General features: G+C 46.1%; 4 protein-coding genes and 1 long non-coding RNA gene across 10 annotated transcripts in view; 3 read left to right on the forward strand and 2 right to left on the reverse strand.

The window, feature by feature from the left end:
- Positions 1 to 9,222: 9,222 nt before the first annotated feature.
- Positions 9,223 to 61,436, reverse strand: FBH1 (F-box DNA helicase 1). 2 transcript variants are annotated; one of them, XM_021696673.1, is made up of 22 exons: positions 61,347 to 61,436; positions 50,635 to 50,781; positions 47,845 to 48,446; positions 43,737 to 43,867; positions 43,495 to 43,630; positions 41,407 to 41,597; positions 38,848 to 38,940; positions 38,406 to 38,500; positions 36,292 to 36,460; positions 35,369 to 35,591; positions 34,621 to 34,708; positions 34,450 to 34,536; positions 33,598 to 33,734; positions 31,665 to 31,764; positions 31,449 to 31,570; positions 29,424 to 29,499; positions 28,621 to 28,818; positions 27,974 to 28,099; positions 26,210 to 26,316; positions 10,602 to 10,733; positions 10,046 to 10,240; positions 9,223 to 9,235 (listed from the first exon to the last, which is right to left on the reverse strand). In XM_021696673.1, coding segments are annotated over exons 1-21 (3,132 nt in total). In that variant the 5' UTR covers positions 61,348 to 61,436; the 3' UTR covers positions 9,223 to 9,235; positions 10,046 to 10,069. The 2 variants fall into 2 exon arrangements, with proteins under 2 accessions (XP_021552348.1, XP_021552347.1); XM_021696672.1 differs by lacking the exon at positions 9,223 to 9,235 and having other exon boundaries at positions 9,695 to 10,240.
- Positions 61,437 to 61,672: 236 nt separating this feature from the next.
- ANKRD16 (ankyrin repeat domain 16) lies at positions 61,673 to 72,760 on the forward strand. 3 transcript variants are annotated; one of them, XM_021696697.1, is made up of 7 exons: positions 61,673 to 62,556; positions 64,732 to 64,952; positions 66,802 to 66,844; positions 69,129 to 69,237; positions 69,554 to 69,715; positions 70,573 to 70,651; positions 71,666 to 72,760. In XM_021696697.1, exons 1-7 carry the CDS (start codon positions 62,237 to 62,239, stop codon positions 71,821 to 71,823), a joined length of 1,092 nt encoding a protein of 363 aa, XP_021552372.1. In that variant the 5' UTR covers positions 61,673 to 62,236; the 3' UTR covers positions 71,824 to 72,760. The 3 variants fall into 3 exon arrangements, with proteins under 3 accessions (XP_021552372.1, XP_021552373.1, XP_021552374.1); XM_021696698.1 differs by having other exon boundaries at positions 72,348 to 72,760; XM_021696699.1 differs by lacking the exon at positions 71,666 to 72,760 and adding an exon at positions 71,496 to 71,650.
- Positions 72,761 to 78,135: 5,375 nt separating this feature from the next.
- On the forward strand, positions 78,136 to 83,052 carry LOC110586568. Its single transcript, XR_002480707.1, has 3 exons — positions 78,136 to 78,276; positions 81,504 to 81,602; positions 82,725 to 83,052. It is a non-coding gene; the product is annotated as an uncharacterized LOC110586568 (long non-coding RNA).
- Positions 83,053 to 105,450: 22,398 nt separating this feature from the next.
- GDI2 (GDP dissociation inhibitor 2) lies at positions 105,451 to 137,451 on the forward strand. Of its 3 annotated transcripts, none has more exons than XM_021696799.2 (11): positions 105,451 to 105,749; positions 115,155 to 115,262; positions 117,330 to 117,429; positions 120,392 to 120,526; positions 125,951 to 126,149; positions 126,384 to 126,515; positions 132,926 to 133,025; positions 134,253 to 134,424; positions 136,068 to 136,212; positions 136,402 to 136,456; positions 136,545 to 137,451. In XM_021696799.2, the coding sequence occupies exons 1-11, from the start codon at positions 105,705 to 105,707 to the stop codon at positions 136,689 to 136,691; spliced, it is 1,338 nt and encodes a 445-aa protein (XP_021552474.1). In that variant the 5' UTR covers positions 105,451 to 105,704; the 3' UTR covers positions 136,692 to 137,451. The 3 variants fall into 3 exon arrangements, with proteins under 3 accessions (XP_021552474.1, XP_021552475.1, XP_044770951.1); XM_021696800.2 differs by having other exon boundaries at positions 126,435 to 126,515; XM_044915016.1 differs by lacking the exon at positions 120,392 to 120,526.
- A 1,002-nt stretch (positions 137,452 to 138,453) lies between these two features.
- TASOR2 (transcription activation suppressor family member 2) overlaps positions 138,454 to 142,632 on the reverse strand; it is a 71,708-nt gene continuing 67,529 nt past the window's right edge. Inside the window, exons 22-24 of the mRNA XM_021696733.2 lie at positions 142,528 to 142,632; positions 140,031 to 140,212; positions 138,454 to 139,554 (exon numbers count right to left, since the gene is read on the reverse strand). The exon at positions 142,528 to 142,632 is cut by the window's right edge and continues 1 nt beyond it. Of these exons, the coding sequence (XP_021552408.2) occupies positions 139,436 to 139,554; positions 140,031 to 140,212; positions 142,528 to 142,632 (406 nt within the window). The 3' untranslated portion in view covers positions 138,454 to 139,435. The remainder of the gene's footprint in view (positions 139,555 to 140,030; positions 140,213 to 142,527) is intronic.

Raw genomic sequence — 142,632 nt, forward strand, 5'->3', positions numbered from 1 at the left:
GTCCTTCTCACCAAGGTGAGGAGCAAAAGGGATACTCGAAAGTACTTTGTGCCTGGCATGTGTCTCTCCTCTCTCTCTCTCTCTCTAGACACTAGAGATGCTGAAACTGAAGACCTGGGACTTATCCTTGAGGCTTACAGCCTGGCCAAAAAAAGACCCATCGAAACAAAGCAAAACAAAGAGCTCATACCGCAAGTTTAGTCAATACAAATGCCACAGGGGTCATGAACACAATAATGCTGCAGACGTCTGGGAAAGGAAGAAATCACTAAAAGGCCTAGATGTTTGGGGAGTCTGTTTCGAAGTGACGGGACTTACGATGAAGGATGGGCAAGATCGAAGTAAACAGAAACAGGCAGGGAGGGTTCTACAAGGGGCAAGGACAGAGGCAGGGACACAGACAAGAGAGAGTAAGGCAGATGGCAGGCTGTGAGCTGGGGCTCCAGCACGATCGCTCAGTAACCACATGTCAAACAAACTGAAATAAAGGAGACTTCAAGAGCAAAGGTCTCGCAGGGACTGGATATAGGGTCTTCCCCACTGCATCCCAGGCTCTACCCAACGGCCCCTTTCTGGTAGATAACCATCACCACGAACTGAGATGGTTACCTACCCAGGGCTGTTTCTTCAATCCTCTGGGTAGAGGGCCAAAAGTACAAAGTACAAAATGAGATCTGTTTATATACTGGAGAATCAGCTACTGGTAGCTACCTACCCCTCCCCTTCCTTCTCAAGCAAGTCCCAACATTTAGGTATTTCTTCTCTTCCACGCAGCCATGCACATCAGAGGAAGTGGACAGCCACAAGCTCCAGGAAAGGAAATCCTGATTATTTGAAGCCAGGCCCTTGCCAGTGATTGGTTTAGGACTGAGCAGGTGACCCAGTTGTGACCATGGAAGAATGACGTCGGCTTGGGACGCTTCTGGGAAAGGTGTCCTGGCTCCTAAGAGCCAAAGACAGGCTTCTCACTGCCACTGCTGCATCTGGATGCCCTGCCCAAAACTTCTGCAAATAGCCTGTTGCAGGGAAGTCAGCCGAGGCAAAGGGCAGAGGCAAAAGAACCTGGCTTCTCCACAACAGTGCCAAGCGGCTTATGTTGCCGCCCTACGGTCTGTCCTCCTCTGCACTCCTAGGTAAAATCGTTAACATTTATTGTTCAATGCCCTTTAGAGTTTTTGTTTTGGGTTACGGCCCAAAAAGTGATACAAAATCCGATACTGAATTTGGTAAGAGAAAATGGGGATATCCTACCAGACCCTAAAATGGGGAACTGGCTGAGCAGAGGCAGTAGAACAGAGGGCAGGTAGTAAGGTCCCTACTACTCTAGGCTAGGAGGCCAGGGCCCCTCTGTTACGTAGTTGTAAAGCAACAGATTAAAACGTTACCTGTTTTACTGGGGGCCCAGATTAGGAAAACACATTATGAGGCAAGTGATGACTTAAAAAGATCCAGAACCATTGAATTGGACATTTAAGAAAGGAAAACAAAACTGAGGTGCTGATATTGTGTTGGCTCCTTCTTGGGCCTTCAGGAAGGCCCTTAAAACGTGAGCTTCAGTTGAAGGTAGATCAGATGTCTCTTCTGCTGAGGTGCAAGTTAGACTGAGGTCCTGAGGCAGCAAGAAGCCCCCGGAGGGTTTTAAGCAGGAGGCTGACGTAACTTTGCCTTCGTTTTAAGACGCAGTGTGCTTCCCCGTGGGGAGTAGGAGAGATGAGCCGGCAGAAGCACGGAGCAACTGCACGACGTGGCCACAGGCCAGGCGGGACAAGAGCGCCGGTTCAAGAGGAGGATAACGGAGAAAAATGGATGGACTCAAGATTCACGAGAGGTCAGGTCAAAAGGATTTGCACGTTGGTGCCTTTACTGATGTAAAGAAGGGCGCGGGGAGGTACTAGTTGGGGCGGGGGAAGAAATCAAGAGCTGCATTGTGGATGTTTGCAACATGGCTAAAACATTGAATGGAGTAAGCATGCAGAGGCATTTAGGGTTGAAACTCCTTTCTCTCCATCTAGTCTACCTCTTACTCCAAACCACTAGGAATAGGAAATATATAAAATCATGGGTGGTGAGGAACATGAGGGACAGCACTACTGCACTCACTTGGAGAATCTGTAATTAAGTAGCCAGGGAGGAAGGGAGTCCCCTCCAAATGCTCTGAAACCCCTCAAAGCCTAAGAGGAAGGCCTTTATTGAAAGAGACCTCAGAAACGGGTACGTGAGGTCTTCATCTGTCTGGGGCCGGGTCTGGAGGGACTCTTGGTCCGCCTCCTTTGGGGCCAGCTTTACCGCACCCATTCACTGGCAATGCAAAGCAGTCGGCTTCCAGTCCCCCGGTGTACCCCACATTCCTCAAACCCAGCGGTGCAGGCGGACTGAGAAGGACTGGTGGCAAAGACCAGGCTGGAGGAAAAGCATTAGACCGCAAGTGGCCTGATCTCGAGGGGCATCCAAGTCCCTCTGCAATCCAGGCAGTTGGCCCAGAGGCAGACCCGGCACCACCAGAGGAGCAGAGTATGGGGACTGCCACACATGCCTGGGGACTGGACTTTCTGGGCAGGGGGATTTTCTCCTCCCCCGCCCCAGCCCTTGCACTTGTGTGTTCGGGGCTTAGTAAACTGTGTGTGAATCTAACCTCAGCTCCCTCCCCCAGGCAGCTGGACAGAAAAGTATGCATCCGCTAAAAGCACGGTGTTGAGGTCAAGCTGGTGCTGTCCACTTCCACGCGTGCCCTCCACATCAGCCTCAAACTTTCCACACTCTCTGGGTGACCCGAATGGTGACTTCACTAAAAACACACTAAAATGATTGAGTAAGAGCTACCGAAACTTCCTCCTTAGCCATTTATAGGGGCTTTCCTATCTCCGATCCCAGCCCTCCCCACCACCCCCACCAGCCACTGCTTGCCCATGTACTCCCTCCCCGCCACCCCCCACCAGCCACCCCTCGCCCGTGTCCTCCCTCCATCGGCTCCTCTGCCAGTTCCCACTCAACACGGAGGCATGCTCACGTTTCTTGCACTCTAAAGATGAACTCCCCTCCCCGATGCCACGTCACTCCCCATCCACTGTCTTCCCTAGTCCCAGCCTCACTTGAGGCTCATCTATGTGGACGGTGTCCGGTTTTTACTTCCCACTACTATTCTAAAGGTCTGTCATACAGGCGGAGTTCACGCCAATCATGATATGAGAGACCTTACCGGAAAAGCACCCTATCTCTCTATCTTCCCCCCGTGGGGAGTAAATTGTTTAAAAATCTTTGAGCAGGGGGCGCCTGGGTGGCTCAGTTGGTTAAGCGACTGCCTTCGGCTCAGGTCATGATCCTGGAGTCCCGGGATCGAGTCCCGCATCGGGCTCCCTGCTCGGCAGGGAGTCTGCTTCTCCCTCTGACCCTCCTCCCTCTCACTCTCTCTGTCTCAAATAAATAAATAAAATCTTTTTAAAAAAAAAAAAAAATCTTTGAGCAGATTGTTTTGGTGTGCATCCTGTATCTCTAGATAAGCTCCTATTGACATCTACTTCCATTTCTCAGTTCCAGGCATGGTAGACAACTTCCTACTGTGAAAGCTAAAGGTCAAACACCCCTCCCCCCCCCCCCCCCACATTTCCCTACCTCAGACACACACACTGACATTAGGAAGCCTACCTATGTGCAACTGGGCGAGGTAGTAAACTACCTGTCATTACTTTTTCTCGTCTACACAACCTGTTGCTTTAATTTTAGAGAATTAATGATGTCCTTGTTTCCCCGCCCCATTTGCTTCGTTTTCTGGTGTTTATCACCAACTCCAGCCTGAACACTCTGTTACTTTAGGTATCCTCCCAAGGTGTTCAGGAACATGTGGGATGCTTTCCACTCCCTTCTGCATTGGATAGCTTGTTTCTTAGAGGAGAGTCCTCCTCCTTCTTGGTTTGCTCTTGATTTGATGTAATTCAATCCTCCAGTAGCTTCTTGGTAGATAAAATAGTTGTGTCAAAGTGCCTTTATCCTATTGCTCAATTGGTTTGGTTTAGAATTCTAAACTGGAAATCATTTGTCCTCAGTTCTGAAGGTACAGCTCCACGGTGCTGTTGTTGTGCAGTCTGAAGACATTTGATTTGCAGATGACTTTTTTTCTTTCTGGGAGCCTGGAGGATCTTTGTCTCTGGTGTTTCTAAAATTTCACCCTAACAAATTCACCGTAGGTCTGTTTTCATCCATTTTGCCGAGCATTTGCTGAGCATGTGAATCTGGAAACTCATGTATTTGGCTGTGGGTAATTTTGATGATCTTTTTTTTAAATTTCCCAAATTCTGTCTTTCTCTTCCTGAAACTTTCATTATTCAGATGCTCAACTGCTTAAATTATTTCTGACTATATATTTCCTCTTTTTCAATCTTTGTTTTTGCTCTACTTTCTGGATATTTTCTCAAACTATCTTTCCAACAATTCTATTGGGTTTTTTCGTACTTTTAATTACGTCCAAACATTCATATATGTGTGTGCATATATATATTTATCTTGATCCTGTTATTTCATGGATGCACTGTCTTCTCTTATTCTCTGAATATGCTAAGAAATTTAGATGGTTTCTTTTCCCTGCATGGACTGTTTCCTCCAAGTTGATTCTGTTTGTTTTAATATCCAACCTTCACCTTGGAATTTCTCTTCAGATGTTTGGCAATCCTTGGTTTATTACTATGTGAGAGTGAGGCACTAATGTGTTTGAAAATCTGAGGACTTGGGTGGAGTTTGAAGTTTGTGAGCTCTTGGCACTGGGTGATCTGGTTGGCCAATTTCCTTGGGAAGCCCTGGTGTCACTGTCAGTGTTTCTGCTGAAGTGGGTTATATTCCCCAGCGAAGGAACTGGCCACCTCCCACGGAGAGTATGTGTGCCAGTATGTGCATGTTTTTGTGTGTGTATAAACTTCAAATGTTGAAATTCTAACCCCCAAGGGGATGGTATCAGGAGCTGGGGCCTTCGGGAGGTCATTAGGTCATGATGGTGGAGCCCTCATGAATGGGATTAGTGTTATAAAAGAGACCCCAGAGAGCTCCCTTGCCCTTCCCACCATATGAGGGCACGGTAAGAAGGTGGCCGTCCATGAACCAAGAAGCAGGATCTCAGCAGACATCAGATCTGCTGACACCCTGATCTTGGACCTCCAGCCTCCAGAACTCTGAGGAATACATGTCTGTTATTCATGAGCCACCCAGGCTGTGGCCTCCTGTTATAGCAGCCCAAGCACAGTAAGACAATGGCCTTGTTTTCACTATGCCCTCAGCTACGCCGAGTCTCTTATGTGACATGGTCCACTCGAGAGATTAAACCTCTGGTCTTCTGCTATGGTTGAGCATGAAAAGCTGCCCAGAAATCTGATGATTTAAATGATTTTTATTTCTTTTTCTTTTCCTTTTTTTTTAAAGTAGGCTCCATGCCCATCGTGGAGCCCAACACAGGGCTCAAACTCACGACCCTGAGATCAAGACCTAAGCTGAGTTCAAGAGTCAGACGCTTAACCAACTGAGCCACCCAGGTGCCCCTTAATTGGCTTTTAAATAAACTTTTTAAAAAAGATTTTTTATTATTTGAGAGAGAGGGAGTGCACAAGCAGGAGGGAGGGGAAGCGGGAGAGGGAGAAGCAGACTCCCCGCTGAGCAGGGACCCCCCCCCCGATGTGGGACTCGATCCCAGAATCCTGAGATCATGACCTGAGCCGAAGGCAGATGCTTAACCACCTGAGCCACCAAGGCACCCCTAAATAAACTTTTAAATAAACTTTTCTACCAATCTTCCTGGTTTTTGCTCCACCTTTACACCCTCCTTCTAGAAGAACCTAGTGCCATCAATCCCCACATCTTTTGAGAGTTCTTGGGCTTAGGACTCAGTTTACTCAATGAGCTAAGTCAGTTACCACTCACTCATCTGCTTTCCAACTTCCAAAATTTTATGACTATTACCTCCTTTTTGTTTTCTTTGCCCTTGTAGGTTTATGCCTTTAAAAAAAAATCCTTTTATTGCCACTTAGTATGGTTTCAGAAGACATGTTTAGTCCACCAAATCACCCGGAGTCCCCACCCACATCCGACTGCCCACTGGCTTCTAGCCTCACTGAAACTGTCCATGCTAATGCCACCATAGACTTCAGAGTGTCAGTTAGACAAACACCTTTCCACCTTCACTTGACTTAGGTGCGGACGGCCACTTCTGTTTAAGCTCCTCATCTCTTCCTCAGTAGCAACTCTATCTCCTGGAATCAGTTATCACTCCCTTCACCAAATCCTCTTCCTTTCTTTACCCCAGGCCTGGTGTTCCTGGGGCTTCTTACACCTGTGCTCTTTTCATTCTCATTATTCTGCTGGAATAAGCACAAGACCCTTAAACTGAACTACCTTAACTGTCACTTACATACTCACAACCCTAAAATCCCTATTTCCAGCCCAAAGCAATCTGTTGAAGTGTAGATCCGTTTCCCCAACAACCTCCTGGACAAACCTACTTGGAATTCTCAGAAGCACCCCAAATTCAACATGCCAAAAACCGAAGTCATCATTGTGTTCACAAACCTATTAAATTTCCCACGTTCTGCCTCAGTGGAGGGTGCCCTCATCTACCCTGCAAAAAGCCAGACAACCGGAAGCCCCACTCAGATCCTGCGGCTGACAAGCCAGATGACCGGAAGTCCCGCTGAGACCCTGCCACAGTCCATCCTCATCTCAGCTCTCTCAAGGTCCTACTGGTTCTACCTTCTTAACATCAAGAACAAGAATTCTCACAATTTAGTGTGCAAAAGCATCACTTGTGGGGCTTGTTAAATACCAACAGCTGGGCCTCAACATCACAGTTTGTGACCCAGACTGAGAATCTGTATTTCTAACAAGTTCCCAGGTGATGTTGGCGCTGCTCAGCTGGGGACCACACTTTGAGAACCACTCATCTAGTCAGCAGCACTCCTCACCGTCCATTTCCGTTCCCCTAGTCCAGCAACACATCCCCTGTGCTGGGACTGTAACAGTTAATTTGCCTGACCTTTGTAAAACGTCCTCCAATCTACAACTGGCGTGCTCTTCCTAAAAAAGGCAATCTGAGGTCTTAAAATTTACAATGATTCCTCAGAATCTTTCCAAATCACACTCAGACTCACTGGCCTGCTGTTCACGTCCCTGGATGGCCGGCCTGGCCCCTGCGAGCCTGCTACTACCGTGCGCGCACTAGACTCCAGCCACACAGACCTCTCTTCTCTAGCCCAGAGTGTCCCACGGCCTCACACCCCCGGTGGCTGCACTTTCAGCGGCTGGTATGCTGCCATATTTTAAAATATCTATCAACAAATATTGTCGGTTGCCCCAATACCATCACCTCACTGTATTCTTAAAAATCTAAAATCTGATAGACGCCTTGAGGATAATTACGTGAAGGAACAAACTAACGCATGGTCTAGGATACACTGTGATATTTTAACACTGATGTTACAAGAACAATTCTTATTTTATTTCAAGTACCTTCACACATAACAGCATTCATGTCTATATGGGCAGCTGCATCAGAATCTCTACACACACGATAAAATCAGAGAAGGTGGAGACAAATCAGAAATGCTTTCTCTGAAACGAAGAACTAGAGCTGGCTATCAATAGATCGAAGATTCTTAAAGAACTCCAAGAGATCTCCTCTGAGCATCAAATAAGAGAAATTAATAAAAAATTAATGAGCCAAAGAAAAATATTCGGAACTAGCTTGTAACTATTTTCCTTATTTTCCCATTATTGTGGGTTTAAAAAAAAAAAAAGAATACAGAAAATCCTGCACAAAAAAAATTCCCAACTAAATAAAATCATGAAAGCCTCTTATCTTAAAGACTCTACTTTTAAAAAGATTTAGTGGATTTTCATTTTCATGTAGTGTTTACATTTTTGAGTAATGCATTTATTTTTCTCATCTAATCACTCCTATTAAAATGACAACAGATATTTAACACTTATTTTTTTAATTTCTATTTTTGCTGCTATGTACAAATTATTTTTCTTACACACCAAATATTTAGTTTCATTAATTTTTAAAAAATTCTTAACACTTGAGAGGCACCTGGGCGGCACAGTCGCTTCCGTGTCTAACTCTTCATTTCGGCCCAGGTCATGATCTCAAGGTTGTGAGATCGAGCCCCTTAACTGGGGCCCACGCTCAGCAGGGAGTCTGCTTCAGATTCTCTCTCCCTTTCCCTCTGCCCGCTCCCCCCCCAACGCTCACGCACTCTCCCTCTCAAAAACAAAACAAAACAAAACTCTTACCACTTAAAAAATGAAATACTAGTATTAATACTCCTAGATTCTGTTATTTTTTAAAACTCGTACCAAAACGCTAGTCCTGACATTTTGCTCTGGCAGTACCGTTACCACACACATCCTTTTTGTCCTTCCTCCTAGAAAATTTTTCCACCTTGAACAGCCAGCTAACTGCCCGTCCTGTTGGTAAATGCAACTCCAGCATCACTCCCATCGGGACACCCTCCGACCTCCCCTGTGGATAAGGATGCCCGTCCGTCCCCCAGCACCCCTGCGGCCCTCCCCCCGCTCCTGGTTCATCTCCAACTACAATCACATTTGTGGTTCCAGATCTCCGGGAGCCGGGGACCACACTGTGAGTCCATACGCCCACGTACACCGCCCCTGCCACACCACAGGTGCTCCATGACGGCTCGGTGAGTTGATGACTTCTCCAACAAATACGTGGCTTTCCCTCTGGTTGGCACAATTTGATTTCCAGAAAACACGTGAATGAACCCTTGCTTACTACCCCTCCCCCAAATCCCTCTTTTGAAGGACAATGGAAATTATGACCAACCCAAATTCAAATCCCTTTCACTTGCTCTTTTATTCTGAGTCATCCATTAAGCATTAATTAAGGTGAGGCCAGGAATCCTGGCAGAGTGGATGAAACAGCCCCATCCCGTGGCCATTAAAGTCTCCCATGTCTGCCTTCAGGTCCCATTCTGGGAACACTCCTCGATACGCAAACATTAACTTGGCATTTGCCCTTCTAGAGCACCCCTAGCCCCATCCGACAGCACGCTTGCTTTACTCACCGGCCCGCATTCTAAGCTCCACCAGGCTGATGGAGGAGGCTAAGGGGAGGCTGTGACAACGGGAGCTACGAGGCCCGCTCCTGGACGCCGCTTGGTGGGCTCAGAGACTAGATGTGGTGAGCTCTTTGGGCAATGCCGTGCCAACTCCCCCACCTGTCATCTGCATCCCTGAAGTGCTGTATGGCAGAAACGTAAAAATACCAGATCCATGTACATCTAGACGATGTGAGTTTTGTCATCGGTTTCTGTAAGAATTGCTTTATTACATCCACCCAGCATCCCCAGGCAGTGAACCAGGTACCAATCTCCCGTCTCTCCCGAGACCCCTCTCCCCGCCCCCACAGTGGCCAGACAACTCCACTTCTCTGATCCTCCGTTCTACAGGGGGGAAACACAAAAAGTCTGGCTGTTGTCACTCTGTGTTTGTCTTTTCGTGTATTATGTTGCTCCCCTGTTCAAACCGTGAACCCCGTGTCATGACGAAGGTACACGCTACATGCCATACACGTGTGACTCCCCACGGCACAAAAATCTCTCGTGTTCTGATCTGTCAATTATCGCCCAGACATGAAGTCTCATACTCTGCTTGATCATCATGTGAGCAGGGACACAGATGTTGAAAAGAGTGAGTGGGACAAAGAGAAAGTTGGAGGAAGTTCAAAAACCACAGGGCTGAGGCCAATGTCACGCAGTGTATGCCAGTGCTACAATGCCTGTTTAATTGAAACCTTGTAATAAAAGTTTAAATACATAAAATGTTTTTTTATCAAAAAAACATCCCCCGCACCCCCAGCCTGATGCGCATAGAGCAGGGGCAGTGGGAACTGGCTACCTACAGGGAATGGAGAAATGGCAGGTCCAACTCTCGTTGGCTTCGTATTCCTCAAAAAATGCTCTGTGAGTGAATTCAGAGTTCAGCTGAGTGAGAACCCTACCCCACACTGGCTTTCTTCAAGTAACTCGAGTCCACACAAGGCATTCTGTACCGTGGAGAAAGCTCCTCTTGGCTTTCAGAAGACAAGGAAGAGCAGGGCTTCGTGTCTGGGCAGCACTATGTTCTCAATGGTGCGTTCCATGGAGTGCACCTGCTCAGGGGAGGCCGTCAAGAAGGCCAAGGGCCCGACGCGCTGCTCCGCACAGGAGTGGCAGAGGTAGCCACCCTTGTTTTCCTTCCTGTTGCTCTGCAGGGAGGGGGAAGAAAAAGAGGTCAGGGGGACGATCAGACAGCAGGGATTTTCCACCAAGAGACTAAGCCTTATTATTCTGATGTTTTCCGACGTGGGCAAACCTCTGAGGTGACATATCCCACAGCACAGCCATCTAGGGTAGACTCCACTCTATCAAATTCCTTTGGGGCAGAAACCAGAATTTATCAAGGCAAGGGGTGAAGAGCCAAGGAAAACCGAACCGGGCCCTCCAGGGAAACAGTGGTCCTGTAAGCGTCGGGCCCCAACCCAGTCTCCCAGACCACGCTTGCATATAAGAAGATGCAAACGACTTAATCAAATCCTACAGAAAGCACAACCTGCCGAGACCACATACGTAAGTGATGGGGAGCTTCTTCATGGTGAGCACGGTGTCCACGGGGATGGAATTGTTGCACTGTCCCACGCAGCAGCGCACCACTCCGGTCTTCAAGACATTACTGGTCAGCTCTGCTTGGAGCAAGTACTCCTGGGCACAGAGAGAAAGAGGGTAACAGCAACGTCTCCACCACACCAGAGTGGGAAACGCTCTTCGGACATGGCCGAGTCCTCGCAGGAGAAAAGCACTGACTGCCCCAGCTGCCCTCGGTTTTTGTGTGTTTTCCCTGCCCGGTAACGTCTCCAAGACAGGATGCTTACAACAGTTCAGCTGGAATCTTGACAAAATGGCCAGTTTAAAAAAAAAAAAAAAAAGGCAAACACGTGGGCAAACATGAAATAATGGTATTTCAGGGCTGGTTCTGGATTTTTATCTCACGCTGACCTGTCCCAGAATCATTAAAAATTATTTGTATATTGACTTTTCAAGCCAAGTGAGCTGAAACAGGGGCCTTAAAAGATCGGCGCACATCAACCCAGCATGTTGCCTCCTCCCAGGCCTGAGACTGTACGAATGAGCAAATTCCTGGCCTCTTCAAGCCTCAGCCTCCTCATCCGTAAGATGCAGACAACACAGTACCTGGTTCACTTGACTGTTGTGAAGAAGAGATACTCATACAAGCTAAGTGTACGGATGGCCCGGCACGCAGGGAACACCGAACCAAATGTTAATGACCTTCCAGACTGGAAAAGCAGTAAGGACAGGGACCAGTGTCTGGTCTGCTATGCTCTGGAGTTTAACACAGATGTGCCCGACGGGTAGAACCACAAATATCTGCTGACTAAATAATTATGATTTCCTGTTTTCTGAATTACAATGGCAAAACCTGTATCCAGTATTTGGATTGATTTGGCTTTCTCTCTTGCAGGATCTGTCTGCCTGCTACAGAAAAGAACAGAAAATATATAAACACTCGTGTTCCCACCAGTGACTGAGGGACAACGAAACCAGGAAGTCCTTTCAAAATAGAATGACAGGTTTTGCCGAAATCCCCTTTACCTGTCATCTCTACCCCCTCCCCCGAGGTAGCCAGTGTTGTGAATGTGACGTGCACCCTTTTTGACCCATCCTAAAAGGGCTTTAAGTTTACATGTATGTCCCAGAAGGCTAGGTACCATCTTACAGGTACTTATTTACATAAATGTTATACTCTTGAGTCTGCTTCCTATCTAGTTCATTGAAGTGCTACACAGGGTTTAATCACATCGCTCTTTTTGCATTTGATTCAGCCATTCCGAGTGGATACTCAGGTGGTTTCCAAATTACTGCCCACAGTGTAGCAACGAACATGCTTGTACATGCTTTCCCACCCACACATGCAAGGGTTTCTGTGTTTACAAACTTTCTGAGCACGATCCACACCAAGAAATCCACTTAGCGTTACAATTCTATACACGTACATGCATATATAAAAGGCTGAAATAACAGTTTCATAAAACAGTATTTAACCTTATGTGCAATGTAGTCTTTCTTCTTTTAGATTTTATTTCTACCTCGCTTTTTAAAAAACTTACCATAGCCCACTAAATTAGTTTCATAAATCATGAATGGACTGCAACCGACACTTGGAAAAGCATTGCTCCAAAGCACCGGTTCTCAAACACTTTGGTCTTGAGACCCCTTGACACTCCTAAACATGACAGGCTCCAACATTACAGGCTCCAAAGGTTTCTTTACGTGAGTCTTATCTGTTAATATTTACCACATAAGAAATTTAGGCTAAGGAATTTTAAAATTATTTTTTTTATTATGTTATGTCAGTCACCATATAGTACATCATTAGTTTTTGATGTAGTGATCCATGATTCATTATTTGCGTGTAACAGCCAGTGCTCATTGTAACACGTGCCCTCAATACCCCTCACCATGCTACCCTATCCCCCCACCCCCCTCCCCTCTGAAACCTTCAGTTTGTTTCCCAGAGTCCACAGTCTCTCATGGTTCGTCTCCCCTTCTGATCTCCCCCCCTTCAGTTTTCCCATCCTTCCCCTAATGTCCTCCATGCTACTATTCCTTATGTTCCACATATGAGTGAAACCATATGATAATTGTCTTTCTCTGCTTGACTTATTTCACTCAGCATAATCCCCCTCCAGCTCCACCCTTGTTGATGCAAAAGTTGGGTATTCAACCTTTCTGATGGCTGAGTAATATTCCATTGTATATATGGACCACATCTTCTTTATCCATTCATCTGTTGAAGGGCATCTCGGCTCTTTCCACAGTTTGGCTATTGCGGACATTGCTGCTATGAACATTGGGGTGCATATGGCTCTTCTTTTCACTACATCTGTATCTTTGGGGTAAGTACCCAGCAGTGCAATTGCTGGGTCATAGGGTACCTCTATTTTTAACTTACCAAGGAACCTCCATACTGTTTTCAATAGTGGCTGTAACAACTTGCATTCCCACCAACAGTGTAAGAGGGTTCCCCTTTCTCCACATCCTCTCCAACGTTTGTTGTTTACTGCCTTGTTAATTTTTGCCATTCTAACTGGTGTAAGGTGGTATCTCAATGTGGTTTTGATTTGGATTTCCCTGATGGCTAATGCTGTTGAACATTTTTTCATGTGTCTGTTAGTCATTTGTATGTCTTCTTTGGAGAAGAGTCTGTTCATGTCTTCTGCCCATTTTTTGACTTGATTATTTGTTTTTTGGGTGCTGAGTTTGAGTTCTTTATAGATCTTGGATACCAGCCCTTTATCTGTAATGTCATTTGCAAAGATCTTCTCCCTATAAAACGGGTGCATCTTGCTTGGGTCATGGTTAATACTTTGGACTCTGTACATTCCTTCAACCACCCCCCAACAGAATGACTAAGAGGAGAAACCCCCAACAAAGAAAAGAATCAGAGACTATGGCCTCTGCCACAGACCTAATGGATATGGATATAAGCAAGATGTCAGAAATAGACTTCAGAGTAGCAATTATGAAGTTGATATCTAGGCTTGAGAAAAATATTAGCGACAATACAGAATCTCTAAGGGCAGAAAAGAGATCAGGCCAAACTTAAAAATGGTATGAATGAAACGCAGTCTAAACTGGATATTCTGACTGCCAGGGTAAACAAGGCAGAAGAACGAATTAGTGATCTAGAAGATAAGATGATTGAAAAGAAGGAAACCGAGGCGGCATGGGAAAAACAGCTTAAAACCCAAGAGATCAGACTGAGAGAGACGCCATGAAACGTTCCAATGTCAGAATTATTGGGATCCCTGAGGGGGTGGAGAGAGAGAGAGGCCTAGAAGATATATCTGAGCAAAAAGTAGCTGAGAACTTCCCTAACCTGGGGAAGGAAACAAGCATTCGTGTCCAAGAGGCAGAGAGGACCCCTCCCAAGATCAATGAGAACAGATCAACCCCCTGACATATAATAATACAACTCACAAATCTTAGAACTAAAATGCTTATTCTTCTTAAGAGTAACAATTAAACCTATCACATATTAATGTTTTTATCAAAAACAACTGTATTTCCAGAAAAAACTTAGAGAAGAGTAGCATTGTTTTACATTTTTGCAAATCTTTTTCATGTCTGGCTTAACGGAAGACAACTGCTTCTGCGTTCAGTCTGTGGTGACAACACGTCACGTGGCCTCTGGAAAACTCCCCCATGCGCCTGTCAGAGCCTGAGAAGGGTGGAGGACTTCCTAGCGCCCTACAAACAGCACAGAGCATGTATGACACTGGCAGCCAAAGGGTTAATGGGACTCATAAACACAGCTGCAACTCTTTACCCAGGCTTTTTTCATTTGCCCTTAAATTTCTCTGAGTCTTCTCCTTCCAGGAGGTGAATCTGAGGCTTGCCCCCAGTAAACTCTTTCCTTGCGGCACACTCGATCATACTTGATGTCTCCGTCTTTGCTGTGCATTGCGCAGACAAGCTCAGGTTCGGCTTCAGATCTGGCGAGCCAGCCAGCCAGGCGTTCTTTGCTGAGGGCTGGTCGGCGGTGGCCCCTAGCCAGCCGCACATCTGGTGTCGAGTCCAAGCAGTTGCCTGGGCTCTCTGTCCTAGGGTCCATCCCTGGGGCCCCATGCTGCCTGGGTGCGGCCAACCTTCGGGCTTAATTTAAGGAAACACTTTTGGGGTTTGATTTGGGCAGATGTCTCTTGGTGAGTACTTCCTATCTGATGGCACAAGAGCTCGTTTCTTCCTCCATTTTGGTTTGGCTCTTAGATTTCTTCCTCCTGTTCAGCTGCCTCTTAGCCTCTTAAGAAAAGCCTGGCTTCCAGGAAGCAGTCTGGTTCATTTGGTGGAGCTCTGACTTTTAGGGAGGAACTAGAAACAAGGAAGCTGTTTGGTTCAGTCCATGAAGCACCGCACCCCCGACTTCTGGGGAGGAACCAATGCTCACAGAGTTACTCCAGGCTTCGTTTGGTTTGTTTGTTGCTGTAGCTTCTGATATCTTTGAGTAAAACCAGCCATGTTCTACTTGGAAAATGGGAAATGACACTTTGACTCCCCCACATGCAGCCTTCTGGGCTATTCTCCAAAACTGGGCAATCACTTTTGGCAACACTGCTTGGCCACAATACTCATTAGACTCTGGAGAAAAATGACCAACTAACAAATCCATAAATTATATAATACCATCTTGCAATTAGGTTTTGTAAAAGGGAGATATTTGGAAGTTGGGCCTTTAAGATTTTGCATCTTGTTCGTGTATTTCTGTGTCTATGTATGTTGTAAATGCGAACGATTTTCTCTACCTCTGCCTTTTTAAAGATTTTATTTATCTATTTGAGAGAGAGTGAGCACGCGAGCATGCATGAGCGTGCATGAGTTGGGGGGGGGAGGCAGAGGGAGAGGGAGAAGCAGACTCCCCCACTGAGTGCGGAACCCCACATGGGGCTGGATCCCAGGACCCAGAGATCATGACCTGAGCCAGAGGCAGACGCTTAGCTGACTGAAACACCCAGGTGACCCTCTAACTCTGGATGGTATTGCTAAAGGTAATTTATGAAAGAGCTCTAGTTTGTTTAAAGGCAAGCACTTGTAAAAATTGGGCATTCTAAAACTCAGAAAGATAGAGCGCCTGGGTGGCTCAGTCGGTTAAGCATCTGCCTTCAGCTTAGGTCATGATCCCAGGGTCCTGAGATCAAGCCCCAGGTCAGGCTCCCTGCTCAGCGGGAAGTCTGCTTCCCCCTCTACTCCTCCCCCGGCTCGTGATCTCACTCTCTCTCACGCTCTCTGTCTCTCAAATAAATAAAATCTTTTAAAAAAATAAAATTCAGAAAGATAGAAACTAACCCAAATGTTTTTTAAGTTCATGTGACCTTGGAAAATACTTGGAATTAAAGTTAATTTAAGGTGTTTGGTTTACTGGAAATAAGGGAAACAATTCTGTAAAGCTGTAGGTGGTTTGTGAGAGGGTCTCTTTGGAAAGGGATTTTGTGCATGGTCAGGACTAAGACTATGAAGACTCAGTATGAAAATAGTCTATCAGGGAGTGATCGACGCCTGGGAAAGGGAAGGGAGGGAAAGAGCTCAAGATCAGACAGAAGCTGCGCAGTGACTCAGGATCAACAGATACCTCAGCTCATTCTCTGAGGAGTTCCAAAAGTTGGATTACGCTTCAGGGCACCTACACTGGGGCAAAAGTCAGGGTTTGTGACCATGTCGGGGGCACGCCCTTGGCGAGGCAGCTGTCTTCAGTCAAGGCAATCCCGGACGGGACCTGAGAGCTGAGGCCTGTGGGCAGCGTTCCTACAGCTGGGAGTCCTTCATTCCTGATGAAGATTTTCAACCAATGGGAAAACTGCATTCCAACAGATCCTTGCTTAAAATCTCGCTGGTTTGGGGCGCCTGGGTGGCTCAGTTGGTAAGCGTCTGCCTTCGGCTCAGGTCATGATCCCGGGGTCCTGGGATCGAGTCACGCATCGGGCTCCCTGCTCGGCGGGGAGCCTGCTTCTCCCTCTCCCACTCCCCCTGTTCTCGCTCTCTCTCTCTGTTAAATAAATAAATGAAATCTTAAAAAAAAAAAAAAAATCTCGCTGGTTCTCTGTTTGCTCTTCCAGATTTGAGGCTATGATTTACAGAAATTTGGTAAAATATTCTTTTGGAAACAAATATGGAACACTTATCTTTTTCTCCCAACCTGATCCCTCCAGAATTCAGAAACTCTCCGTGACTATTCTTATTTTCATGGCAATGTATTTATTTGCTAAGTTCAGTAAGAATTTGGTCTCCTTATGACAGAACGCAATTGGAAACAATGGTTACGTTACCAAGGCTTTGAGAGGAATGTCATATTTGGTCAGATATGACCAGACAGTTTTAAGGAAGTAAGGATGACTTTATGGAGCCAATGAAAACGGTTGGAAAAATCGGTCTGGTATCTTGCTTACAGGGTTCCCAGCAGCCTTACCATGGGAGTAAAGAAGGTCACCTCCCAGCAGGTGCAGGAACCTCAAGATATTTTGGGGACCTCAAAGAGAGGAATTCACCCAAATCTATAGGTATTGCAGGCAAAGTCTGATGGCAAGTATTTAGCTTGTCTTCTTAGCCTCAAGAGGCTGTTAAAAGTTCAATTTGAAATTCCTTATAAGTTCCAACAAAGCAAATTTAACCAAAAAAAAAAAAGCCAATCACTATTCTTGCCATGCTTATGTGAACAATTAGGTCAACTTTGTTAAAACTGGACTTATTTTACAAACAAATGAGTCTTCATTTCGCTATCATTGAAAATGAGAGTGATTTTAGAAAAATTGTTCTAGTAACACACCTTCGTGGGTGTTAGATTCTAGTTCTGAATTAAGAGTCTTTGAGGGTCTGTTTGCCTGTTAAACTGGACTAAAGCCTTGCTGGGTGCTCGGCTTCCACGAAGAGTGGCCCTTAGAAGGGGCTTTAAGCTCCTGTGCTATGTTATTTGGAAGATTCTTTCTACACCTGTCATGACTTAGGAATTCCTGACAGGGCTCACGTTAGGGAGCTGGACACTCTCCAGTATGTTCGATCCATGTTTGCTTCCAGCAGGCTGATGTGCCCCACAGCTGTGCCCTTATGCCGCCTGAGTCCTGGGCGGGTGGTGCAGGCACCCATAGGACCAACACCAGCCTCGGTAGGGCCACACGAGGTACCGCTGACCACCCCTTCTTCAGTGAAGCTACAGGGAAGGAAGCTGGGGATCCATCGCACTCGAATTACAGGATCCACAGGGTCCCTACACCCTGTCCAGCAAGGACAACCACCAAAACAACCCCGCTTGCAGCAGCGAGCCTCTGACCGACCTGAAACTACTATTTAGGAGGGCTTGTCTGAAGAAATCGGTTGATAAATACAACAAGCCTCCCCTAAGGCCCTAGATAAACTGAAGTCACATACACTGTAAGAACGCATAACGAAGGTACAAAAATCTTGCTAATGCAGAATGTTGGGTTTCAACCTGGAACTGAGGAGTACTTTTTTTTTTTTAATATTTTTTAAGATTTTATTTATTTATTTGACAGAAAGATAGAGAGAGAGCACAAGTAGGCAGAGAGGCAGGCAGAGGGAGAGGGAGAAGCAGACTGTCCACTGAGCCGGGAGCCCAACGCAGGGCTCGATCCCAGGACCCCGGGATCATGACCTGAGACGAAGGCAGCCGCTTAACCGACTGAGCCACCCAGGCGCCCCCGAGGAGTATTTCTAAACAAGAGCAGGTTTCCATTCCTCTAACCCCAATCTCCGCCCCATTTCAGCAGGAAGTAAGTTGGTGGGACATTGTCCCAATTCCCTCAAGAACGAGGAATGACCAAAAGACAGTGGGCTTGAAACCCAGAACCAGAGGGTTAGTGGGACGACCACACGCAGCAGCGACTTGTACCCGGACCTTCTTCGTGTGCTGTTCAACTTCCTGACTCCCTTCCTTCCCACCTCCTTTCTTCCCTTCTCCTCCCAAGGCTGCCTCTTGAATAAACCCTACCTTGCTGCATCCTCATGTGTCAGTCACTGTCTCTGCGGCACATGCGGCAGATGAACCTGGGTTCAGGGACACGCACAGTATCCACTGTGAGGAGTCAGACTCTAGTGCCTGGAAGGCCCCCGACCTGAGAACTGGGACTTGCTCCAACGACACTCCTGAGCAGTGGGGCGCACGTTCTCCCACCAGTACCAGGACGACGCCCACCTCTCATCACTCTTGCCAATACCCGAAAAGGTCAAACTTCTCATTGTTACCAATCTGATTATTTTAGTTTGCATTTCCTAGGCTGTGACACAGGTTTTTGTTTTTTTTATCTATTCACTCACTGTGAGGGTTCCTTTAACTGTGAACTTCTCGTCTCTGTGTCTTGCCTATATGACTACTAGGTCGCCTGTTTCTTACAAATCCTCAGTTCTTTATGACCTTGGCCAGCCCTCCGCAGTTACACCAGCTCCAGGAGGGCAGAGCTCGGGTCTGCTCGCGGCCGCACTCCCAGAACAGTGCCTAGCGCACAGCTGGCAAAACAAGCATCTCAAAGGATGTTCTTTAAAGGTTAACTAAATGTTGGCTATTATTTTATCACACTGAAGATTTACAACTTGATGTCATCAGAAATAACTGTTTAGGACTTCCCATTTTATGTCAAAGTTATTAAGAAAAGCTTCCTCATCCTAAAGTATTTTTATAACATTTCTAAAACTGTTTTCTTACATTTAGGTCTTTATTTTTTAAGATTTTATTTATTCATGAGAGACAGACAGAGGCAGAGGGAGAAGCAGACTCCCCACTGAGCAGGGAGCCCAATGCGGGACTCGTCCTGGGATCATGACCTGAGCTGAAGGCAGACGCTTCACCGACTGAGCCACCCAGACGCCCACATTTACGTCTTTAATCCAGCCGGAATTTATTATGAGGATATAAAGAATTTCACTTGACTTTTTCCACATGGAAAGCGAACTGCCTCAACACTGTTGGCTGACGAGTACATTCCTTCCCTACCCCTCTGTAATCCCTAGCTATTACATGTGAAGCTCCCACACATCCATGGGACTTTCTGGGAACTCCCATCGATCTGTCTCTTATGCTTTCCTTAGCATCTCTTTACACTCAGTCTGAATATCCATCCACGAGTTCCCACACCATGTTCTTCCTTAAATTGGCTAGTCCTGGGCTATTGTTCTTCCATCCAAATTTTAGAATCAGTTTATCCAATTCCACCAGGCTCTAAATCCTATTGGCCACTGAACATACGCTTTAGGGAGAACTTCTATCTCCCATCCATAAATAGATCTTTAAGATGCAGAGGGATTCCACTGAGCAAATGAATCATTTCACGGTCTAACAGTTTCGAAAAGCCAAAAAAAACAAAACAGACCTTTAAAATCCCAAACATCATGGGAAAATTAAGTCTTTCTACATGGACACAGTGAGAGCACAGTGCCCCGGTGGGATGAGATGACTATCCATCTGGCCCAAGGCGTGATTAAACAGCACGCGGCAGACTCTCCCACTCCCCCAAATCTTGCTGGTGGATCCAAAACTGCCTAACAGCTTCCCTCCTAGACTGTAAATTCCACGAGATCATGGAGCATATTACTTGTCTTGTTACCTCTACTCCTTAGTGCTAACTACAGTGCTTGGCTCTATAAATCTAGTTTGTCAACAGAGTGAACAGGTGAATCAATAAAGCCACCTCCACTCTTTCGTGACATCCTGGGGGTCCACTACGTCCACGGGTATGAGGACAGTAGCTGTTGGGAAACATCATCATCCAGGGAACTGCCAAGGGGCTTACATCACACTGTCAAGTGTGGGCAGGGGGACCCGTGCAGCCGTGGCAAACACTATCCAGAGGAAGAAAAACAAAACTCACTCCAAAGCTTCATTTGAACCCCCAGCCTTCAGGAACCCAAAGGCCCCTGATACCACTACCTCTGCATCCCTTCTTTAAATGTTTCCAGGCCGCTTTGGTTTTAAACGCACTGGGTCCTCATTAGCAGTAGGGTCCTCCCCCACGACTTCCCGGGGGCAATCCTGTCCTCATCCCCGTCGCACAGATGAGGGCATGAGAGTTGAGAAATGAGGTCACTTATGCAAAAGATCCCAGAGGTAGACCACAGCAGATGTGGGGCTCCAAGCCGGGTCTAGGTCCAGAACCTGTGTTCTTAGACCACCAAGCAACAGTGAGGCTCCCTCTCTCTCCTGCAATCTGTAGATACAAAGCTCCATGACAAGGAGGCACGTGACAACAGAACTTCGCCATGAGTACTGCCGAATGAATGAGTGCATGCATGCCACAACCCCCATGTTCTTTCTCAGATGCCAGTTCTCCCCCAACCAATACCTCCCTCCTGGAGTCGAACATCTAGATGACCAGAAACCGCCTCAGAGGACCCCCATACTCTCCAATGCACAATACAGTTACCCCGTCAGGCCACCCAGACCCTTCTCTAACCCCCTCCTCTCGGTGCAGGTACAACCCTGTGTCAGCTTTCCAGGTCAGGCCACGGAAGCACAGAGTGATGAGTGACTTGCCCACAAGGTGTCGGGCTGGGAGAACTGAGCTGTGAGCCGAGAGGCAGTCTGATCCAGGGCCTGTGGAATCCAGCCCGGCCCAGCCCCAGACCAGGACGGGGGCCACTTTCATCCAGCGGGCAAACACTTCCTGAGCACCAACGATGTGCTAGGCACCGTTCTGAGGATACACCTATGCCACTTGGATTAAGAATCTCGGACACTGGGAGGTCAAGAAGCTGTCTGTGAGCAATGAGCGTGACTTCACAACGCTTTATTCAATAACGTAATGATTCTCTTCACTTCCTCAAAGCTTAAAGAAACAAAGGAACAAAAAAGCTTCTGGGGATTAGCTAGATTTTCTAAGGGGGGACAGAGAAGAAGGAGGCTGCCTGACCTACTCTTGGTTATAGAGACCAAAGTGGTTTCTCACTCTAGGTAGCAGGAACCAATGGCTCCCTTTTGTTCTAAAGCCTCAGCATGCAGGGCTCCCCCGTTCATGTGCTTTCATAGTCTCTAAATTATTACCCTAGTCCCCTGCCCCAGAGCCTTCAAAATCCCTACAGCCTTCCCCTCTGAGTATAGGGGGACTTAGCCACTTCCAAAGAGGATGTCTCCCAACAGATTCATAAGTTGTGATAAAAAGCAGAAGTATTTCCTCTCACGCAAGGGCTTTCGGACCCAAACATCTGCTCACACGGATGGGCCATGTTTCCGGGGCTCCCTCAGAGCCCTTCTGGGAGCAACAGATGTTTTCGAACCCAGCCTCAGTAAGGGGGAAGTATTTCTCTCAATTCCATATGGGGAAAAATTCATGTTCCCCATAAAATGTATGCAATAACCAACTGATGAGCTTCGACTAGCTTTAAAAAGCCTTTCCGACTCTTCTATGTAACTGGTAGGGTGGGACTCCCAGGTATACAATCTCGGTGAAGAATTTGGCAGTATCTAGAAAAATCACATATCCATTTATCCTTTACCTAGAAATTGAAATTCTGGAACGTATTCCCCAGGACGCACTGGCAAACCAGAAAATGACTCGTGCCTTGTGATGCCTCATGGCATTATTCTTTAAGGCAAAAGACTGGAAAGAATCCAGTAGCCATCAGCGAGGGGCCACACCAATCACGATACACGGACCCAGTGAATATTCCGCAGCAGTCTCAAGGGAGGAGAAAGAACTCTATGAACTATTAACAGTGAGTGATCTCCATGCACATTTCTCAGTGACAAAGGGAGGTTCAGAAAGAACACTAGAGAATGTTACCTTTCATGAAAAAGAATAGAAAAATTTATACATATTTGCTGATACTTGCAAAAAGACATACCAAAGGATAAATCGAATACTAATTTTTAAAAAACAGCTATCAATGGTGGAGGGAGAGAATCTGAAGGGGACAAAGACAGAACGAGACTTTTACACTTGTTACAAAGTTCTAATATTGAAAACATTAATGTCTGATACATTCAAAAAAGATAATTAAGTCAAGGGTGCCTGGGTGGCTCAGTTGGTTAAGCGACTGCCTTCGGCTCAGGTCATGATCCTGGAGTCCCTGGATCGAGTCCCGCATCGGGCTCCCTGCTCGGCAGGGAGTCTGCTTCTCCCTCTGACCCTCCCCCCTCTCATGTGCTCTCTCTCATTCTCTCTCTCTCAAATAAATAAATAAAATCTTAAAAAAAAAAAGATAATTAAGTCAAAAAGAAGCAAAGCAATCCTTGTAAAGACAGTAAACAGATATATCTTATTGTAATTACAATGGCGGATCTAACCACAGGGGAAAAAGAACTTACTTCAAGAGCCCTCAGGGCATGATATTCCTACCACACGTCTTTAGTGGAATATAGAGAAATGGAGCTGTTAGGAAATCTTAAATTCCATTCAGTATTCTGTTTACAGGAATACTGGTACTACTTTATAACTGCTATCCACAGTAGAACAGTGTAAATAAATAATCAATAAATACTGTCAGGAACCAAGATCTATACAACTATATAGAAAAGCAAATCTAGAATGTGGAACATTCTGTAGGACGCCTGACTCCAATACAAGAGCATTGGAAGGAAGAAGGGGTCTTAGACTGCTCTAAATTAAGAAACTTAAAAGACTTCACAACCCTGAATTTTGTTTGGACCCTGAGTTGAACAAAGCAACTCAAAAAAGGCATTTTTGAGACAATCACAAAAGTATGATTGTGGGTTGGGTAGCAGAAGCCGCATGGAATTGCTATAAATTTTTTTTTTTTTAAGATTTTATTTATTTATTTGAGAGAGAGAGACAGAGAGAGAGCATGAGAGGGGGGAGGGTCGGGAGGGTCAGAGGGAGAAGCAGACTCCCTGCCGAGCAGGGAGCCCGATGCGGGACTCGATCCAGGGACTCCAGGATCATGACCTGAGCCAAAGGCAGTCGCTTAACCAACTGAGCCACCCAGGCGCCCAGAATTGCTATAAATTTTATAAGCTATGATAATAGCACTGTAATTATGGGGGAAAAAGGTCCATTTTTTTTTTTAGAGATACATACTCCAGTTATATATAGGTATGATTTGTATGTAGTAATTCATTACTTTCTTGACTTTTAAATATCTCAGAATTTTCCTAAGTTAAAGTTAAAAACAATCCTATTTAACCCACATCGTGAGGTGGTATTACGGGTCTATAATACTTCCCGCTACAATGTGACAACTTGGTTCTGTGATAAACCCAAGTACCCGTGCCGCACTATTTCTAGGAGAAAACCACACTACCCGTTCTAAAACTACTTACGATCAAAGTTTATACAAAAACTCCTGTTATAGGTAGACATTATTTGTACATACAAATTGTTAGAGTTGACCCTTAAACAACTTTGAAATGCATGGATCTACTTATACACAGATTTCTTAAAAGTATGATGCTGTAAATATAATTTCTCTTCCTTCCGGTATTCCTTTCTCTAGCTTACTTTATCCTAAGAATACCACATATAATACAGCTAACGTACAAAATATGTGTTAATCGACCGTTTATGTGATCAGTGAGGCTTCTGGTCAACAGTAGGCTATTAGTTAAGTTTGGGGGGAGTCAAAAGTTACACACAGATTTTCAACTGAGTGGGGTATGGGAGGGGATTTATCTCTAAACCATGGGGCCAAATCCAGACCAGTCCCTGTTGCTGTCAATAAAGCTTTATTGGGACACAGCCACACTCACGCATTAATGACTTGCTTGCGGCTGCTCCGTGCCCTCACGGCACAGTCGAGCCGATGCAACAAGAGATCACGTGGCCTGCAAAGCCTAAGATATTTACTGTCTGGCCCTTTCAAGAAAAAGCGTGCAAAGCTCTGCTCTAAGTCCTCTCTGGAAACCGCTGGGCGACCCAGGTGCCAGGAGGGACACGGCCAAACAAAGGGGCCCTGGCTCTGAGATCTGACACACGAGCCGTCACCCATGGCATGGTCCCGGTGAAGCAAAGCTGCTTGGAGAAACATGCAGCTGATTTCAAATTCCAGAAACATTCTTATGGCCAGATGGGCCCGTCTGGGAGAAGCTCAGAAGAAAAAAGTGCTACCAACACACAAGGTAGTCTGTCTTATGCAAGAAGCTTTTGCTGTTGTGATGGGACCTGGAGTGTTGGTCCGCAAAGCTTCCCCCTGAAAGGCTCTCACACCATCTTCCTCAAATATGTGAAGAGAAATCCTGTCTGTTGCCTTGTTTACCATCCGTCTCTGCACCTGGAAGGGGGGCTGGGGGAGGGCAGGTGTTCTCTGGCCGCCATGTCACCTCCAGTGCCTAGAAACAGGCACGGCACATACTCAAGAAACAGGCACTATTCAGTTCTGACATCAGGGTTCTGCATCACGGCCACTGAACAGCGCCAGGAGTTCCACACCGGTTACTAAACAATGATTACTGCCCCACACCACCGCCCCACCCCGAGGTTCAAAGCTGTTGACGTCACTGCTCAGACTCCACAGATCCTGATATTCTCACCTGCCTGAAGGAACATGAAATATGGTGCTTCAGCTGCACAAAATCTTTTCTGTTCTCCAGACAGCAACAGAAGAAAAAGTACCTTTTACACTTAAGTTTTAGGTTTTGGCTTAAGTATTTTCGGTTCAGGGAAAGATGGACCAAGTAACCACTGGGAGCTCAGATTTCTGTTCCTGTTTCCAACAGGGTTGAAAAGACTAACTGGCTTACACTGCAACCTGTGAAGGGCAGAAGAGAGCTGGAAATAAGAGGGTGGGGAGCAGGTTGGTCTGTAGAGGGCCGAGTGAGTGCCGACACTTTCCTGCATCTTAGCCCATGACAAGAGGCCTAGTGTCTATTTGAATAGTCCTTCTCCCTCCCCGGGGACATTTTCCTTGGAAGAAATCTATTGTTGGCAGCAGCTGCTGGTTCAGGAAGAATTAGGGAAGGGGAAGGAGGCAGTGTAGACACTGAAAACATTCTCGCTGGTGTTTTCCCAAGAGTGCTCAGCATAAACTGAGCAAGGAAGAAATTAAGAAACATATGAACAGTGGATATTTTAAAAATTAAAACTGAATCAGGAAAGAACTGAGAAGAGAACCCACATTTCTGTCTCTTTGATTACAACATTTCCTGCACTAGCCATGAGTCCCAAGAGAAGCCCTTCTCTTCCAGCCCAGGATCCTGAACCAAAGGCCTTTGAAGGCCACAGGTTGATCCCTTATTCACCCACCATTTGCGTCGACATGGATGGAACTGGAGGAGGGGATTATGCTGAGTGAAGTAAGTCAAGCAGAGAAACACAAGTATCATATGGTTTCACTCACATGTGGAACATAAGGAATAGCACGGAGGACCACAGCGGGAGGGAGAAATCTGAAGGGGGAGAAATCAGAGAGGGAGACGAACCGTGAGAGACTCTGGACCCCAGGAAACAAACTGAGGGTTTCAGAGAGGAAGAGGGTGAGGGGAGGGGGTGGCAGGGGGTTGGGTATTGAGGAGGGCATGTGATGTGATGAGCACTGGGTGTTATACGTAACTAATGAATCACTGAACATCAAAACATCAAAAACTAATGATGTACTATACAGTGCCTAACTGAACATATAAAAATAAATAAATAAAATAAAATAAAAAAATTTAAAAAACCCAGTAAACTCTGAATGTTGCCAAATTAGCTTGTGTTACTGGCTCCTCTTACCCCAGCTAAAGTCAAAATGTTCTCCAAGGATTTGGTCATGATGAGACGCTTCTTGGCACGGGTTACTGCAACATACAGTAAATTCCATTCATCCTCAGAAAACGACTCTAAAGAAAGTGAAGGGAAGAAAGGTTATTAGCTCAAAAGCCTGCTTACAAAATGTGTGTTCTCCTCTACACGTTCACTACCCGCCCCACCACCCCCACCAAGAAAACCACTCAAGACTTGCTGGCTGTACACACCAACTTCTCCTACAAGCACCAACTCCAAAAACAAACAAAAACCTAACAGACCAGTGGCACAAAATACTGAGTTTTAACCTGTGCTGCTACTGGTAAATCCCAGGAGCCTGTCCACAGGTCATTCAACACCCATCAGGTTCTCATTCATCCTCCCAGGTCTCTTCACGACAGCTGTGTGGGACTGCTGGGGAAACTTGAGGCTCACAGAGGCCAAGTCACTTGGACACATGGGCCGAGGCTGAGCAAGGGCCCAGGAGCCAAACCCAAGGCTACTTGTCTCCAAAGTCCACGTTCTTCCCTTTTCCTGACACTGTCTCTCTCTCTCTCTTTGGAAATGTCTTGGGCTGTCACACGACAAGCAGAGAAGAAACACATATCCAAGGCTCTACCGCGTCCCTGAAGCCTGTCCCCTGACAGTCACCACACACTGCAGCACAATGATGAGAACGCGGCACCGAGCAGCTCATCCATGAACACACTGAAAGCTTTAAATGGGCAGATTGTATGCTATGTGAATTAGACCTTGATAAAGCTGTTCTAAGACAAAAAACAAAAAAAATATGCAAACATGCATTGGCCAGCAAGGGAAAAAAAAAAGTGGTAGTATATTAAATAAACTTTTCTTCCCCAATATGGAGCCACTGTTGCGGCTCCCGTGCCCCACTGTGCTCTAATTTACCTTCAGCAGCACACCTTTTTGTAATGTTACGGATATATTCATCAGAGACCAGGAGTTTTTACCATTTCTACTTTGGTAGAATGTACCAAATTCTGCCAATGTACACTATGCCCCAAATTCTGAGCCCACAGTTAACAGAACGTTTGTTTGTTTCACATGGTTTAATTCTAAGATTTAAAACCAAAATAACCGTACGGATGCTCAGAAGATAACAACTTGCCTTGAGTATAAATTTATATAAAAGCAAACAAATGATACAAAGTGCTTACTTTTTTATGATTTCCTGGTCTCTTTAGTAAAAAGGAGATTTAATTTTAAAAAACAACACTTTGGGTACGCCTGGGTGGCTCAGTCAGTTAAACGTCCGACTCTTGATTTCGGCTCAGGTCACGACCTCAGGGTCCTGGGATCGAGCCCCGTGTCAGGTGCCGTGCTCAGCAGGGAGTCTGCTTGAGATTCTGGCCCTCCACTGCTCCCCCACTCACACACGCACACAGGCTCCCTGTCTCTCTCTCTCTCAAACAAACAAATGAAATCTTAAAAACAACATTTTGGAGAGCAGGTAAATTGCTTCAAAGCTTTTATGGGGCTGGGCAGCCGACACCTGATGGTGGCACAGCCCCGACTGGGGGCTGAAACAGACCGACCTTAAGCATGACCACCCTACTCACAGCCCCGAGACAGGTGGGCCTGGAGGACTCGTTTTTCTCAAACACACGGTATAACAATAAAAAACCGAGAACTAGGAAGTGTTTTGTTTTTCTTCTAGAGGCACAGCACCCAACAGAAAGCAAGGCAAGCAAGGGAGGCACCGTAGGTGGGCGGCGCGCAGACGCTCCTCACCAACTCTGAAGTGGGGCAGCTGCGCGAGGTTGTGCCTGGCACAAGGCACTTTCACAAAATCATCCAACACATGCACGGTGTCAAACTCCAAGCCTTTGGCTTTGTGCACAGTGCCCAAGATGTACTCTGGAAAAGAGAGCACACAGTTAGATGGAGGCTTGGCAGGGAAAGGCAGGAGAGAGGAAGAGACAAGTGTGCCCTTCCTGCCACGCTCCTAAAACTAACGGCGCTTCCACGACCCTTCCTTACCCGCATGTTGCTGGGGGCGGGCAAGAAACGACAGTCAAGAGAAAAGAAAAAGAGAAAGAGAGAGAGAGAAAGATGGAAAGATGGGGAAGTAGCAAATTCAGCACAGGTGGGTTAGTACGTCAGAATCACGTTCCAGAGTCCACAGGGACTTGCCCAGCCCCTGCAGTCTGCAGGCAAAGGGACGGAGCCAAGAGAGCACTGAGTCGCTTGCCCAGAGTCGCACCCAGCAACAGACCCCACGACAGAAGGGCCCCTAAGGAAGAGTGGCAGCTCTGCTCCCCTTCCCCCCCAGGCTCCCCAGGAGTGCTGCAGAGCCCCGTCGGGCACCCCCGGAGATCCCTGCAGGAAGAGGACCATCCGACCGCCCTCCTGCTGGGAGGAACCCATGTTCTCCTCACCTGCAAAGTCCAGGTCTTCTATGTGGCACTTCTCGATCCTCTGCACCAGTTCTGGAATCCGGATGTTATACTTCTCAACGACTGCAATCTTGGCTTCCAGCTCCTTGTCCTCGGCTGCAGTCACATACCTCTTGAAGCCACTGAAGCCTTCTTTGTGCACCCATCTTCTAATAAACTTGTCTTTAATAACGAGGTTCTCTAAGGAGAACACACATTCGGGTTAATATGACAGGGCTCCACTAAGCTCCAGCGGCAGCAGCTCCACATTCCTAGCCAACAGCAGTGCAAGCCTGGGAGATCCGGGTTCTAGTCCCGACTGCATCACTAACCTGCTGTGTGACCCTGGGCAAGTCAGAAAGGACCTGTGCTTTAGCCTCTCCGTCTCCAAACTGAGGCTCAAGGGCCCAACCCTTGACATCCTTACCTACTTCACAGGGATGTGAAATAGCGCAGTGTGGAAAAGAAATACGCTACACGATGTTAGAAATGACCATCTGGGGCCCATGCAGAGGTTTCGGTGGGTAAAGGTGCCCAGGCAGACAGAAAGATGGTGAGGGAAGACAGCCTAAGGGACCGACAATAGGAAGAAATTCAGCCTCCTGAGAGAAGGGTCTGGAAAGAGCTCTCAGTACCTCTGCACCAGGAGGCCTCGGGCATCCCACTCTTGATGGGAAGAGAGCCACACTAGCTCCACCCTTCTCCAGGAGGAAAATACGAATGCTGACTCAGAGCAAGCCTAGCCTTCTCCCATCCCTCGTCACTGGAGTGCTTCCGTCCACTGCACCGGCCAGGAGGGTACTCACGTTTCTTCCGTTCTTCCTCCGGCTGAAGAAGGATCCAAATATCAATGATTCTGTCCAATCCAAAGGATTTAATCCCCTGAAAAAGTTTTTTGGTGGGATTTTTGGTTTTTTGCTGTTTTCCGTTTTGTTTTGTTATTGCTGTTATTTTAACAAAACAAAGGAAAGCAAACGTAGAGATGGGATTTTGAAATGAGACGTTTTCTTGGAAACGGATCTCAAATCGCACCCAAAGCAAACAGACAGCGGGGAACTTCATCAAGCACAAAAGCACTAGGCTATCACAAAGCCTGAGCACTCAGGATTCTCAAATGCTAAGTCCTGGCTGCTACCTCAAACTCTTCCTCTGTTTAAAAAGAAAAGGAGGGCGCCTGGGTGGCTCAGTCGTTAAGTGTCTGCCTTTGGCTCAGGTCATGATCCCAGGGTCCTGAGATCGAGTCCCGCATCGGGCTCCCTGCCTGGCAGGAAGCCTGTTTCTCCCTCTGCCACTCCCCCTGCTTGTGTTCCTGCTCTCACTGTCTCTGTCTCTGTCAAATAAATGAATAAAATCTTTAAAAAAAATAAAATAAATAAAAGAAAAAAAGAAAAAAGAAAAAGGAGGGGAGAGGGAGGCAAGAATCAGCTGCATGCTGCTTTCTGGTCCAAAAAGGGGAACCAAAACCATCTACCTTCCAGGAACAGAAAAATGGCCACGATGGAGGCTACGAGGACACCTGAACAGGACGTGTGGAGTCCTGTTCTAGAAGGATGTGTGATGTATGTTCTAGAAGGTTAGCTCCTGCAGGAGGGGGCCTGCCTGTGTTAGAGTGTAGCCCATTCTACCTAGAAGCATGTGCTGAGCACTGCCCGGGACCACGGCGCCACACTCCAAGGATTTGTCCTCATTTGGCGAAGGGACACATAAACCGTTAACATAAAACAGAGACTGAAATAAGCCAGCATGTATTATAGCTGGAAAGCAGATGTGATCACGAGTGCGGACACATGCTTCAGACAACACGTGGGCGTGACGGAAGGACCACAACGCCTACTGTCTGCCACGTCCGGCATGGGCCACAGTCCAAGAGTGCTATTTTCTTACAATGACAAAAATGCCCAAATTACACTATAACTACTAGATGAATTACTACAGTCATTAATGGAACAATGTGAAAGAAAAGATGCTTAAGTGTTGAGTAAAAAAATGCACACGTTTGTATGTACGCTATAATTGCAATTATGTAGAAATGTGTGTCTATAAAGACAAAGATGTAAATAGCAAAAGGGAAAATTATTATCTGAAATGCTGAGATTTAGGGTGATTTTTTTCCCCTCTTAATTTCCAAAATTTCTGTAACGTGGCTATCTAATCTTTATCCATAAAAAAGAGAAAACTCAGCACATCTCCTGATTATGATTCACTGAGTGTATTTATTGAGTGCCCACATAGTGAGCCCTCAGAAAACACTGTTTTTCACAAAAGAAGTGAATGTTTTTTAGTCCTATCGCTTTGTCTTGAAGAGTTAGAAATGTCATACACGTGTCACTTCATCCTAACTTCCCCGTGAACCAGGTAAAGGAAAGGCATGATTTTTGTCCTAGAGATGGAGAGAATGAGGCACACGAAGTTGTGACTTGCCGCAAGCCACACAAAGTTAGTGACAGAACCAGAGCTAGAACCCAGGTATGCACACCCTCTACATGGAGCCCGCTCACACTTCCCGGCTGTGTTGGCAGCTCCCCTGTTCTTACGCTAACGAACACCACACACCACAACACTCGCAGGTAGCCAGCGGGCAGCCTCGTTGGCAGGGCCAAAGATGAGAAGGGCGTTAGTGTTTTAAAGAGTGGAAGAAAGGATCCTCAGTCCTTACTGGGTCTTTATAGGAACATCTGGCCTACATCATCAGGACAGCCCGGGGCAAAGACTTGAGTCACGGCACAGATGGTGCCCCAAACCCCAGATGCTTGCTTCATAATCCTAATGAAGCCGAATATTTTCATTGGCTAGGCTTGTGCAGGAAGCAGTCAACGGAAATGTACTCTCACCCCAATCAGATGTATCCTCGCAGGGACTTCTCCTTCGGTCACCCGCACAGCCTCATCAAACACGTTGGCATTGGTCCGGGACAACAGGGCCACTTGGCCTTTGGCATCACCTGTAATGCCACCTTTTGGGAGAGAGCACAAACTCTGTGGCAAAACCAAATAAACAGGAAAACTAATTTTGGGAACAAATAAATGAAGACTAACTGAAAGCCTTACTCTGATGGTTTCCTCCAACCAAAGTCTTTTTCCTTACTCGCTTGCAGACATCCAAGATAGTAGCTCCCACATACGCTATTTCCACACCAAACCTGAAACTCTGTGGGAAAACGACAAAACAAACGGAGTCAACAACCCCTCCCTGAAGTAGGTTAGCACATTTCTGTCCCTGTGAGTCCCGGCCTAGCCAAACCCAACTGTTGATTCCTGACTCATAAACCCGCTCACAATCAAATGATCACTGACTTGACTTCTAAGCTTTCAGAACTGCAGCTTCCATCCTGAAACCTTCAGGTTACTATCTTCCTTTACGCCTTGCCCCCAAATCCAAATCTGGGCAATTCTCCCACCACGGGACCTAGACTATTTTTCTCACCACTGCTACCAGCCCAGCTCAGCAAGCTGAACCCCATGCCTCCCCCACTTGGTCTCTCCCTCCCACGGCCAGATGCGTCTCTATGCCTCTGTCAGATGACTCTTGCCCGCAAACCTTCATCAGGCCACAACCTTGCTACAAAACAGGAAGAAGGTGATGCGTGCACTCTGAACAGCCCTCACAGCCCGGACAGCCTTGTTTCCTTTCATTTCCCAAGACCAACGGAAAACTTCTCTTTTAATCAAATCTACCCTTCCTTCCAAATCAACGCAAATGAAAGAGCGTAAATTAAACAAAAGACTGAGGGTGGGCCGGGGGGGGTTCTCCCCTCGCCTCAGAGACTCCCTCAACATCAATTTAAAACAGCCGCCCCACACAGCCAACCCCAAGCACCTTCACTTCCTGAGCATTCCCTGCGCTCCCCGCCTTGGCGCAGGGGAAAACAGTCTCCTGCCCTTCAAAACACGGCCCCATACCCTACTTCCTTGATCACTGCGGCTGGAAAAACACCAAACTCATGGTACTTATTGCCCTCTTCCGTGCACTTATGACTTAAAGTAATAAACTACGATGTGCTTTGGTGAACATCAGTAATACTTAGGAAAACACGAGACTTTCGACAAATAGTACTTTGTTGCTACAGGACCATTCTGAGTGAGCCATAACCCAAAACATAAAATAAAATACCCACGAGTCCACGCTGATACAAACAAATGATTGAGTAAGTGGGAAAGAAGATAAAAATCTTCTTTGCAGAGGAATTCTCAGTAATTTATGTAGATACCCCGACAGCCTCCCACAGACAGGTACTGGAAAAGGGAGGATCGTGACAGCTTTCTCAGACAGCCGAGGACGCCAGGAGTTGTCACGCTCACAGTGGCAGACACAAGTTTTCCAGATTTTTATTTCACTTGAAAGCAAGAATTTTATCTTGGGCAACAGACATTTGTCGGTTGTCTTCCTTGAAGTCACAGCTCACTTGCTTCATTTCTGAGAGAATGCCAAAGGCCCGAGTCTGTCAGCTGCCCTTTCAAGTACGGACAGCAACGACAAACACATCCAGCTGAGCTCACAGCTCAATCCCAAGAGTGCTCTCGGTCAGACAGCCAACACACGTCCACGTGCAGAAGCGCTTTATTCACACCTGCCGCTTGCTCGCACACAATACTAGAGACACACCCAAGGGCCAGCAGTCCATCCAGTCTGCTGTCACACCAGGACGTTCCGGAGGGAACGGTTTTTGTATGTTTGACTCTTCATTTCTTGCGTCGCAAGAAGAGCACAATGATCGCCAGCACCATGTGGTGCCACCACCTTTGCTCACGGGAAGGCGTCAGCAGTGCAAATGTGAACACAGGGACAATGGCCCACGCGAGCGTTGTGAACACGGTTTTGACTTTGCAGACCCCCTGACAGCCACAGAGAACCACCGCTTAGAAGGAAGGATCTGCTACGTACTGGGCGCCTGGCACAGGGTAACCACGGGAAAGCGAGGGTGGGGAACCACAATGCTTGCTTCTACAGTTCTGGGCACTGGGAAGCAGAGAGAGCTCTTACCTGTGTGAGATAGAAGACGTGCGTGTGAGGGACTGTAAACAGAGCATTGACTGCACCACGGAAGGTATAGATCTGTTGATGTGGGTCCCCTACAAAGATTTTCCCACATGGCTGAGACAGAACTATGTTCATGATAGCTGCAACCAATAAGAGGGACAGTAAGAGAGCTGAAGGAATGCCAACTCACAGAGCAAAAAGAAACCATATTTACGACAGAAAGATGAAAACGCTTCATAAAACGAAGCCAGGGCATGCTGGACAACAGAGTTGTCTTTCCTTGTAGGATACGCAGGCAATGCAAAGAAACAACTGTATAATGGACAAGAGAAACCATTTCTAAGCCTAGGAATGCAGATTATTTTTAGTCCCGGATAAATGATGGAGTCTAAAAAAAACCCACATAAGCAAATAAAAAATGAGGCAAATTGTCTTCTCTAACATTGTAACTCAAAGCTCAAAAATGACCCCACAAAGGCACACTATTTTCTATCAGCCACTTGAAAAACACACAACACAAACTGTCCGCTCTAAGTTGACTAGCTTTTCCTACTCAGCATGAGTCTAGGTCCCAATCGCCTGACGACCTATGCTTAGTCAACGTTTTAAGAATAACCGAAGCAAAACATTTACAGAAAAATAAATTTGCCTTGAGTGGTAGGGGGGGCAGTAAAGGACAACTGCTGAAATCCAAAGTGAAATAATAAAGGATTTCTGTGTGACTAAATGACCATTTGCTCCTCTTCTTTATGACAAATAAGAATAATCAACTTATTTCACATGTATGTCCCCTTACATAATCACGATGTTGTTTCTATGTGTTTGAGACTACTGATGTCCTGAATAGTTTATCACCTGGGGTACAGTCCTGGGCCTCATCCACAAAGATGGCGTCAAAAGAGGCAAGCAAAGGCTTGCTCAGCTGCCAGAGTTTCAAATAGCCTAAAAGAAGGGGGCAGTAAGAGTCAGAACTCGCAAGCAGAGCAGTCACATTTAACAGGTATCAAGAGGTGGGAACTGGCATACCATCATGAGTCATTTGGTAAGCCTCTTCTTTGCATTCCCCCAACTTCCGCATGTTGTCCCAGAGTCGGCTGGCTTCAAGGACACCGTTCTAGAAAGCAAGTGATATGGCAAGTCATAGTTTAAGACCCTGGAAAAGAAACCTCCTGAAATCACTTTCATTCTCACATACAGAGGTCCAAACGAAGGCACCATCAAAGCACAGTGCCCCCCTAACCTTCCTCCACCTCCATGACAGGCTTTGAACAATGTCAAGTGCAGAGATGAGTAAGAAGCTGGGGCCATCCGAAGCCCAGTGATAAAGCATCGCTCAAAGAGTACAAGATCTGGGGTGGTTGGGGAGGGGGGAAGAGCACAAGATATGATGAACCAGATAAGGCTGGATTCGTTCTCTAGATTTATGACTGACCACTAAGTCATACAAAGAATGGCCAATGACTGAAAAGACGAGAAAAATCAGAAGAGATTCCTTATCTTTAGATTCTATATCCTGCAGACCCAATGACAATCTCCTACAAACCTTTGGGTAGAAGGAGCCTCATCTGTTGAATTAAGAGGACCAGTGTGCAGATTAAGTAACATGTCTGAGTCCTCTTCACAGAAAATACTACACCTCACGGCTACCACAGGCCTGGGAGTCAGACTGCCTGCTAGCAGTTTTGAAGAAATGAAAGACAAGCAGAACAGTGTATCATGTCGGCTCTTCTCATTTATCCTTGATCCCTGACACTGAAGATATTTAGATACTCACCAGCTTCTCACTCTGTTCAACCATGACTCTCTGTCCTTGGCTGTTCTTACACCAGATAGGCACGTGATCAATAGTCAGCTCCTCGTCGGCCGAGGCAAAGAAGTTTTCTAAAGTCTTACATACTAGCTTGGCCCTTATGAATCCACCTTTCCCTTCAGTGAGGACAGAATTGACCATGAAGGGGGTCAACTTGAAGAGATTCAATTTCTTCTTTAATTGGTACCTGTAATACACATCCCAAATGAACAATATTTGACTGTTACCACTGCAATATGGTATTTAAGTGTCTCCCCCCACTCCAATCCCCTTCCCTACAGTGATACCACCTGGCCACCTTAAATGTCACAATAGGTTAAGGGTAAACAAAAGCCAGAGAAGTTGAACAAGGTCCATGCAAGATTTGAAATGGCTTCATCCAGCTTTCAGGAATTCTCAGATAATAACCCAGAAGATGAAGTGGCTCACAGCAGATGCCATTACGCCATGGTGTGGACTAGATTCCAAGAGGTCCCTGAGGGGACACTCGAGCTCCCTGAAGCTCTCCCATCCAAGGGAATGCTAGTTCAGAGGCCCCAGGAGGCCCAGACGAGCGCCCGTCAGCTGAGTGTGCCCCCACCACCTCATCCAAGGGAAGCCTATCCATCAGACTGGTGAGAGCCTGCACTCCAGACCAGTCATTTGGACCTTCTGTGCCTCAGAGAAATGAGAACTGTTCACCTCAGTAAGACACTATTATTTGCAAACAACATATTTTTACAGGTTAAAGTGCAAATCACTAAAGATCTTTCTATTTCCTGCCTGTAAGTGGAGCTGAAAGCATTCCATTTTCTCAGTGTTGCTGTGTCTAAGTTCATATGTAATCATGATAATCACAACGGGAAAACCAGGAATTAGACAACGATGGTGGTAGCGCCAATGCTCACTTCCGCCCGACGTGTCCATAGGCCATGGAATGAAAGGTTTTGCAGATGACATTGCTGGGGAAGACTAGCTCGGCCTGCTTTGCGATGCTCTTGTTGAATGTCACATACAGAAACCTGCTCTCAGACCACTTCTCAGCATACTTGACCAGGGTAGAGGTCTTCCCGGTGCCTGGGGAAGCCAAGAGGAAAGGAGGTGACCCTCTGACCAGGAAAAACTGTTCCAAAGGATGCCCTAATCAGGTCTTATCCATGCTTATCCTGCTTGAGACCAGACCATGACAAGTTTTTCAATACTGGTAAGGCGTAGTGAAAAGAGCGGCAGATTCTAAGCCAGATTAACCTGGGCTGGGATCGTGGCTCCTGGTTCTAGCTGAGCAGTGAAGGATGAGCCACTCGACTTCACTGACCATCAGTGTACTCCTCAGCCATGCGTGGGTAATGCTGACCTTGTAGGGTCTGGCAGGATAAAGGCAATCATCAGGTACCCAGCAGAGGGACTCAGTAAGAATACCTATTGCTGGCCTAGGCATCAGTAATGCTTCAATGGCAAGAGCATGCAAGTGAGATTCAAGGATGCTTCTGGCCCATTCTGAGCTCTCCAGTGTGCCCTGTCCCTCCACCATTCGTTCGTTCAGTTATCATTCACTTAACAAGTACTTATGAGCACCTACTCCACGCTCAGCTGTATGCTAAGCACTGGGAGTATGTTTAAAAAAAAACCATAAAGCAAGGTTCCTGTACTACAATCTCATTGGGAAAACAATACCAACACAACTGAAACAATGAGAGTATAATGACAACGCAGTAGACCAAAAAAAGAGTATGAATTTGGAAACAAAAAATCTCACCTGTAAAAGAAGAAAAATAGTACCTCTTTCACTACCTAACAGGGCTACTGCTGTGAAGATTAATGACACAGTGCAGAAGTCTTTATAAAATGTGTGTGTTGGCTATACTTATTAAATAATTGGGCACCAAATAGTTAATACAGATGATTAGTTACAGTAAGAATTCAGAGATCACACAGGACTCAAATGGCTAAAGAAGCCTCCACCAAGAAGAAACAGCAATGCTGGGAGTCAGACAGACCATGGCAAAGAAGGTGGGTGGGGGGTGGGAGAAGGCATGCTCTGGGAGAGAAACAGACCCAGCTATGAATTCTAAGTTCTCCACTTATTTGCTTTTAACCTGGGGCAAATCATTGTAATTTCTCTGAGCTTCAGATCCTTACCTATAAAACAGAGATAACTAACCAACCTTCCAGAATGTTGTTAGGATTTAGCACAGTGCCAGGCACTGAATGAATGGTTGCTATTGTTTGTTTGTAGGATATTTAGGCAGAAAAGAAGGAGGAAGGAATTCCAGGTAGAAAATAGTATGAGCAAAGGCTCAGACAAAAGGATAACCAAGTACTTTAGGAGACTGTAAGCACAATTAGTTGACTAAAGCAGGAGAATTACAGACAGCATATTTAGGAATGTAGGTTAGAATCCAGTGCAGGGAGAGCCTCCCAGACTTTACCTGACAGAAATCAGGGAGCTACGGAAACACAGCCTGCCTCTCCGTGAACAATCAGTGCCTGAGCATATACAACAATAAATGACAGGTTGGGTCACTCCTGGTGGTATCTATCCCACAAACTAATTCCTATGAATTATCTGTCCAACCAGGAACTCCAGTGTGGATGCTCCCTGGAGTGGTAAAACAACAACAAAAAAAGAAAAAACCAAACATTCCTTAACTGCTTTTAAAATTATTTAATTGGGATGCCTGGGTGGCTCAGTCAGTGAAGCGTTTGCCTTCGGCTCAGGTCATGATCCCAGGGTCCTGGGATCGAGTCCTGCATCAGGCTCCTCGCTCAGTAGGGAGCCTGCTTCTCCCTCTGCCTGCCACTCCCCCTGCTTCTGCTTGCTCTCTCTCTGACAAATAAATAAAAATAAAATCTTTTTTAAAAAGTAAATTAATTAATTAATTTAATTTAATTAAATAATTTAACTGCAGTAGTTGGATAATAGACCAAGGTAAAGAAATTCTGGCAGGTAGTAGGGAAGAGGGATGCAGGGATAAGAGGCATGAACCTAACTCTGTAATCCAGGAATGGTGAGCTCCCTTACCTGCAAATGCCATAATCTTTACCACCTGGAGAGGTTCCATCTTGTGGCTCAGAATCAGCTGTTGTTCATGTGTAAGTTGGATGGCTGTTTTCTTGCTATAATCATTACAGAAGAGAAATTAGAAAAATAAAAAGGAATTCCAAAGACCAGGTGATGGACTGTCACAAAGCAAACAGGCAGATCGGAGGAACAAAATTAACCAAACGAAAGGCCTCCCCTTGGGGTGATAAACATGTTCCAAAGCTAGTTAATGATGCTGGTTGCACATTTAGTAAATTTACTGAAAATCACTGAATTGTACAATTAAAATGGGTGAATTTTATGTAATGTAAATTATACCTCAATGAAATTGTTAAGACAAAATACCTCTCCTCCTTAAGTATAAGAAGGAACCGAGAATAGAAGACAAAACACATACACACACAAACCCCTATATACATACCCTGGCCAAACTGATGGTTCCTCTTTAACTTGTCTGGCCTGAGTACAGGAATTCTCCTGAAGATACAGGCAATAGAAAATGTTGTAGTGAATCCTAATAGGGAAAAAGCAGATTTAGAGATTTTCAAATTAAGTCACAATCTCTATCTTGTTTTCCCTTAGATGTATTTGGACTCCTTACCATTTCTAAAAAGAAAATATCTACCAATATTTTATGGAAAAAAGGAAAAAAGGAAGGAAGGAAAGGAAAGGAAGAAAGAGTGAGAGAGAGAGAGAGAAAGAAAGAAAAAGGAAGGAAGGAAGGAAGGGATTTTAAATATATCTAGAGCTGACCAAGGCCCTCTTGGAAAGCCCAGCTCTGGAAAGGTGCCTGGCTCCCGTGTGTAATGGCAAAGGAGAGAGACCAGGACATGCTATTTGGGGAACAAGGCACTAGCTGTGACCCTAAGAGACAAATAATCATAAAAGCACTAAGAACCAGCTGAGGGGCGCCTGGGTGTCTCAGTCGTTAAGCGTCTGCCTTCGGCTCAGGTCATGATCCTGGGGTCCTGGGATCGAGCCCCGCACTAGGCCCCCTGCTCAGCGGGGAGTCTGCTTCTCCCTCTGCCTCTGCCCCTCCCAATGCTTGTGCGCTAGTGTGCGCGTGCACACACTCTCTCTCTCTCTGTCAAACAAATAAATAAAATCTTAAAAAAAAAAGAACCAGCTGAAAACAAATGTAAATTCTACTCCAAGCAGTGCGATTTTTGTTCGACATCAACCTACTGTCATCTTATCTTTCTCAGACTCCTTTGCTCTGCTCCCTGCTTCTTGTAAGGTGGTAACTGGTGTAGAAGCATGAAGAACATTCTATCTTTAAAGGTCCCAAAGGAAGGGTGTTACACAGAGAACAAGATATGATTACCAAGGACTGAAAACGAAACAGCCTGCAAGCCACCAAGAGGGGCCCAAGATGACATGGGAACAGTCAGCAGAGGCCCCCAAAATGGGCAAACAGCCTGCTAAAAGCCACTCCAAAGCTCTCTGGGTTCACAATGACCCCAAACTCTCTTCTCCCTCCATCACCAACTGCCCACATTTAGAACATTGCTCCCCATCCCCAGAGTGAAAGTGATCTCTGAGCACAAATATCTTTAATAACACAACACTTCAATCTCCAGCCATATTATCTTCAGGTAAAGCATGAAGAAATACATGAACACAGCAAAACTCAACATATCCTACCCTCCATTCCTCCTCCCTGTCCTTGTGAACATGGAGAGAATCTGCAGGTTCGTATTTGCACTTAAGGACATTATTCACCATTTGTGTATTTGTCTCATCCCAAGCCTCAATGCCATGGTGTGGGACACAACATAACTGACATTTAATAAACTGAAGCATAACTCAGAAACACAGCAAATACTCTTGACATTTCTGGAGCATGTGAGTTCCGTCCCTGAACTCCACCAAGGACGACTGGGCCACAGCTCACATGGTGCCCCCAGCCATGTTCCTCCCAGGGCTCATGGAGTCCAGAGAAAGGAAATCCCCTCTGGGCCTTCTGCTTCCCAGGACGGGCTGCAACAGCACACTGCCTGTCTCCAGGTCGGGGATCAGGGCCCTCTGACAGCTGCCCTTCATGGCGTGGATTTCATTCTGACCTCTCACTGTGGCCTACATCAGCTTCCCTTGTCTGGCTGCTGCCAGCCTCACGGAACCCTGGATCGATCTCCCTCTTCTTCACTACAGTCTTGCCACACTGGACCGCTTCTCTTCTTGTATATACTACATTCATCCCCGTCTTTGGACCCTGAAATTATCTACGCCTTCTGCTAAAATGTTCTCCCCTCAAGTCTTAAAATGTCATTTTAAAACTGACATTCAGGTTTTACTTCAAATGTTACTTCCTCAGAGTGGCTTTTCCTCACCCAATCTAACGTAGTGTTCCCCACCTCCCTTGCTGGTCACCTAGTTCATTTTCTTTGTACCACTTTTCACTCACTACAATGTTCTTGTTTAACGCGCTTACTTAATGCAGTACCTGCCTCCCCTCCCTGGAACACACAGTCCACGAGGACTGGAATAGCGGCTGACTCATTCACGGGGTGTCCTGAGTGCCTGAAAAACGATCTGACATGCAGCACGTGCTTCAGATCTGCTGACTCTCTCCCAGCTGCCCTGTGCACACCTGCTGGCGAGTGAAACCACGACGGTCACTCCGAACGAACTACCCACGTGCTAGAGACGGGAAGGCAGGAGAGACTCAGCCACAATGCTTACATCCCATCCCAAAAGAGAAATGGAGGAGCCAAATCCTAATGCTTCCTTAGGAAAATATAGCCATGTAGGAAGAAGGAAAAGGCTCCTTTTAGCGAGGGGACGTCAGGTCAGGCTTCAACAGCCTTGAGTGTCCGCCTGCCTCAGCGCTGTTTCACAGCTGGACGGCACTTGCTGTTCGCAGGGCACGTCTGGTTCTCACAGCACCTTCCCTTTCCCGCCACGAGCACGGGGCGGGGGCCCTGGGAGATCCACGGCTTGCCCAGCGTGGGGCCTTTCCGTCTTCCTCCCACCGCTTTACCGGTTGCTGATGTTGACCCCCTTCTCCCTCATGGCGTAGAGAAGCACAGCGATGCAATACAGGGTCTCAGTGATGTCTGGCATGGTCACGGTGGAGCTGGGCCTCCGGAGGCAGAACAGCAGCTGCTGGATGTCATTCACGCTGCTGGACAGCAGGACGATGGCCGCTACCAGAGCCCACACATTGACACCCTGTGGAGGGAGGCGGACCAGGGAGAAAAGACGCAGAACACGACTAATAAAACCACATCAGACAACCAGCGGAAGAGCCAAGTCTCAGACTGCCTGAGCCAAGGGCAAACTTCCCACGGGACTTCTGGAAACACGGCAACCTTTCTTTTCAGCCTGGATTCCTTTCTCCTCATCACTTCTGGATTTGAGTTCTTAGTTTTCTTAAAACATTAATAAAGGATCTAACATAGGACCCTGCCTAGAGAGGATACGCCCACCACCCCACCATTCCTCTCCAGGTCAGTGTGAGCCCTCGGGTCCACAGAGACTCAACAGGTCAGAACAAGCTCACCGGGCAACAGTGCCCACTGGGAAGGCACAACAGAGGGGAGACGCAAAAGAAGACAGCGGTCTCTCGGGGACAAAACTAAGACTGACAATTCCTGGGCATTAAGACATCAATCTACAGGGGCGCCTGGGTGGCTCAGTTGGTTAAGCGACTGCCTTCGGCTCAGGTCATGATCCTGGAGTCTCGGGATCGAGTCCCACATCAGGCTCCCTGCTCGGTGTGGGGTGTCTGCTTCTCCCTCTGACCCTCCCCGCTCTCATGCTCTCTCTCTCTCATTCTCTCTTTCTAATAAATAAATTAAAATCTTAAGAAAAAAAAAAAGACATCAATCTACTATTTACTTCGTGGTATATTTAAGTTGATTGATATTTTAATTAACTAATATGAATCAGATGTTTTAATTATCTTTAAACTTCTAATGTTTCAATTAATATGAAATAAATGATTGAAAATTTATTATTATGGACACAGTATACTTTATTTAGTAGTATCTAAGAAAATGTTCATGAACACAGAAATAGTCAAATACTGGAAAAGTATCTTTCTCATTCTTCACTTTACTACAAGTATCCCGGTTATAATTTCAGGGTCCTCTCACTCCAACCATCTGTGAAAGCACTCTTGCCCCACCATCACCAGCAATCACTTCACTAAAGACAGAAAGACAAATATACATGGCTGGATTTCCAACCCTCTGCAGGTTGCAAAACACAGGCTGAGGGTGCACATAGCTTCCAAGATAAAATTTAAGAATCCCTGATCTAGATAAGGAGCCATAAGAACGAGTCAGGTACAACTGATGAATCACTGAACTCTACCTCTGAAACTAATAATATACTGTATGTTAATTAATTTAAATAAAATTTTAAAATACACAAATAAAAATAAAAAAAAAAAAAGGTCATCTGTCATATCAACACCCAAAGATATGGGAATGGTGAGCATTTTAGTGTCTTTTCATCTTATTATATATAAGCAATAAATAAATTTTACTTTTTTTACCAAAAAAAAAAAAAAGCTGAGTCAGGAAATGAAGACTATTTCTAGCTTCCCACTGACTCATGAGTGTTTGTAGAAGAACCTTCATTTCTCTGGTTCTGTCAACAACCCAGTTGTTGATAATGGAATGGGTTACCTTGTAAAGAAATTCTTATTAATCAAAGCTTTCAGAGGCCAGATGACCATCCTCTGTTGAAGATTCCTCCACAGAATGGGAAATTGGATTAAATGCTTTTTAAGATTCCTTCCCAATTGAAGAATCTATAACAATGTGGCCTGTTATTTCCGTGGCACAGTCGGTTAAGTGTCCGGCTCTTTGATTTTGGCTCAGGTCATGACCTCAGGGTTGTGAGATCGAGCCCGAGCCCGGCATTCGGCTCTGCACTGGGCATGGAGCCTGCTTAAGATTCTCTCCCTCTCCCTCCGCCCCCCCAGCTCCCTCTCTTAAAAAAGAAAAGGGGGGGGCGGGATTTTGAAAATACATCTAAGTGACTTAATCGCTACTACACTTTCTCGAGAGAAGAAACGGTGTCTCCTCTGCCTGCAATCCCCCACGGCCTCTTCACTTACGGCAGCCGCCACATAGAGATCAGGGAGGTGCTGACGCACGCATGCCTCTGCCTCAGGAAGGAGGAGGTGGTCCCTCAGACTCCACAGTGCCCGTCCAGGGTCCACGCTGGGGGAGCATTTCGTCGTGGCCGTATAGCTGTACGACATTCACAGCAGAGTCCGTGAGAAAGGGGATCCTAAGTACTAATACATGGGAAAGGACTTCCGAATAGGTCTTCCTCCAGGTAGAAAAGCCAACTCACCGGATGAGGTTCAGCACACACAAGTCTGACTCCTTCTCAATACCATAGTTCAACAGGATGCCATCCACTTTGCTCACAGCTTGCTCTTCATTCATCAGGTATCGATGATACAGCTTTTTCCAAGGAATGAACTGAATAGTTTAAAAAAAAAGCACAATAACATGCAGGCAATGGCCATGAGACAGCAGATTAAGCCACAAACATATGGACAACCTTCTGACACTTGAAAAGCACTTAGAGCTCATAATTCAAAAGCTGGGCAAGTAGGGTAGAAACATTACACACATTTTGTCTGGAAACTAGGAGAACTGGGTGTTGGTTTCGTTTCCAACACTAACTTGATATAGAGTCTGGGAAAAGCTAGTGTGATTTCCCTCGTGAGAACACTAACAGCTCCGAGTTTCAATGAAGATCAAATAACATGAGAACTGTGGCTGGGGGCACCTGGGTGGCTTAGTCAGTTAAGCATCACCTTCAGCTCAGGTCATGGTCCCAGGGTCCTGGGATCGAGCCCTGCATCAGGCCCCCTGCTCAAAGGGAAGCCTGCTTCTCCCTCTCCCTCTGCCCCTCCCCACCGGCTCGTGCTCTCTTCTCTCTCTCTCTCAAATAAATAAAATCTTTTTTAAAAATAAAAAAAAAAACCCACCCGTGGCTGTACTAATATCAGACAAGAAAAGGCTCTATATCAAAAACTATTCCAAGAGAAAGGAGATTATATAATGATAAAAGGGCCAATTCACCAAGAAGATATAACAATCATAAAAACAAATGTACCAAATATCAGAGCTCCTCAATGAAGGAATCAGACAGACAGAACCAAAGGGAGGAACAGACAGCAACATGATAGTCCTAGGAGATTTCAATAATCCACTTTCAAGAATAAACAGAACAATCAGACAGAAGATCAATAAGGAAGCAGAGGATGTGAACAACAGAAGAACAAGGGGACCTAACAGATAGATACAGAACATTCTACCCAACAACAGCAGCATACACAGTCATCTCAGGTACATGTGGAACACTCTCCAGGACAGATCACATGCTACGCCACAAAAACAAGATGAAACCAGAGAGGGAGACAAACCATAAGAGACTCTTAATCATAGGAAACAAACTGAGGGTTGCTGGAGTGGAGGGGGTGAGGGGATGGGGTAACTGGGGGATGGGCATGAAGGAGGGCACGTGATGTGATGAGCACTGGGTGTTTTCCCTAAGACTGATGAATCACTGACCTCTACCTCTGAAACTAATAATACACTGTATGTTAACTGAATTTAAATAAAATTTTTTTTAAAGAAGAAAAAAACAAATTTTAAAAGATTAAAGTTATAGAAAGTATCCTTTTTGATCACTATGGAATGAAACTAGAAATCAGCAGCACAAAGAAATCTGGAAAACCAGGGGCGCCTGGGTGGCTCAGTCGTTATGCGTCTGCCTTCAGCTCAGGTCATGATCCCAGGGCCCTGGGATCGAGCCCCACATCGGGCTCCCTGCTCAGCAGGAAGCCTGCTTCTTCCTCTCCCACTCCCCCTGCTTGTATTCCCTCTCTCGCTGTGTGTCTCTCTCTGTCAAATAAATAAAAAAATTAAAAAAAAAAAAAGAATTTGGAAAACCCACAAGTATGTGGATATTAAACAACACACTCTTAAAACAACCAATGGGTAAAAAAAAAATCATAAGAAATTAGAAAATACCTTGAGACAAATAAGAACAAAAACACAGCATACCAAAACTTATGGGATGAAGTGAAAGCCATGCTCAGAGAGAAGTTTATAACTGCAAACCTATATTAAAGAAGATGACCAAAAATCAACAACCTAACTTTATACCTACAGGGACTAGAAAAAAAGCTAGCGGAAGGAAGGAAATAATAAAGACCAGAGCAGAGATAAATGAAATAGAGAAGAGACAAACAAAAAAAATCAATGAAACTAAGAGTTGGTTTTCTTAAAGGATCAACAAAATTGACAACCCCTTCGGTAGACTAAGAAAAAAAGAGGAGATTCAAATAACTGGAATCAGAAATGAAAGAGGGGACATTACAACTGATAACAGAAATAAAAGGACATGAACAAATTGGACAACCTAGAAGAAAGGACAACCCAAGGCTGACTCATGAAGAAAGAGAAAATCTGAACAGACCAATAATAAGTGACCGAGGGGGTAACCAAAAATCTCCCAGCCCAGAAAAGCCCAGGGCCAGATGGCTTCACTGGAGAACTCCAGTGAGCATTAATTCCTTCAGAAGAACTAGTATCATTCCTTCTCAAATGCTTCATAAAAAAAGTAAAGAGGAGGGAGGACCTCCAAACTTATTCTATGAGGCTGGCGTAACCAGAGAAGGCCAAAGAAAGATACTATGAGCAATGAAAGGAAAATGAGAGTTATGGCAGATCACCAGAAGTAAGTATGTCACAGCCTTGTTGATGAAAAACAGCATCAGTCGACCATTTCAAGAGGTAAATATAAGCTGGGATAGCCTTCCCCAGATCTTCTCAAGCAGAATGGAGAAAACTCACTTATCCCCATCTGTGACTACTCAGTTCACACAGGAGACATCTCAGTTTAGTGGGAAGAAATACTATGACACAAAACAGAGTTCACATCCAAAGGCAGAAGAACAGTTCTCAGAAAGTAGGAGACAAGACCTCAAGCAAAGAATGAAGTAAGAGTGATACGAAATTTCATCCAAAACTTTTCGTGCTTAGACGAAAAATGTACTAGGTCTTCCTATGTCTACCCTGCACTCCATCCCTAAATTAATTTTTTTAAAGATTTTATTTATTTATTTGAGAGAGAAAGAGAAAGAGAGACCACATGAGTGAGGGGAGGAGCCGAGGGAGAAGGAGAGAGAATCCCAAGCAGACTCTGTACTGAGTGCAGAGCCCAATGCAGGGCTCAATCCCATGACCCCCAAAACCACAACCTGAGCCAAAACCAAGAGTCCTAGACACCCAACCAACCGAGCCACCTAGGCGCCCCTCCATCCCTAAATTTCTAAACTTCACCATATCTGAAAGGAGAGTTCACCTTTATTTGTAGGGTTTATCCCCAATGGCTAGTCTAAGGGATATCATAAGCCAAGCAACACATGCTCCCAGCCCTCGGGTTTACCCTTGAACCCACAGCTGGGAGGGAAGAAGTGTAACTGAAGCACCAACAGAAGGGCAGGGCACCAGAGCAGTGACAGGATGGAGTCAGCACTAGGAAGTCTCTTCTGAGAGCATGGACTGCCCACTGAATCAACAGCAAGAGGGACACCAGGGTGATTCCACACGACTCATTTATGAATCACCTACTGTATATAAAATATCATGAGGCACAATGGAGAATGCAAAAACAAATAGGACCAGCAGCCTTCTATCCATGAGCCAATAATTTAGAAGGAGAAAGAAGGGGGACACCTGGGTGGCTCAGTCGGTTAAGCGCCCAACTCTTGGTTTTAGCTCAGGTCATGATCTCAGGGTCATGAGATCAAGCCCTGAGACAGCTCCGCGCTCAGCGCAGAGTCAACTTGAGATTCTTTCCCCTTCCCTCTCCCTCCCACTCTGCTCCTCCCCCTGCTTGCTTACACTCTCTCTCTCCCTCTCTCTCTCTCAAATAAATAAAATCTTTAAAAAGAGGCGGAACATTCTCTAAACTGTAATACAGAACGTGATAAGCTTCAAACAGAGGTATAAATTGCTACAGAAGCACAAGGAAGAGAATGTGAGAAATTTCTATTTCACTTTCCTAGGAATACAGTGAAGCCTTGAAGACATGAGATGGCAACAGAGATACGAGGGGCCCTTTACATGGGGCAGGGGTGGTGAGGTAGCTGGACCAACCTACAGAGGGGAAGGAATATGCAGCCTATGGCTGGGATGCAGAAAATCACCTGTGGTGGACAGAATACAAGGATATGCTGAGAAGTGGGCCATGAGGCTGTAAACAAACACTAGGACAAACATGGAAAGCCTTAAATGCCTCCAGGGAATTCAGGTATTATTCTGGAGGCAAAGGGAAACTATCATTTCTGAAGAAACAATAGCATCAGAGGTCTGTTTTGAGCAAGCTAACCTGTGTGCTTTTCAAGAAAGCATCACAGAGCCACAAGCATTCTACGTACCAGCGGATCACTGATGATCTCTCTCCAAAGGTGGCACACTAGGCTCACATTCCAGTAGAGATCTTCCACGGGGAGGAAGGCGAAGATGTGCCTGAGGACTTCACTGGGCAGGCTACATATGTGGCTCTGGGGTTCTTGGCAGGGCAAGGTCCCAAGAAGCCCATAGTAAGAGTCAGGAATGGGATCAGGACCAATGTCCTCCACTTCTTGGCCAGGTTCTCCAGACTCTGCGGAGCACCGTGACAGAGAGTCCTCGGCTTCTTGCCTGGCTTCCCTGGGTCTTGCGCACGACAGGGACAAACGATGCCGTGGAGTCTTTTTAGAAACCCCATCCCACTGACTGGTCCCTGTCCCTTGATTCATGTCATCCTCAAAGGACCGAGACCGCTTCCTTGCAGGCAGAGCGGATCCCGACGAGCCCAGTCTTACTTCGGCATCACCTTCCTGAGGCAGGGCACAATTGCTCTCTGCAGCGAAGATCATTTCCCCCTCTGAGTCCTTAGAGGTGTCCTGGCCCACAGAATTGCTTTTGGCCATGTCATTGATGCACCGCTGCTGGCTGGCTAGGAAGAATTCAGTGTTGTATCTTTGACATCCTTGACCTGGACAGAGAACCCAAACACAATGAACAAGATAGGAAGGACCGCTGACACTCTGTTGATCCAAATGAGAAAAGCTAATTTTTAATTATGTACATTAATAGAGAACAGAGAGAAGGATACAGCTACTGGCCAATTGATTATAGATATGTAGCTTAATCCAGAAAATATTTCTATTTGGCTCTATCACGTAGTCAGACACATACATGGGAAGGGAGACAGACACCAGTCTCCAGATGGTCTGAGGAGCACGTTCTACCTTGCAGTATCTACAAACTGAACACCCAAATGAACAGACAAAAAGTCAACAACCGCTCACATGAACACACCCTCTTACGAGAACTCACTTCTCCTGCCTTACTCATACAACACAGAATCTAAGTTTGCTTTGCTTAAGTAGAAGAGAAAATGCTTCAGGTTATCAGGATTCAGGAAAATCCACTCTTTGCCTCCCTTAAAACCCTTTTAATTTATTTTTATCTCCTCCTGTGAAGCTGACCCATTAACTGATTTTAAAATAAAAAGAAGGAGGGGCGCCTGGGGAGCTCAGTCAGTTAAGTGTCTCCCTTCAGCTCGGGTCATGATCCCGGGGTCCTGGGATCGAGCCCCGCATTGGGCTCCCTGCTCAGCGGGGAGTGTGCTTCTCCCTCTCCCACTCCCCCTGCTTGTGTTTCCTCTCTCGCTGTGTCTCTCTCTGTCAAGTAAATAAAATCTTTAAAAAATAAATAAATAAAATAAAAAGAAGGGAGTCAGAATTCTCTTCATATGATGAGGTATTGATACCTAACCTAGTCCACACATTTATTCAATAGCTGTTCATTCAGCACCTATAATTCTGAGACAAATAGAAAGTGAAACACGGCCTATACAGTCCCTGATCTCAGACTTTCAAACACTTAAGGGAGTCCAAATGGTGATTTCACGCATCACCACTGTATTTTTAAGCCCTATTGTAAAATGCCAGTGAAGTATTTAAACGCCTTATCAATATATAACAAAATACATGGTTCCTTCCTGAAGTGGCTGTAGCCGGAATTCTTACTGTGGAAAATGAGAGAGTGGAAGAAGACTAGGATTAGCCTTTAATAGAATTCACAAGATTTAATATTTTTTCTATGTTAGAGGAAAAAAACATAACTGATTCTGGGGCAATCTGATAGAAACCCAGGGCTTAAAGGCAACAGATCTGGGTGAAATCCTGTTATTTTCTAATTGTGGCATTCGATCACACCAACATCCACGAAGAGCCCGCTACGTGCTCAGTGCCAGGACTCCACACAGAAATGTACACACGCTGACAAAGTCTTTGTCAGTGAACTCACGACACAGAGAAGTTGACTTCTACACACAAAACAAACAAAATATCACCACTGAGTTTAAAACTGCCTTATACATTGGTTATGGTAGTTCCAAAATGTGACAAACACGTATTACAATAGTTAGATGACTCAGTAGGATTTGAGTTGGATTCTGAAATTAAATATATCAAAGGGAAATAAGGCAATCGGGATTCTCCTGATGGGTATCACTAACAAAAGTAGGAATTCGTTTGGCACCTAGATGGGTGATAAGAAAACCAAAGTGCCAGAAGTGGAATTTGCATGTAATTAATAATAAATACCAGGTGACGGCAAGTCCGAGCTTGTGTCCATAATAATAACAGGGAAACACTTCACGGCAGGTGCCTGAGTGGCAGGACAGAAAACGGAACTCAAGGATATTAACTTGACGCTGTATGTTCCAGCCAATCTGGAAGAAATAAGACCTGAAGGCAAGGAGAAGGGCCCCTGCAGCAGCCGGGCACGAGGTGACAAAGGGCACAGTCCACCGTGAAAGCACGGCATGGGGGCATTTCAGAGCAAACTAATGGCACAGTGGGCCCAGTGACGGACCACTAGAGAAAGGACATCGCAGCAGTCTAGAGAGGAGGAGTGAGACGCTGGCTCACGTCTTCCACCACCCTGTGGTACAGCAAGCTAACGCAACTCGTTCTGCCACGTTTTCCTGGGGCTTTGGCCAACCGCTACCATAGGATGCCATTTTCACGGAAACTCACAAATAATGAAAAACGTATCAAACTATTGCAACAGAACTACAAGATCACAGCAGCAATACTTACAAATACCAGGAGATAGTCAAAGGTCACACACTCTACAGATTCGGAAATGCAAGGTATTTTTGGAAGACATACCCCTAGTCCCTCTTTTTGTTCTGGGTCTAGGATAGAGACCATGGTTCGGGTCTCTGTTGGTCCATCTTTGACCGAAGGGCTGGGTCACAGCCAAGTGACTCCGAGCCAAATGCTGGCAGTCGATGGCTGTAAGGTGCTTCCGTCTCACTGTTTTGTACCAACGGGCAGAAGAAAGGGGACACTCGTTAGTTATCACCAACTCTCCAAGTGAGCCACAGCTTATACTTAATTTTCAGGAATCTAGTGACTGTGGACCACCCCATCCAGCCCTTTCCTTCTTCCCCATGTTCCTATCCACTTTTAGTCATTTCCTAGTCTCTTAGCATTTCCTCCTTAGAATTTAAAAATCTTAAAATAAGATCCTAAAATGATTCTTTTATTTATTATACCTTCTGGAAGCCCTGATCATGAACTCTTTATTCAACTAATGCGTAAGTTGAGATCCAACATCTTTTCTTTGACTTCAGCCATTTATATTCCCATAATAACAGTAAGTATTTAAGAGCCGGCTATAGCTTTGCAAAAATAAACTCATTCATCACCCCCAGTATATACTAGCTTCTCCAAGTCTCAGAAGCAGAACGCAGTGACTAATGGAACAGTCCCTGTAAATTCCCAGAGGGGACCACCGGGTATGCCTGTCAGCCCCCAGGGCATCTCCATACTGGCACTGATATAAGGGGACAGGACTGATGCCCCCAAGTAGAAGAGAATCAAATCCGTTCCCGAGGATCTTCAGGAGGAAATTTCATACCCTGCCTTAGCAATGTATTACAGCAGGAACTGTACCTAGGATTCTGTCTCAGAGTACTGACATGTGTAGTTCTACATTAGTCACTGTCTATCAGGTAACTCCTTTTCATATTTAACCAAGACTTTCATGTTTCTGTATCTGTTAACACATGTAAGATCTAGCTACCTCCTTATGGGCATTAAACAGAACGGTTATACTGAATGTTAAACACTTTGAATAGTTACACTTTAAAAAAGAAAGAAAAAGGAGAGAGAGGACAAGAATAGATATAACAGAATTAGAGTCATCCTTTACAGAAGATGGTCAAGAAAGAATAAAATCCATTCCTGTCAGTACCATATTTTTACAGGTCCTAAAAATACTCGAGTAAATTCTAGTGTCAGATGCCAGAATCTCATTCAACATTTCAGCATGAAAATGTCTAAAACCAAGTCACTGATGAGTATAACGAGCGCAATTTACTTTTTTTTTTTTTTTAATCATTAATCCCCCTCTCGGCCCTTAGCTTCTTCAGAAACAATCCTTCCAAATTTCAGTTCCTTCTTTCAAGGTTTAAACAGAAGTTTTAGAACAAAAAAAATTTTCATGGATATTTTAAGACTTTAAAATAATGATTTCTACATGCAAAAACAGTTGTACAAGGCCCTCTAAAAGGATGCTAGAGACCTTCTGCTATGTGAATTGAGAGGCTAGAAGCAGAGACAGAACATGAAGCACGGAGCCGTTGACACAAACATGCCCGGAGGGATCAAAGTGGCAAGTGCAGCGAGAGGAAGGGGCACCGGTGTGAGCTCCTGGCCCACCACACAGCAGCTGCCAGACCTCAGGCCACTTACTTCTCTAAGACTTCGAGGTGTTACAATGCTTAAATGAGAAAATACACCCACAAACAGTCACTGAACTATAAAACCCCACACAAATATACCCCTCTGCTTACTCTACTTAACAAAGCTTAGCTATGACTGATTTGCATAAAACACAGAAATAACTTTCAAATTATAAAGACGCCACCTAATGTTAAGACATGAAGTGCATTAGCAGTCCAATCACAACCATGTCTGTATTCCTGGGAATATCTTTAAAAAAAAAAGTAAAAAAGCTTAATTACTTATTATGAACAGAAAATATCCCCTCCAGTGTAACGGTTTTATAACTGATTTTTTTGTTGCTGTTGAATATATTCCTTGACGCTAACAACCAAGAGTCTTATTCACACTTACAGAGGCAAAAAATGAATGTGCACTTTGTCTACATTAAAAAAATAAAATATATTTGAAATTTTCTACACTGAAAAAAATAAGCTTAAGGTCTGATTATTCTCTTTTTATATACAAGGCACGACTTGACCACTTCTGCCTCAAACCCTTCATATTACAAAGTCAACAACTTAATTATTTTGCCTGAATGCGGACTCCAGCCAGACTGGCAAAAAGACAGAAGGTAGAACTACAGTGACCCTTCCAGAACACTGACAAGTCCTGGCCCCTAATTTGGGTGATCCAAGCACATTTGGTTCAACTTACAGTGGCAGCTGCAGAATTCCAACCAATAAACCCACTAACACTGCAGATCCCAAATACGTGACTGGTCTTTGCTTCTCTGGCCCTTCAAATACCCACAACTGTTTCAGAGCTGGCAAACAGAACGTCTAGAATTAGAACAGGAGGTAACAGCAAAAAGCTACTAATAGACAATATCTTATTTAAAGAAGGTGAAGGTCTATTGCCAAACTGGCCTGGAGAGGAAAACCTGTCGTGGATAAAAATCACAAAGGAATAAGATTAACATCAAACCACTCAAATTCATACGATCCAGGGCCTTGGGGCCAGCGCAGACCTGCTTAGCTTACTGGGATGAGTCGGGTAACAGAAGACGTCTAAAAGACAATAGAGACATAGAACCAGTTAGAACACTGGGGTCAGTCAAGGGTTTAGATGCCCACACAAATCTACAACATACCCTTAAATTCAGCTTTGGCAAACTGTTAAACAAGACAGTAGCTGACAGCAGGTGTGTAGAGAAGAGGTACTAAGATGCCACGCACCTGGGAACTTTTTCTGTAAAAAGTACCTAAGAATGGCTTTATCCCAGCCCTCCCCAGCTCTCCCCAGCCAGCTATCTGTAATAATGATGCCACAATGAAAACATGGAAGGCACTGATAATGACCATCAACTAGTGGGTAATGTCTTAATCACACGCCCAGGAGTCAGTCCAGTCAGTGTGCTCCAAGTAGATAAGGAACTATTCTGTCTTTTCCGCTACCGTACCCTCTGAACATAGCACAGTACCGGACGCATGGCACCTGTTCAGTGAACGCTGAGAGAGGAGAAGGATGAGAAGAGAGCAGGGAGCGTGGTAAGGCTGGGTGGCCCAGGACCCTAAGCTTCAGATCACTAGGAATTTGCTGCAGAACTGCTTTCAGAATGGTTTCCATGGGGAAACTGGCAAGGGCAGACCACACAAGAAAACATCAAGAACACCCAAAAGGAACTGTTTTTGGAAAACTAAGTTACATGGACAGAGTAGGCTCTTATTTACATATTTATTTTGTAAAATACATCAGAATCTTAAATGTTTGTTGAGAAGGTGAAATGCCTGCAGAAATCTTACAAAGGCACAAGAGCAAAAGAAAGACGTAACAGGAGTGAGCAGAATATTCTGCTTCCAGAGAGTTCTGGTAAATTCCCATGGATTCCAGCATGAAGCTATCGCGGAAGGAACTAAGGGTAAGAGAAGAGGAGTAGGGGCACCCAGGCTGAGCGATCTGGCTTCTGGATATTATCATCTGAAGTGGCGTCACCTGAGCCACCCAGGACTGCTGACATGGGAGGCAGAGTTACCACTTTTATTGGATTTCCATATCAAAAATTACTTTTCTGACTTCAGCTAGAGGTCAGAAAAACCAGACTGCATTTTATCTGAGTCTCAGACCTCTGAGAGATGGAGTGCTTCACTCAACTCAACTGGGAGCCAGAGCCCTGTGTCTGTCTACCTCTGGAGTCGTACAAATCACTGAACTGTGGTTCAACGTGTGCTACCTTCCGATTGGGAGTCAGAAGACCTCCTCTACTTGGCAGGTATATTCCACACTTAAAGCCTCAATTCCCTTATCATTAAAAATGGGGACTATAATAACCTGCCACACTGAATTCACAGGACGGCTGAGGTTCAAATGAGACAATACAGATGAAAATACTTTGTGACATCCATATCGAGGCTGACAAAACCTATCGGCTGAAATGTTAGAACTACATGTCGACCCCACCACGCTCGGTGTCTCCTTAAAGGTGCATGCATTTAATTTTAACAGCATGAATGTTCTTGTGAAATTAAAAAAAAAAAAAAAAACAGTACCGCAAAATTCTAACCACCCTTCTATTCTATTCAATTATTAACAGACTTCCAAACCAACAGTTCAAATATAATTTTATCAAAATAAAGATGCTCAAATGCTACCTCCTCCTCCCCTGAGTCACCCAAACCTCATGGCATTCCTCCCCCGTCTAAATGGCAAGCGCGCTGTGTACCGAGTCTCAAAGGGCACCTCTCTCATTGTTAGGAGTTGCTCGTGATCCTTTAAGGAGCAAAGGTAAAGAGTGTCCCGTGATGAGTGTGCACAGTTAAAGGGATGGCAAGAGACCAGAATCACTCATGGGCTTTCCAAGCTGCATGAGGCCCCCGTGCTATGAATCTCCTCTGTACCCAAGTGGGTGTTTTGTACCCCTCTTAGAGACTCTACCACAGTGACTAACAGAAATGTGTCATCTCCCTCATGTGTCAGGACAGGAAAAAACTGAGGACGTAGGAAAGCCATTTTGTCAAACAGAACCCTGCCCATTACCACACTGCTTTTTCTGTGATGGCTTTCTTATAGCATGACATCTCTCTGACCCCCCACTCTTGTGGTCCCCCCTCCCTTTCAAGAACCCGCAGCTCAGCAGATGAGCAGCACCTCAGGTTCCCACTCTGTGCTGACTTCAAAGTGGTGATTACCTGCAGTGATTATTACCTGTATCCATCATCGAATCTCTTCACCTTGACAACAGTCGGCCCTAGCCCCGCCTCCCTAGGCCACCCCTCTCTAGGCAGGCCCACTGACCGAGGTCTCTCTCCCCTGAGCAACAGCTGTTCTCAACCTCTCCTGGACTGGAAGCCCCTAGAAGGCTGGGAACATGTCTCACCACCTTATTCCTCAAAGCTCTTAATACTTTGCAAGTAACAGACCCTGAGCTACTCGTTGAATGAGACACACACCGCTATGATTCCTCGACTCTTCTCATCAGTCGGCTTCATTCCAGAATCTTTAGTGCAAAACCACTTACAAAACAAGTCACAGAAAGTGAAACAGGCTGCTCTGGGTTGTTTCTCTTCTTCCTCAGCACACAGCGAGTCTACACTTCTCTGTCTTGACCACAGTTAGGATGTCATTCTGACTGAGCTCGAGCCAACAGGATGCAAATAAAAGCGACGGGGCCCCTTGCAGGCCTGGCCCACAAAACCTCTCAGGCTTGTTCCTCCATCTTCTGCCCCCCTTGCAGTTAACAGGGAACTTGACTCCCCAGCATCAGTAGAGGCCCCATGTTGAAAATAGAAGCACCTCCAGCAGCCTGGGTCCTTGGATTACTGCTTCAAAGAGGGCCACTCCCCCCCACTCTCCAATACTTACACACACACGCACGCACGCACTCACACACTCTCACACACACAAACTGGAACCACCTTAGATTGTCCTGAGATTGAGAAATGAACTTTGTCATTACATGTTTGGGTCTAATTGTTACTGTAGCCAAGCCTACTCTAACCATCCCAGGATCATTTGAAATTGATACCAAGTAATTTTCTTTCTTCCCCTATCATTGCTAATCAGAATTTCTAACAAAAAGTCCTCTAAAACTTACAGGTTACAGACCTAAATGGACACGATGAAGATAATAAATATCTACAATTCTACAATTCCTGGAGGGAAAGACTTAAATAACTGCTTAAAAAAAAAAAAAAGAAAGAAAAGAAATCAGGGCACCTGGGTGGCTCAGTCAGTTAAACATCTGCCTTCAGCTCAGGTCATGATCCCAGGGTCCTGGGATCGAGCCCCGCAGCAGTCTCCCTGCTCAGCGGAGTCTGCTTCTCCCTCTGCCCCTCCCTGTTTGTGCTCTGTGTGTGTGTGTCAAATAAATACATAAAATCTTAAAAGAGGAAAGAAAGAAAGAAAGAAAGGAAGGAAGAAAGAAAGAAAAGGAAGGAAGAAAGAAAGAAAGAAAGAAAAGGAAAGGAAGGAAGGAAGAAAGAAAGAAAGAAAAGAAAAAGAAAAGAAAAGGTAATTGTCTAGGACAAAGTACCTGACCGGACAGACTGCTCCTAAAAGAACCACAGAGGGCAGTTCTGCTAACTTACTGAGTCACCTAACCTCATCCTGTTAGTTCCTCACAAGCCACCTGCTTTTCTCGGAGGGGCTCGGTGAAGACAGACCAGTGGACACTTTCCGTCTTGGGTTTCCTATGGAGATAGCAGGGTGCGCTGCAATGTGGCCCATTATGGCAAGGATCCAGGTACTTCACAGGTCAAATTGCAATCTGTGAGACCTAAGGGCCCAATTTAACCAGTTAATGTATTATTTCCCAACTTCAGCCCTGCAGGAAGTATTCATTCAAGCCAGGAAGTACTTTGCAGTAATAAAACCACCCTGTAGGTCTCTGAGATACTTGTAACAATTATCTGTAAAACTGTGTATTCGATATGCCTCATATGCAAATTACTATAGTGTATTTTACTGTTATTATATTATCATCAACTGTTTGTGTGCGTATTAACATGTCTTCCACTTGGACTGAAAGCTCTGTCATCTGGCGGGAGGCAGGAGCGAGGGCCTCCCTCAGCCCAGCACCCAACACATACCACTCCATGTGTAACTGGCGATCAGACAAATGCACCCCCGCAGTGTTCCCCCGCTTCCCTCCATAGAAGTTTGGTTCTTCCTTGACTTCGAAACCCAGAAGTTCCTTTTCATATCCTCACTGGAACCTCACCAGATCCTACGACTGGGCCACGCTTTAACCGGGGCTCAGAGGAGGCTTGCTTCAAGTCACGACACAGCTTGTAGGCGACAGCACTTAGCTGTTCGGACTCCCCAGGGGCAGTGTTCTTTCTCCTGTAACATTCCGCCTTCTGTATCCAGCAGGCTTTAAAGCAGCCTCTGAAAACTTCAGGCTTGATTTCTAGGTCACTTTTTTTCATCATTGTGAAACGTCATAACCGAAGACTTAATAACAAGTGAGTATTTAGAAAACATAACTGTGAAGAAAATAATCACTAACTACAGTAAGCTCAAAATGGAAAAACTTCAAAATACTGTGTCCCCATTAGCACTGCAAGAAATAAACGCAGAAAGAAGATACTGTGGTCCTAGCTCCCTTGACAGGGTGCCTCCCATCGCCACATCCTGCTTCTCTAGAAATCCCACAAGCCTGGCTCGCAGGCTTGATCTTCCTCAGATCATCTCACACCCCGCAAACACCTGCTCCTCCCGAAGAGAAAGCATTCATTTATTAGAACACACAAGGACGGAGATGCAGGTTTCTCACAAGGATAAGAAGGAACGGTGAAAAGAAAGGAAAAATAAGAAAATTACTGTTACTTACAGCCTAGAGTATATTTTTATATATTTGAAAGGCTTTTCCTCTGTCAATTCATTCCACAAGCACTTTTAAGTTGTCACTATATCCCAGATTCATTATAAACACCATGAAGGCTTCCTCTCTGGTGTCGAATGCTAAACAGCGAGTGTACAAAACACAAACAATTTTGCCTGCGCGTAAGGCAGCGAGCAAAACAATCACAAATCACCGTACATCAGGCACTATACACATGCGGTGCTGTGAGAGTAAAGGGAACAGAGGAGGGATGCTGAAAAAGACTTTATGAAGAGTCAGCCTCAGAAGACGAGTAGGATTCAGTAGGGCAAAAGAAACACTATGTACAAAACACAGAGAAATAGCACAGCACTGGTGCAGTGGGAAGTCGAATTTCATTAGAACAAGAGGTTCACAGATGGGGAAGAAGGCTGGAAGAGGAATTTGAAGGCACAGATTGTAAAGGTCCTTAAATAGAGCACTAAAGAAATTGTGGGCTTCACCGTGTAGGTGTTTTGGGGGATCATCTAGCTTACCAGCAGGGCCAACGTAGAGTCAGATTCACACTCTACAACAGTCATCCTGGAAGCTGGGTAGAGGATGGGCAGACACAGAGACCGCCAGGAAAATCAGACAGAAAGCCACTTCCTTACCCGAGACAAGAGTTGGGAAAGGCCTGAGCAGCAGCAGAAATAGGGAGGAGAGGAACAGGAAAATCAACACATCTTCTTCAACAAGACTGAGAAGAATGATGAAAGAGAAGGAGTGACAAAGGTAACTGACATTTCTAGAGGGAACCCAGAAGTCACGTCATCAACCACGTTAAGGAGTAAAAGAGAGTGTTTTTGTTTTTCTTGCTTTTTCCTGGAAGGGGAAGATGAAAGTTTTCCCGTTTTGAAAGCAGTTGTTTGTTTTGCTTCGTTTTAAAGTTATCTGTGGGATGCCAGTTTAAGCTCCAAGCTGAACTTTGAAATAGGAGACTGGTCCTCAAAAGGCATGTGAGTGACAGTAGAAGCCGTAAGATGTGAGATGCTGTGAGATAAATTTCTAGGAGTAAGTGATTTCCAAGCCAGAAGGGCAAAGATAGAATCCAATTCTGTTTTCAAATAAAATCCGCCTAGGAAGGATAGAGGGATATGAGAAGCAGCAGAGAAAAGATGATGGCAGCAAAACTGAACTCACAGTTCTATGACCAATACCAACAGTGTTCACACACTCACAGACCACAGAACACGCCAACAATCAGGACACCGATGACCGTAGCTGAATGCTACAGGATCACGAAATACAATGTACGAGAAAGGAGAGAAGACAGCCACGTAGCAAATCCCAATGCCAATACTGACTACAAGAGAAATGAGACACTAAATAGCAGACCACAAATTCCAAAAGCCTGCGGAAAAGAAATGGGCAGCCCAACTGGGAAATCAGCAAGACCAAAACACAGTTCCATCTGTCAGCTTACTGTACAGATTCCTCTCCTCTACACCAAGCTTTTCCTCTAGAAAATCACAAGGGCCCTGGTGTGTATACGTTATCATCTAGTTATCTATAGGGGGATACAGAAGCTACATTCCTAAAGAACACAGGAGAGGATTTGCATTGAGGGCACCAGGTAAGTGACCAATTATCTGGATTTGAAATATTCTTATCGTGGGGCACCTGGGTGGTTCAGTTGGTTAAGTGACTGCCTTCGGCTCAGGTCATGATCCCGGGGCCCTAGGATCAAGCCCTGCATCAGGCTCCCTGCTCCTCGGGGAGCCTGCATCTCCCTCTTCTGCCTGCTGCTCCCCCTGCTTGTGCTCTGTCAAATAAATAAAATCTTTAAAAAAAAAAAAAAAAAAAGAACTATTCTTATGTGCATCCAGTTGTCCCCATTTTGTTTTTAAAAACAGGGAAACCAGGGGTGCCTGGGTGGCTCAGTCGTTGAGCATCTGCCTTCAGCTCAGGTCATGATCCCAGGGTCCTGGGATCGAGCCCCACATCAGGCTCTCTGCTCGGCGGGAAGCCTGCTTCTCCCTCTCCCACTCCCACTGCTTGTGTTCCCTCTCTTGCTCTCTCTGTCAAATAAATAAAATCTTTAAAAAATAAAAAAATAAAAACGGAAACTGGAGGCATAAGGCAAGAAAAAGTGGGGTCGTTTGTGATTAGGATGGGGCTGGGGGGCATGAGCAGCAAAAAATTTGAAGTTACAAGATGCCTAAGCTTCCATTTGCACCAAACCAACAGCCGCAGTAAGAGCAATGCTGGGCATGTTCTAAAACTTGACGCATTTCAAAACACTTTTAAGCCTACCCTTTGCTGAAGTGGCAAGATATAATGGAACAATAACTTTGGCAAAGCTGATATTGGACCCAGTTCTGTCTCCAGTGACTACTCATATTACTCAGTAAATTAACCAAATTCAATCTGCTCATTAGTGAAATGGGCTTGTTTGCATGGGTCCTACCAGAGGTCTCCTTTCATTTTATCTCCCTTAATTTATGTGAGCACAGTGCCAGGCCCCAGCAGGAGCTTACTAGGTGCCACCACCCTTTGTTCCAGAGGACTTCACTACCTCTAGCTCCATGGGGAAATCACTAACTTCTTGAGGCATCAATTTCCCCACCCGTAATACTGCCTCACAGGGCTGTCTGCAAATTAATTAACGTACTCTGTAAACCATACAGCGTAACACAAAATGTAAAGCATAACTGTTTCCAGGCCCGGCAAATAGTAGCAACTTTTGGACTGAAAAACCAGGAGGTTTGAATGACTAGTACCCAATAAGACCTGGTTAAGAATTCAGCACCTGCCCTAATCTCTCGCATCACCCCATTCAGCTTGCTTAGATCTCAACGTACCCTCCACAGGACAAGCTCAAGGCCTTCCCACATCACCCTAATTTTCTTAGTATTCAGAGGAGAGGTATTCAGATAAGGAACCTACAAATGAAAGAGTCGCAAGAAGACACAATCAAATGACTCGCCCAAGGTCAAAACACCAGGGTAGAAAAGGAAATGCGGGCTTGTCAGCCACCGAGGCCACGTCCCCCGTGACTCCTTCTGCAGCCGACGGTGAACGACCAGCAACCCCCCTTCCCCGGCCGCAGGACGCAGTGTGGGGGCGCCCCTCGCCCTCCTGCGTGCACGCCCCGCCGACCCCCTCCAGCCTGGCAGCCCTCGGCAGACCCGAGCTCCTGCACAGCTGTGCTCGTCCCGGGCCCCCACGCCCCCCGCGGACCTGCTCCCAGCCCCGCCAGGCCGGACCCCCGCTCAGGACCCCAAGAGCTGAAGTGTCCACACGACAGAGCCCCGCCCGCGCTCCCTGCCACGTCCGCGGCCTCACGCACTATGGCGCTCCGGACCGGGCCTCCCGCCGCCGCCGCCGCCGCCGCCGCCGCCGCAGGGCCCGGGCCGCCCGGCCTCCCAGTCCCAGCGTCCCCAGGGCAGCGCCAGCCCGAGCAGGCCGCGGACTTCCTCCCCCAGCTCCGCCCTAGCCGCAGCCCCGGGAAGAGCCCGCCGCCAGGGCTGACGGACTGCCTGCACGTCCAATCGGAACGGCACACGGAGGGGGCGTGCTGACGGACTGCTCCAGCGACCAATCGGAACGCGCTCCCCCAGGGGGCGCGGCTACCGCCAGCGGACCCCGCCCCGTCCGTGCTTCCGCTGGGGCCGAGGAGGCGAGTGGAAACTTTCCCAGAGTTCCTCCGAGCGCCCGCGAACCCGAGGAGGGGTCGCGGCCGGGAGTGGAGGGGGTAGTTGAGGTTGGGTGAGGGAGGGGGCTGAGGGTGGGGACGCGCGGGGCCCCACCCCCTCCCTGAGGGCCCGCGGCTGCCTGGCGACGGGAAGGCGGCGGTCCCGGCTGGGATCCTCGGGTGCAGCCCCGCGCCGGCTCCTCCGCCGCCGCCGCCGCCCAGCTGGCTGCTGTCGGGGCCGGGCGGACCCTGCTGCCGCGTGGAGCGAGCCCTGGCCCGGGGCCGGCTGGGCGGCAGCACCCCTCACATCTGATGTGGCTCCCCCAAATGCAGCCCGTGCGGGCGGCAGCCTGGGAACGAGCCTTGGGCCCGTGAGCACAGCTGGGCCCGCATCCGGAGCGCGCGTCCGCGGCGGTCGGCGAGGCGAGTCGCCCGCTGGAGGACCACCCGCGCATAGAGCAGCGGAGGTCCGGGCGTCCCGGGGGCCGCGGGGGTCAGGGCTGGGGGCCCGCACGCCCCTTCCTCCGCCACCGGCGCCCGCGGCCATGGCATCGCCGGGGGACCCGCGGCGGCTCTACCGGCTGGTGCAGGAAGGCCAGCTGTGCGCCCTGCGGGAGGAGCTGCGGGGAGCCGGGCGCGCGGGCTGCCCGGGGCCCGCCGGGGACACCCTCCTGCACTGCGCCGCCCGCCTCGGGCATCGGGACGTGCTGGCCTATCTGGTCGAGACCTGGGACATGGACATCGAGGCCGCCAACCGAGACTACAAGCGGCCTCTGCACGAGGCTGCCTCGCAGGGCCACCGGGACTGCGTGCGCTACCTGCTGGGCAGAGGAGCCGCGGTCGACTGCCTGAAGAAAGCCGACTGGTAGGTGGCTGGGGTTCCGGAAAGACCCCCCCCCCAACTTCTTCTCAGAGTTATGGATTCCCGTGTACTTTTTCGCCTCGACACCATAGCTTCTGAGCCTACTCCTGGAGGACAGATTACCCTCTGTGAACAGTGGGGTATTCTTACGGGATTAAACCGTTCCAGTCCTCTGTTCCAAACCCTTTCCCTTTATGAAACAATATGGAATACGATCAAACAATGAATTGTCTGTACTACCTATAGCTTGAGCGTCGCCTAGCTAAATGATTACTTCACCAGTAGCATTGTTTTAATTTGTTATTTTGGAATAGAGGTTCACAGAAGGTTGCAAAGAAATGTTCAGGGAAGCCCCGTGCGCCCTTCCCCCAGACTCCCCCAAAGTTACCATCTTACACAGCTATAGTGCAATACCAAGACTAAGAAATTGACACTGCTACTACGGTCGATGTATTTAATCAGATTTCACCAGTTACACAGACACTTCAATGTGTGTGGTGCTTTATGTGATTTATCACATGAATAGCCTTGCGTGAGCACCTCCACAGACAAGATACTCCGAGGTACCATCACACAAACCAATTGCATTTTGTCAGACAGACATTGTTTCCAGTACTCACTATGTGGTGATGAACATCCCAAGATAATGAAGTTCCTGCCTGCAAGTGATTTCTGATTTCCGATATAAATATGAACCACAGCAGATAGACTTACAGTTAAATAAAGTGCATCTTGCCTGCTGGGATGAGGGAGTCAGCATGGTTATGTTTTGAGGGCTGCACTTTGGCTATGACTTAGCACAAGACTGATTTTCTTCTGCTGCTGGTGAACTGGTCTAAAGACCATTCCAACAGACATATTACCTCATACATGCCTCAGAACAATTCTGTGGATAGGAACTGGCCTTTCCCCAAAAATCCATTAAAGAGGCAAAGTTCATTTGAGTTTGTATGTGAGAGGTGTAGTTGCAGTGAGAAATTTTTGCCCATTCTCACCTTTCTGGCTTTCTGCAATACCTTCCCTGCTTTTCCAATCATCTTGCCTTGCTCAAGATTTATTCCCTCTGTGAAGTCCTTCTGGAAAGTTCCAGCCTTCATTTATCTGGGTTTCTCCCTCTGTAATTTCTCATTCACTCTCATTGCTACATCCTCCCCCCAAAAGTGTTGGTAATTAATTAATATCATAGCAATCTTAGAAGATAGATCCTAGATGCGGCCTTAGAGGTCTCCTAGGTATAGTGAGCTCCCACTGTGTGCCAGACATGGGTCCTAACCCTGGGAATCAGGAGGTAAGTAAGACCTGCCCTTGCTTTCTAAGGGTTATGTCTCTCTCGTTTTACAGATGACAAACCAGAAGCTCATGGAACTGAAATTGCTCATCCAAGATCATTTATGAGAAGAGAAAGGATAGATCCACCTCCTTTGATCTTAATGTAGTTTATTCCCATAATTGTGAACACAAATCAGTTCAGAAACTTATTGTAATCACACTGTTCCATTTATGTCACCAATGTATGCTCCTAATGGGTAGGCACTGTGTCAAATGTTCTTTTTTAGCCCTTTTTTAGCACAATTTAATTCATAAATGATTACTGATTGAAGTGAATGGGATAAGTCCAGGGGAGTATCTCTTACACAAATATTATTCAAGACATGGGCGCCTGGGTGGCTCAGTTGGTTAAGCATCTGCCTTCAGCTCAGGTCGTGATCCTGAGGTCCTGGGATCGAGACCCATGTTGGGCTCCCTGCTCAGTGGGGAACCTGCTTCTCCCTGTCCTTCTGCCACTTCCCCCTGCTTGTGCTCTCTCTTTCTCTCAAATAAATAAAGAAAATCTTTTTAAAAATACATTATTCAAGACAAACTGTCTATGGTTTTGATTAACTCTGTCTCAGTTTGGTCCCATGGTCTAAACTTGTCCAGAAGCAGGTTTGCCTCCTCAGTATTCCCCTCCTGCAGGCAGGCACGCCTACATCCTAATCACTTTCCCTTTCTTATTTCTCCCAGTCTCACAGCGGGCAAAGAAGTTGCCAGTCAATGCTGTTTTCCTGCTTCCCAGACCCTTGAGTCCTCTAGGTTTTCCAACTCTGCCAAGGGCATGTGCTTTTCTGAAGACCCGGCTGCTCACTTCTAATGTCTCAGCTGCCCTTCCATCTGACAGTTTGTCCTGATTGGCCTTAGGACTCCTTTGATGATGGCCTGCACAAGGAAGAATCTGGAGGTGATCCAGGACCTTGTAGAACATGGTGCCAACCCACTTCTGAAGAACAAAGACGGCTGGAATAGTCTCCACATTGCCAGCCGGGAGGGTGACCCTCTGATCCTCCAGTACTTGCTCACTGTTTGCCCAACCGCCTGGAAGACAGAGAGCAAAATCGGGAGAACTCCTCTGCACACGGCAGGTACGGCTGGGAGCTCTGCAGAGACGCAGGCACGGATGTGCAGCCCGCCCACCGGGCCCTGTAGAATGCCTTCTAGTTAGGGGCACCCACAGGGCTGGAGGGGTTTGGAAACTAGAGGGCCAGGAATAAGAGCAGCTTTGGGGTATTTCAGCATATAGTTTGTTCCTACAGCTAATAGAACTTGGCACATAATATGTTCTTTTTTCTCATATTCGTATCTGTCCTGTCCTCCCCAGTTTGTTGGAAAGCTCATTCTGTTCTTCACTGTCTTTGACCTTGGGCAAGGGACTTAGCCTCTTAAGCAAATTTCCTCATCAGCAAAATAATGATGGTAATGATGCCCATATCACAAGGTTGCTATAGAGTTTAAGGAACGGGATGTATATAAATCCCCTGTTGCAGTGCCTGACACACACTGAGCACAGAACAACTGGGTGTGGCTATTTTCAGGATCGTGTTTACGTTGTCATTGTTACCCAAAGGAGGAAAAGAGACAATATTTCCGAATATCCTCAGCAATACTTACCACAGTGCTAATCCATTTAAATAAATATAGGAACTTGTAATGAAGGTACCTGGGCCTGAGTGTCTTTGACTTATCTAATGATAATGTCAATAAATATGTGGGACACAACTGAGTAATTATTCTTAAATCTGAATTATCTATTCATAGATTATTTTAAATTAGTGAAAAGCAAAAAGTGCTGTGGTGTAAGACAACACAGATATTGAAGACCTCAAGAGTCCGGATCAAGAAATTTAAAAAATGATCTTTAGCCTTCTGGATAGTACATTGAATTAAAATACAGGGCCTTGGGGCACTGGGTGGCTCAGTCTTTAAGCGTCTGCCTTCAGCTCAGGTCATGATCCCAGGGTCCTGGGATCGAGCCCCGCATCGGGCTCCCTGCTCGGCGGGAAGCCTGCTTCTCCCTTTCCCACTCCCCCTGCTTGTGTTCCCTCTCTCACTGTGTCTCTGTCTGTCAAATAAATAAAAGCTTTAAATAAATAAATAAATAAATAAAATACGGGCCTTGATTTCTCAAAACCAATACCTGTGACATGATATAGTTTAGGAAATATGCATAGAATTATTACAGCTACAGAGAGCAGTTAGGGACCAAGGAATTCTTTTTAAATCTTTTTTTTTTTAAAGATTATATTTATTTATTGGAGAGAGAGAGAGAGAGAGAGTGAGAGAGAGCATGAGAGGGGAAAGGGTCAGAGGGAGAAGCAGACTCCCCACCGAGCGGGGAGCCCGACATGGGACTCCAGGATCATGATCTGAGCCGAAGGCAGTCGCTTAACCAACTGAGCCACCCAGGCGCCCTCTTTTTAAATCTTTACAAGTGAGTAGAAAAACTTTTCTCTGCTATGAATTATTTGACTAGTTCCCCTAGAAACAATCAGCACCTAGCCATTCACAGAAAAGAGTGGAGAACAGATAGTTGAAATCTTTATTATTGAGTGTCGTTCTCTTTAGTAGGAGAATTACATTCCTGCTTATTTTGTCATGGATCATTATTAATATGTTTTACATTTCCTGGGCAAAAACTGACTGGCCCTAAGGATTTGTAGCACAAAAGTGAGGAGAAAGTTGAGGACTGAGAATTTACCATGGAAGTGCTCAAAAAAACAAGAAAATCGAGTGTTGGCTAAGTGCCTGTTAAGTGAAAACATCATCGTTACCACTTACCCAGCTAAATTTTTATTTTTCTAGAATGGTAACAGTGTCCCTGATTTAATGACTGCTTCCCGTAAGTCCTAGCTAAAAGGATGGGGCAGAGAGAGGAGGAAAGAAGAGTTTTATACCTGCACTAAAAAGCTCTGACTCTCAACTCTCTTCTTCCAGCAATGCATGGCTGTTTAGACGCCGTGAAGGTCCTTCTCCAGAGGTAAGAACAAAACAGCAGATGGGGGGAAGGATTCCCTAATTGTGACAGTTAATATCGATGCTATAGGAAAAGCTCAGAAAAATTGCTCAGAAAGAAACTAACATACCCAAAGAGAGATGAACAAAGGACATAACTCAAAGAATATAAAACAAAAATCGCTAAGTAACATGAGAAAAAAAAAAATCATGCATGCATCTGCTCATTTTGCAAGTATTCATATACTCAGTGCCTCAGCACTCACTTAGCACTATACCATGTGCACGGGCTGCAAGAGAAGCCAGCCGACAGGGGTCCTCCCCATGGAACTCACACACTGGCAGACAAGATTCACTGTTCACGTCCTGTGAGTCCGAGGAGTACAAGGAATCGCAGGATCCCTCCAGGAACATATGCCAGGAAGACCCACCTTGCCGGGGAGTGAGGAATTTTGGCCCCCGGGGTATTCAAGCTATCCGAAGGAGGCTAAAAGTGGGAGGTGGGCCACATTCCAGACAGAGGTAACAATCCCCGCGAATGCTCAGAGCCAAGAGAAAGCATGGTGCTTTAGAAAACTGAAAGTCCAGTGTGAGCTGGTGCCCCAGGAGTGACAGGGAGAAGAGTGCATGATGAGGAAGGCCAGACTTAGGGAGGACGGAGGACTATATGAGGACTTCAGATTTTATTCTAAGTGTATGCGATGCCATTGAAGGGTTTTAAGCAGAGTGCCGGGTGGACAGTAATAAGAAATTTGCATTTTTCAGAGATCCTCTGGTAGGAAAATAGAGAATGGATTGGGGGGAAGCAGCAGTGGGGGCCGTGAATGTTGGGAGGCCGTTGCAGTTCAACAGGAGAGAAATAATGGTAGCTGGACTAAGACCCTGACTGTAGGGGTGAAGAGAAAGACATGGAGATACTTAAGAGGTGGGATCAATAGATCCAGGTGAATAATTTGATGAAGGGAGTGAGGGAGGAGACGTCAGGATGACAGGTTTCTCGCTGAGCAACTGGTGATGGTGCTGGTGCCATTTACTGGGACAGAGAGCCCTGGAGGAGGAGCAGGTTTGCCAGGAAGATGATAATTTCACTTTCGGACACATTGAGTTGCATGCATCTCTGAGGCGCCCAAGCAGAGATGTCGAGTGGCCAGCTACAGACACAGATCTGAAACCCATAGGAGGGGTGAGAGCTGAGAAACAAAGGTGGGCATCATCAACATAGAACTGATGACTGAATTCACGAGAGTGGAAGAGATTATCAGAGCAGATACTGAATAGTGAGAAGAGACCAGGACTTAATGCAGTGCTGTGAGGGAGCAAAGGTCCTCCTGTGGATGGAGGAGAGAAGAGGGGCCTCTGTGAGGTCATATCGAAGCTGTAATCTGAAGTGAAGGAGGGAGAACCAGTGTTCCAAGCAGAGGGGATCAGCAAATGCAGAGGCAGCAAAAAGCTGGGCAACTGGAGGAGAAGATAATGAGCAAGAAGAGGGTAGGACAGATAGGAACCTAACGAAGGTAGAAAAGGTGGGAAGGGGGGCCAAGAAGGTAGGTCGGATAGGACCCTGAAGGTAAGAACAGAAGAAGAGAGGAGAGGTAGGAATGGAAGAAGGTAGGTCAGGTAGGAGGCAGGACCAAGAAGAAAGGACAGATAGGATCATAGAGAAGGTAGGAACAGAAGAAGGTAGGTCCATTTGGAGTTGGGACTGAGAGGAGAACCAGGGAGACGGTAGGACAGGTAACTGTGAAGAAGGTAGGAATGGAAGGAGGTCACATTGGAGGCTGAATTAAGAAAAAGGACAGGTAGGAATAGAAAGGATAGGACAGCGGAGCAGGTAGGAAAAGAAAAAGGCAGGATTGAGATGAAGGTAGGGCAGTTGGGAAAAGCAGGACTGGGAAGGAGGTGGGAGGAGGAGGAGGACCAGGAAGGACGTGGGTGGCCCCGAGGAGCCTGGGGAGATGAGTAGACGCCACATTATCCTGACCCCAGGGTCATGAGGGTTTAGATTTTCCTTTGTGGTTGGGAGGTAAAGGTTTCAAGCAGGAGTGGCCATACCCAGAGTGGTCTGGTGGCTGTGAGAATGGTTAGCAAGGCAGGAGCCACGGCGGGAGAAGTGGACCCAGAATTGAGATTTTGGTAACGGGCTGGTCATGAGGGGAAGACGATGCCTGTAAATGGGGTGAGGAAGTCCGAGGAGGGGCTGAGTTTGGGGGACAGGGACCGCGCTCCGGTCTCCGCAGCGTGTGTGTGTGTGCGCGCGCACGTGCGGCAGGGACCCCTGTCTGACCTGCCGCTTTGGGTTCGGGCGGCAGGTGCCAGTACGGAGCCGACTGCGCGGACAGGTGTGGCTGCACGCCCTTCATGGACGCGGTTCAGTGCGGCCACGTCGATGTGGCCCAGCTGCTGCTCGAACAGCATGAGGTATAGAAACGGTTCTTCCCATGAGTCTCAGACCAGGGAGCACCTCTGATGTGGGCTCAGTGTCACGGTGGGCGAGCGGGAGGCAGACGTCCTTGTCTGGGGCCCCTGCGAGCTCACGTGTGTGATGAGCAGGGAGCAGTTAGAGGAGGAGGAGGATCCAGTAAGTGGCTGGACTGCAGGAGTGAGCGCAGGCTGCCCACCGAGGGCGCCGGGGGCCAGAGCGTGGGGTCTGGCCTGTGTTTGGCCAGAGAGGCCTTGGGGATCTGCCAGGAGGTCCCTGCTCCTCACATGTGGCCTCCCCTCCCCCACCCACCAGGCTTGCTGGGCGGCGCGGGACGCCCTGGGTGCACAGGCCATCCACAGGGCAGCCGTCACCGGGCAGGACGAGGCCCTCCGCTTCCTGGTGTCCAAGCTGGGTGCCGACGTGAACGCCAGGGCAGCACCCAGCCGCCTGACGCCGCTGCATTTCGCCGCTAAGGTTTGTCTCTCCGGGAAAGCCTTCCCTCCGTGTGATGTCCAGGCTTTCGTTGGCACCCGCCCTTGTTCCGTTTTCAGGAATAATGTCATTTGCAGCCCTAAGAATCCCCCATGTAAAGTCCTGCTGCTCTGTCCTTACACTAGATTCCAGAAGGGAACATTTCTGCAGTGGAGGCTCGCTGCTTACACGCCCGGTCTCAACCGTTAGGCGTGTTTTGCGGGTTATCTTCAGCCTCACTGGCTACCTACCCCGACTGGCTTTTCCAGCAGCAGCAGGAATAATTATTTCCCTGTGAACGGCACTCTCCTATTCCCCAGGAAGGCAGTGGAGAGACGAGGGTGCCCCGAGCCTGGCGGAGGCCGCGGAGGGGATGGAAGGGATTTGCAGCCATGATTCCCTGTCTCCCTGGGTACTCGAGGCCTGGCCAGCTAGACAGGAGTCCTGTCAGGTGCTTGTAATCGGTGACACGTGCTGTGATGCATGCTGTGACAAACGTCCAGGACAGGTCGCGGACTCCCTGTTTATCTTCTCTCTGAAATTCCAATAAAGAGCATGTTTGCTGGGAGAGATTCTGGAAGCACATGTTCCGTGTGAATCAGGATGCATGCTCCCAACAGCAGTAGTCGGTAATTTGGCCTACAGAGTAGATCCTCTGTATTTTAATAACGAAATGTCACCAAAATCTGGATTTGACAGCTTACATTCCAACCTGAGAGCTGTGTGAGTCTCCCTCTAGATGTGAAAATTCCATTTTAGCAGCTGAGTTTTTTAGAAAAAGTACCTAACATGTATTAGTTTGTGTTTAAAGGCTTGTTTATTTCCTCGTCACGGGATAACAAGTGTATTTCAACCCTCAGGAAGGACACGTGAGCACAGTCCAGGTGCTCCTATCCTTGGGTGCTGACATCAATTCCAAAGATGAAAGAAACCGATCAGGTATGGCTTCATGTCCCTCGCGCCTAGGGAATGACTAGTAATCGATGTAAACAATACATGGACTTTGATGTTAAAAACACGGGTTTTAGACTATTCCTCTAGTAGTAGCTCAGCAACCTGTCTTTGAAACAACATATTTGCAAAGCTCTGGCAATGTCTCTGTTCCCACGGCAATGGCAGGGCCTGCCGCTGGTCCCTGCTGTTCTACTTCGCAGCACGGCGCTGTGTGCTCCTGGGAACACTTGCTAAATCCACCACGCTGCCGGCCGCCTCAGTTCAGAGTCCCCCTAGGTCGTCTCTCTTTGGAGGGCACTTGAAAACTAGAGTCACTATAATTTTTTTCTAAGATTTGTTTATTTATTTTAGGTGGGGGGGTGGATGCAGAGGGAGAGAGAGAATTGGAAGCAGATTCCCCGCTGAGCGGGGAGCCCAATGCGGGGCTCGATCCCAGGACCCTGGGATCATGACCTGAGCTGAAGGCAGACCCTTAACCGACTGAGCCACCCAGGTGCCCCGAGAGCTAATTCTTCAGACTCAGGTTAGAATAAGCTCTCCTGTGAACATTCTGTGCACTACGGCCACCTGGCAAGCCTCTCTCTGATGCTTAGAAGCTCCCTCCGAGGCTGCACAGGACCGTCACTAAGTCCATGGACACGAGGCTTTGTCTGCAGAACTCAGGATCCTAGGGCTCGCAGGACTGACACGGAGAATTCACAAAACTTTTAAAATGGTTTCTGTGCCATTTAAAGTCGCCTGTTCGTGAACTTGCTTCGTGGCTTTAGACAAAAATCTCTTATATTCTCTAATTGGTTGATGTTTTTAAAACCATTTCCAACCCCGTCAGGTTAAAAGGGAAAATACTGTGATCCCAAAGAGGCAAAGTCACAGAGAGGAATCGCGGAAATATAAAATCTGCCTAGTGGAAGGAGTTTTGTTTTGGGTTGTAGCTGCTCGCCAGATGGGCATCGCTGCAGCGTCCTGCTCCAAGTCCGTGTGGCTTCTGTCTCCACGCAGCCCTGCACCTGGCCTGCGCCGGCCAGCACGCGGCCTGTGTCGAGCTCCTCCTGCTGTCCGGGCTAAGCGACTCCCCGGACGTCTCGGGCGCCCTGGCTCAGCAGCTCGCTCGCAGCGCAGACGTCCTTCAGTGCTTTGACCGCCACCCTGAGTCCTGAGGGTGCTTCTGAGCAAAGACAGGCACGGTGACCACGTCCTGCCACTGCTGTCGTTGGGGTCCCCAGCCAGAGGGCTGAGGACGCCGCCTCCCGAGCCCTGTGACCTACACGTGGAGTCTTTCCAGGACCCGGATTCCACTTTTTCTGCCCTTCAAGTGGAATTAGGGGATGTTCATGAAGCCAGGGTCTGGAGCCCTTAGAGAAGCACGTGACCCACGTGAATGTAACCCAGAGTACGTGTTCACGTAAATATGTCAGATGTTTTATGAGGGATGGCAATGACGATGATGTTAACGGTACAAGAGCTGTAAACATAACCGGCCTGCCACTTCCTTCCTTCCTCGCTTCTTCTTGGTCATTACAGTGGTTTCACTTTGGTTTTGTAGCCAGGAAGGAGATGCCTACACAGATATTTGAGAGAAAATAATGGAAATATTTGCACATTCTAAGTGCTGCTAGTTAAGCCATAACGTTTTAATCTTGAGGTTATTTTTACTTGATGGTTCTGTGTTGGCTTTCTTCAGATAATAAACACACCTAAAAATGCAGCTAAGATATTTTCCAAACTTTTCTACTGCCTCAGTCGAAGAATGAAGTTTGTTCTTAAAACGCACGCCCTGTTTCCTGTCCCGAACCCCTGCCCACTGGAGCCTGTGAGTGTTGAAGACTCTTGACATCGTAACTCCAAAAATTCTGTAGCAGTTTAAATAGATTGAAGGGAGGCTGCTTCCTCAGGCATTTGGATTCTTTTCCTTTTTCCTTTTGGGGGGAGGTGATGAAGATCATTTTCTCTGGGTCACAAAGAATAGTTAGTCCAGGTCATTCTTAGGAAATCATATGCGTCTGTCACAAGCCAGACTTGATCCTCCTGCTGGTCGTGACCCAGTAAGGACATACTGCACGTCTGTCCAGCCTGAGCATCGTGCTGGGCCGGGGAAGGAGCAAGACTTTCCAGTTCTTCATCATCCCAGATGGCACGGGCTGGTTCCTAGTCCGACAGCCAACACCTGCTGGTATCATCTGTCTCGTGACCTCTAAGTGGCACCCCGTGTGATCTGCGCTGGTTCAAGCTTCAGTTCCTGCTGCTTCAGAGATGCCCCCCATGTCCCTGCCCTTTGGGTCTGAAGATGGTCCTGTTACCTGCGGGGGGACAGAAGGGTGGGTGTGGCGCCGGCCGCCTTCCCTGTGCACACACGCGGTGCAGCTTCTGATCGCAGCGGCTCCACAAGGGGTCCCCGCACGTCTCCAGCTGCACGTCTGCCCCACAAGCCAGCGGCAACTAGGGTGCATGAGGCCACGCTTTTGCTCCCCATGCACTCCCGACTCCGTTCTGTGGTGTAGACCGTGGCTTCTGAGGACCTGGGACCTTCTGATAGACCTGAAGCTTCTCGAGGACCAGGGACCACAGTGTGGACACCAGTGGTGTTAATTGTGGCAAAGGCGGCAGACAGTCCAGGAACGGTCTGCCTCTGGGGTCACCGCGCTAGGAGAGAGTCGTGCCCTCACTTCCTAATCATGGGTGCTTGAGTCACCTTCCAGGGAGGCCCCACGAGGCCACTTGATCTAAAACTGCATCCCCTCCTCCAGCATTTCAGGCCTCCTGCCCCTTGCTTGCTTTCTCCTTGTTAGCACTTACCACCCCCTGATACGCCACACATTGTGAGTCCTGTATGTCTCCCAACTGGAGCATGAGCTCCGGGGTGGGACTTTGTCTCCCTTGTTCACTCGCTGTCTACATGACCCAGACGGTGCCTGACATGAAGCGGGGTTTAAATTATTATGCGGTCAATGAGTGAATGGTGATTCGTAGTTCTTGAGCATGTACTGTGTCCTGGACGTGGTGCTGAGTGCCTTACCCACACGGTCTCTCTGCGTCCCCCTCGTTACGACTCCACGTCGGGCACCCTTTCTCTCCCAGACTTCTGCAGCCAGCCCCCCAACTCACAGACGCCAGCCCCTCACTGCTGCCCTGCAGGGAAACCAGGGCCTTGCTAGCTGACAGATCGAGCAATGTATGTGTAGCCCTCGTGTTACTGATCCTTTCATTTCAGTGGTGTGACTGTTGGTCCAAATCCCTCCTGCCTTCTGGAAGCCCGTTCCTCCTCATGGCTGATAACGCACGCTGGGTGTTTCTGACTTGTCCGTGTCTGTGTCCATCATGAGCACCTGTTTTAGGGCCTGTCCTGAAAAGCTGGTGTGCCCCCCACCCCCCGCTTGTGTCGGCTAGCTCCGCGTGTGCTCCTCGGCCATCTCATCTGTTCTGGATCCCACCCCCCACAGGGGATGCTGCACCCCTGTAACCCTGGTCCGTTCTAGGCCATCCCACACTCAGTTTATCCCAAACCGACTTTCTCTGTAAGCTGCTTACATATGTACCCGGTTGGCCACAATGTTGATGTCCCTGCAGTTCACGGTCTCTCAAGCTGGAAGCTGGGAATCTATGACTCCTGGGTTCAAGCCCTCCAGCCATCATCCAGACCATGGTGGCGTCGGCCTCCAGACTGTGCCCTCTGCCAGGGGGCGGAACGCCAGGATCAGGATCAGGTGCACACGAGAAGGAAGACAGGATGACAAGGAGGAAGTTTCCGGTGCAACTGTGTGTGTGTCTCATGTAACATCAGTATTTGGTGGGTGTGGGGTTGGTAGAATGCATGTGTAAATGTTAACTGACAGTTGGGGGAACTGCTTTCCTGAGCCAGTGAGGGTGTGGAGGATGTCAGTGCCCACTTAGAGGGTGATGTGGTTCTTACTGGGAAGGGACGAGGCAGAAGTGAGGGCCCAGCTGTGGCGGGAAGGACTTGCTGGGTGTGCGTGATGGAGGCCCGTCACAGCCCTTCCAGAGTCTTAGTTCCAATGACCGTCCCTGAGAAGAGCCCTGGGGAGGGACCACGTGATGAGCCGCCCACCTCTGGTGCTCGCTCATCTCCTCCTTCCCCGTCCCTGAAGGGCCCCGCGGACTCGAGCGTGAGGGGCGCCCCGGTCACCAAAGCCACGTGTGGAGATACCCGTCCTACCCCGTCCTGCACAGGGGTTACTGTTTGGGTGTTTTCACGGGGTGGATGCAGCAGAGCTTGGTTTCCAGGACAGGTGAGAATCAGGCTTCCTGGATTCGGATGGATTCGGATACTCACCGTGGGACCTGGGAAATTGATCCTGGAATCTCCGAGACACGTTGTTAGCTGGGGAGACAGACCAACACTGGAAACTAGTTACGGATATGAAGTGTCAGGTAATGGGGGGCCCCAGGGGGGAAAATAAAGCAGAGAAGGGGCAGGAAGTGTCAGGGGCCGCGTGGGGGACCTCTGACCAAAGACTCCAGGGGTGGGGGCTGCAGCTGCATAAGTGTGTGAGGCCGCATGCCCTCCACGTGCAGGGAGGGTGGGGAGCGACTGTGGCCGGCATCCAGGCCCTTTGGGGCCATTGTACTCTGGGCAAGAAGGAGGAAACCACAGGAGGGTATGAGCAGCGGAGTGATGAAATCTGCCATGAGTTGGACCAGGCTCATTAAGAATGTCGGGTGGAGGCAAGAACCTGGTGAGGGAACATCACGGTAACTCACATGAGGTGTGACAGTGACATGCACTGGCCCACAGCTCCCCGGTGAGAAGGTGTAGGTTCTGTGTCCGGGGAGATCAGCAGCGCTTCCTGGTGACTTAGATGACAAATGGGAGAGAAACAGGGAAAGTCCATTCTTTGGGCCTGAGCAGACGGAAGGGTAGAATCACCAGGTACTGGGCCAAGAAAGACAGAGGGGGGGGCAGGCTGAGGAGGAAGGTTGGGAGTTTGGGCTTGGATGCTTGTTGGGCACAAATTGCCTGGTCCAGTGGGGAGTTGGACGGGAGACGTGAGGTCTGGGTTTGCACCCCTGACAGGCTTGGGGGCGCTGATGTGGACGCTGCCAGTCTGACCAGCAGTGTGAGAGCCCCCGGCCCCGGGGAAATGTAGGAGGACATCGGCTGAGGCTCCTCGTCCTGCCTCTCCAGCCATGGGCAGCTGCTCGGGTTCAGGTGCAGAGTAGGCGCAAAGTTAGGTTTCCTCAAGATCGGGTAAGTGGGGGCGCCTGGACCGCTCAGTGGGTGAAGCGTCTGCCTTCAGCTCGGGTCATGATCCCAGGGTCCTGGGATCGAGTCCCATGTCGGGTTCCCTGCTCAGCAGGGAGCCTGCTTCTCCCTCTCCCTGCTGCTCCCCTGCTTGTGTTCTCTCCTCTCTCTGACAAATAAATAAATGAAATCATAAAAAAAAAAAAGATGGGGTAAGTGGAGCAAAGGATTATTCAGCACAATATCTAGTACGTGGTTTACGCCTCAAACCTGTCAATACCCAGCACCTGCCTGCCCTCGGATTCCTCCTGCCCTCAGAGAGAAGACCCCCCATCCCTGGCTCTGCACGCGGTGGTTAAGGGCCCGCACACCTGCCACGCCTTAGCCTAGCTTCTGAGCATCTCCAAACTCATTCCTTCATCCGCAAAATGAGGCGGTAACACGCCGACCTCATGGAGTCGTTGGAAACTTTAACCAAGCCTCCGCATGTAACACTTAGCACACGTGAGGCCCACGATGAACAGGAAACATCCGTGGTCCTCAAAGGCCAGAGGCGTCGACGCGAGCTCCTGGAGCAATCCGTCCTTCCAGGCCTCTTCCAGATTCCCATTTCTCCTCCCCGTCTCTGCTCTGCACTTTCTTTCTTTCTTTTTTTTTTTTTAAGATTTTATTTATTTGTTTGACAGACAGTGAGAGAAGGAACACAAGCACAGGGAATGGGAGAGGGAGAAGCAGGCTTCCCTCGGAGCAGGGAGCCCGATGCGGGGCTGGACCCCAGGACCCTGGGATCATGACCTGAGCCGAAGGCAGACGCTTAACGACTGAGCCACCCAGGTGCCCCTCTGCTGTGCACTTTTTAGCATCAATCACGTATTTGCCGTGTGTGGGAGCTGCGTGTGTGCTGGTCGAGCCTGCTGAAGTCAGCCCTGGCGTATTTCTCGCTCATACACCCCAGAAGCACCGCGCCCAGTGCCTGGCCCATGTCGCACTTTCAAGGAATTGTTTGTGGATTTGAAATAAGCTTATACGATGTAACACTAATGCATCTTATTTAATTTTTAATGAGTTTTTATGATAAGTGTAATAATCCTCCTCCTGGTGAAAAAGAATTCAGACAATTGCAAATAAAAATCCTCTCCCCAGCCTGTTCACTGGCCTGAAGTTACTGCTGTTGGGGGCTTTCCAACCAGAGGCAGACACCGAGGGGTTCTGATTACCTAAGAGGATCCTGTAATTGTTAGTCTTGTGCAACTTTCGTAACGTACCAACACACCCTGGACAGTGTTTCTCATTCGTCCTTGCAGACCCGCTTCTTTCTCACACCGCATCGTTCAGATGTTCCATAATTTGTTCATAGACATTCAGGATGCACCCTGGGTTTTTGAGAATCCTCGTTATAAACAGCGGCACAATGAACGCAGATCTCTGTGTCCTTCTGTGTGTAACTGGAGGATAAATTCCTAGATGTGGATCAAGGGACATGTAAATGTCGTGTGTCGCTGGCTGTAGCAGGTCCTGAGCACACCATGTGTTCCAGCCAGTGTAAATAAGTAGAGATTTACTGCAGGGTGTGGGCTGGTGTGCAGAATCGTTGCAATGGCTCAAAGACAGGTTTCGGTCGAGTGTGGAGCAATGACTTCCAGAGCTGTCCTGCAGACCTGGGCCTCGAGAAGAAGTGCTGCCTTTCTCGGGCGCCTGGGTGGCTCAGTTGGTTAAGCGACTGCCTTCGGCTCAGGTCATGATCCTGGAGTCCCTGGATCGAGTCCCGCATCGGGCTCCCTGCTTGGCAGGGAGTCTGCTTCTCCCTCTCCCACTCCCCGTTTGTGTTCCCTCTCTCACTGTGTCTTTCTCTGTCAAATAAATAAATAAAATCTTTAAAAAAAAAAAAAAAGAAGTGCTGCCTTTCTCGTCAGATGAATCCTTGCTGGCTGGGCCGCTGCCCCTCACCTTCCAGCTCCAGAGTCATGCTGTCTTGGCTGCAGGCGGCACGTCTCCATGGAAACCAATCACTGATGACAGTTCACCCCCAGGAGCGCCGGTTCCTCCTCAAACTCAAGCAATTAGCAGAATCCAACTCACATCAAGAAATCTGGCTCTACTGGAGCCCAGGGGACGTAGTTTATAACTTTCCTGCTTCTGTGATTGCATGAAGTCACATACAAAGGGGGTTGGGATGGGCCTTGAGTGCCACATGCCCATTACACTCGTTGTTTTTTAATTTTATTTTATTATGTTATGTTAATCACAATACATTACATTATTAGTTTTTGATGTAGTGTTCCATGATTCATTTTGCCAAAATATCTTCCAGAATCTACTATACACGAAAGTGCCGGATTCTAACACACCATCAGCAAAGCTGTGTTACCACACCTGATTTCTACTAACCTGGTTTAATATCTCATTGTTTCAGGTTTGTGTTTCTTTAATTATGGGTCAGATCAAACATTTTTAGATTTGCTTATTGACCTTTTGTATTTTTTATCTGTATTAGTTAGCTATTACCTAGGAACAAACTACCTCAAGGCGCGCCTGGGTGGCTCAGCCAGTTAAGCACCCGACTCCTGATCTCGGCTCAGGTCATGATCTTGGGGTCATGAATTCGAGTCCCACATTGGGCTCCGTGGCTTAAAGCAACAACTGTTAATTATTTCTCAAGAATCTGCAGGTGGGGCACCTGGGTGGCTCAGTCAGGTAAGCATCCGACTCTTGGTTTCGGCTCAGGTTATGACCTCAGGGTCATGAGATCCAGCCCCATGTCAGACTCTGTGCTGCACTCAGTGGGGGGGTCTGCTTGGAATTCTGTCTCTGCCTCTCCCCTCCTCACCTCCTGGCTCGCATGTGCTCTATTTCTCTCTCTCTCTCAAGTAAAAAAAAAAAAAAAAAAATTTTCCGCAGGTCATCGGATGGTTTTGCTGATCCTGGCTGAACTCAGCTGCTAGCTGGGCTCACTCCCGTGTCTGGGGTCAGCGGCCAGGTCGCGCCAGCAGGCTGGTGTCGGGTGGATTGGCTCTGCTTTAATGTGACTCTTCCTCTCAGGCAAGCCCGGGCTTATGTTCCTGACAGTGGCCAGGATCCAAGAGAGGAGAGAGGAGGACTCAGTGCATTAGCCAAACCACCCAGGCGGCCGAGCGCAGCATGAGTGTGAGAGGCCACCAACCCATGCACGATACAGACAGGCTTTGATAGGGGCCGTTTATGAAATCAGTCTCTTGCACTATCTTTTGTCTGTTGTTTTGTCTGTCTTGTTGATTTGTAAGAGTCCTTTTTATGTTAGGTAGCTTCACACAAAATTCAGATAGTAACAATAAAATGTGGGCTGTATGTTTGTAAGTGAAAGGAGAATGAAACAAGGAACTACATTGCAGAAGTAATGTCTAAAACCCAACTTCTCTCGCGAACACACCTGTAGGTTCGCTGGGTGATTGGCGGAGGGGGCACAGCTGGGATACGAGGCGTTGCTGCTTCCTCGGCAATGTGCGGCCATGTGGAAACAACCCCCAGAGTTCTAGAGCGTCCATCTGCGCGGCCTATGGCAGGCGCGGGCTTTATTTTCCCCATTTCCTGAAAATCCACAATCAACTATGGTTCAGATGGACATGGAAGGCCTTGGCGCCAATTTCAGCCTGGGGGCTGCGTTGCCCCCTGGGCTCAGAGCCGCGGGTCTCACAGCCTTCCCTCCCCGGCTGACCTCGCTGACAGAAACCGCTCTGCAAGTAGAGAAAACACTGCAAACGCAAAGAAAGATGGACGTCTGCACTGTTGGTGTGGATGCTGTGTTTTCACAACCCCCACGTCCCTGACCTGATGCAGGTACACACGCACACACTGGGAAAGGTCATTGGAGATACTTTCGTACGTAATTGCTCCTTCTCAGACCTTCCTTTGTACTCTATTCACACCCCATATGTTGTCTATACCAGTTAGGATATAAACTCTCCAAGTGAAGTGAAGCCCCAGATTACAGCAGCATGAACACAAGCTTATTTCCTAGGTAGAGCCTGGGCAAAACCAAGCTCGGGTGAGTCAGGTCAGTTCAGACTCACAGTGTCGGTGACCCGGATCCACCCTCCTGGTGCTTCTGCCATTCCGAGCATGCGGCCCTCCTGTGGGGTCCGGCCCAGCTCACAGCCTGTGAAGGGGACAAGGACGAAGGGAGGAAATGCACCTTTTTTAAGATGGCTCGTGTGTCGTTTCCATTCACGCCCCATGCGCCACAGCTCAGCTACATGAGCACTAGAGCAGAACTGAAGTTGGCGGACAGTTGGGGTCTCTACACTTGGCGATATTCCTTCTCATAAGTGGGACTGTTTGAGTAATGCCTGTCTTTCCTGCAAGACTGTGAAACCCACAGTGTCAACAACCCAGCCTGTCTTGTGCATGCTGTGGTATGGGCCCTCTGTGAATACGTGTTCAATGAACACATGGTAGGGCGAGTGCTAGACAAACAATCTATCTCCGCCCTCAAGAATCTAAAATCTGAAGGAAGAGCAACCCTTGGGGCACCTGAGGGATGCATTCAGCTAAGCGTCCGACTCTTGACTTTGGCTCAGGACATGATCTCATGTTCGTGGGATGAAGCCCTGCATTAGGCTCCACGCTCATCGGGGAGTCGGCTTGAGATTCTCCCTCTCCCTCTGCCCCTCCCCCCAACTCATACGTGGGTGCACCCTCTCTTCCTCTCTCTCTCTCAAAATAAATAAATAAATCTTTTTTTTTTTTTCTTAAAGATTTTATTTGTGAGAGAGAGAGAGAACACTAGCAGGGGGAGCGGCAGGCAGAGGGAGAAGCAGGCTCCCTGCTGAGCAAGGAGCCCGATGCAGGGCTCTATCCCAGGACCCTGGGATCATGACCTGGGCTGAAGGCAGAAGCTTAACCGATTGAGCCACGCAGACATCCCAATAAATACATCTCTTTTTTTTTTTAGATTTTATTTATTTATTCATGAGAGATAGAGAGAGAGAGAGGCAGAGGCAGAGGGAAAAGCAGGCTCCCCGCAGAGCGGGGAGCCCGATGCGGGACTTGATCCCAGGACCCTGGGATCATGACCTGAGCTGAAGGCAGACGCTTAACCGACTGAGCCACCCAGGCGTCCCAATAAATACATCTTAAAAAAAAAAAGCAAGCCTGTTAGATACCCGCACGGCGGGCGTGTGTGTGGCCAGAGCTGCTCAGGGGCTACACAGGACAGACCGTGGGAGGCTGTTTCCAGGAATCAGCAGCATTCGGGCTGGGACTGGAAGGTGGGAGTAATGCTGGTTTGTGGAGGTGATGGGGAAAACTTTCTGAGCAGGGTCCACAGCAAGGATGTGATAGAATGAGATTCGGGGTGCCAGGTATGATGCAGGTAAATTTGAATTTCGGATAAATGAATTATTGTTCAGTATAAGTATGTCCCAAGTATTACACAGAGTGTACTCATACTAAAAATGGTATTTGTTGTTTATTTGAAATTCGGATTTAACTGGGCATCTGTGTTTTCATGTGCAGAGTTTGGCAATCCTAAATGAAATGCTAATTCATGTATCAACTTGGCCTCTTTCTTTAAAGGGGGAAAACAATATGTCCTTTATTATATGTGCCGCCGAACCGAGCACACAATATGTCCTTTAATTCATTTTGTTGAACTTGATTTGTTAGCTGAACAAGGAAAAAAAATGAAGTGAGCTGAATTTGGAGCCCAGCATCTCAACCATCACTGAAATAACCTCAAAATCTCAGAAGCTTAACAGAAAAAAGGTATGTTTCTCGTTGGTGGAACGTCTGCCCACCCCCACCCCCACCCCCGGGGGCAGTTTTCCCCTAAGCGGTGGTGCCACCTCCTGGAGTCCTTTGTTTGTGGTCTCACAAACTGGGCAGGGGCAGCCTGACAAGTCACGTGGCTCTTCTGTGGGCAGGCTTGCAAATGGCCCGCGTCAACGCTGGCCTCTTTCCAGTAGCAAAACCAGACGGGTGGCTCCACCCAGACACGGGGAGGGCCAGGAAAGGTCCTTTTCCCGTGTGCCCCGAGCTTGTTGCCACCAAGCCAAGCGCCAATGGAAGGAACACGGTTCTGTTCAAATCACAGCCCCGCCTTCCTCCATCCATGAGACTTGGCACCACGTTCCAGAATCTTCTCACTTGTAAAAAGGCCACCCAGTATGTCCCTTGCAGTGGTGCTGTCCAGGCATGCCACCCGGGGTGCAGGAGGTACTGAGGGAAGAGTTGGTACTATAGCATTATTACTTTGTTTGCAACCCGTTAACAGTATCTCCGTGGCTTGCCGCGTGGTGCCGGTTTCCCAATAGCAACACAGAACAGTAGCATCGAAGTTTTTCATATCTTGAATTATTAAATCTAAGAAACCACCCAATCGAGTCGAGGTTCAGTCACGTTGAATAACTCGGCCAAGCTCACACAGCCAAGTGTCTCAAAATCCAGCCAGCTCCGTGCGCTCTCAGTAACCAGGGCGCAGTGCTCACCAGTGTCCACGCTGTCCCCCGGGCGTTTGCACGCGAAGGGGTCAGGCTGCGTGTGCTCCTTTCTTCAGGCCGTCGGGAGACTTGGCTGCTTTCCCCCTCGGGTATCAGAGCCGGTGCTGGCTGGGATCGGCCGGACCGCCAGGTTCCTGCTCCCAGCATTCACGCTGCCTGCATGGAATCTGGCGAAGAGCCTGCGCGATGTTCTGACTCCTCGCCGCGCCTGACCGCGTGGCCTGGTGAGTCCCCCTCACAGGCTCCACTCACTCTGCCCAGCGATTCAGACGTTAGTCTCCACCAAGAGTGGGTTGCTAATGACGACCGACAATGAAACGGCCTGACCACGTTTTCCCCCAGCTTTGCTTTTTGGTTTTCAACTTTGGTTTCATTTTGCCATGTCCAGGGAACTTAGGAGGCTGAACTTCCAATGACCCAGCGACGGAGCCTGAGATCATGAAGCGGAATTTCCTGTGCTTAGCATCTGTACCGCTTGGGCTCATTTATCTTTACAAATAGTTTTCCGAGAGACAAGGCAGCGTGAGCTCAGGAAGAGAGAAGTCATGACCGACATGAGTTTCCCAGACATCCGGCTTTGTGACCTGTTGCGGCCGCCTTGGCTGGTTTATGGTGGTGGCCTCGCCCATCTGCCAGTGTCCAAAGATGGGACAGGGGCTGAAATCAAATGTTCTCCCAGCTCTTAAGGATACACAACAATTCCCGCTGTCCTCTTAACCCAAAGATGAGGAGGTGCACTTCACAAGCAGATCGTGTCCTTCAAAATGGTTCACCCATAAAACATCTCAAACCTGTTCTTCTGTACAAGTTCTTTCCAGCGAGTAACAAGATTCCCTTCTCTAGTCTGGACACATTTCACAGGGCAAATCACAGTAGAGACTGTCCCCCCCACCCCTCAGCAGATTGGCAAGTAGTATATTCAAGGCTATGTGATAAATGAAACACCTCGTTCTATAGAAAGGCTCAAAAAATACCTTTGACAAAAGTAAGATGAGGTTTATGACTTAGAGCAAATATTTGAAAGGGTGTTCCCTGAGAGAGAAATGACCGTTGCATCCTGTTTGCTCTGTCTCCCAGGAGGGAGGAGCAGACCTCCCGAAGTGCGTGGCACCCTCTGGGGTGCCCCACATAGATCACACAACTCCAGGCCTCAAAATTGAGGGGCTCCTAGAACAACCAAAGACTCACTATAGTTGGCTTTAAAAAAAAAAATTGAGAGCATTTCCCATGGTAACTCTTTTTTTTTTTTTTTAAGATTTTATTTATTTATTTGAGAGAGGGAATGAGAGACAGACAGCCGGAGAGGGAGGAGGGTCAGAGGGAGAAGCAGACTCCCTGCTGAGCAGGAAGCCCGATGCAGGACTCGATCCCAGGACTCCAGGATCATGACCTGAGCTGAAGGCAGTTGCTTAACCAACTGAGCCACCCAGGCGCCCTCCTGTGGTAACTCTTAATAGAGGTCAGCAACTAAGTCCAGCTCCCCTTGTGTTATCATCCCCTCTGGAGTTGGTCATTGTTCTTCCTAATGGCCAGGTACAGCTGGACAATACGCACAACTTCCCCTCCAATAAACAGGAAAAACAGAAGACGGAGAAGGCAGGTTATGGGAAGAAAATCATGACTGCAGTTGAAAATAGCTGGGTGATTTCACTTGTCACTGAGGAAGGAAGGAGGAGCCGTTTAATAGAAGAGCAGCTCATTGCATCGTGAGAAAGAGCATTTGAAAAGCTAAATACGGTGCTGGTTTGAAAACGGGTGTGTGCAAGCCTCAGCTTGAACCCACGTTGCAAAAATTAGACTTTTCAAAATGAAATTACAAAAAAAAAAAATTGAGGGTAGCTAAGGATGACTTACATCTTTTTTAAATTGCTAACTCCAAAGTTAATATATGATCAAGTGTAGGAACACATAAAAAGGAAGAAATGCCTAAAAATAGGTTTCAGATGTTTATTAAAGTAGAAATATGTACATATAAATAATGCAAGTAATATAAAAACATGAACACAGAAGGTGAAAGTTCCTATTAGCCTTCTTCCCAGAAACAACCAGAGTTAATGGCTTAGTGGACAGCTCTCTAGATTATCTGTATACAACCAAACACATATGGGGGGAGGGCACTACAAAAAATATGATCATCCTTATCATAAATAAATAAAAATACTTTATTTATTTATTAATACTTTCTTTTGGGAATTCACTTTCTTTTACCCCCTAACAGTGTCTTGGACATCCCTCCGTGCTAGTACTTTATAGACATGCTTTATACTTTTTAACTGCTACATAGGATTCCACGGAGTGGGTATAATTGCAGGTGAATATTTTAACCCACATCTTACTTAACAACATCATAATCATACTGAAAGACAGTTTTAGGGGATTCGATGTAATCGTGCTCTCGTTATACAAATTCACGACTTTCACTTTTTTGTGTAGTTTCCCTGCCTGTGCGCATCTGCACATACACACGTGTTTCTTTTTTTAATGATGAAACTAATTTTATTTATTTTTTTAAGTAGGCTCCACAGCCCTTTATGGGGCTCAAACTCACGACCCTGAGATCAAGGGTCTGATGCTCTACCGACTGAGCCAGCCAGGCCCTGCACACACGTTTGAATCATCATTCGTTGAACCAGGAACTCTTCTCTGAATCACTCCTACCAAGGGCTAGGTCCTGCCAGACGCCAGGAGCAGGCGTGGCTGGTCTTGTGACAAGACAAGCATGTGCCAAGCCAAAATGTCACTTGTGAGACTCTCCAGCTGCTTGGTCATCTACAGCTGAATTTAAGTAGATCTCTTTGTACAAACTGTAAATATCTTCCTAAAAATCAAAAGGCTCTCATTTTTGTCAGATGCTTTTCTCAAGGGTGGACTCCTTTACGCCTCTCCCGGGTCTGACCTGATTCGCGTGCGTTTGGGACAGCGTTCAGCTGTGATCTGACCCCGCTGCTCTCTCCATTTCTCCGGGGCCAGGCAGGAAGCAGACTGTGATTTCCTGCAGACTCTCCCCGCCACTGCTGCCCCACAAGAGAGGCCACAAACACGTCCTTCCTCCTTGACACTAACTCTACAGATGGAGTCGGGGACCTGGGCTATGAGGAGGACAAAGTGGAGACCTGAAATTCCTGGTAGAGGATAGTATTTTATGCTTTGGGGAGAGAACATGTGCCTTACATTAAGAAATTAAATGGTTTATGTATTTAGAAACCTCGAAAATGGCTGTTAAAAGCTATGTATTTATTAAAATGCTTAGGAGGGGGGCGCCTGGGTGGCTCAGTCATTAAGCGTCTGCCTTCAGCTCAGGTCATCATCCGGGGGTCCTGGGATTGAGCCCCGCATCAGGCCCCCTGATCCACGGGAAGCCTGCTTCTCCCTCTCCCACTCCCCCTGCTTCTGTTCCCACTCTCGTTGTCTCTCTCTGTCAAATAAATAAATAAAATCTTTAAAAAATAATAATAATAATAAATAATAAATAAAATAAAAAAAATAAAATGCTTATGAGGAATTTAAAAATCTATATCAGGTATTTAAAAGCCCAAACTCAAGTCATTAAGTTTTAATATGAACAAAGAGGAACTGCAGAAAGGGGTACGGTGCCTTCTGGAAACTTTGAGGAAAAAAACAGTTTATGTATAATTCACATGTCATACAGGGCAATCGTGCAGCTCAGTGGTTTCTAGAATATTTGCGGCGATGGGCCGTCACCACCACAGTGCACTCTGGAGCATCTTCATCATCCCAAGGAAACCCCATGCCCCACTCCGACTCCCACGACAGCCCCTGTGGACCCACAGACACCACGGAATCCTAGAACACGGGGTCTTTGGGCTTCTTTCATTCGGCACAATGTGCTCACGGTTCATCCGTGTGGTAGCATGTGTCAGAATTCCGTCCCTTCCTATGGCCAAACAACACCACTGCGTGCGGAGACCACAGTCTGTTCATGCATCAGCTGATGGACATCTGGGTTGTTTTCGCCTGTGACACGGCTTAATGCTGCTGTGAACATTCTTTTACAAGTTTTTGTTTGGACGTGTAGTTCCCATTTCTCTTGGGCGCGGAGTGGGAGTGGAGTTTCTGGGGCGTATGACAAGCCCCTGTATAAGTAAGCCGAATGGTAAGTTTCATCATTTGAGGGGCTGTCTACTCTCCCACCCACGGTGTATGAGGGTTCTGATTTCTCCACGTCCTCACCAACACTTGGTATTGTCTGTCTTTCCAGTTCTGGCCATCCTAGTGGGTGTGAAGTGGTAGCTCATGGTTTTGACTTGCATTTCCCTGATGACTCCTAATGTTGAGCATCCTCTCACGTGCTTGTTGGCCATTTGTATGTCTTGCTTCGAGAAATGTCTGTTCAAGTCCCTGGCCCATCTTTTAACTGCTTGTCTTTTTATACTGAGTTGTAAACCTGGAAACTTCTATTGCTTTCTTCCTCCCCTCCCTGCTCTCTTCCTTTTTGCCCCCCCTGCCCCCCACTGAAAGAGCACTGGATGAGACGATTACTCACACAGAGCCCCGCTCAATACGCCAGAGTCTAGTGGAGGGAAGAGCACGAAAGAGGCAGCTCGGGTGGGTGGGGTGGGGTCCGGGGGCTTCGGAGGACAGAGACTTGAATTGAGTTGTGAAGAGCATTCCAGCTCGCCTGTGACCTCAGGCGAGCCTTGCTCTTGGTTCCGTTCTCCGGCGTATAAGTTAAGGAGGTGCTGGTACGTCAGAGTCACCTGTATGTCAGTTCAAGGCGTGAATACCACGACTGAGCGAGTGCTAAGTAAACCCGTCAACAGCAGCCTCTGGTAAACGTAGACGAGGCAGTCACAGGTGGCAGTTTGGGGGTTATAGAAAGACCCTCCCCCGAAAAAATATATATCCAAATACCTCCCATCTCTCTACAAATATACCAGTACTACCGTGAAACCTCTTATTTTTAGTCTGTCGAGATATGATGTCACTTGGGAGGGATAATGTCTCCAAGCACTGGTTTATTAGGGAGGGATCAGTTTATAGAACATTAAATTTAGAGTTTGAATCCTCTCCCACCGCTAACTAGCTGTTTACCTTGGCCAAATCCCAGTCTTCCCGGAGTCTATCTCCTTACGTATACAATGAACTTAGTAATACCCACTTTACGTGGTGATCACAAGGACTAAGGAACCAGCATATGATAAACACCTGCTAGGGTCTGGCCAGAACAAAACCTCTGAACAGTAGTTTGGGGTGTTTTTTTTTAGATTTTATTTATTTATTTGTCAGAGAGGGCGCACGCACAAGCAGGGGAGAGGGCAGAGGGAGAGGGAGAAGCAGACTCCCCGCTGAGTAGGGACCTCCGATGCGGGGCTCGATCCCAGGACCCTGGGATCATGACCTGAGCTGAAGGCAGACGCTTAACGACTGAGCCACCCAGGTGGCCCTCCAAACAGTACTTTGAATTTGTGTCAGAAGGACTTGGAAAGAATGAAACACAGAATGGGTGGGATGGTATCAGAGAAGAGAAGCCAGGAAAGGTCTGGGTGGGGCATCGCAATGGGGGCCCCCAAACCCAGGGAGGAGAATGGACACTGCCTCCTGGCCTGCCGAGCCAGCAGCAGCGGAGTGACGCCTTCCAGGGAATGCGTGCCCGTAATCCCAGGCTCTGCACGTTCCATCAGCTTCTGTCTGATTGTCTGTCAGTCACCAGGGATTTCCAGGGAGGCTGGGGACGAGGCCTCCGGGCCTGAACCCTTGGTAAAGCTAACAGTGAGGCCTAGAGCAACCCGTGGCCCCTTGCCCCCCGCACCGTTCCCCGACTCTGCAGGGCGCAGCCTAGACCTGAGCGGACGCTGTTGCCCATGACCCCTCGGCACAGAACAAGGTGCTCTGTGAAATGGAAAGAGATGTTCCTGCCTGACAGCTCAGCAGTTCTCCCCAAGGGAAAATGTACTTTGTAACTGCTTCGTCCACACCACAAGGGCGGCTTTGTTGCTGGCCTCCGGGGATGCTGCGCAGGGCCACGGTGACCGGGCAGGGAACACGCAGGCCCTTGATAATAAATAGTCCTTTGTCCCAGCCTCCCCACGAGAGTAACAAACACCAAGAATGGCTGTAGCAGACACAGCCGAGACGCAGGGTCCAACCCTGCCCGGAGACCCGATTTTATGGTGAGAAACACCAGCCTCTGTGCAAAGGAGGAGGAAACAAGAACTCGGCCCCTGCGCACGGCCACTCGGAGGAAACCGACCCCGAGAGCAAGTCCCTTCCCCGGAGAGGCTGTCCTGAGCCACCCTGCGCTCGGTCACCCTCCTCCCCTGGGCAGCCTCGTCACATGCTTTCTGGAGCTTACGCACCACGTCAGAGGCTGTTTTGGTTCTGACAGGGGTGAATCTCACATTGCAAAATTCACCATTCCAAAGTGAACAACACAGCGGCATTCCGTGCATGCCTGTCACTGTGCAAACCCCACCGCTCCCCGCTCCAAAACCTGTCCCTCGGCCCGGAATAAAACCTGTTTGAGCAGGTGCTCCTCGTTCCACTTCCACCGGGGCCTGCAACCACCCACCTGCTTTCTGTTTTGTGGATTTACCTCTTCTGGAGATTTCATACAAATGGAATCACGCAAGATGTGGCCTTCTGTGTAGGACGTCTTTGGCTTAGCGTTAAGCCTCAGCACGTATCAGTCCTTCTTTCCTTTCCTGTCTGAATATCTCACTGTACGTATAGACCGCGCTTTGTTTATCCATTCATCTACTGATAGACATCTGGGTTGTCAACCTTTGGGCTACTGTGAGTAACGCTGCCAGAAACATGGTGTCCAAACATCTGTTAGAGTCCCTGCTTGCAGTTCTGGGCTACACACCCGGGAGTGGAGTTGTTGGGTCATAGGGTAATTCCGTGTAACTTTTTGAAGAGCCCTCGAGCTGTTTTCCACAGCGGCCACACCATTTCACATTCCTACCGGCGATGTACGAGGCTTCCAGTTTCTCCAATCCTCACTAACACCTGCCTTTTTTTTTTTTTTTTTAAGATGGTAGCCATCTAGTGGGTGTGAAGTGGTACCCCGTGGTTCTGCCTTGCATTCCCTCATGACTAACCATGTGGAACATCTTTTCGTGTGCTTGCTGGCCATCCCTATGTCTTTGGAGGAGTGTCTATTCAAGTTCTTTGCCCATTTTCTAACTGGATCGTCTTTTTGTTATTGAGTTGTTAGCATTCTCACACATCCTGGGTGAGTTCATCTGCTTTTTTGTCCCCCCTAAAGATTTTATTTTTAAGTCTTAAGTAATCTCTACACCCAATGTGGGGCTTGAACTCACAACCCCGAGATCAAGAGTCCCACACTCCACTCCACTGAGCCAGCCGGGTGCCCCAAGTTCAAATGCTTCTATTATGGCTCTTCACACGCTCCTGTTCCTTACATGTCTGCCTCCTATCCCAGGTGGAGGGCTCCCAAGGGCCTGTACCTCCAAAACCAAAAACGTCTCGAGTCCCCGAGCCTGGAACAGTGCCTGGCCCACAGTAACATGATTAGTGTGTGCTAAACGGTCTGTGGGATGAACCCGCCATTACGTGGTCCTCGGACAAAAACATGGCTCATCCTCAGCAGTCACATGATTCTCATCTGTGTGCACCAGACTCTTGGCACTTTGGGCTCTCTGCTGTGGTGGGAAACAGCCAGATGTACAGCGTGCTGGTTAAATCCATCGTGGCCATAGGTTTTCCCCTGATCACACCCCTTCCCTTTCTTCAGGCAACAGAAGCCCTCCTTCCTGTGGGAGCTGACTCCGTGTGGTTCAGCTGGGGCTGCTGCCCACCCGAGAACAGACACAGGCCAGGCCTCCCCCCCTGGCCACGCGATGGGTGTAATGATGGGCCCAGGACCAGAGCTAGGAAACTACAGAAGCAGTTCTTTCCACGGGGGTGGCTGGCCAGGTCATGTGTGTGGTGGCCATGAGTCCTGTCTAGAGAGAAGGACAGACCCCCCCACACACACACACCAGACGTACAGACCCCCCAAACACACACACCAGAACAGCACACCCCCCCCCACCACACCAGGACAGACCCCCCACACACACACCCCAGAAGGACAGACCCCCGCAACACACACACACCAGTGACATTCTATTAGCCTCTACATCAGCCATGCTGAAAGCCCACAGACTTTTAAATCGTGTGATCCCAAATATTCTCTTCCTGAAGATAGTTGGACTTGGCTTTCTATAATTTGCCACAGAAAGCCTAGAGAGCCCAGATTGGAGTGTCAAACACACCCTTGTTGGAATCCCAGCTTTGCTGTTTACTGGTGGTGTAAATACGTCTCAGTTTCCTCGTCTTTCCAGCGGGGATGGGTGTGAAGCCTACCTCATGAGACTGCGGTGGAGCGGACACAGCTCCTGCAGAGGACCCACAGCTCGGCCTTGCAGAAAGCAGCAGGGGAGCTGATGGCGTGAATCTGCCTGGTGTCTCCTGCCCTACGCCCGTGGTCCCCTGCTCTCCTCTGTAACCCGCCTCTCAGCTTCCGTCGCTTCTTCTGTGTCCAGCTCTGAGCTACACTAGACTCCGGGGGCAGGGCCTGCAAACGCTGTGTCCACCGCCCTGCAGTCCTCACTCTGCAGCCACCCAGGACTTCTGGAACCAATGACTTACCCACTAACTGACCCACATGACTTCAGCAAATCGCTTGCTCCCACTGCAGTCCGATCCCCAGCGGCCCCGTCTGTCCGTGAGGCTCTCAATAACAGAGGATCTGAAATCCAGCTCTTCTCTGGGATGTGGGCTTAGGGACCCCCAGGTAACTGATAAAACATTGTCCCTGGGGGCATGTGGGGATGTTTCCTGAAGCCATGAGCCTTTGACTTGGTGGCCCTCCCCGAGGCATCATCTAGTCCATTGAGGACCTGAATAGAACAAAAAGGCAGAGGAAGGGTGAATCTGCTCTCTGCCTGGCCTGGGACATCCATCTCCTCCTGCCCTCAGACACCAGTGCTCCTGGGGCTTGAGCCTCAGCCTCAGACTGAGCAACACCACCAGCTCTGCTGGGCCTCCAGCCAGCCCATGGCAGATCGTGGGGCTTCTCGGCCGCCGTGTGTGAGCCACTTCCTGTAGTAAATCTCTCATCTGTATCTCTGTGTATCCTGTTGGTTCTGTTGTTTGGAGAATCCTGACAAATAGAATCTGCTTCCTGCTCACATTTTGTTCCCCAGCAATTCACCAGTTACCTGTCCTGCAATATGCATGTTTCTCCGCACTCCCTCCCGAGAGCAATGATCAGTCTCCTCTGAGCTGAGCTGTGCTGCACAATCCCTAAGCTAACTCCCCTTCCTGGGAGTCTCCTGTGGCCGCCCTCACTCTCCACTGGAGGAGTCCCTGCCTTCATGGCGAATCCTTCATCCTTGGAGGGTTGTTCGTCCATTCATCCGCCTCCCACACACGATCGCTCCGAGCCCAGTGTGGGCCAGGCACTGGGGGCAGGTGTGAGGGAGGCTCCAGAGTCAATGTCCTCAGATGTAAAAGACCTCAGACCAGGCTAAATGAAAGAAGGGTGAGAGGGACAGTAGGCTAGTGGATGGGGGCAGGGTCCGTTTGGACTTTTTTCCTTTTTTTTTTTTTTAAAGATTTTATTTATTTGCAGGGGAGCGGGGGAGAGCACAAGCGGGGGGCGGGTAGTGGGAGAGGGAGAAGCAGACTCCCCACGGAGCAGGGAGCCTGATGTGGGGCTTGATCCCAGGACCCTGGGACGATGGCCTGAGCCGAAGGCAGACGCTTCACCGACTGAGCCACCAAGGCGCCCCTGGACTCTTTTCCTTTTATCTGATGGCTTCAGCACAAAAACCCAGGAAGTGATTTCCTGGTCCCTTGCTCTCTCTGCAGTTGCACGTCCTGGCCTCTGCATTTTGTGGTTAAAGGTGGCTATTGCTCATCTGACCCCACACCACTTCCTGGCCGAGCAGCACTGAATGGATTCGCTGCACCTTTGAGGCGTGACTTCAAATTGGCCGGAGGGGAAATCTGACTGGCTGCCTGCGCCAGGTCCGGGTGCATCCAGGTGCAAGCAGTTCTGCGGGGGCGGGGGACAGAGGCAGAGGGAGGGAAGGGGAGCTGTGTGCAGGGGTGGGGCAAGGGGCATGCAGAGTCCTCGAGGTATCTACTCTCTCAGCAGAGCTTGTGGACTTCTGAGCTGGCCGTTGTGAGATGTGAGGACGGCATGAGAGAGGGCTGGGCATTTCTATCTGCTTTGTTAGGGCTCAGGGCTTCTTAATTTGTTTTGTTCCCTTAATGTTACATTTTTCATATTAACCTCAAGGCCTGCTGTCCTGGTGGATTCGCTCTGTTCTGAATGGCTAGAATGGGTTGAAAAGTGTATCTAAATGGGTTTTAGCAAGTTCAGCTAGCTCACCAGCTGACGCACATCGTACCCCGTCTAGGCCCCGTGAGGAATACACCTCCAGGTGCCTTAAACCATGTGAAGAAACAAAAGGTCAACGCTGGCGGGCAGCAAGAGGGCTCATCGGGCCCCCAAGGTCTCAGCCTGCCAGAGCTACCTCATTGCTGGCCCCTGGATGCGATGGCGAGGGCTCAGCTGGTAGCAAGTGAGGGTCCCCCATGGCCAATAGTCATCGGTCCACCTGCTCAGCAGCCCGCTCTGCCTCTCAGGCTATCGGGCTGTAGTCTTCACCTGCTCCACACAAATGCCATCGTTTTCCAAATGCGGCTTCCTCCCTGGTCTGGAGCTGGGGGCCTGACTCACACTGGGCCAATCCGAGCCCCTTCCTACATCTGCCCTCGGTGGGCGGAGACACGATGAAGTCTGGTCTCTCTCTGCGCGAGGCCACTAGGAGGCCAGCGTGGAGCAGGTCTCAGGTGGAACCCGCAATCCCGTACGATCCTGGGTCTCTGTGCTGCTACCCCATTAATGGTTCCATTACACGAGCCAGTAAGTTCCCTGCCCCCCCGCTGGGATGGCGATGGGGCTGGGGGGCAGGCAGGGGGCTCATTAGGGAGTCTCTCTGTGGAGAGGGTGGGGAGGGAAGCAGTATGGGGCAAAGGAGAAGCCTCACCACCATGCAGCCACGAGGACGGCCTTGGGAATCCCGAACGCGGTTGGAAACTGTTCACACTACGAAGGAACTTCACACCCTGTGGCCCAACCATCTCCCTTTTCGACATGAAGGAAACCAAGACCCAGAATGAGTAGGGTTCATGACATCTAGGTTAGCGCTGTGACTCAGTTTCTTAGGGCTGCCTCAACAAATGACCCCAAACTAGCCCTGTGTTCTCTCAGGGTTTGGAGGCCGGAGTCTGAAACCAAGGTGTCGGCAGCACTGTGCTCCCTCCTAAGGCTCTAGGGGAGGATCCTCCTGCCCCTTCCAGCTTCCGGGGGGCTCCAGTGTTCGCGGGCTTGGGGCTGCGTCCCTCCCGTCTCTGCCTCCATGGCCACATGGCTTCTCCCTCAGCTATTCTCCTGTAAGGACTCTGGTCATCTAGGGTCCACCCTAAATCCAGGATGATTGCATCTCAAAATCCATAATTATACGTACAAAGACCTTTTTGCAGATAAGGTCACATTCACAGGTTCCAGGGACATGGGGTTTTTGTGGGGCACCGTTCAACCCCCTGCATGTTCCTTGTGGGGGGAATCCCGTGTCCTGCCACGAATGCAGTGCTTTGCCAAAAAGGTGCAGGATACTCTTTATTTGGGTGTTTACACGAGTGTCCCCAAACAGTTTTCCACCTTCTGTCTTCATAAAGTTTTCTAATATTATAATATAACCTAAAAATAATAGTAATGAGGCTGAATTACAGGATGTCATGGAACTGTTAGAAAGAGTGAGATGTAGATCTGTATGTACAGAGATGAAACAATCTGTAGAATCTATTGTTTTTTTTTTTTTTTAAGATTTAATTTATTTGAGAGAGAGAGAGAATGACCAGGCGCCCTGGAGAGGTAATAGAACCCCAGAAACCCACTACTGATAGCGCTAGGAGGGCAGGGTGGGGAAGGCGGGGAGCCCGCGTGCATCCAGGGGTGGAAACAGTTATATCCTGCCACCTTCTCCCGTCCGTGGTTTGGCAAAGTGTCAAAGGTACCGCGGGAAGAAAGACCTAAGACAGGAAGAAAGTAGGCAAGAGAAATCGAGGAGAGGGAAAAGAGAAAGCACGGGAAAGAGCGTACAGGAGAGACCAGAGGATGTGCTTTCGGAATCCAGAGCAAAAGCAGGTGGCAGGGAGCCCAACTCGGGGCTCGAGCCCAGGACCCTGGGATCACAACCCGCGCTGAAGACGGATGCTTCACCGACTGAGCCCCGCAGGTGCTCCTCTGGGTCTACATTTAAATCTTCACAGCCTAAAGCAAGGCTTATATAAAACATACAATGTTGGCTGGATTCCACCGGAAGAGAAATTTATTTTAATTCACTGAGAGATGATGGTTATGAGCTGTGTAAACCTTCTCAGCCAGAGATGTCCTCGACCATAAAATGGGGAGATTAAGGCTTCTAAAGTCCTTTCCAGTCTATTCTAGAATCCAGTAGCTCTAAGTGATGTGAAGAAGGGGGATGGAGGTGAACTGGGACCAGTGATTCTCCCTTACAAGAGGGTCGGGAGACCGACCACCTTCTGACAAAGCAAAATTCAAACAGAAACACGACGATACGCTCCTCTGAACATGTAGGATGGCAAGAATAAATTGTCGGGGCACCTGGGTGGCTCAGTCGTTAAGCGTCTGCCTTCGGCTCAGGTCGTGATCCCGGGGTCCTGGGATCGAGCCCCGCATCGGGCTCCCTGCTCTGCGGGAGGCCTGCTTCTCCCTCTCCCACTCCCCCTGCTTGTGTTCCCTCTCTCACTGTGCATCTCTCTGTCAAATAAATAAATAAAATCTTTAAAAACAAACAAACAAACAAAAAAAATAATAAATTGTCTACAGCCCAGGTCTGCAGACTGATGCAGACGGGTAAGGCTTTCATCCCCCCAGAAGAGGAGGGGTCCTGCTGCTTCCAGACACTCACTTGAGTAGCCAGGTATCTGCCTGTGGCCTTGGAGAACCAGAGGAGTCAGTGAGGCGGGTCCAGACCCACCACGGCTGGATGCCCACATCAGGCGCCGGCAACAGCCGTGCCCAGTGGGGACGAGGGAGGCTCCCTGTGACCCGGTGTTCTCACCTGCTAAGTGCCGTGTGGATTCCTTTTGATTTTTCAAAATGAAAATGCTCTATTTTCTTTTCTTAAAATGAGATTCTATCCCAGAACATTTCTTTAAAACTTTCGGTTGCCTTTTTTGTTGTTGTTGTTGTTGTTGTTTGTTTAAGTAATTACTATGACCAACATGGGACTCGACCTCACGACCCTGAAATCAAGAGTCATATGCTCTACTGACAGAGCCAGCCAGGAGCCCCCTTTTGGTCGTTTTTCTTTAAATATACTTTTTTTTTTTAAAGATTTTATTTATTTATTTGACAGAGAGAGACACAGCGAGAGAGAGAACACAAGCAGCGGGAGTGGGAGAGGGAGAAGCAGGCTTCCCGCCGAGCAGGGAGCCCGATGCGGGACTCGATCCCAGGACCCTGGGATCATGACCTGAACCGAAGGTGGACGGTTAACAACTGAGCCACCCAGGCGCCCCATTTTTTTTATTTTTTAAAAAGATTTTATTTATTTATTTATTTAGAGAGCATGGTGGGGAGGGGCAGAGGAAGAGGGAGAGACTCTGAAGCAGACTCCCCATTGAGCGTAGAGCTGGACGCAGGGCTCCATGTCACAACCCCAAGATCATGACCTGAGTCGAAACCAAGAGTCAGACGCTCAACCAACTGAGCCCCCCAGGCCACCCTAAAACATACTTTATTTTTTAGAACAATTTTAGGTTCACAGCAAAATCGAGCCAAAGGTACAGAGATTTCCCTATGCCCCCTGCTTCCTGCATTGTCGGCATCCCACAGCGGAATCCTGTTTGTTTGGGGGTGGTGTGCTATTTCTTCCGGGCCTGCCAGAACTGGGGCCCTTCTGACTCCACTGTGCACAGTCAACCGCCCACCTTTTGCTGGGGGCAGAGGGGATCCAGGAACCCACTGCTCCTTGTAGGCACTGTCGACCAGTTCCGTTCTTACCCCACTTCCCCGCCTGGCCTTCGAGGCACCTGCCCCCTTAACTCCTGTGGTCTTTTCTGGAGTCCTCTAGCTGGAGTGAGTTTGCTTCTTGGCGCCTTGCCTCTGTGATGGTTCAGCTTTCTCTGGTCTGTTAGGTCATAGACTTGAGGGTCTGCTGTCATCCAGCGGCAGACTCCCTTTCTGCTCTCTCTGAATGCAAAGCTTTAGACCCTTTTTCTTCCTTTTGTGCCATTTTAGCAGACCTTGGGGTGGGAACCAAGGTACAGGCATGTGCTCAATCTACACCATGCTGTGTCTCAAGTTCCATCTTTTATTGTCCTTCCCCCCACCCCCACTCTCTAATGAATGCCATGGCTATTTGACTCGCACTCCGGCACTCACACATGAGTGCACTTGAACGGCGTGTGACGTTGTCAAAGTTTATAACAGTAGTGTGGGTTTGAAATCTCCTCTTGTCTCAACTAGTTTCAGCCTCCCCCTCTTTGCTACATTGAGGTTGAATCCTTCTGATTGCTGCTGGAGCTTACCTCCCACTCTTGGTTCCCCTGTATTAGAATTGGATGAACATTTTAGTGCTGCTTTTTATATCCCAGAAAATGTCTTTCCGATGTGTCCCCAGGAATAGAGAGCTGGGACGTAGGATTTGCACATGTGAGATGTAGTAAGTACGGCCAGATTTCTCTCCAAAATGACTGTGGCCGTGGAAACTTCTCAGGGACCTTACCAATCTCCACTGTGACTCTCCCAAAGGAGGACATAATGGGCAGCACTTCCCAAACTTACAGGACCATGGGACTCTCCTTGAAGAGAATCTGCCGGGAGATACTGACTTAGGCTACACACACTGGAAGGTCAGCATGCTGTTTTGGGAGGTGGGCAGAGCTTAAAAGCTGTAAACCTTATTTTTAACCTAACAGAGTCATTCTATATAAACTTCACTGCACAGTGAATTCTTATTTGCCAGCTAACATGAGAACTTATTTTTCTGTTATCTGAGAAAAGACAAAATGTTCTTCCTAATACTTTGTTATTTATTTCTGATAGGAGTCAAGACTAACCTTGGAATTTTTTTTAGGGCCGTGGGCAACTGAGTTTCAGTGGTCAAAACTGACTATTCTAGTAAAATATGAGCATGTGGTCATGAACTGCTGGTAAGAATACCAAGACTACCACTCAGTTCTGATGGGCAGGTAACCCCACACTGGTATAAAGAAGAGAATTGATTTTAAAACTTTAGAATTAAAAATAGTAATTAGATGTCAAAGGTAAAATAGCTTTGAAATGAAAAGAAGCTAACCCAAAGTAGGATTATACTATCACAACCATTAAATCAATCTGGAGTTAAAATGTGTAAACAGGATCCAATCTACTTAGCTCACTAAGGCCAAATCCAGTGCCTGGCACAGAGGAGACAGAACAAATAATTATTGAAGAGATAAATGAAAAAAATCAGATATTTTTATTTCAAAAGCCTTATAGTGGAAGATTTGGGGTTAAAAATTTAAAGGTATATAGATATCACAAATCTCTCTCTGGGAAGATGCTCTCCTAAACCACCTACGAGTAGAGTCCATAGAGTCAGGCTAGAGCACCTCACTTCTAGGGTGAAGGAAATGTCATGGACACCTACTAGAGTATCTGTTCTTTCCTCTTTTCTGGGACCTGGCCACCCTCCCCATGAATGTGGACTCCTAGTAGCCATATTTCTGTCATGCGCCTCTATGCCCTGGCTTTAGTTAATTGGATCAAGTTGGACACAAGACCCCAAGCTAGGCCAATCAGATTCTCTGTCTGGAAATCTGATGTTGAATTATGAAAACCTGGAGAGTCTAGTCCAGGGGTTCTCACCCTAGGTGATTTTTGACCCCCTGCCCCACCACTGGGACGCTGGCAATGTCTGGAGACATTTTGATTGTCACAGCTGGGGCCGGGGAGAGGTTGGGTATTGGCATCTCATGGGAAGAGGCCAGGGGTGCTGCTAAACATCCTATGGTGCCCAGGACTGCCCCCAACCCCCTCCACCAAAGAGTGCTCTGGCCTGAAATGTCAGTGTGAGGCTGAGGAACCCTGCCCTATCATGAGCATCTGGATAGACGTGGTGTAACTCAGCTGAACGGGGCGGCCAGCCATCACCCACCTTCCACATCCAAGGAAAGCAGTGTCAGCCGTAGAGAGAGAAAATAATGAAGAAGCCATACAGAGATGAGCTGGGCTTAGAGACAGTTTTCCAATTCCTGACTCCAGTTCCTTCCAGAGACCTGACTACTCTTTTGCCCCTTTATCCTTCTGATAAATCCCCCTTTATACTTGAGATAGCCTGACTCGGTTTTTGTTACTTGAAACCAAAGTAACTTAAACTAATACAAGAAACATTTAAGTCAATGATTTTCAAGTGACCTAAGAAACATTAAGGCTTGGGCAGCTTAGAGATCATTCTAGTTGAGGATGGAACAAATAAATCATCATTTCAGTCAACGGCAATTGCTTTTCCTTGACAGCCATGCTATTTTCCCACCACTTCTCTGGAGTTAGAGGCTAGAGTAAGTTGAAGCTTTCTGAAAGGGGAAAGGATCTGGAACATGCTTGCCCTACACTTATGAAGTTTTTGGAAATTGGGACACCTGGCTCACCTGCTTGGCCACAACACCTGAAACCCCACCCAATTCTACCAACTCCTCATCATTATATTTATTTATTTATTTATTTATTTATTTATTATTATTTTTTTTAATTTTTTTTTAAGATTTTATTTATATATTTGACAGAGAGAGACACAGCGAGAGAGGGAACACAAGCAGGGGGAGTGGGAGAGGGAGAAGCAGGCTTCCCGCTGAGCAGGGAGCCCGATGTAGGACTCGATCCCAGGACCCTGGGATCATGACCTGAGCCGAAGGCAGACGCTTAACGACTGAGCCACCCAGGCGCCCCTCATCATTATATTTAAAGCACTCCATAGAGCTGCGACTAATTGCACTTGCTAATGATTTCTATTTTGCATATTACTTTATATTTGTAGGTACATCATCAGTCTTGGTACTGATTTCATTTCTCTATATACAGAAATTCAATAAAAGTTGTGATGTAGGGTAAGCCACTGAGACGGTCTTTGATACTCAGTTTCTTCCTGGAAGTTATATTTTTCTTTACCCAAGTCTTAAGAATATTGTGAATTCATTCCTTATCCATACATAGAATTTCTTAATCATGTAGGAGTTACTGACCCCTCTGAGAATCTGATGGTGGATCCTCTTTCTGGAAAAATACACATGTGCACTGTATTTTGCATACAAGTCTGAGGGTTCACAGACCATTTACAGGCCATCATAATTATCCCCCAGGTTATGAACCCCTGCATTAAATATTTATTCAGTGCCTCGTATGATCTAGGTGGTAAGGAAAAAAAGATGAAAATGTAGAGTTCTACCCTTGAGAGGAAAACAACTCCATAGGACTAGCAAACGGTAAGCACCCAGTTACAACCCAGGTGCCATGTGCCAAGAGAAGGGTCATAGAGAGTACCTGGTAATCCAGAAGAGAGGAATTTAATCCAGAGTGGGAAGTAAGGAAAGATTTGTGGAAGAAGTGACATCTGCACTGAGGATTCTTACAAGCAGAAGAAAGCAAGGTCCATAGAGGGATAGGGGAAGAATGTTCCAGACTGAGGGAAAGGCATGTCTAGAAGTTAAGGAGCATGGCAAGCTCACGGAACAGCTCTGCTCATCTGTCGGCCCTCAGCTCCATCCCTGCTTTTCTCTGGATTGCAGGGGCTGAGTCAGCAAACCACCCTTCCCAGAGCCCTCTGCCAACTGGCTTCTGGTGAGTTCTGCCAATGGAAAGTGCTGGGGGCAGACAGGAGGCAGGAAAAGCCTCCACGTTCCCCTGTTGGTCGTATCTGCAGTCACGGCATCCGGAGCAGCCAGGGAGGGGACTCATGGCGCTGGGCCAGGCTGACGGCACGGGGACCCTGAAGGCTGGGTAGTGCCATTTTCCCTCTTGCTCCAGAGTTTCAGGCTGTTCCTAACCTCCGGGGAAACTTCTCTGTTTTGCCTCTCCAGCCCTTTCAAGTTTTGAAACCAATTCCCTATTGCATAGTGCCTCTACATAAAATACCTAGAGTGGCTTGTGTTCTTCTGGCTGGACACTGACTAGTGTGGCAATGAATCAGAAACTCTGGTGAGGGTGGAGGAGGGCTGTGGCGAGGGATGTGTCCACTGGGTAATTGAGGACCAGATCACTGAAGCTCATCTTAGGAAATAACCTGTGTTTGGACTTGATCCTAAGAGCAGTGGAAGCCTAGGAAAGATTTTAAAGACATGGTCAGGTCAGTCACTTTTGATTTTGATGAAGATCACTTGGACTATACCACAGAGAACAAGTTTGAGACACCGAAACCGAAGGCCAATGAAGAAAGCTTTTGCACTCATCTAGGAGAAAACTTGATGGTGGTCTGTACTAGTGTAGAGGCAGTGAGGTTGGAGATTCTGGGGGGTTTGGAAGGATTTTTATGAGATGGAATGGCCAGAACATAATGGGGTATTGTGGCAGAGTGAAGATGGCTACACATTCACTGGCAGGTCTTTGCATTGATGAGTGGGCTTAGGGCTCCTCCTTTAGAATCTGGGTGTGTTCTGTAATTGCTCTGACAAGCAGAATATGGCAGAAGGGACTCTGTGCCAGTCTGTGGGCCCAGGCCTTAAGAGCCCGGCAGCTTCCATTTCTTGTTTCTTGGAACTTTATACTCTTGGAACACAACTACCGTACTTTGAGAAGCACAAGCCAAGTGGAGAGGATACACCTACATAGCTGATCTTGTTGACAGCCCCAGCTAAGCTCCCAGCTGCCAGCCAGCATCAGCTGCCAGCCATGGGAGTGCACCATATTGAATGTCCAGTCTAGTCTGGTCTTCAGTCTTCCAGCCCAGCCGTTGACTACAACTGCATTGTAGACCCAAGCAATTCCCACATATCTGAGTCCATTCAACCACAGAACCATTAGAGATAATAATACATTGTTAAGCCACTAAGTTTTGGGGTGGTTTGTTACACAGCAAAGGAAAATAGGAATAGATGTGGAAGGAAAGAAAGAAGACAGAATCAAGGATGATATCTAGAATTCTGGTTTGGACCCAGGGTGGAGCCAGTCTCCACTCAGATGGAGACTGGGAGCAGATGAGCACTTTGTGGGGCTGGGTGGGTGTGGGTAAACGAATCTCTCATAAACTAGGAAATATTTATTTTGGGGATTTAATTAAATTTTTTTCTAGATATCCTAATATGTTTTATCTTCAGCATTAGATTTCCAGATGTCAAACAGATTTATATTTTATAGAACCCTCTTTTTAAAACCCTCTAAAATAATAATCTTAGTATCTTCTGCAATAGGAAAAGCTGCCCTTTTCAAAAGTATCAAGAGGAACTGGTACCTATTTCACCACATGTAGTCCTTGTTGATCTAGGGATCAACTTCCAGGTCTCTTATTCATTCATCAAATATTTACTCATCATGTGCCAGGTACTCGGCATTGTTCTAGAGCCATAATTCTGCACAAGATAGATACTATCCCTGCCCTCATGGACTTTACATTCTGATTAGTAGGCAGACAAAAACAAGTAAAGAATGTAATTACCAATTTGATAAAAATCGATGAAAGAAATGAGCAGTGGGTGATTAGAGAATAAGAGTTGAGGGGAAACTACCTACACTAGATAACATGGTCAGGGGAGGTTTTCTTTTCCTTTCTTTTCTTTTCTTTTTTTAAGGATTTTATTTACTTGAGAGAGAGAGTGAACAAGAGAGCGAGCACACAAGCAGGGGCAGAGCGAGAGGGAGAAGTAGGCTCTCTGCAGAGCAGGGAGCCCAACGCGGGGCTCGATCCCAGGACACTGGGATCATGACCTGAGCTGAAGGAAGACACTTAATGGACTGAGCTACCCAGGCGCCCCAAGGGAAGGTTTTCATGTTGAAACTTATGGAAGTGGAAAGCGTCAGCTGTGAGAAGAGGTGTAAGAGGGGAAGTGAGGGTTAGTAGCTACGGGACCCACCACGGTGCAGAGGCCCTTGGTGGTTAAAAGTTTGACCAGATTTTAGGAACTGAAAGACTAGTGTGTTTGGAGTGTAGTGAGCAAGAAGTATACAAGATGAAGTTGGAGAGAGATACAAAGGTTAGGTTCAACAATACCTTTTAGCCCAAAGTAAGGGGTTTGCATTTTATTCTAAATGCAAAAGATAGGCAGCAGCATGAACATGATCTGATTTACATTTTAGGAAGATAATGGTCAGCCCAGACAGAAGAGGAAACTGGGTGAGAAACTGTTGCAGTGGTTCAGGACAGAAAGATGGCCGGGATGAAGATTCATTCTGATTTTCTTTTCCTTGGACTCAGTATCTCCCTCCGTAAGGAGCTGGTGGGAGCTCAGGGCAAAAGATCAGCAATGATTCCCAAGCACCTGCATATAAATAACACTCACACTGGACTCTTGCTTTGTACAAAGACTTGAAATATCTTCCAGAGGGATGGTATTTTCCACTCCTCTCCACCAATCACCCACTTCCCCCAAACCTAAGGTTTCATTCTGTGAGGAACTGAGGCTTCTAATACACAGAATCAATTAGTGGCTTTCAAGCCACTTCACCATAAACAGTATTTGTTGTCTACCAAGTTCCTTGGCAACTAGAATAGGTGATGAAGATCCTAGAGCAGGCATAGAATTTTGGATTAAATCAGTTAGTTGTTTTTATTTTTTGGGGGGGCTTCCTCAGGGCCACAGGACTTGTACTGCCAACAAAACTGAACTTGTGTAAGGGATCAGATTGAAGAGCCTCATTAGCCTTAAATTCAGATCCCTTATCCAATGCCTTGAAGTTTCTCATTAACTCCATCTGAATATTGATAAAATGCCCTTCACTTAAAACATGGTAACATATTTCAGCAGATATGCTTAAAAGCCTCAACATTTAGAGGTTGATGGCAATACATGAAAAACGCTCTTTATGTTATTGCTAGTTTTTATGTTTTATTTTTTATTTTACTTTTTTTAAGTAGGCTCCACACCAAATGTGGGCCTTGAACTCATGACCCTGAGATCAAGAGTTGAATGCTCCACCAACTGAGCCAGCCAGGTGCCCCAAAGATTTTTTTTTTTTAAAGTAATCTCTACGCCCAAGCTGGGGCTCAAACTCATGAGCCCTAGATCAAGAGTCACATGGTCTACTGACTGAGCCAGCCAGGCTCATTATTGCTAGTTTTTAAAAAATGGGTCAACTCAACAACCCTAGATTGTAAATAAATTTTTTTCTCCACAAAATAAATAAATAAATAAAAATAAAAAATGGGTCAATATTTCAAGTCAGTTCAAAAATATAGGTAACATTGTAAAAGTAGCCCTAGAGATCCCTTTTCCCTCCAACTACCTGAGGACATAGTGAAAAGACAACTTGAACCAGGGAGCAGGCCCTCAACCATACACAACTTGATCTTGTACTTTGTAACCTACAGAACTGTGAGAAGTTTCTGTTGTTTCTAAGTTTGTGTGTATAAATACATGTGCACAAACTCGGAGAGAACAGCAGGACCTTCTTAAAGCCAACAGAAAAATCAGTCACACCCACTGGTACATAATGGGTTCAGTAGTCAACTTTGCACTTGATTTTTGTCTACTCATAGGAATTCCTTTGGTCACTGATGTATACAAATCCAGTTAAGGTATGTAAATTTAAACTCCCCCCTCACCCCCCAAGGTCCATGGTCTGATAGAGCACACTTTCTTAAACTCTTTCTGGGGTGAAGAAACATTGTACAACAACAGTTACATTATTTCCGGAATCTGAACGATTTAAATATGAAGGAAGTTCTGCCTACCAAGATTCACTTTGAATAGTTCTCCAGCTGTGTTTGAGAGTAACTCTAGAAGGAAATACCAACTCTTTTGTCTGAGTTTGCAGACCTGTCACGGGCTGTAAACAGGTTGTCCAAGGCTTTAGGGGAATCACTTGTCCAGACTGCCTCTATAGGGCCTCCTCTCTTTGGTTGAGAACACAAGCCGCTCCTTACACCCATCTCTTTACCCAAAGCTGGAGATTCCAGTGGGAATCCTAAAAAGTTCGGGGGCTGGGGGGTGGGCAGGAGTAGAGGAGATGGAAGGCACGCAAGGAATGTTTCTTCCACACTCATGGCCTAACCCTATTCCCATGTGGTCATGGGAATTTCTATAGCTGGCCTGAGCTATAGCTCTCAGTAGGCGCAGACCCGCTTTCCAAATCAAATCTGGCCTTCCTCTTCATTTGTGCTGAGGGTTACTTTTTTTAAAAGCTGGGTTTTTTTCTTCTCATTAATTTTCCTCGGGCCGCACATGGGGCAACACAGCAAGCACGACAAAGGGCGGGAAATAAGATAAAGCCTGTGATCTCTGAACTGCTTTCAAGACGGTGGGGGCTTTTTCATTCAGAAAAAGGAGGCCGGATGGGAGGAAACACAAAGCAAGCTGCCAATGACGGGGGTAGGCGCGGCCGCGCGAGCACGCCGGGCCGAGGCCTGCACAGCGCCCGGGCCGCAGCGGGAGCCAGGCTACTAGACGGAGCCCGGCAGTGCGAGGGCGGGAGTGCGGGGCCCGACGTCGCCGCCCGAGTCCCCAGCAGACTCCCGCGCCGCCGGCTCCGGCGCACGTGCCCTCCACGGGCTCAAAGTCCAAGGGCGGCGGGAGGTCTCGGGGCCCTGGGCGTGCCTTGGCTCCCACACCACTGAGGGAGTAACGAAGCGCACTGCCGCTCTCCGGCCACCGGCGCGCTTCGCCCCCACTGCAGGCCCTCAGGGGCCCGCGACCGGCCGCCTCCTCCGCCCCCTCCGCCCCCAACCACAGTGGCAGCGGGCCGGGCTGGGAACCGGAACCGCCAGAGGGACGGCCCGCCCTCCTCTCGCGAGAGGAGGGAGAGGCTGAAGGTTGGGCGGGCAACGGGAACTCAGCCAATGAGAGAGCGGGAAGGGTGTGATCGACGGCCCTCCGAGCGCCGTCTCTAAGCCCCGCCCCGGCTGCGCAGGCCCGGGTCGCCGCCCGCCTTTCCCTGCCCTCCCCGTCTTCCCTCCCCTCCCTGCCCCGCTCTTCTCTTCCCGTCTGAGGTGGCGGCCGGCCTCTCTCCTCTCCAGCTCCGTTTCAGCTCCAGCCCTGGCTTCCCGTTTCCGTCGGGCCCCAACACCGGCCTGAGCTCTTTCCCTGTGGCTCCCGGGTGGTCGTATAGCCGCTGGCCCCTCGAGTCCCCGCGCCTTGTGCTCTCGCTGGGCCTCGGTCCTCGCCGTCCCCCACCATGAATGAGGAGTACGACGTGATCGTGCTGGGCACCGGCCTGACGGTGAGTCTCCCTGCCCCGCGTCCCGCGCCCCGCAGCCCGCGCGCCGCGGGAGGCCGGGCCCACCCCGCGGGGCCGCGCCGTGTCGGACGGCGTCCCTGCGAGCGCGGGGTGGCGTCGTCGTGGGGGGCCGCTGCGACCATGCGGGAGACGCGACCCGGGGCGTCGGGGGCCTGCGGCAGTGCCCGGCGGCGAAGGCTCGCGGCCGCCGCGCAGGCCGGGGGGGTGGGGAGGTGGGTCTGCCCCAGACATGCAAGGACAGACCTGGAGATGGAGAAACCGGTCCGGGGGGGGGGTGGCCTAATGCAGAGCGGCGGGGAAGTAAAAATGGGTGGGAAACGAGGGAAACAGCCCGCTTGGGGTGTGGGTGCCCCTCCGCCTCCTCCACGGTTGATGGCCTCTCTCGATTGGAAACGGAAAAGCACCAGGCGGGGTGGGGGAGGGCGGGAGCGCTCGCAGCTGCGTTTCCTACTTCGACTTCAGCCACCGCTGCTCGTCGGTCTCGGCCTACCAGAGCTAGGCACAAGATTTTGTGACAAGTCATTGGATAATCACCGTCTTGTAACTGATGCAGTTCAGTGAACTTAGAGAAAATTAGCTTTTTATTCCCCCCCCCACTTCAAATGAGAAGCATTACACATTCCTTTTAACCACTCTCATCCCACTTACCGAGCATCTGTAGAATTGGAAATGAGTGTTCTCAAAGCTTGTCTATCCGATGCTTTCTCTCCTGACCTTTGCCATCTCCTTTGGTTTGGTCCGTTCCCTGCGTCCATTGTCTCTCCTGGGGGCTTTCCCCTAAGAAATGGACCGGTGATGGTTTGCTAGAGGCCAGGTTCTCTCCTACCAACCAGTCCGAAGCAGACATGTGACTGGCTAGGAAGTAGTACCAAATAGATGAGGTCACTTACCTAGAAAACTATTTAGTCATTTTGAATGTGAGGGATTCAGTCGAATTTCTTAGGTGGTGAATTGGCAAAAGGGTTGGATGCCTAAATGAACAGGCCTACCAGCTGCGGGGCTGTTTTTTTTTTTTTCAGTTAATATTTCTAAAGCGTGTAATTGGGATTCCAAGCTTAGTAGTTTGTGGAGGATTTCGCCCATTGGAACGGCTCGGTTGCTGCCAGTGTGTTATAAGAGCCAGTTCTGTTTTTTCTATGGTTATTGCTGGTCTTTCAGATTTGCTCTTGATTAGGTCAGTTGGATGTGGACAAATGAGCGCAGATCTGTCCTGCAGGTTTCTACAGGCCTGGTGCAGAAGCATCACTTTGCGTCAAAGATAGCATGGTCTTACTGGATAACAACCAAGTTAAGATAATGCACTTTAAGTATTCATTTGGGTTAATTTTGACCTTTTGATGAGTGGTAGGTACACAACAGGAAATCAGACCAATTTCTGCCCTCACTTTATAGCTATGATAACTTTAATACCTGTGAGCCTTCTTAGATTGCTTTCTGAGATGTTCTTTGAGAATTATATCTATGCAGAGCATTGTCAATTAGAAATAGCATATTAGGTGGTCAGATGTTTTCTATTCACCCTGAAATCAAAATAAAAGTCACCAGCCTAACAGCAAAGTAAGGGAGGGAAAAAATGAAGAGCAGACTGAAGAACTCACAAAGGCCAGCAGTCTGAGAGTATTTAATAAAGAGCACCCAAGCTTACCAGGTTATCTCGATGGTTTCATTGAGAGGAGTAGTGATGGTGGGATGATTTGGTAATGGTAAATGTGTACCCTCGTTTCTCGTGACACAAAGACTACTTAACGTTAAATAGAATCACCAAGTTAAAAACCCTCAAACCAGAATTGACTATTGGAGTGAACATACAACTTAATTTTCTTAATTTTTGGCTTATAAATATTTAGTGCCAGAGAGTTAACCTAAAAACAGGTATACTCTATCAGTTATGGGTACAAAATATTAGGTGATGGCTGTATGTCAAGTACTTTTAGTGTTATTGTTACTTTTAAAGAAAGTGTAAATAAGTGTCATAGTTACTCTGTTGCCTAGTGTTTTGCACTGTTTTGTATCAGTTGTTCCTTCTAAAATGAAGGTCATGGTGATCCACAAATGTTGATCGTAACTTTAATAAATAAGACATAAAACGTGAAACTTGGAACAAAATCATTCTCTATCCAGGAGAAATGGAGTATTTTGTATAATTGGATTTTCTAAGGGATTGAGGATTATCCCGTTAAAGAACCACCACTTTCTGAAAAAAAGCCTTTCCAAATGACATCACACCTTCTTTAAGGAACATAATTTATTTGATAACTAAGATTTCCCATCATGGGGATTAATTACTGTGTTAACGCTGTAACATAATGAAGCCATCGAGATAACCTGGTAAGCTTGGGTGCTCCTTATTAAATACTCTCAGACTGCTGGCCTTTGTGAGTTCTTCAGTCTGCTCTTCATTTTTTCCCTCCCTTACTTTGCTGTTAGGCTGGTGACTTTTATTTTGATTTCAGGGTGAATAGAAAACATCTGACCACCTAATATGCTATTTCTAATTGACTTTGGGGGTTGGCAGTAAATTCTTGAATCTTCTTAAAAATAGTATATAAAAGGGTAACTAGTTCCACAGCTATTTGTGGCTCTCAGAGGTATTTGTGTTGTTTTGTTCTATATAATAATTCTGGTAAGAAATTACGAATAGAAATGTGTACTTCAGTGAGATTTAACCAGTATTCTCAGTATTAGATGGTTAGAAACTATTTTACATCCCAGACATAATTTTACCCTTTTTCTTTATTAAAAGTTTGTGATTTAAAAGAGTTTATATCTGATTTAAAAATTTTAAATTGCCTCTCAGATTTGCTCCTTGAAAATCCTTGCCGTTGCTATGTTAAGAGTTTTGTAGATGAAGGACTTTCTATCCACTGCAGTAGTGATCATAGGGCCAATATGTACAAATGTCTTACTTTTGGAAGGTACAAATATCTTGTAGACAGTCTGTATTTTAAATCCATTTCAAGCATACTGGCCCCAAAGGATAGAAGTAAAATCAGACACATCTTAGCATCTAGAAGTAGTAGTGAAATATTTGGTTTGAAAAACCACTAACTAAATGTTTTGGCTCACATTCATGATAATTGGCAATCCCTTCTATCTTCCTTCCCTTGTACCTGATTAAAGACTCTTAGTGGAGTAATATCTTACCCAATTTCAGTTATTTAAACTGTGACCGTTGTGATCAGTTATGGGTAATAAAAAGGTAAACACATCTGTGTATAAACGAATAGCTTCTCATATGGAGGGTGACTCTAATAAGAGTTAATATGAGGAAGTGCTAAGTGCTGTAATAGAGCTGCACGACTGGAAATTCAGGCGGGAAGCAGGAAAACCTTCCTAAAGAAGGAGGTATGTAAGCTGGATTTTAAAAATACTGGTAAGCTTTGAGCAGGAGGCATGATTTTCTAGGCAGAGTGAGCAGGATGGATTGGTACTGAGAACAGGATGTATATAAGGAATAGGGAGTTTATTTTGCCTGAAACAGAAGGTATGAAGAGGCGGATTGGGAAATTGGGTTGGAGAGAGGGCCTATCACTAAGAATGTTTAATGTATTAGGCTAAGAAATTTGAACTTATCTTTTAGGCAGTGGGAGAGGATTTTGAGCAGGAAAGATATAATTAGAACCAGTTTCAAGAAGAATGATCTTTTGACAGCATTTAATGAGATGCATTCAAGGGACAGATATTTAAAGGAACATTCTGCTGAAAACATTATTTTTACTATGTTGTTGCTGACATATAATATTGAGATTAACTGATTTAAAAATGTTCTAGTTAATGCATTTTCCCCGTAGTTCTAGGTAAGTAGCTTTCAAAAGTCACTTTTCTTTAGTATTAGTTTTTAGGTACCTTGTTTTCCTTATCACATTTTTATGTGCATTTATTTTCTGTTTGGTTTTTTTTGTTGTCGTTTATGTTTTGTTTTTCCTTGTAACAACTTTAAAATTCCGTAGGATTAGAGTTCCGGTGGGTGCTTAGTTAGGTCACTTCGAAGATCTATCAGAATATTAATGTACTCTGAAAAAAAAAAAGAATATTAATGTACTCTGGCTCTTTTCTCTTCGAAGCTTGCTCTCTAAGCAGGAAGGGGGTGGGCATTAATTTTTCCAAGACACCGGGATACTCTTTAGTACCACTGACCTAGGAAATCCTGTTTAGGTTGATCGCAGTTCATATATAGGAACACCATGCAGGCCCCTTCGGGACATTAGAGGTATTTTGGCTTAATGTATTTAGGTACTATCCAAATAAGTTACTCTGATTATTGCAACTCTGGTGATACGTGCAGGGTGCTGAAGGGAAGTGAACTTCGTACCACTGATAGGGCCCTTCACTCACCCCGACCTTTAAACCATTTGATCGGTTACCTCTTTTTATGTAGGAGAACATGAAATGCCAGATGAGTGGCAGATGCCATTATCATAAAGAACTTGGATTCTGAAGATGGTTTTATAGTTTCAGTTACTCTGCATGCGAGTTTGTATTCTTACCCTCCTCAGGGCATTTGTGGGTGAGTTTGAATTAAATGTGGAGTACTCTCATCCATTAGATTAAAAACTAGTATGTTAGTTAATATTCACTAATACATAGATTTTTCTGGTAAAAGTTATCAGTATTGTTGATATATATGATGGGTGGACCAGGTTTTCTAGTGCAAAAAAAGGAAATTAGAGTATTTTCTCTGGCTTTAATGTGCTTTGCTTGTTATTCTGTATTCATCAAATAGGTAGTAGTACTGAATTTTAATTTTGAGTGAATTTTGTAAGATATTGAAATTTTAAGATCATTAATGTATGCCCTATGCCTAGATATGATTGACAGATTTTATCAGGGATTTAGTTCATCCCATGCTTTAAAGCAAAATGTAAAGTATTACACTTACGCTACTATGTATTTTATTCTTTTGGCAATGTAAAAGCAATCTTTTATAGAGGGGCTTAGGAGAATCCATGAACCTGAAGATTTAACTAGCTTTTGTCATATTTGTTCCAAGTGATGCCTCTAAGAGTTGTTACCAGCTCTTTGGACTTCAATGAATCTTTAAATTATTGAGCCCTTTATTTAGCCTCCACCTTTAGTGCTTGCTTTAGAGCCATGGTCCAGTGAGTGAATCATGCTTATTTGTAGGGGAGTGTGAAAAGTTATATATAGAAGATATGCAACACTCAGAGTTGCTTGGTGTGATTTTGCTTCCAAAAATTGAGCTCTGGAGACTGCCTTTGTCGGCTGGAAATAGGACTGTTTCATCTTCCTCTGTTTATGTCGTAACCTGTTTTTGTGAATGTCAATTTTATTTTACTTTCGTGTAATATATTGAACCATATATGTTAGTGCTTCCTTGGATTTTGTTTTTTGGACAAGTGAATTGCTTTTGATAAGATTAGGGTTGATTTTTGTAGTTGTAAAGTGCCTTCAGTTTTCTTTATCAAGACATCATTAAGGTGGAAAGGCAAGCCACAGAATGGAAGGTTTGCAGTGCATAGAACCAGTAAGGCACTTTTATCTATCCGAAATATAAAAAGAACTTTTATATAGCAGTAAGAAAAAGAAACCCATTTTTAAAAAGAGCAAATAATTTGAATAGGCACTTATCAAAAGATACCGTAATTATCAGTAAACTATAAAAAATAAAAAACTGCTCAACCTCATTAGTTGTCAGGAAATGCAAATTAAACCACATCCTAACTATAGAATGGCTAAAATTAAAAAGACACAAGTGTTGGGCAAGGATTTGAAACAACAGGAACTTTCATACATTGCTGTGACAAAAGTGTAAATTAATAACCATTTTGGAAAGTTGTTGGGAGTTATCTGCTGAAGTTGAACATAGTTGTGCCTTCCTTGATATATATCCAACAAATGCATAATAAAAACATGTTAAGAATATTTATAGAGCATTATTTATGAGAGTCAAAACTGGCAATTGTCCAGATGCCCATTAATAGTAGAATGGATAAATAAATTGTCATATATTCATGTGGCATATTCATTCAACTAAAGCCTCTACTGCTTTGTTACCCAGACTGTGGTCCTTGGATCAACTGCTTCTGCAACACCTGAGAACTTACTAGAACTGCAGGTTAGGCCTCACGCCGAGTATACTGAATCAAAATCTACAGTTTAGCATGATCCCCAGTTTTTTGTTTTAAGTAGGCTCTAAGCCCAACGTGGGGCTTGAACTCACGTGATCCAGTGATCTAGAGTCCCATGCTCTACTGACTGAGCCAACCACGTATCCCTAGCATGATCCCCAGTTGATTCTTAAGCTTATTCAAGTTGGAGCAGCACTGCTTTAGTAATGGTTCTTGAAATTGGTCCTGGATCAGCCTCATTAACATTACCTGGGAACTCGTGTGAAAGGCAAATTCTCAGCCCCAACCCACTTCTGTGGATGGGAGTCCCACAGTCTGTTTTAACGAAACCTCCATGTGATGCAGATGCAAAGTGAAGTTTGAAAACCTGCTTCGAATTTACATTTCAAACACCTTCACAGGTGGTACTGATTTGGGAAGCACCCTTTGAGATCCATCCACTGCTTGCAGGGTTAGGCAGACCTTCTGTAAAGGTCTATGTTGGAAATAGGTTATGCAGGCTCTACAGTCTCTGTCACAACTACACTTCTACCGTGGTACAGAGGAAACAGATGTAGACAATATGTAAATGAATGGATGTTTACCAATAAATCTTTACTTATGAAAATTGTATGCAGACTGGACTTGGCTCCTGTACTTTGGGGACCCCTGCTCTGTAGCAGTGAGAATAAGTACATTTTAAGAACACACAAAACATAATTTGGACGAATCTTGTAAACATAATGTTGAATAAAAGGTATATACAAAAAAGATATACTGCATGATTCCATCTGCACTCTTAGAAATCATGAGAGGGTGTGGGGTGTGGGGTTGTAGTTAGGACTGGAATAGGGCATGAAATGGCCTGGAGCACTCATAGTGTTTGTGTCTTGATCTAAATAAGAAATGATGCATCTTCCTAGAATAAAATTTGAACCAGACAATAGTTAAAAACCTTTAAAAATACTAAAATGAATAGATACATTATGGAGTAAAATTAGAAATACATATGAATTTTTAAAATAAAGGTATCAAAGTCAGGCTTCTAGGGGAGTGAGATTGTTCTCTGCTACCTAGGGTCTTTGGGGTAAATTTGAAAAGCTCTAAGGATTAATGAAGATACATGGAATTTCCCTTTTCTTAAAAAAAAAAAAAAATAAAGCCTTGATCACCAAAACCCAGGTGTAAGAGTTTTGAGTGAATGTGTATCTCATCTCTGTGTTTCTTCTCATTAATTCATTAATCATATTCTTTCTTGATTTTCCCCCTCTATCTTGATAGGGTATATCTTAGTATGAGACTGGACATTTATAATTCTCTATTGCCAATTTATTTGTTATCCTGGATGCTTCCTTTAGAGCTCTAGTTCTCAAACTCTTTTGGCTTTGGGATCTGTTTACACTCTTAAAAAGGACCCTGAAGAGTTTTGTTTATAAGGGTTATATCTATCAATATTTATCATTAGAAATCAACACAGCAATTTTTAAAAATATTAATTCACTTAATGATAAACCCATTACATGTTAACATGAATACGTTTTACGAAGTGTAAACTGTATCTTCCAAAACAAAAGTGAGAAGAGTATCATTGTTTTACATTTTTTAAAAGATTTATTTATTTTTCAAGATTTTATTTATTTTAGAGAGTGAGCATGGGCAAGTGGGGGTGGGCAGAGAGAGGGAGAGAGAGTCTTAAGCAGACTCCTTGCTGAGCGTGGACTCTGCCGTGGGGCTCGATCTCACAACATGAGGCGAAACCAAGAGTCTGTTGCTCGACCGACTGCACCACCCAGGTGCCCCTGTTTTACATTTTCTGCACATCTCTTTAATGTCTGGCTTGAAATATAGCTGGATTCTCATCTGCTGTGGTGTTCAGACTTTTGTGAGATACTGCCCTAGCTGAAGTATATGAAGAAAATCAGGCTCATACCGATGTGTAGTTGGAATAGGGAGGAGCGCCTTTCACATCGTTGTGGATATTCTTTGATTTATACCAAAACATAAATGGCAGGTTTTTTTAAATGATTAATTATAGTATGAAATCTGTAACCATACCTGCCAAATACCTAAGTCTGAATAAATTGATCAGTTGTTCTTTCAAATAAAAATGATCCATGAAAAAAAGTCGCTAGTTCAGCTTAACAAATCAGTTGTACAAAAGATTTTCCTTGAGCCAGTGTTACTTTATGTGGACTTCCCATTTTGTTACACAGAGTATTAAAGAGGTGGGCATTCAAGGGAGTACATTAACAGGTAATTTTTTTTAAAGATTTTATTTATTTGACAGAGAGAGACACAGCGAGAGAGGGAACACAAGCAGGGGGAGTGGGAGAGGGAGAAGCAGGCTTCCCGCTGAGCAGGGAGCCTGGTGTGGGACTCGATCCCAGGACCCTGGGATCATGACCTGAGCCAAAGGCAGTCGCTTAACCGACTGAGCCACCCAGGCGCCCTAACAGGTAATTTTTAATGCTTCATCAAGGACATTCTTAAGTGAAATTAGCCTTATTTTTTTGTGTTTTTTAAACTGTGAGTGCCTGGTGGTGTAGAGTATAATGATTGGCACAGTGTGGAGCTACTGCCCTAACTTTTCTCTACCATTGGTCTTGCACCATCGGTGCTGATGTCAACACAGTGAAAAAATAGTGAATAATGTCTTAGTGTTATGAAAATAGTCTTTTTTTTTTTTTTTTTTTTTTTTTTTGCGAGAGAGAGAATGAGAGACAGAGAGCATGAGAGGGAGGAGGGTCAGAGGGAGAAGCAGACTCCCCGCTGAGCAGGGAGCCCAATGTGGGACTCGATCCCGGGACTCCAGGATCATGACCTGAGCCGAAGGCAGTCGCTTAACCAACTGAGCCACCCAGGCGCCCTGAAAATAGTCTTAACCTTGAGGCCCATGGGGTTCCACAGACCACACTTGGAACCCTAGTCGCTTTAGGGCTTTGTCCTTAAGTTACGTCATGTATTGTACATACGTAAGTATTAGTTACTATAAGAGTGTTTAATGAGGGGCTTTTATTTTATTTTATTTTTTAAAGATTATTAGAGAGAGCATGCGCAAGCATGAGTGGTGGCGGCAGGGGAGAGAAGCAGACTCCTGGCTGAGCATGGAGCTCGATGTAGGGCTCGACCCCCGGACCCTGAGATCACGACTCGAGCCAAAATCAAGAGTCAGATGCTCAACCGACTGAGCTGCCCAGGGGCCCCTAATGAAGGGCTTTAAAAAAAAAAAAAAAGTAGCTGGCGGGGTGGGGGGAAGTGTCTGTTTGAAACATGTGGTAACACTTCACTTCTTTTGAAGATACTTTTGCTTTCCCTGTAGGAATGTATCCTGTCAGGTATAATGTCAGTGAATGGGAAGAAAGTTCTTCACATGGACAGAAACCCATATTACGGAGGAGAAAGTGCATCTATAACACCCCTGGACGATGTAAGCATTGGAGCAAACTTGTGTGACTTTCGTTCTCTGAAACTCGTACTCATGCGTCTCAGCCTTACTCCTCATGGATAGGTTTGGTTTTCTTACCTAGACTGTCTGTAGCCTCCCATTTTCTCAGGGCCGGCTAGTTTTAGGGCTTGCTGACCCGTCAGTTGGAGCCTCACTGCCGTCTGCAGCAGTTACGGTTATCTGCTGAAGGGCAGGGTATGGACTTCTCATGGGGATTTAATACATGCCGAGCACAGTGCCAGAGCTTTCCACCTAGTTTTATGTGTCCCTCCAGTTAGTCAAAGAGGGATTTTTATCTCCATTTTTCAGATGACAAAGTAGTCTGTGTTACTAAAATCACAGAGAAGGATTGTGAACCTAGGTTGTAAGACTCCAGAGCTTTAGTTCCTTTTACTCTACTCCCCTGCTTCCTGCTTTTTTAGACTGTGGGCAAACGAAGCATTTCCAAAGTGTGTTTTGCTGAATATTTCTCTGTGAGGTTTGTTCAGCATCCGTGGATACAAGCTGTACTGCGTGTTACCAGAGATACACAGATATCAGTTATTATCAATCATGACTGATGAAATAGACTTCATATTTTTATCAATTTTTTTCTGTATTCAGGCCTACAGAAAAGTTGAAAGAATAATACCAGTGGATCAACCTTCCATCTGGATTTGGCAGTTAACATTTTGCAATATTTGCTTTATGTCTTTTTTTGTTATTGGTTTGAATCTTTGAAAGTAATAGACACCATGATACTTGACCTAAATATTTCAGCATTCACTGGCTAAAAATAACATTCTCCAACGTGATCATAATATCATTCGTTATCACATTTAAGGAAATTAACAGTAATATCCAGACCACAGTCAGATTTCCCAGTGATGCCAAGAATGTCTTATATTGTGTGTGGTGGCGGTGTGTTTTTTTTTTTTTAACTACTTCAAACATTGCTTTTGGTGTTGTTTCTCTTTATTCTTTTAGTCTACAGAAATCTCCCCACTTTTTTTCTTCCGAAAAGTCCAAGCTAGCTTATAATAAGAAAGCATTGTTGTGTAGTTCATATTGCATCACATCAGGAAGCATAGAATGTCTGAACTCCCTCACTCTTCATGATGCCAACTCTGACCCGAGGTAAAGCAGTGACCACCAGATCTCTTCATTGTTAATAATCTGTACAAGTTGGCATCATTACTTCCACCCTGCCTACACTTAATAGTCTTCAGTAAGGTGAGCAAGCTTTTTTCCCCCTCCCCAGTGAATATACTCAAGGACTTGGGGATTTTTTATTAGTAAATATACCAGCTTTGCTTATTCGCTTCCACGTTAGCAATAAAATGAGTATTCCCAAATTTTAGACCATAAGCTTCTTTTTATCTAGAGCTCCTACTCAACTCATGAAACTTATAAATTAGCTGGAACTAACTTTATTTTTTATTTTTATTTTTTTAAAGATTTTATTTATTTATTTGAGAGAGAGAGAATGAGAGACAGAGAGCATGAGAGGGAGGAGGGTCAGAGGGAGAAGCAGACTCCCTGCCGAGCAGGGAGCCCGACGTGGGGACTCGAATCCGGGACTCCAGGATCATGACCTGAGCCGAAGGCAGTCGCTTAACCAACTGAGCCACCCAGGCGCCCCTGGAACTAACTTTAATTGTCTTTTTTGATTTGAAGAATCCAGAATTTATTTTTGACTCCTTCCATAACTACGGAAGCAAAATTAAGCCTTTTTGTTAGCTTTTTATTCAGGAGAGAATGAGTTTAAATGATTTCTACAAATGGTGTATCTGCAGAGCTAGTGTGTTATTGACAAATTGTTTTGTGTTCTTTTCTGCTAGTAAAAAATACTACCTCTGTAATACTTATTTTAGCATTCATTAGTAGTGTATTTAACTTAGCTGTGTATTGGGATTTCTCTAAAAATTTTATCTGATAAAAAATGAAATGCCGTTATACTTTACCTCATCCTCTGGTGGTTAGTTATTATACCAAAACCACGTCGTGGAAGAATAGCATAATGAAAAGTAAATTTTGTTACATTATGGGTCATTTTTGTTTTGGTTTTAGTTATACAAACGATTTAAAATACCAGGAGCACCACCAGCATCGATGGGGAGAGGAAGAGACTGGAACGTGGACTTAATCCCTAAGTTTCTCATGGCCAATGGTAAAGCATTCTGACATTTATGGCGGTACATTGAATCCGATTTAAAAGTAGACTCTAGCTCTTGACAGAGAGTGTTACTCCAGGTATGTGAAAATAGATTTTGTTAATGGCAACAGTTTGGTGAGTAGACTGTGGGCCATTAGAGGAGGGGGTGACTCCTTCCTAATTGGTTCTGGAGACATAAAGTTAGGACATGACACAGTGTGTATGAAAACCAGAAGTGTCTATAGCAGTCATCTCTCAGGCTTCCCTGACAGTCTCAGATAACTGGGCCTTTAGAAGCAGTTTTTTCCTAGTTTGGAGCCTTTTAAAATTATTTTTCACATTTTTCTCATATTTTTAATTAGGGGAGCTAAACTGCTGTGATATTAGTGCCTTTTTCTGAAATGACATTAAAAACTAGGTTGTTGGTATGAAGTCTGTTTATGTCCCATGAATTAAAGTATGAGCTGCCCTTTCCCGTTTTGGGGTTTTGTTTGTTTTTTTGGTTTTGAGTTTATATTCTATAGTTTCTTTTAGTGGAATGATCTTATTTGAATTTTCTCTGAAATTTATTTATTTAAGAAGATTTTATTTATTTGAGAGAGAGAGAGAGCACAAGCAGGGGGAGCAGCAGGCAGAGGGAGAAGCAGACTCCCCTCTGAGCAGGGAGCCCGATGCGGGACTCCATCCCAGGACTCTGGGGTCATGACTTGAGCCAAAGGCAGATGCTTAACCGACTGAACCACCCAGGCACCCTTCTCTGAAATTTAAAGTTACCTATCTAAAATTCTTTTGAAATAAATTGAAAGCACTTTTTTTATTGTATGAGTAGTAAAGTTATTTCATTAAAATTAGAAAACACAGATAAGCAGAGAGGAAATAAAATTTATATAATCAGAATCTCACCATCGATAATCATGGTTAATATTTTGGTGTATAACCTGCCAGGCTGTGTGTGGGTGTGTGTGTGTGTGTGTTGTTGAACCTCACCATATGCCCCTAGACATAATAGTGTGGGGAAAGAGACAATGATTTTTTTTTTTAATTTTATTTTATTATGTTATGTTAATCACCATACATTACATCATTAGTTTTTGTTAGAGACAATGATTTTTTTAAGGCTTTTATTTTATATTGCCTGATCTGATTCTCACCAGTAGCCTGTGGGACTGACCCTTTCCTAGTACCTTTACTAAGCCTGAGTATTCTTTATTTTAATTTTTTTAAAAAATTTTATTTATTTATTAGAGAGAGAGTGCCTGTGCACAAGCTGGGAGAGGGGCAGAAGAAGAGGAAGAGGGAGAGAGAATCTGAAGTAGACCTCCCCCCGCTGAGCACAGAGCTGCATTCAAGGCTCGCTATCACGACTCTGGGATCATTACTTGAGCCGAAACCAAGAGTCAGATGCTTAACCTACTGAGCCACCCAGGCGCCCCATCTTCATTTAAATTTTTGTCACTTAGTCATACGTAAAGGCAAAATAAGGGATTGATTATTTATTTATTTTATGTTGGCTTCACCCTCAACATGGGGCTTGAATTCATGACCGCAAGGTCAAGAGTCACATGCTCTACCCATTGAGCCAGCCAGGCGCCCCATGGATTTTTCAAAAGTATCTGTTTGTTAGAGAGTGGAATGATTTCTAGATGTTTATTGACTTTCATATTGGCCAGCCTTAGGCTTTGTACATTTTTCTTTTGAGGTTTTTAAATTTTTCTTTATCCATGTGAAAGAGCTCTTTATAAAGACCATGGAATAAATACTCCTAGTGTATTTGAAGATATCTTTTCCAATCTGTGATTGGTTTATATGTAGCTGTGTTGTATTTTTCTTTCGTACATAAGCTTTTACTTTTCATGTAGCTATATAGATTGATTTTTCTTCTTTTTACTGTTTTTGATTTGGAAGGGTATGCTTAAAATTTTTCTCTTTACCTCAAGGTTATAAAAATACTAATATTTGCCATTAAAGGTTTTATAGTTTAATTTTTTCATTATAAAAATCACCTATTTTACCTTATAAGTTAATTTATGTGTTATCCTGTTTGAGACTAAATTTCTTTGGTTTATAGACAGATGATATTTTTAATTGTATGCCTGGTTTTATTCTCTATCTGAAATTAATGTTCATTATATTTTATATGTATATATATATATATATATTTTAAAGATTTTATTTGACAGAGAGAGAGACAGTGAGAGAGGGTACACAAGCAGGGGGAGTGGGAGAGGGAGAAGCAGGCTCCCTGCTGAGCAGGGAGCGCAATGCGGGGCTTGATCCCAGGACCCTGGGATTATGACCTGAGCCAAAGGCAGACGCTTAACGACTGAGCCACCCAGGCACCCCTATATTTATTTTTTTAAAGATTTATTTATTTATTTTAGAGAGGGAGGGGGAGAGGGAAAGAGAATCCCAAGCGGGCTCCATGCACAGCCTGGAGCCCGCGGCGGGGCTTGATCTCATGACTCTTGAGATGGTGACCTGAGCCGAAATGAAGAGTCGGATGCTCAACTGACTGAGTCACCCAGGCGCCCATGAAATTAATATTCATTTAATTAGTACAGATTGAATAATATAAACTGCATAACACAAATTCTTGAAAATTTTTGCCTATTAGTTGCCTCTCTTTATAATAGGAACTTAAAGGAAATTCAAACCCATTTGCAGTAGTACTATAATTCTAAACTTCATACCTCTAATAATTATTAATACAGATTTTACAAAAGCAAGTTGATGAAGTTATTAATCTTGAAGTTGTAACATTAAAAACATACTTCTAAATATGCTCAGCGATAGGTATGCATTCTGATTTTCCCGTTTAGAACATGGCATTTGAGACTTTTTGGTAGGGGTTGTTGGACAATGTTAGAAAAAACTGGGAAGCTATTATTATAAGCCAACAATAAATGTACTTTTATTTCTGCTGGTTTTTGAAGGTAGTAAGACTTAACTTATAGTTTGAATTTTGGGACTTTTTTAGGTCAGCTGGTTAAGATGCTGCTTTATACAGAGGTCACTCGCTATCTGGATTTCAAAGTGACTGAAGGGAGCTTTGTCTATAAGGGAGGAAAAATCTACAAGGTTCCTTCCACTGAAGCAGAAGCCTTGGCATCTAGTAAGTAATTTTATTTTATTTCTCACAACATTGAGATTTTACAGTGGAAAGGAATCTTAGAGATCACATTTACTGTCCCCTGTCTTGACAGCCATCTGTCCACTCATCCAGTCAACAATATTGAATGTCTGTTCTGGGCAGTTGAGAGTACATCATTGAAGAAAATGTTCAAAAACCCCTACCTCTGAAGCTCAGAGAGGGTTTAAGTGGCTTGTCTCTAGCTCGTGGAACTTGGTGCTGGTGTGGGTCAGCTAGTGTTCTTTTTCATACTAATGATAACTCACAAGAGTTACTGTTTTTTGGGGGGTTTCCTGTGTGCTAGGCTCTGGGCTAAACACTTCACGTTCATTTTGTTTTTTGACTTTTGAAACACCTTCACAGGGTAGGGTTTCCATTTTATAGATGAGGGAACGGAGGCCTGAGATCACATAGTTATGTAAGTGGGAAGGTTAGAGCCGAACCTCTGGTAGTATTTACTCCAGCGCCTGTGTCCTTCCATCACTGTACTGAGCTGACCACCTGCATCTTATTATCCAACCCGCCAAAAAAGAAAGAACTTTGTTCTGGCAAAACTGATCTTCTAATTGTTGCTGTTGTCATTCTCTGAAATCTGTTTTTAGGAATTCCCAGTGAGTGTGGAGTGATTTTATTCTTTGCCCAAAATGATTTCCTCTCTTGGCTCAACCAGAGATTCCTGGTTAACATTTTCTATTCCTACCTCTTTTCAATAGCAAACATCCCTAAAAAAGACCTTCTCTCCTTGAAGGTGTTTGAGTTGTTTGCGCAGAGCAGTTTGAGAAAGGAGAATTTGGATAGCTAATGGGTGGATGAGTTTTCTACAGTAAATGCTCCAGGAGTTTAGGGGAGGGAGCTGTTTGGATTGGGAGAAGTGCCAGTAATTATTTATCCAGTATAAATAATCAGGGATTATTTTGGCTTGAGTGTGGGAAAGTTCTCTCACCTAAAAACCTAATTTGAATTACTTTGGCAGCTTCTCTAACTCCATTTATTTCCTTCTTGCTATCAGGGGAGAAAATGTTGAAAGGTATGATTTACATACACTAGAATTTACCTGTTTTAGTATACAGTTGTATGAATTTTTACCAGATCCCTGTCTTCTCGGCAACTGGTTTTCTACTAATGAATAAGATCTTGAAGTCAGGATGTCAGGCCGGAAAATCCTCGGCAGAACGAACGGGTAAGGAAAGGTGTAGAAGTGGAGAGGTTCAGAAGGATGAACAAGAACAGTTGTTTTATAATTTTAATAATAGCTAACATTTTTTGGACATTATGTGCAGGCGTGTATGTACTAAGGCCTTTATGGGTATTCTCTACCCTTCGCTGTCTCTCTGAGATGTGGGTACTAGTATCTTTAGTTTACAGATGGGAAAACTGAAGTATACAAGTATAAAAGCAAAGCCCAAAGTAGCAAAGCTCATGACTGATAGAACTGGTTTGAGGCCAGATTTGTTTGACTCTAGAACCCTGTACTCGTAACCTCTAAATTGTATAGTATAAAAATACAGATTTTTAAAAGCTATTTTAACAACTATACCTTCTAGTTCTTTTTTTGTTTGTTTTTAATACTAAACATTTCTAGCTTCCATCCCATAGTTGTTTCTTACATAATATGCCACTTTTCTCTGGGAATTCTGATTTGTCCAGATTATCCAATTTACAATACCGTGGGAGCCAGCTGCCAACCTAGACAAAGTACTCCAAGTGTTGTCTGCTCACTCAGTCTCAGTGAGACTAGAACTTTTTTTTTTTTAAGATTTTATTTATTTCTTTGACAGAGAGAGACACAGTGAGAGCAGGAACACAAGCAGGGGGAGTGGGAGAGGGAGAAGCAGGCCTCCCGCTGAGCAAGGAGCCCGATGTGGGGCTCGATCCCAGGACCCCGAGATCATGACCCGAGCCGAAGGCAGACGCTTAACAACTGAGCCACCCAGGTGCCCCGAGACTAGAACTTTTCTAGGACGGTATATTTCTGTTCATGTGGCCTAAGGTTACATTGGCTTTTTTAGGAGCTGTACTCACTGTTGGTTCTTGGGGCAGTTCATGTGAAACCTCAAGGTTCCAGTAAATATTTGGTGATTGGTCAAGCATTATTTTAATCAAATCAGTGAGAAGTATCTTTGACCCCCTCAAGTCATGTTGAACATGGATTGTGTTCAGAATTGTTTTGAGAAGTTTTCATGAATGGCTTTGAAATGTGTCCAGCAAATTCTTCTGTCATAATTTAAATCTCTAGCTTGTTTATTTATTCTCACTCTTAACTGCGGGGAGCCCTGTTTATGTCGCACACCTTTGCCAGCAGCGAATCACGTTTCCCGGTGCAGAGCTGAGTGACCTCCAGGCCGGGGCGGCCTGAAGCAGCTGGATTAGGTCAGTTAGGTCCACCGGCAGGTTGTGTACTGGGTACTGTACTTCAGGAGTGTTTGACACTGATTTCCACTCTCACTTTTTTTTTTGATGCTGTGGTCAAATTTTTTTTTTTTTTAAATAGAAATATGGTTGACACACAATGTTCCATTAGTTTCGGGTGTTCAACGTGGTGGTTCAACAAGTCTGTGCCCTGCTCGCTGCCAAGTGTAGCTGCCGTCTGTCACCACACAGGGCTGGTACGGGACCTCTGACTATATTCCCTGCACTGACCTTTCATCCCTGTGACGTATTCATGCCGGGACTGGAGGCCCGGGCCTCCCTCTCCCCTTCACCCATTCTGCCCAGCCTCCCATCCCTCCACCCCTGACATCCATCAGTTTGTTTTCTGTATTTATGGGTCTGTTTCTGTTTTTTGTAAGTTTGTTTATTCATTTATTGTGTTTTTATAGTGTACTTGTGAAATCGTATGGTATTTTTTTTTTCTTATTTCACTTAGCATAATATCCTCTAGGTCCATCCATGTTGTCACAAATGGCAAGATCTCATTGCAGTTTTGATTTGCATTTCCCTGATGATGAGTGATTTGGGGCATCTTCTCTTGTGTCTGTTTGTCCTCTGAAATAGAAAAAGTTCTCTTCAGTTCCTCTGCCCATTTTTTATCAGATTTTTTTTTTTTTTTTGATGTTGAGTTGTGTAAGTTAAGTTCTTTATGTATTTTGGATTTAGCCCGTTATCAGATGTATCATATGCAAATATTTTCTCCCATTCCATAGGCTACCTTTCTGTTTCATTGATGGTTTCCTTTCCTGGGCAAAAGCTGTTTATTTTGGTGTAGTCCAACATACAGAAGACTGTTGCTGTGGTGGATGTCAGAGAAATCACTGCCCGTCTTTTCTCCTAGGTGTTTTATGGTTTCCTGTCTACATTTAGATCTTTAATCCATTGTGAGTTTATTTTTGTGTATGGTGTGTGGTGTGCATGTGGCTATCCAGTGTCCCCAGCGCCATTTGTTGAAGAGACTGTCTTTTCCCCACTGGATAGCCTTGCTTCCTTTGTCGTAGATCAGTTGCTCATGCAGGTGGGTCTCTCTTTGTACCAGTACCAGACTGTTTTGATCAGTCCAGTTTTGTCGTTAAGTCTTAAAATCTGGGATGGTGATACTGTCAGCTCTATTCTTCTTTCTCAAGGTTACTCTGGCTTTTCAGGGTCTTTTGTGGTTCGGTACAAATTTTAGTATTATTCTAGTTCTGTGAAAAATGCTGTTGGTATTTTGATAGGGATCACAATGAATGTGTAGATTGCTTTGGGTAAGTATGGACATTTTAACAGTATTCTTCCCATTCTCCATGGTCAAATCTTGTATCTGTTGAAAGCTTTCATTTATTCTCTTCATGAAACCGCTCTGGATTTTGTAACTTTCAGTGTTTTAAATGTCTTGACCTAAGTATTTTTTTTTGGTAAATAAACCTCAGTGTGCAAGTGAAGGAAGGAAAGTAAAACAACATTCGAAATGATGTTAAGATACTACTCAGGAAACTGAGTAATCTGGAAAAAGATTTTTTTCTAACCCTTTTATCATATAGTTGAACGTTTTTCTTTCTATATTGTATATCCAGTATGTGGATAACTTCTATTTGCTTGCATCAGACAGTATGTGAATTGGACATGGAGTACGTGTTACGTGCCACGTACCCTTCTAGGTTTGGGGTAGGGCAGGTTCAGCAGAAGGGGAAAGTAAACAAAAAATGCTTTTTGTTCTCGAGCTTAAATTAGTGGGAGACAGGCTATAAGTATGGAAGAGTATATGAGATGATGATCTGTGTGGAGAGGTGAAGGGAGGTGGGGGGGGCACAGTTTTAAATAGGGCGATTAGGGAAGGCCTTGTCAGAGGGAAGTAGTTGAAAATTGAACTGTATTATATTGGTGGTCTTATTTTTACCCCTGACAACTAAACATAAGTTGGTGCTTGTGTGGTCATAGAATTTTTTTTTTTTTTTAGCCTTGTACCATTACTGTGTACGCATTCTGTCCATTTTTAAATTTTTTGATTTTTTAAAAATTATTTTTTCACGCATGCATGCATTCATTCATCCTTTTAAAGTAAGCTCCATGCCCAATGTGGGCTTGAACTCATGACCCTGAGATCAAGAGTCCCAGGCTCTACCAACTGCGCCAGCCAGGTGCCCCCGTCCCATTTTTTTAAGCCAGGTTGTAAATATAATTTAAACATGTTAAGTGTAGTTAGATATCATTAGTGGCCTCATGATCATTTTAATTTTCAGTTTTGTTGATTTCAACTATAGTCTTGGGGGAAATAATATTCAAAATATTAAACCATTACACTGTTCCGTGAGAGTTTGTTGTTTTTAAAGTAGTCACATAGTTTAGGAAAGGGGATAGAGCCAGAACATTTTTTCTCTTTGGCCTTGTCTTCCTAGCAGCTGTATACTCAAGTAGGACTGCTGACCAGTAAGAGAGCTGAGGGTTTATGAAGTAGTTTATACCTGTCTCCCTAGCTTTTTTTAGTGTAAAAAGTGGTTAACTGATTATCTAGGACTTTATTAAAGTAAGTGACCGGCAGCATAATCATCTTTTCTGTGAAATGCTGGAGTGAATGTTAGCACACAGAGAAAGGAGGAGCATTCAGAATTTTAGGCAGTTGGATGAGTATAGATCACAGTTGTCAAAAGAAGAACATTCAGGTGGATGCTGTCGTGAATAATAGTTTTTTCAAAGTCATATTCACCTTGTTCCTAATAAGAGACATAATTAAATGTATTACATTTAATTAAGTACTGGTTGTAATTACTTGTGATTGTAGAATTGAAGACTTAATAACTGATCTGTTGTAATTATGTTAGTTTATCGGAAAGCGCAGTGAAGGCGGAAGCCATACTGTGTACGAGCCTTTGTCTTAGGCTGCACACTTCCTTAGAGGAGGCTCAGGTCATAATGTGGCACATTTAACCTTGCCTCTCACACTGTCTTTTCCACAGTGTCCTAGTGTGAATGTTTGCTTTTTGACACATTCTTTAGGCTTAATGGGACTGTTTGAAAAACGTCGCTTCAGAAAATTCCTAGTGTATGTTGCCAACTTTGATGAGAAAGATCCCAGAACTTTTGAGGGCATCGATCCTAAGAAGACTGCAATGCGAGAGGTGTACAAGAAATTTGACTTGGGACAAGATGTCATAGATTTTACTGGCCATGCCCTGGCACTTTACAGAACCGATGAGTAAGTGTTTCGGGTTTTAGATTTATATTTTTCTTGGAACTGTCACCAAATTTCTCAGTTCTCCAAAATGGAAGTTCTAACAAAACAAGTAGATAACCATGTTATATTATGAGAGGTTCCAGCTGTTAATTAGTGTTAGAACTTTTTAGGTAAAATATGAAAGTAGTGAAATAAAATCTTTTCAGAAAAACATTTTAAATATTTATTTTCTAATACTTATTTCCCTTATTTTAGCTATCTAGATCAGCCATGTTGTGAAACCATTAACAGGATTAAACTTTACAGTGAGTCTCTGGCAAGATATGGCAAAAGCCCGTACCTTTACCCACTCTACGGCCTCGGAGAGCTGCCACAGGGATTTGCAAGGTCAGTGCCCATCGCTAACCTGGTCTCCTTCAGTGCAAGTACAGGCCACGGGGCTGGGAATGGTGAAAGGTCTGTGAGCCGTGAGGTGCTTTTCTTTTTATTGAAATAAACTTTATGATGAAACCACAGATCTACAGTAAAAAGTTGTTTCATAAGTGTACAGACCTGTGTAACCAACGCTGCAATCAAGAGAAGAAATCGTTCAGTCTGGGAAGCTCCCTTGTGTCACCTCGTGATCACCTCCCCCCCCCCCCGCAGCCCCATCTGTGACTTCTTTCACGGTAGATTCCTTGTGCATGTTCAGGAAGTTCATATAAAAGGAATAAGACGAAGTGGACTCATTTGTGGCTGGCTTTTGTTTAACGATATGTTTGAGATTCATTTATGTGGCTGCATGTACTGTGGTTCATTTTAAAAATATGGAGTGGTTTTCCCTTTGCACATGGACCACAGTTTCCTGTTGCTGGACATCCGGGCGGTTTCCAGGTTGGGCTCCTGGGAGTGCAAGTACTGAAAGTCTCTGTGGACGTAGGCCATCGTTTCTCACCGGTAAATATGCAGGGCCGGGACCGCTGGCTGCTACGGAGGATAGAGGGGTGCGCTCAGGAAACCCCGCCAAGCAGCCCTGCGGGGTGGTGGTGCCGCCTGCCAGCCCCGCCGCGGTCGGGGGGGGCTAGGGGGGTCCCCACTGCTCTGCGGGCTGCTCCCCCGCCTTGTCGCAGTGCTGTCAGTCTTCCTGATTCTCATCACCCGAGGAGGTGTGACATGCTCTCTCATTCTGGCTTGACCTTGCATGTCCTGAGAACTCATGTTGATCACCTTTCCATGAGCTTTTTGGCCATTTGTATGAGTTTGTGATGTGATTGTTGATGTCTTTACACGTTTTTAAAGATTGGGTTGTCTTTTCTGGTTTGGATTTGTAGGAGATCTTGAATGCTGGCGGCAGGTTTTTTGTCAGATATATGTATTATAGATGTTTTCTCCCGGTATGTGCCTTGTCGCCTGATCAGTGAAAGTTTTAAATTTTGATAATATATCAAGTTTTTTAGTTATGTTTAGTGCTTATTGGGTCCTATCTAAGAAAGCTTTGCATGCCTCAAGAGCACAAAGATAGTCTCCAGTGTCTTTTTCTAGAAACTTCAGTTTTGGCTTTGTGTTTAAATTTATAATTCATTGTGAAATAATGTTGGTGTGTGAGGTGAGGTAGGGCTTGAAGTTAATTTTTTTCTGTGCCCGGATTTAGTTCTTCTGGCACCGTCGCTGAAAAGACTTTATTTTCCAGTTGTGTTGGTGCCTTTGTGGCAAATCAGTTGGCCATAGATATGTATCTGTTTTGTTCCATTAGTTTATTTTTCTTATGCCATTACCTTAGCATCCCGAATATTCTAGTTTTTTTTTTTTTTTTTTTAAAGATTTTATTTATTTATTTGACAGCAAGAGCAGAACACAAGCAGGGGGAGTGGGAGAGGGAGAAGCAGGCTTCCCGCTGAGCAGGGAGCCCGATGCGGGGCTCGATCCCAGGACCATGACCTGAGCCAAAGGCAGACGCTTCACTGACTGAGCCACCCACATGCCCCTTAAGGACTTTTTAAAAAATTTTTAAGTAATCTCTACATCCAGCATGGGGCTCAAACTCCAAACCCCCAGATCAGGAGTCAGGTGCTGCACCGACTGAGCCAGTCAGGCGCCCCCTGATTATTCTAGTTTTACATTATGTCTTGAAATCAAGTAATGAAAACTCCAATTTTGTTCTTTTTCAAAATTGTTTTGGCTCTTCTAGGTCCTTTGCATTTCCATATCCATATACATTTTAGAACAGCTTGTCAGTTTCTAGGACAAATGCTGGGATTTTGACTGGGATTGAGTTTAAATGTATAGATCAGTTTGGGGGAGAAGTATCTTAGTAATAGTTTTCCATCCCATGAATGTGCTGCTCTCTCCATGGACTTAGGTGTTCTTTGTCTTAGCAGTGCTTTGAAGCTTTCATTGTAGGGATCTAGCACCTAGTTCACATTTATTCACAAGTATTTTATGCTATTCAGATGTTGCTGTTAATGAAACTGTCTCAGTTTTATTGTAAAGTTGTTTGCTGTTGAGCATGGACATTCTTTATTACTAAACGTTTTTTAATAGAGTTTTTGTAGATGGCTTTGTTGGAATGAATTCCTTCTTATTCTTGGCTTGCTGGGAGTTTTCTTATGAATGGGTGTTGACATTAATAATGCAGATTTTCTTCTTTATGCTACTGCTATGGTGAACTATAGATTGATTTTTGGATATTAAACTGGCCTTGCATTCCCAGGGTAAACAACACTTATTCATGATGTATTTTCCTTTTATTTTATTGTTGGATGTAATTTGTGTGCGCGAGTGTGTGTACACACACATGAATTAGAAATCAGGCTACTCAGGTGTCCCATTTATTTCATCTCTTGTGTTTTATAAGAAATTTGACCATTTCACATAAGTTCTTGAATTTTCTGATAATCAAGTTGTCCATAATATATATATATATATTTTAAAAGATTTTATTTGAGAGCAAGAGCACACAGGTGGGGGCAGGGGGCAGAGGGAGAAGCAGACTCCTCCCCACCGAGCAAGGAGCCCGACGTGGGACTCGATCCCAGGACCCCTGGATCATAACGACTCCTGAGCTGAAGGCAGACACTTAACTGACTGAGCCACCCAGGCACCCCATAATATTTTTTTTTTATTATCCTTTCAGTGTCTAGGATCTGTAGTGAAGCTCCTACCTTCATTGTTGTGATTGGTCATTCATATTTTCTCATTTTTTGGTAGGGTTTTATCAATTTTATTAATCTTTTCAAAGTACCAAATTCTTAGTTTTATTTACTCTGTAGCTTATTTTCTATTTTATTGATTTTGTTCTTTCTTAATTTCTTCTTCCTACATGGGTTTAATTTTCTTCTAGGTTTCTTTCTTTTTTTTTTTTTTTTAAAGATTTTATTTATCCATTTGACAGAAAGAGAGGGAACACAAGCAGGGGGAGTGGGAGAGGGAGAAGCAGGCTTTCTGCTGGCAGGGAGCCCAATGCGGGACTTGATCCTGGGACTCCAGGATCATGACCTGAGCCGAAGGCAGATGCTTAATGACTGAGCCACCCAGGCGCCCCTTCTTCTAGGTTTCTAAAGGTGAAACAGATCATTGATTTTACTTTCTGTCTCTAACATGGGACTTAAAAGGTTTAAAATTTCTCTCTAAATACGTATCATTCACTATGGTACCCTGTCTCTTCTGGGGTTTTTTTTTTTTTTTTTCCTTCTTTAATCCTTTGGTTTTTTGAAGGTGTAGTGTTTAATTGCTAAACATTTGGAGATGTTCCTAAATATCCTATTGTTACTGATACCTGATCTGATTCCATGATCAGAGAACAAACTTGCAAGATTTTAATCTTTGAAATTAAGGCGTAATTTATGGTCAAATATTTTTTTTTAAAGATTATTTTAGAGAATGCACACAAAGGTGGGGGGAGGGGCAGAGAGGGGTAGAGGGGACTCAGGCAGACTCCCCACTGAGTGTGGAGCCCTCCGCAGGGCTCAATCTCAGGACCCTGAGATCACGACCTGAGCCGAAATCAAGAGTCAGAAACTTAACCGACTGAGCCACCCAGGGGCCCCATAGTTTATGGTCAAATCAAGGGTCTGTTTTAGTGACTGACTATGCCCTTGCAGAGAACATACATCCTGCATGTGTTGGGTGCAGCGCTCTGTAAAGGGGGCTGATAGAGTCGTTCATGTGTGTGTTCGTACAGATTCTTTTTCCAGTTCTGTTACTGAGGGAGCATCTTCCACCGTGGAGTTACCAGTTTCTCAGTTTAGCCTTGTCAGTGTGTACTTCATACATTTAAAGCTCTTTTACCAGGTGATACTCCTTTCCACTTTCTTTCTTTGATAGTAAGTACAACCTTACCAGCTTGCTTTACTCTTTTGTATTTTTTTCCATGCTTTTACTTTTACTTTTGTTTTTATATTTAAGTGAGTCTTTTGTAGACAGCATATGGTTGAATTTTGCTTTTTTATCCAGTGTGACAACCTTGGCCTTTAATGGGATTGTTTAGCTCATACAGATTTAGTATAATTATTGATACGGTTGGGATTAGATCTGTTGTCATGTTGTTTGTCCCCCCCCCCCCCCCGTTTCTCTTCCCCTTCTGTTCCTCTTTTCTCTTTTTGGATTAATCAAATATTTTTTACGATTCCAGACTAATTCCTCTAGTGGCTTTGTAGCCATGCCTTTCTATTTTTAATTTTTTAGTGCTCTGCAAATTATAGTATGCATCCTTTATCAATTTCTTTGGAGTTAATATTGTGCTAAATACTTTACATATATAAGCAGCACTCTGCAACATTTTCTTTACATTTCTCATTCTCCTTTGTGCTGTTGCCTGTTTTACATCTATGTACTTTAATCAACTCCACAATGCAGAGTGTTATAATTCTGCACTGAACAATCAGTTCAGTGAACTGAAGAGAACAGAGAAGGAAAAGTAACCATTTTCCCAGGGTACCGTGTTTGTTGCTCTTCTTTCTTATAAATCCTTGTTTCTATCTGGTGACATTTCTCTTCAGCTCTCCCGTGGCGTTCTTGTAGTTCTGGGTCTGCTGGTGACGGGTTCTGTCAGCTTCGTTTTTAAAGGACTTTTGTTGGCTTGAGATGTTTTCATGCAGCGCTTTCCAGCTGCTGTCCCCTCCCTTGTGTCTGCTTTGTTTCCGAGGAGAAGTGAGCCAGCATGCAGTCAGTCACAGCCGTCCCGCGTGCGGGGTGGCTCTTTTTTTTTTTTTTTTTTTCCCTCTGGCTGCTTTCAAGATTCTCTTTGGTTTTGGGCAGTCTCACTAGGATTTGCCTCTGTGGTTTTGCTTGGGCTTCACTGAACTGCTTGGATGTGTAAGTTAATTGTTTATGTCAAATTGGGAATTTTAAAATCATTATTCTCTTCAGATGTTTCATCCCATTTTCTCTGTCCTCCCTCTGGGACAATTCTGTGCATGTTGGATGCTGGGTATTATTCTGTAGACACTGAGGCTCTTTTCACTTTTTTTTGTCTTTTGGTCTCTCCATGCTTCTATATTGGATAATGCCTATTGATTTGTCTTCAAGTTCACGGACTCCTTTTTCTATTCCCAAAAGGCTCTAATCCCGTTCCGTGAGTTTTAACTTTTTTTTTCTGGTACTGTACTTTCTACATGTAGAACTTCCAGTTTTTTAAATACAGTTTTTTTTGAGATGGTTTACTCATTTTGACCCCACTGAATATATTTATAATAATATGTTCTTGAACATCTGTGTTTGAATGAGGATGTCTGTCCTCAGATATCCCTGTGATTTATAACATCGGTAATCAGGGTACCTGTTTGTATTGATTGCTTTTCCCGAATCTTTACTTTGAATCACATTTCTTGTTTCTTTGCAGGCCTAGTAATATTTGACTTCATACAGGACACGTTTTTGGTACATTGTAGAGATGCTGGGTTCTTTCTCTGGGGGGTGATTTTTGTTGGAGTCGGCAGTTAAGTCACTGGCCACTCACCTGGAACTTTTGAAGGTTTGACTTTACCCTTTAGGGAGGGCAGTTTTTGTTTTGGCTGAATCCTTAGTCCTGGTCCGGTGAGGTGAGACGCTCCTGGGGCTTCCGGGGAAAGCTCAAGGTGTGTACCGGGCTGTGTAACGCAGCAGTTTCGGACCCGTTTGTCCCTAAGGCTCTCGGCTCTAACCTCTGCTCAGCTCCTGGCCCCCTTTATCTGTTGCTTTTTGCTGGATTGCTTGGAATCTCTCTAGGGTACGAGCCCTTCCTGGAGCTTGTTAAGGATTTGAAGAGATTTTATAGATTTGGTGGCTCCCCTTTTTGTAGCATACCCCCCCCCCCCCCGCCGTTTTCACCTCCTTTGACAGCCCCAAATTCTGTCCTCTGGCTCCTTGAATCAGCAAGACTGCGGGCTTGCTGCTTCTGTTCAAGGGGCTCCTGTTACAAGGACCAGGGAAGTGGTTCCTTCAGGGGGCGAGCCGTAGAAGCCGCACACAGCTCACTCGTTCCTTCCAAGTCTCTTCTCCAGTGTCTGCTCTTAGTCACTCTGCAGAGCCTCCGGATTAGGTATTTTTATTATTTATTTATTTTTGTAGTTCAGTTTTATTTATATGCAGGAGGATTAGACCGACATAAGCTGTTCGCCTATCACTCGTCCGTGCCTTTTTTGGACTTGCTATTCAGAACTGTGAATGTGAGACTTCGCTTCATGGTTTTGACTCTTTATCATTGTAGCTTTAATGACTTTTAAACTAACGCCTTCTAGAAGGAAATTGAGCAAATACACATTGCCTGTAACTCAAGATCTAAGAAAGACTTTAGTAGTTGACACAATTATAAATTCTTGTCATCTCAAAAATTTTTTCAGGCTAAGTGCTATTTATGGTGGTACCTACATGCTCAATAAACCCATTGAAGAAATCATTGTGCAGAATGGAAAAGTGATTGGTGTGAAATCTGAAGGAGAGGTAAGTAGCTTTTACAATTTAAAAATAATATGTTCTTGTGAAGAAAATGTTGCCTCATGTAATGTGGTGTGGGCATTGATGCTGGATTTCAGATTATATGGTTTGTTTATGGCAAGTTGGTATTTGTAATGACTAAGGACTAGCTAAAGATGCTGTGCTTCATTTAAAAAAAAAATCTTACTAATTGATTATTGCTTAAGACCGAGATACACATTATGGATGAAGTCTTAGTGGTGCGTGTTCTGTGTATACATAGTGTAGGTTGGTGCCGGTCTCCTGAATTTTCATTTAAATTTAGCTGTATTTATACCATTTTTAATTTATTGGTTGAATTTGGGTTTGGAAAATACTGAGCATTTTATTATTTAATTTGGGTTTTAGCTGTGGAGCTCGCTAGGTGGAGTTTCAGGTAGTGTTTCTCAAATTCGAGTTGAATATATGTCTATGTTAACCTTGTTAACGTGTTTATTCAGAATCAGTAGGTCTGCATTTCCTTGTGAGCTCTCAGGTGAGGCTGATGCTGTGGGTCTGCCAATCAGCTCATTCCTATTTATGAAATAACAACTCTTACAGATAGGTAGAACTGCTCAATAGCTGAGGATAGAAAAATATTTGGTGTTCCTGACGGCATTCCATGGGTTAGGTCCATATAACCTACACCTGCTGGTTGGCCATCTGAACGAACTTTTATTACTGTAGATCCTCGTATCTGCCTTGTGCTTCTAGCAGAATGGGTTTTGGTGATAAGGGACAAACGGGGAGGAGTTCATCCGTACCTCAGAGTCCTTTTCAGTGCAGTGTCCTCTCGTGTCCTCTCATTTTTGTTTCCCACGGCTTCTTCCTCTCAGATCACAGAACATTCACTTCTTACCGGGCACAGTCGCATATGACAGCCCTTAAATACAGTATTTCATTTAATCCTAGCAGCGACCGTTTGACGCTGGGTACAGCCAGGATTTGAAACCTGTCTGCCCGATTCTAAAACATGTAACTTCTAAACATTGTGCACCAGGTTCCCAAATACTTGAATAGGACTTACAATTCATGGGTCTTTTCCAGGAGAATTTGTTGGGATTGTTGGTAAAACTAGTTTTATCTGTAGTTCAATAATAACTTATAGTTAACCTTATGAAGGTAACAGATGATATTAAAGGGACAATGGCATCAGTATTCTGTTGAAAAACTTTGTGGACAGGATTGTTATGGGACTTAAATGTTTGGGTACAGGTTGCTCGCTGTAAGCAGCTCATCTGTGATCCCAGCTACGTCAAAGACCGGGTAGAAAAAGTAGGCCAGGTGATCAGAGTTATCTGCATCCTCAGCCACCCCATCAAGAACACCAATGATGCCAACTCCTGCCAGATCATCATTCCCCAGAACCAGGTCAATCGGAAGTCAGGTGGGTTTTGAAGATCAGCAGATGTTTGTGGAATTTTGTTAGAATTTGCTTGTGTTTCATCCCAGATTTTTTTTTTAAAGATTTATTTATTTGAGAGAGAGTACATGAGAGGGGGGAGGGTCAGAGGGAGAAGCAGGCTCCCCGCCGAGCAGGGAGCCCGATGCGGGACTCGATTCAGGGACTCCAGGATCATGACCCGAGCCGAAGGCAGTCGCTTAACCGACTGAGCCACCCAGGCGCCCAAAAAATAAAATCTTATTTTTTTAAAGATTTTTTATTTATTTATCTGAGAGAGAGACTGAGAGAGAGAGAGCATGAGAGGGGGGAGGGTCGGGAGGGTCAGAGGGAGAAGCAGACCCCCCCGCTGAGCAGGGAGCCCGATGCGGGACTTGATCCCGGGACTCCAGGATCATGACCTGAGCCGAAGGCAGTCGCCTAACCGACTGAGCCACCCAGGCGCCCCTCATCCCAGATTTTTAATTTTGTTTGCTCTGTTATAGTGAAGAAACTTTAGGTTACCCATGGGAAACGAGATGTGATGGATTTAGCTCCGAGAGATCCTAAATCCTCACCTTGAAAGGCACACATTAGTCCCAGAGCCCTGCCTCGCCCTCCCGCTAGTCCCCCACGTTGGACCTCTATTCTCTCGTCCTAGAAAGAGGAATTGAGAGGCTGGACTAGCTGAGTGGTCACCGTGTCTCCTGGATCGAATGTTATAGCCTGCAGGGGTTTCATGCTTACTAGGTGACCCGCTGTGGTTTTGAGCCAGTGACAGTGCTTTTATGTCGTCATTTGTCAAGTTCATACTTACATTTGATTTTAGCAGTGTGCTAGAAAACAGCTTTCTATGGTTAGGGTCAGGACTGACTTCTAAAATTGTAATTCCTAATCTCTTTGTGTTGAAAAGTTGTTTTCATCCTCCCCCCCCCCCCCCACCTTTTCCCACCATCCTTTCAGGTAGAAGTCTAACTTTTATTTATTGAAAATTCAACTTAAAAGGGGTTATCTGCTTTTAAACAGAGCTGTCTGTGTTTATTTTTCCATGTAAGACACCGGAATCACGGAAGATTAGGACTGCAGCAGAGGGGCTGCAAGGGGTCCCAAGCAGATCGCAGGGTTGATGAAAGCCTCAAAAGAGTAAAGGAGCTCAGTAATGACCTTCCCTATCGGAAATGATGCACTTACTGAGTGGCATGTAGACAGGTAGAACCCATGGGATCGTAGGGGTTTCTTACAGTAACTGAAGAACAGCTTATGCTGATTGGCAGTTTTGTTACTGTAATAAATGAGAAACTTCGTACTTCATAAATCCTTTCTTAGCTGTTGGAAAGCTTTTCTAAGTGCTGGGCTTGGAGAGCAAGAGGACCCTAGAGCAGTTAGATTTGCCCAGTGTCTGGGTGGCGCTCCCAGAGCTGGGAAAGGACGTGTGCCCGTCCAGCAGCTCCCGGCTACAGAGACCGTAGTCTCCGTAGGCTAGAAGTCACTGGACTCGGGCATGCTTTACGCAGGACCTAGGCTGCCTCCATTTAGAACTGAAGCTTAGAAGACTGGGTCTATTGCCAGTGATTTTAAGTCACACGTCGATGCGATCTGGGTGGAAGGTTCGTGAGCCTGGGCAGTGAGATGACACTCCTTGTTCGCAGATATCTATGTCTGCATGATCTCCTCCGCGCACAACGTGGCCGCACAGGGAAAGTACATCGCCATAGTCAGCACCACTGTGGAAACCAAGGAGCCGGAGAAAGAAATCAGACCAGCTTTGGAGCTTTTGGAACCAATTGAACAGAAGTGAGTGATGTGTTCATGTAGATGAGCTCAAAGGCAAGACGAGGTCTGACTTCGTGGCGGGGTGAGCGCTGGGAGCCGGCCGTGCGGCATCGTGCCCGCCCGTCTCACGCTGTGGGCTTGGAACTGCGGCAAAGCTGTGAGTGTGGCCTTGGGGTCAGCTCACCTGCCGACTTCATTCTTTCCCTCCAGATTTGTTAGCATCAGTGACCTCCTCGTACCAAAAGACCTGGGAACAGAAAGCCAGGTGAGCGCGGCGGTCCCGGGAGGGCATGGGGCGCAGGGGTCGTCGGGAGACGTCCCGCCTCAAATCTGTCTTTGTGATTTCATTCCAGATCTTTATTTCCCGCACATACGATGCTACCACTCACTTTGAGACCACCTGTGACGACATCAAAGACATCTACAAGAGGATGACCGGGTCCGAGTTTGACTTTGAGGAAATGAAGCGCAAGAAGAATGACATCTATGGGGAAGACTAACCGCAGTGCGCGCGCGCGTCTTGTTAGGACAGACTTAACTCTGGCGAATGCCGCGTACTGTGTGCAGTCACTATCGTTAAGGCCTGCTTCGCAATCCAAACGGAGATTGCAGAGCACTGTCCCAGTAACTACTCCTCCCCTCTCTCCTATCATGTAGTAACTCGTTTCCGTGGAGCGGCTCTTCACAACAGGCAGGTCACCACATTCTGTTCAATGTAACCGATACTGGCTTTTTTTCCCCAGTGAAGGATCAGTTTTAAGAAAATCCTGTGGTCCTGATAACGGAGCACCTGATACAGTATTTGTATCTTTTAATCAGCATCGCCTCCGCGGCCAGAGCAGCACCATTCGCGTGCTGTCTCTCCCCTTGGCGTTGAGATTCCAACCGAATATTCCATGACTTGGGACATTTCGTGTGTCCTGTCAGCTGTTATGACCATGCCCACGGAACACAGCCACACGTTGGGGTTCCATGGGCCTACAGTTCTAACCCAACTGCAGACCTGAGAGTCATTTTGGAGGAAGCCTGTGTGCGGTGTTCTAACCTGATAAAATTGATGAGAGCAAGGGGGATAGAAACCTGTGGTAAAGCAGGTAAACGTAGAAGCTTCTTTTGTATCCCAGGTGTGGCTTCTTGACTGGACCAAGCTGCGATGCAGTATTGATTTGACAGAGCCTGCACTTCAGTGATGTCTGTCTCGAATGGCTCCACATGATTTCTGTACTGCAAAATAAAGCCAGACTCTGGAAACCAGTTCCTTCTCAATTGGTCTGTTTGTGTCCTGGTGTTACGAACTCGTGCGTGTCGTCCTGGCGCTGGTGCAGTGGCTCACTCCCTCCCTCCCGTGCAGCTGACGGACGCCGCGTAGAAGGGTGTGCTCCATCCCAATCTGGACGGATCGTCTGGCTTCGCTGTGAGTAGCCCCCACGTGATGTTCTTGACACCTCTCCTGAGGCACAGAGCGACCCTACTTGAAAAACCACTGCTCTGTCTACATGGTGAGAGGATCTAAAATCCTAGCAAGTCTTTCCTTCCCCTAATTAATTCTTCGTCAGCTAGTGATGCGGGCAGAGGTGCACGCTGGGCTAGAAATTCATAGAGTATCAGGAGCTTTTCAGAATCTTCACTTAAGGTGCGTATTGAACACCTGTAATACTCAGGTGCCAGGCCAGTGGGGAACGGGGATGGCGAGGGCGGCCTGGAGGAGTGGACAGCGCGCTACTCCATGGCTTGGTGACGTGTAAAAGCAGTTCTAGAAAAGCGGCTGTGGACACAGAGCGAGCCTTGTGGGTCGTGGGAGGGCTCTTTGGGGGGTTCGGGAAAGAAAGATTAGCGAGCAGCCGGAGCTCAGTCACTCGTCAGTCATTTCATTTCCGAGTCAGCGCGCCCCGCGCAGCCACTGTCCTCTCGGGAAGCCCGGGCTTCCAAGCCAGAGACCATGTCACGTCAGGACTGTTCGGGTAGCAAGGAGAGAGGTGCTGGAAGGCTTGTGCAAGCCTGTCCGCCCTGGCTCGGCGCGCCCTGCTTCGGGAGGCCAAGCACGGGGCAGGGCGGTGGGGCCAGTGACGGACGTGGAAGCAAAGTCATTTCCGTCACATGGCCTAAAAACTGCCATAACATTCCCACAAATTCAAATCTTGCTATAAAGGAATCCCAGAAAGTTGATTTTTCAGTTGTCTTTATTTAAAAAAAATGAAACAAATTAGTTACAAAAACTTGTTCCAAATAGATACTATGTATCTACAAACATTTTTTTGCTTGGTTTTGAGTTTAAAGATTACGGTAGAAATTATTTCTAATACCATAAATAAATGATTTTCTTCCTCAGAGGGTTGATTTTGTAGTGCAGTATTTACAAAAACTAAGTGGAAACTGACAGTTTATAAATCTGTAACAAAGAACTTACTGTAGTGTTGCCAGAGTAACAGCAAACAAACCACATAGGATCCTAGCTTTCACGAGGGTGGTAAAGCCTTTCCGACCGACTGTAACATGCACTACAGAACGCCTTTCAGACAGGAACATGCAAAAACAAAGCTATCCGTTAAAATAGACTTATTTTTGCTACAACTAAGTAAACGTGTTCGTAAAAATCTTTTTAACATTGAGCTTAATACCTTTGAAGGCTCTCTGTATAAAATGAAAATAATTTAAAACAATAATATTGAACACTGCAACCCAAAGCTAGTGGACAGCTCACGTCCCACTGTGAATGAAGGCCAAGATTTTATAGCAAAGTGTAAAGAAATGAAGGAAAACTCTCAAGTTGTAGAACATAGCAGTTTTCTCATTTGAAAAATCAGTTTTATCTAAAAAGTTTTCAGACTAAAAGGAAACTAGGAATTGGTGGTGGTGGCATCACCGTCCAGGCCAGCTGATCACCTGGAGAAACCCAAAATTGATAATTTCATCTTTAAACAGAACCACCAAGAAATGTTTTAGAAACAGGAGGCTGTCGAACGGGGACTTCTATTATGCATCTTCGGTCCTGGGAACAAGATGAACTGCAGGTGACAACTGGTGTCATTCAGATGAAATGGGTTACTCTGAAGTAGGTGGATCCTTCAGAAATTCCCACTTAGGCCAAACCAACAGCAATTCCACCCCTAGTACAGATTTAAAATTTACAGCATGATGTAGGTAAAGAACAGAGTTTGCCAACAACTGGTTTCCTCCCGGACACAAATACAAATGTCAGTATCTGTCCCGTCCCATTCACACAGGAGAGTTCTGGAAAGTGTCCTTACCAATAGCTACTCTTAAACGGAGCTGCTATTTTTGGTATATTTTCAATGAAGTTATTTACATCTGTAACAAGGATGCCACTATTTTCAAAGACTTCTCTGGAGACAGTGGGCTTTTCTGTAAAAAGAAGAAAAAAATAGCTTTTTGGTGAAAAATTCATTGATGTATACTTTTAAAGCATCAGAACCCCTTTTATTAAAAAAAAAACACCACCACAACAAACTTTAATGGAACTGCTTAATCCAAGGACGGGAGGAGAGGTTCCAGGGAGGAAAGGTGTGGAGCTTTGGGAGCAGCCCCCAGGAGTGGGGCTGGGGATGCTGAACACCAGTGACAACTAGTCCTTGCTTACAGAGTTTTAAAAAGCTGGGTTAACATTCACCTGAAACACTTAAGTACGCGTAGGTGGTGATTAACAGCAGTGCATCAGGGGATGGCTTGCTAGACCGAACCCACGAGACCCCGTGCCCTGGGCCTTCCGTGTGTTTGAGACACGGCAGGCAAACACCGGGTGGACATGCGCACAGATCTCCGGCATCCGATGTCTGCACCTGGACGTTTCTAGAGTAACCAGAATGAAGGCTGTGGGTTACCTGTTAGGAAGACCGCAAACCTGGCGTGGATGTGCTGAATTTGCAGGTTTAGCAGACATTTTAAATGTTCTGCTTTTGATGGTGCTCGAGAGTCACACTGGTGATAAGGAAGCAGGTCGATGAGATCTGCACTCTGATAGGATTTCAGTATTAAGTTCTTCTTATGTGCAACTGAATCCACTCTGGAATAGAGACGGAAATGTGAACCAAATTTAGATTCAGTATAAATTTGCAGGTCTACTTTTCACTGTATCTTAATTTTTAGCTGTTTTATTCCTACACTTCTTGCCTTCACAATACTTAACAGTTGGACCTCTTTTGTTAAAACATTCAGAACTCCTGAGATGCCTTTTCCCTTCTCTGTTCTTTCCCATGACACACTTGGCCTTCTAGACATCACTGTCCTCCCGTCCCATTCCCTCAAAACATCACACGCTTGCTGACTCCCTGTCAATACAGGTTTTTACAGAGTCCAGGCCTCGTTCCAAGCAAGAGGGACATCGACAAGTTCATGTAACAACGCTGCTTGGCCAGGCTTTGGTCATTTCTAGTGGGCCTCTAGCTACGTGCTTTATCCTACAGCAAGGCTTCCAAACCCTGTTCTATAGTCCCCAGGCTTTTTAGTCAGATCAACAGCTTCATTAAGGAAATTCCCGCTGCTACGTAATTGTCATTTCTCACCTCCCTTAAAATCTTAAGATTTCTTTTGAGAGAGAGAGTGTGCACACGTGCACCAGCACGAAGGACAGCGAGAGGGAGAAACTTCAGCAGATCCTGTGCTCAGCGCGGACCCCGACGTGGGGCTCAATCTCATGACCCTGAGATCACGACCAGAGCTGAGTTCGAGTCTGACGTTTAACCGACTGAGCCACCCGGGTGCCCCATGACCTCCCTTAGACTCTTGTAACTGCCTATCTTTTTTCTTCCAACTTTAGTGGAAGATGTTTAACCTGTCAGCGTCTCTCCACCTGCTCTCCCATCCTATCAGCCTCTCTCCCACCTGCTGGAGGAAAGCAAACTCCTCCAGGCCCCTGCGTCTCCAGGGGCAAGCACTGTCCGGGCCATGGGGTGCATTTCCTTCCAGGCTTTCCCCTTTGTACACAGATTTATGTGACTGGCATCACACTGCATGCTTTTATACGTATATTCCTTATTTTGCATATGTTTTAAAAAATTATATATGTATGGCATCCATATGATGTCATATTTGCCTAAAGATGGCTCTGACGCTGGTTTTGTAGTTACTGATAAACACCCACTGCTATAAACCTCTTTGTAGAAACAGCAGTTTTTGAAAGCTAGGGGTTTTTTTTAGTTTCAGATAAATGTCTCCAGAGGCCACAGGGTATGAATATTCAGACGAGTTCCCCCTACGCCTGCTCTCAAACAGGAGACTGGTACCATCTGAAGGGCCTATTATAGGGCCAGCAGTGGTGTACCTATTTGTTTACCCCAAATCCTCTGAATGCGAAATTAATGGATACTTGCCAGTTTTATAGGTGTGCTGTGGTACCTCGGAGCTTTAATTACTCTGAACCTGAACCTTTAAAGTGCTGGCTAGTCACCTCCTCAGGAACTCCCAGTTGGCTTCTGCCATCCTCTGCATCCTCGCACCCGCCCCAGGGAAATCCCTCCTGGCCTTGACAGCGTCAGCTCCGGGGTCCACTCAGACCTCTTGGCTCACTTTTCCTCCTGCACTAGTTCTAGGTACAGCCTCTCCTGGACCTGTGCTCTTGGCCACCTCCCTTTCAAGATCGCATGCTCAGGCCTACGCTTGTCCTTGGAGACAGGAGTGCGGTGAGACAGGAGAGAGCAGTCATGTTAGAGGTGAACATTCTGGGCTTGAAGCCCAGCGTCACAACTCCTTGTCTGACCTGGATCAGGTCTGTCGTCCCCATGCTTCAACTTCCACATCATAAAAGTGGGTCTTTACTGTCTCCTCTGTAGGAGGCGGCGTGGGCGGGGAGGCTTCTTGAGTCTCCTCGCGGCTCCACACCGTGTCCACTGCCGTCCCGGCCTCACCGCAGCTGGGGGCACCCACACACCCCAGGGCCCTTCAGCCAGGGAATCAATTAAAAAAAATACTTTGGAAAATCCCAACTGTACGTTGCCTATTTATAGTCCGCTTGCCTATTTATAGTCTGCTGTTGAGGGGTAAAGCATTCTGGTCTCAATGTTTCCATCCTTGTAACTGTGACAACTTGATACCCGAACAAACACGTGAATACGGGTGTGGATATGGGTGCGGATATTGGTGCCGCAAGCCCAAGCCCGCAGTTCATGGCGGTAGAGCCTGAAATTCACTAAATGGACATTTCGGGACTCCCGCAACTCACTTCCATCAGCCTCGAGTGCTACTCAGAATCTGGGCCTCAAACTAGCAGTGGCGGTTCCAGCCCACCTGCCTTCCCTGCCGGCCCTGCGCCGGCAACCGCCAGAACCTCAGAACCCAGCCGTGCACCTGCAGCCGTGCCCCCCCCGTGCCCCGAGGCCTCACCTGACATTTTCTCTTAGCCTTTTGTTTTCCCTGTAGTGAAGCAGCCATTTCCACCTCCCGTTTCCGTTCAGCTTCTGCAGGGCCCTGACCATGTCCTTCAGCTGA

The sequence above is a fragment of the Neomonachus schauinslandi genome, chromosome 5 (assembly GCF_002201575.2).
Source record: "Neomonachus schauinslandi chromosome 5, ASM220157v2, whole genome shotgun sequence".
Lineage (NCBI taxonomy): Eukaryota > Metazoa > Chordata > Mammalia > Carnivora > Phocidae > Neomonachus > Neomonachus schauinslandi.

Coding starts and splice junctions, on each gene's coding strand:
- FBH1 (XM_021696673.1), bottom strand. Junction 31,765..33,597: donor ACGTCTTCTATCTCACACAG/GTAAGAGCTCTC, acceptor GTTTTCCCACAG/AGTTTCAGGTTTGGTGTGGA. Junction 26,317..27,973: donor GCTGCCCCACTTCAGAGTTG/GTGAGGAGCGTC, acceptor CACTTTCTTTAG/AGTCGTTTTCTGAGGATGAA.
- ANKRD16 (XM_021696697.1), top strand. CDS start 62,237: ATGGCATCGCCGGGGGACCCGCGGCGGCTCTACCGGCTGGTGCAGGAA. Junction 66,845..69,128: donor GTGAAGGTCCTTCTCCAGAG/GTAAGAACAAAA, acceptor TTCGGGCGGCAG/GTGCCAGTACGGAGCCGACT. Junction 69,238..69,553: donor TGCTGCTCGAACAGCATGAG/GTATAGAAACGG, acceptor CCCACCCACCAG/GCTTGCTGGGCGGCGCGGGA.
- GDI2 (XM_021696799.2), top strand. CDS start 105,705: ATGAATGAGGAGTACGACGTGATCGTGCTGGGCACCGGCCTGACG. Junction 126,516..132,925: donor CTGCCACAGGGATTTGCAAG/GTCAGTGCCCAT, acceptor AAATTTTTTCAG/GCTAAGTGCTATTTATGGTG. Junction 136,213..136,401: donor TTGGAACCAATTGAACAGAA/GTGAGTGATGTG, acceptor CTTTCCCTCCAG/ATTTGTTAGCATCAGTGACC.